At 42.7% G+C, this 144,179-nt stretch overlaps 2 protein-coding genes and 1 long non-coding RNA gene across 7 annotated transcripts; 1 reads left to right on the forward strand and 2 right to left on the reverse strand.

The window, feature by feature from the left end:
• Positions 1–29,651: 29,651 nt before the first annotated feature.
• On the reverse strand, positions 29,652–35,503 carry CFL2 (cofilin 2). Its single transcript, XM_064148755.1, has 4 exons — positions 35,395–35,503; positions 33,627–33,934; positions 33,448–33,524; positions 29,652–33,359 (listed from the first exon to the last, which is right to left on the reverse strand). Exons 1-4 carry the CDS (start codon positions 35,395–35,397, stop codon positions 33,247–33,249), a joined length of 501 nt encoding a protein of 166 aa, XP_064004825.1. The 5' UTR covers positions 35,398–35,503; the 3' UTR covers positions 29,652–33,246.
• Positions 35,504–38,954: 3,451 nt separating this feature from the next.
• On the forward strand, positions 38,955–40,459 carry LOC135178163 (uncharacterized). Its single transcript, XR_010303395.1, has 2 exons — positions 38,955–39,254; positions 39,455–40,459. It is a non-coding gene; the product is annotated as an uncharacterized LOC135178163 (long non-coding RNA).
• Positions 40,460–50,856: 10,397 nt separating this feature from the next.
• Positions 50,857–112,920, reverse strand: BAZ1A (bromodomain adjacent to zinc finger domain 1A). Of its 5 annotated transcripts, none has more exons than XM_064148786.1 (27): positions 112,808–112,920; positions 105,556–105,834; positions 92,854–92,997; positions 88,454–88,555; positions 86,994–87,078; positions 85,011–85,145; positions 84,037–84,139; positions 81,845–82,011; positions 81,225–81,320; positions 79,884–80,022; positions 79,297–79,443; positions 76,908–77,003; positions 76,555–76,779; positions 75,790–75,955; positions 75,413–75,526; positions 73,896–74,020; positions 71,580–72,188; positions 68,527–68,690; positions 68,197–68,351; positions 65,921–66,066; positions 61,602–61,679; positions 58,704–58,951; positions 58,359–58,585; positions 56,476–56,948; positions 55,216–55,361; positions 52,573–52,660; positions 50,857–51,929 (listed from the first exon to the last, which is right to left on the reverse strand). In XM_064148786.1, the coding sequence occupies exons 1-27, from the start codon at positions 112,918–112,920 to the stop codon at positions 51,739–51,741; spliced, it is 4,761 nt and encodes a 1,586-aa protein (XP_064004856.1). In that variant the 3' UTR covers positions 50,857–51,738. The 5 variants fall into 5 exon arrangements, with proteins under 5 accessions (XP_064004856.1, XP_064004847.1, XP_064004870.1 ...); XM_064148777.1 differs by having other exon boundaries at positions 86,994–87,081; XM_064148800.1 differs by lacking the exon at positions 76,908–77,003 and having other exon boundaries at positions 86,994–87,081.
• Between the last annotated feature and the right edge of the window lie 31,259 nt (positions 112,921–144,179).

Consider the following 144,179-nt stretch of genomic DNA (forward strand, 5'->3'; position numbering starts at 1 on the left):
GGGCAGAGCCGGGCAGAGGGGGGCAGAGCCGGGCAGAGGCGGGCAGAGCGGGGCAGAGCCGGGCAGAGGCGGGCAGAGCCGGGCAGAGGGGGGCAGAGCGGGGCAGAGGCGGGCAGAGCGGGGCAGAGGCGGGCAGAGGGGGCAGAGGCGGGCAGAGGGGGGCAGAGGCGGGCAGAGGTGGGCAGAGCAGGGCAGAGGGGGGCAGAGCCGGGCAGAGGCGGGCAGAGCGGGGCAGAGGGGGGCAGAGCCGGGCAGAGGCGGGCAGAGCGGGGCAGAGGGGGGCAGAGGCGGGCAGAGCGGGGCAGAGGGGTGCAAAGGCGGGCAGAGCGGGGCAAAGGCGGGCAGAGGGGGCAGAGGCGCTCGCCGCCGGGCTGGCCGCGCCGCGCGTGTCGCCGCTGGCTGGGTTTCCCCCGTGGCTGTGTGGGTGTGGTTGGCCCGTGCGGCGGCTCCCGGGGCTGGCCGATTAGTCAGGCGAGCACAGAGCCTGGTGCTCCAAGTGCAGCTGGGTCTTGATGGGGGATGTTTGCTCTGCGCAGTTTGCAGAGCTAGAGCGGCTTTGTCCGCGCGTATGAAATTGCGGGCGTGCAGCGCCCCGTGAAATGTGCCGAGCAGGCGGACTTGTGGCCGTGCCTGGGTTTTGGCTCGCTCGGCGGCTTTCGTGCTGCCCTTCTCCCCGTCGTTCCGGTGAGATGGGCTTCGCAGCACTAGCCCTGAGCCACATGATTTTTTACAGGAGCGGTACCTCTGAAACGGGCCCATGCAATTGCACAGTGCTAGGAATTGAATGGTTTATAATACGCCTTTGATTTGAGGGCAGTTGTGTGACTAAGGTTGCTAACCGCCTTTCATTCAGACGAAGAAAGCAGCTGTTAAATGCCTCTTTGTATGGTGAGGCTGCAAAACATCAGCACCGCAGGCTAAGCCGAACAAGTGTGGAGGGTAGGGAGTCCGTGCCCGAGGTTGCATTTTTTTCTGTGAATCAGAGCTAGAACTGCCAAGAAACAACCTCAGGGTGAGGTTTCAGGATCGGCATAAACCGTCCAACTGTGCACAGTTGCTGAGAGATGAGGACAGGTGTGGACATGGTGATTCTGTGATCTGACTGTATGCCCATGGAAGCACCAGAGTGTCAGGGGCTGGAAGGGACCTCAAAAGATCATCCAGTCCAACCGCTCTGCCAGGGCACGATCACCCATACTGGATCACACAGGAATGCGTCCAGGCAGGATTTAAATATCTCCAGAGAGGGAGACTCCACGAACCACCCTAGACAGCCTGTTCAGTGTTCTGTCACCCTCAGTGAAAAAATTCCTCATGTTTCCATGGAACTTCCTATACCTCCGCTTCTACCCATTGCCCCTTGTCCTGTCATTGGGCATCACTGAGCAAAGCCTGGCTCCATCCTCCTAACGCTCACTCTTTACATATTTATAAAGATTAATGAGGTCACTCCTTAGTGTCCTCCAAGCTAAAGAGCCTCAGCTTTGTAGGAAAGCTGTTCCTCTCCCTTAATCACCTCTGCAGATCTGTGATGGACTCTTCCAAGCAGTTCCTTCGTGAATTGAGGGGCCCAGAACTGGACACAGTATTCCAGATATGGCCTCACCAGGGCAGAGTAGAGGGGGAGGAGAGTCTCTCTTGACCTACTAACCACAGCCCTTCTAGTACACTTCAATATCCAGTCTATTTCTGTCTTGACAGAGACACATACAACATTATACAAAGTCCTGACTGCTGCAGAGAATTAAAAATATTTTACAAGGCATTGAGAAAGAGCGTGACACCAACTTTGTTATCATAGAATCACAGAATCATCCAGCCCAACCTAGCACCCAGCCCTATACTATCAACCAGACCATGGCACTAAGTGCCTCATCCAGGCTTTTCTTGAACACCTCCAGGGACGGTGACTCCACCACAGTATACTGTGATACTACTGTGACACCTCCAGGGATGGGGACTCCACCACCTCCCTGGGCAGCCCATTCCAATGCCAATCACTCTTTCTGGCAAGAACTTCCTCCTAACAGCCAGCCTATACTTTCCCCGGCACAACTTGAGACTGTCCCCCCTTGTTCTGTTGCTGGTTGTGTGGGAGAAGAGACCGACCCCCACCTGGCTACAACCTCCCTTTAGGTAGTTGTAGACAGCAATGAGGTCACCCCTGAGCCTCCTGTTCTCCAGGATAAAAAATCCCAGCTCCCTCAGCCTCTCCTCATAGGCTTTGTGTTCCAGCCCCTCTCACCAGCTTTGTTGCCCTTCTCTGGACACGTTCCAGCATCTCAACATCTCTCTTGAATTGAGGAGCCCAGAACTGGACACAGTACTCAAGGTGTGCCCTGACCAGTGCTGAGTACAGGGGAAGAATAACCTCCCTGTAGATGCACCTGAGATAGTCATCCTGCCAGACTCATACTCATTGCTGTCTACAACTACCTAAAGGGAAGTTGTAGCCAGGTGGGGTTGGTCTCTTCTCCCACACAACCAGCAACAGAACAAGGGGACACAGTCTCAAGTTGTGCTGGAGAGGTCTAGGCTGGATGTTAGGAGGAAGTTCTTCACAGAGAGAGTGATTGGCATTGGAATGGGCTGCCCAGGGAGGTGGTGGAGGCACCGTCCCTGGAGGTGTTCAAGGAAAGCCTGGATGAGGCACTTAGTGCCATGGTCTAGTTGACTGGCTAGGGCTGGGTGCTAGGTTGGCCTGGATGATCTTGGAGGTCTCTTCCAGCCTGGTTGATTCCATGATTCTGTGTGTTTTAGCGTACAGAGCTGTAAGTAGAAAAGAGGGACTGCTCCAGCTCCCCTTTGGGGAAAACTGTTGCACTATTGGAACCCATAGTTCTTTGGATTTTCAAAACCACTCCTATGCAGAGACTGACAAAATCAGTAGATGGTGCTAGATACGTATTTTTAGGACTGTTCTTCTACCCCGGTTTACTCCAGCAGCATTTCCTTTGTGTTCTAGTGTGGTATCACTGCAAACCTGGGAGCCACATAGATTAAGAAAGATTTGGCTGTTATCAGGGAATTGCTACAGAAATCTAAAGACTTTCCACTCCATAGCCTCATGTCCTGTACTGTCTGACTAATCGTGAAGTGATTCTGTGAGTGCAAGCATTCGATGCATGCAAGTCCTGTAGTTCTGGTATTTCTGTAGCTGATTTTTTTAAACTGTGAGGAACTATTTTTCCTGAGCTCTTCTCTTTTGAGAAGTCTTTTGACTTCCCTCTCTAAACGTAATTGTTCTTGGTTTCCTTCAGGCAACCTCACGTATTGTTCACGTCGAGCTCCAATTCAACATCTTGCAGACAAACCATGGTCATCAGGATCAGCTTTTGTGTATCTCAGTGCCAGATTGGTTCCTTCTTTTGCTTTGTCTTTGAGATGAAAATGTTTTTGTTTAGGTTTTTTTTTTTTCCTGATATACTTCATTTACATTTTCTCTACTGCTGCTAACTGAAACTATACTAGAGAATCACATAATTAAATCATATTGCACGGTTTTATTAGTGGCAGAGCAGATAATTACATATTAAAAAGATGAGTCATGTTTACCTTTTATTCCTCTGGCAAACTAGAACATTTAAGTTTAATGTTTTCAGAAGATCAAGGCTGAAAGAGAAAAAGCCTTCAAAATCTTGTTATAAAAGCAGCCTTAGAATCTCAGCAACAGAAGCTTTTTACCTGTTTTGGAGATAGATCACATTACAGTAAAAAAAAAAACCAACTACTATCATATTCCTTTAGGAACACAAAGAGGATGTAAGATGTAGAATTAAAATAACAGAGAGGAGGAGAAAATACCATATTCTAGAGAAGAAAGTGAAATATAGCTCAGTACACTAAGTGCCTAATAACTTCTAGCCACTCTGAAGATTAATAATTTCCATCAGGGGAAAAAAAAAAGTCTGTTTCTCATTCTGGAGTAGACTTCTGTGAATTCCAAAGCATAATGGGACTGTATGCAAATAATGAGGATGTGTGGGTTCCTATTCAGACTGCAGGAACCCTGAAAAGGCTCATTCTGCAGTTTCTAGAATCCTGTCCTTCTTGTGCCAGCTGCTGCTGCTGTGTGTGCATAGACACTGTAATGCAATTCAGCACACTTTTTCCCTAGGAAAGACTCACATTTTTCCTTTTAAAGAGTCATTTACGTGGCGTTCTGTCTTTGCCACAAGTCACTTCATGCTCATACACGGCTACAGCAAGGCAGAAAGTTGTGCTATCTAAAGACCTGTATTTTAGCAGCACCATGAACTAATGCCAGGAAGCTGTGAGGGGGAGAACATATTATCCAATAAGTAGAAATTAAAATCACTTACTGTGCTAGTTTGAAGCGTGCTAGAATGATTTGGTGAGAAGAACTAGATTACAGGCTGTAAAGGAGAAAACAGTGGTGAGGTCTACTTCACTCATAGGCTTGCTGAGAGGTATAAGAGCAAGAATCCAAACATAGATAAGTTACTTCTTCTTGGGGCATTGTCTGAGCTGCACTTCTCTCTAGCCTCTCTGCTGTCTCTCTGATTAATCCACTTTGCTTCCTAACCCCCTGGCTGAACCTTCATTCTCCCTTGGGACTGGGATAAGGTTAAGAGGGGTGGTGGGAGAAGGTGGAAGGGCAGTTGGGAGCCCCTCCTGGAGACTCAGGTTCCTGGGTGTTGAGTTTCTGTATTACCTTTTTACTTTGTCTATTTCTGCATATAACTGTAAATATCTGCTTGTATATTGAGTAAGCTGTAAATATAAGCTTCATTCAAATTTCCAGAGACGGCTGAGTCTAGTCTGGGTGATTTCCAAAGTGTGGGAGAATGGGTGGCACCCAAACCACCACACTTACTCTGAGCTCTGAAGCTTTTGAAGGTGTGGAGGAGGGGTTTTTTTGTTTGGATTGCATATTGTTATTAACCTAATTGTCTTTTTTTCTGTAACAGATTTTAGGCAATCACTGCACTGCACAAGTACTTCATTGCAAATGGATGCACAAAAAGACTACATCTGCCATAATTCACAGTATCACAGTATCACCAAGGTTGGAAGAAACCTCATAGATCATCAAGTCCAACCCTTTACCACAGAGCTCAAGGCTACACCATGGCACCAAGTGCCACATCCAATCCTGCCTTGAACAGCCCCAGGGACGGTGACTCCACCACCTCCCCGGGCAGCCCATTCCAGTGTCCAATGACTCTCTCAGTGAAGAACTTTCTCCTCACCTCGAGCCTAAATCTCCCCTGGCGTAGCTTGAGGCTGTGTCCTCTTGTTCTGGTGCTGGCCACCTGAGAGAAGAGAGCAACCTCCTCCTGGCTAGAACCATTCCTACAGGATTGTCTATGAAAGAGCCTATAGGCACACAGGGATGCATAGAAATACTTATAAATAAACTCACAGGCTGATCAGCATTTCAGCTGCCTACTCAGCTGTTGGACTCTTCTCTTTGCCTAAACTCCAGTTCCTCCTTCTTTGTAAATCAACTGAAACATGGAGTACTTCAGAGAATATTCTGAGAGAGTCCTTTTTTAATCACTTTCTTAAATTCTTTAAGAGAAACCCAGAGTTTTGGGCCTCACCTTTGCTCCAGATTAAATACTAGCACAAATTTCTTCAAATTACTGTAACAGAATTTTTTATTCTTACAGAAACCCTTTTTTCTTTCTTTCTTTTTTTGACATCACATCTGAAACCTTTTTCCACATTGCTTCTCAGATTTTTAATTTCAGAGCTGCCTGCTTTAATCCCTGGATTGCAGAGGACAATAAGAATGCTTTGAGGTATCAGCCTCATAGTAAAGACTTAACTTTAGCAACCAGTAACTGCAATGGTAGGATCATTACGGGAAATATCTCTGAACCACTTTCACTACTCTTTTCACATCAGATGTTGATGAGCCTGAGGTTGAAAAACCAGGCCACTTACAGCAGTGCTTTCATCAAGACTAGCATTGATAATTCTTGTCAGGGATAGGGAATAGTAAAACAGAGCCAGAAAAAAAAACTCTTAGTATAAAGTAAGGTTTTGTTGATAAAAGTGGGATAAAAAGCAGATTTGCTAACACTGACCTCATACATGTCATTCCTCAAAGGCCAGCTCTGCCCCAGCAGGGCAGCACCAGGCAGGGCAGACAAAGCAGCTCTTGTCATGTCTTGTCACTGGTACAATAATGGGTATGAGGAAGGACTGAACAATGCTGCTTATTTTGCCAGAACAGACTGAATGGCACTTTCTGCCTAATTCAGTAGATACCTATTGTTTGGGACTATTTGTCATTATTCTTTGTCTTTTGCTCCCTGTTATTTCCCTTGCTCCTGATACTTCTTCATTTGCTTTCCAATTATTCCCCCCCCCCCTTTTTTTTTCTTTTAATATTTAGCATTTTTCCTTCCTAACTTCATTCTTTTCTCTTCATTAGACCAACTTATTCTGTGCTCCCATTTCTTTTGGTCTTGCCTAAGGAATCATAGGATTGTCAGGGCTGGAAGGGACATCAAGGCTCATCTAGCTCCAACCCCCCTGCCATGGGCAAGGACACTTCACGCTGGATCAGGTTGTTCAGAGCCTCAACCAGCCTGGCCTTAAAAACCTCTGGGGAGGGGGCTTCCATCAGCTCCCTGGGCAACCTGTTGCAGGGTCTCACCACCCTCATAGTGAAGAACTTCTTCCTAACATCCAGTCTGATGTTAGGAAGGGCAGGTGTGTGTTCTGTCCAGCTCATTGCCAAATGATACCTGTCCCCTCACTCCCAAGGCTTCAGGTATTCTCTACAATCAGTCCCAGCTTATTCCATCTTGTCTCCTCTTACTTCCCAGTCTTATATTCCATCTTGTGTTCTAATGTGCTTCTCACTGGCTTCTTCATCACTTGAATTCTATCGTTAACCTCCTTCGTGTCTGGCAGGTAGACACACTCAACTGAACTCTCTCCCCTGAAAACTTTGGATGTCTGTGGGAGAATTTTCCCGCAGCGGGACATGAGCTGTAAACATGAGAACTTGTGATGGGAGAATGTCCTTGAGCTGGAAGCTACAGTGAGCAACCCACGCACACCTGCAGGGGGCTGGACCTGCTGGCCCCTGGGGCGGACACAGCTACAGGGGGCTGAGCCTGCCAGTCCCCTGGGGTGGGAACCATTGGTTGTTTTGGCACAGGGCAACCTATCTGCACCTTGCACGTGGGTCTGGGCCAGTCTGTACTGTCCACCTGTGCCAGCCCCAGGCTGACTGCATACACCTCCTCTGAGCACTACATAAGAGGCTTCGCTACCCTAATAAAGTGTACTGATGCACAGCAAGCTGCTGGAGTCGACTTGTCAGTACCCCGATCTCGCCTGCCACCAGCCTCCGGACTCCACAAATGTCTTCTAATATGTCCAATGCACATCAGTAGTGTTAGACCATCATTTGCAGCACGAACGTGATGGCCACTGGCCTGTTCTGCCTGATGCAGTATTCACAAACGCACCAAATATCCCCCAAGTGTCCTTTGTCTTTCTATGCGTACCAGGTGAGCTTTACCTGACCAGCCTCCTGAAGACTTTCCGACTAAAGGGGCCTCATTCAAAAGAGACAAAGGTAATCCGAGAGAAAAGACCACCACCCATGTTACCTCTGATACACATTTACCAGAGAAAAAGCTGAGTTTGGTAGGTGTCATCAAGCAGCGTAGAAACAACAACCAGCCAAGACATCACACAATGGCTCAGGGCAGCTCTCCAAGCATGACAATGTCTGACTCAAAACCAAAGCTGCTTTCATCTCCAGGTGAATCTCTTGTGACTCTTGTATTACAGCACAGTTGCAAGGGAGCAGCCACTGTGTTTCCTGCACAGTCTCAAATGCCTGCTTGCCCAGCGGTTCAGCCTTAGAAAACAACACAAAAACAACCCCACAGACAATAATTTTATGCTGCATCCAGATGGGTTCTTTTCTGTGTAGTATTATCAGAGCCAGAAGCTTGATGACTGACCTGAGGGGTAGTCAGGAAACAGTAGAATCAGGCCACACAGACCAAGCCTGTCACTGTGCTAGCTAGAAGCAAGCTGGAATGTTTTGGTAAAAGAACTAGATAACAGGCAGTGACATGAAAACAATTGATGTCAACTTCTCTCACAGTCATGCTGAGAACTCTGGGAAGAAGAAGTAAACTTTCTCCATTTTGTTTTTTTTTCTTCTGCCTGTGCCTTCAGACCTGGTCACATCTCATTAACCCTGCTCCTACTAACCTTGCTCCCTAACCTCTTGGCTGCACCTCTCTTCTTCCTGAGAACTGGGGTAAGGTTGAGAGGGCCGGGGGAGGTGTTGGGGTGGTTTGAGAGCCCCTCCTGGGGACTCAGGTTTCTGGGAGGGGAGTTGTGCTTTTGTATTGTTTATCCTTTGTATATTTCTGTATATAATTGTGTATAACTGTATATATTGTAAACAGCTGCTTGTAAATTCTGCTAGCTGTAAATAAATTGCTTCATCTATATTCCCAGGGTCCGTCTGAGTTAGCTGGGGCAAATACAAAGTGTGGGGGGCGGGTAAGAGCCCAAACCATCACAGTCACCCTCTTGATTCTCTTTTCCTGACTTACCAGCTGCAGAGACGCAGTTGCTTGCTCATTGTAAATTGCCTTGGGTAGCTTGGCTAGCCAGCTGCAGTAAGAGGCATAGGCTAAGATGCAGCCACACAAAGCACTCACTCTTAAGCCACACTGCAGTTTTACTTCCAGCTGTCTGCTTTGGAGTTAACATCTGAGACAGCTTGACTTGACTAATAGTGCTTGCTGCAAAACTGCCAGGACATGCAGAGCCATCTTAGTAGCTGCACTGAAGAACTGATTCCCGCACTGTGTCTGCTCTGGAGCTGCAGCCCATGCTTCCAGACAGGCTGTAAAGGGTTAACTCTCCTGGGGGTGATCTGAACCTGACGCCAGGTGTGGTGGTTAGCCCACTCCCACTTTCTGTCTAGGTGCCCTGTAAAGACAGAGGAGCTTCCCGCTTCTCTTTGGTCTGCCTGCCTTCCAGCAGCACCCTGGCTCCTGCTGCTTGTGTTCTGCCACATGGTGGGACAGCCCCCTGCTGAATCTGCCTCCATCCATTGCCATCAATCTGGTTCTGAACATATTTTGTATCTTGTTTCCCTTCCCTATACCTTTTTGTAACTCCCCTTTCCTTAAGCACCTTTTATTTATTGTTAAAGTTTTCAGCTTCCAATTCGAAGCAAGGCTACTCGTTGGGTGTTTTACCCCTTTTCACTCTCTACATCTAACTCCTTTTCTTTCCAAAGGGGAGAGAGGGGAAAGCATCCTGTTGTTGTATTGTTCTGTTAGGCTTTTGGGCTCTGGAGAGCTTAAACTAGAGCCAATACACAGGTCAGTTCTGTCTGGTTTGTCACACCATCTTTTCAGATCTGGAGATGCTGAACATGAAATAACCATAGAGTGCAGTTTGGATTAACTCCATCAAAGGTCATGCTACTGTTGAAGGTAAAGTTACACTTCCCCCTGTGCCCTGTGCTGCTCCAGCATTGCCTCGGTGCAGCCTCAGTGGCAGACAGGTGAGAGGGCTGACCCAAATTACCCACTTTTCTTGCAGGATCAGTTCCTATCTGGCTCACTTGAGTCAGGATGATAGGAATGCAGGGACAATACGAAGAGAAGCGTCCTGCTTTTCAGCAGCAGTGCCGTTTTAGTCTGGTGCAAACCAGCCAGGAAACCTCTTGTAGCATTGCTAATGGACTATTTCAGCCTGCACTTCAGAAAGATGAGCCCACATCTACATTACAGTAAAGCACCTTACAGTGAAAACCCAGAAGAGACACTGGGGAAAAGTCAGGAGGCTCCTGCTGTGGTGCTTTAGAGCAGTGCAGTGGTTTTCACTGATGGACAGAACATGCTATCAAGGAAGTGCACGGAGCCTGTCTCAGCACAAACCCAGCTGGGAGAGCTTGCACCACAACAGAGATCTGCACAAAGCATGCAGGGTAACACATAACAAAAGGACTTGTACATTAGCCTCTAGGCAGGCTGTAATCTGGAATGAAGACTAATGGAACAGCAATTGCACCCCCGTTAGCACTTTACTGAGTTGCAACAGCCCCACAGTCAAGGCAAAGATATGATACTATGAGAGGTTATAGCTCTCTAGGCAGAAATGAGAACTGTAGTTCTGTATTTGAGCACAAACCAGCCTTGTGCTGTAACGTGGCAAACTGAAACAATCAGCATTTGAGACCTGTACTGCAGGTAATCAGGAGAGATGCTTGCAATGTTCATTAGCAGGTCCAGGATCAGGTCTTCAGAGAAGAACTGAGCACTGCTACAGATGCTTTTTGTCCCAGCTAGTCAGGGTATGGTGGAGACAAGAAAGGAAAGCAGTGGTGCCTTTTGACTTTGGATGTGAGTGGATGGATTTCATGGAATCATAGAATCAGTCAGGTTGGAAGAGACCTCCAAGATCATCCAGGCCAACCTAGCACCCAGCCCTGTCCAATCAGACAGACCATGGCACTAAGTGCCTCATGCAGTCTTTTCCTGAACACCTCAGTGCCTCCACCACCTCCCTGGGCAGCCCATTCCAATGCCAATCACTCTCTCTGTGAAGAACTTCTTCCTAACATCCAGCCTAGACCTCTCCAGCACAACTTGAGACTGTGTCCCCTTGTTCTGTTGCTGGTTGCCTGGGAGAAGAGACCAACCCCCACCTGGCTACAATGTCCCTTCAGGTAGTTGTAGACAGCAATGAGGTCACCCCTGAGCCTCCTCTTCTCCAGGCTAAACAACCCCAGCTCCCTCAGCCTCTCCTCATAGGGTTTGTGTTCCAGGCCCCTCACCAGCTTTGTTGCCCTTCTCTGGACACGTTCCAGCACCTCAACATCTCTCTTGAATTGAGGGGCCCAGAACTGGACACAGCACTCAAGGTGTGGCCTGACCAGTGCTGAGTACAGGGGAAGAATAACCTCCCTTGTCCTGCTGCCCACACTGTTCTGATACAGGCCGGGATGCCACTGGCTCTCTTGGCCACCTGGGCACACTGGTGGCTGATGTTCAGCCTGTTATCGACCAGCACTCCCAGGTCTCTTTCTTTGGGCAGCTGAACCTGCCTCACCGAGCATTTTACAGGTGGGCAAAGGGAACGCAGGCCACATGGGTGACTGCAAGAGGGTACTGAGCTATGAGAACCAGCCTGGGAAATGCTTCTAGTCTTCCCACTGTGATTGAGCTGTCTCCTTCCCAAGGTACAAACCCAAATCTGGAACATTAGTAGGGTTTGGGAAGGTCAGCAATGTTTTCAAAACTACTGTGTTCAGATCTGCCCACAATTAGCAGAGTAATTGTGGCATTTAGGGCCAAATCCTGTCAATATATGGACTAACATCAGCATCAAACACCCTTTCTCTCAGGGCAGTGTTTAACTACATGCAAAAGGCAGGGGTTCAATGTCTTGCTCCTTGCTGCCAAGTTACTAAGCCTCTCTTAGCTCATTGCCACTGTGGTGGATGCAGTAGAAGTTCACAAAGCAATACAAAGTAGGAATGGAGCAGGAAGCTGTGGCACAAGCACCCTTAGCAAGGCCATGGTGAAAAAGAGGAATAAATGCAGACCCTCCTCTGGAGCAGGTTCCTTGCACTCTGCGTGCACTAGGGCTGATAAGGCTGGCTTTGACACTGAAAGTGTAAGGCCCTGCAGAATGCAGCTACAACAGAAGCACAAACCCTTAATAATCTGTATTTTGGAGGATTATTTCAAGGAGATTACCCACATGAACAAGGCAGTCAGGAATGTACCTTCTTCCACTCAGCTCATCTGAGAGTGCAAAGTGATGTCTTTTTTTCCATTAAAGGCAATGCAGCTTTGCTGATTGCATCGAGTCAAGATCATTATGTACAATTTATTTGCTCTAGTAACTTGATAATACACCACAATGGCAAACCTTTTACCTCTGCTGCTTCTATAAAACACAAAGGGCCCATGCAGTTTCAGATCCTTATGTTTTGCTCTAGTCCCTCCTTCTCAAAAAAAAAAAATTCCTTTTGTTCTTTCTTATTTTTCTTACTTGAGGGGGCAGCTATGACTAAGTGGCTGAACAAAACCTCCAGCTTTACCGAACCTGCAGTGCAGCTCACTTCCCACCATTTAAGGCGATGCTATTCTGGGAATTTGCACTTTGAAGTCTCCCCACCCAGAGAATCAGTGCTTTAGGACAAAGGTAGGCACCGGTCTAAAGCCCAACGGCAAATGCAAAAAAATTAAGTGTTTCAGGTTAAGTTTTCTCTTTCACATCTCACAGAAAAGGAGTTTCTGTGCTGTATTTCTTGTTTTACATCTCCAGCTGTGACATTGAAGGCTGAGGAGTTTCAGCAATACACCCTGGCAACGGATTCCCCTTCTCATCTGGGCTGACCTTTCTCAGCTCTGCACTTCATGTAATCCCGTGTTAGAGTCATACAGCCACCAAGTCAGCTCCGAGCCACCAACAGCTACAACTTTTGCTTAATGACAAGTATTTTATCTTTGAATGCACAATTAGCAGTTATTTGTGCTCCACAAAACATGCCAGCAAGCTGTAGTGGTACAATACTGTATCAAAACCTGCAAATGCAACAGGATTGAGGTACACCGAGTCTGTACCTGTGGGAGAAGCTTCTGGGAAAGGACAGCAAAAAAAGTCTTATTGGCAATTAATTAGGTGATGCTTTTGCCTCTGCAGTGATTCTGAACCAGTGCCCTGAGGTATACAGTGCTCTGACTCCTGCATGAATCATAGAGTGTTTTGTCTGAGATGAGACTTTGCGATGAGCTAAACAAATAACAGCAGCAAGTAAGGTTCAGTCAAGCTCTTTGTTAAATCACAAAAGCACAGAACTTTAGAGGTTAGAAGGGACCTTCAGAGGTTATTGAGTCCAACCTCCCTGCCAAGGTAGGATCCCGTAGGGTAGTTCACACAGGAATGCATCCAGAAGGGTTTTGAAAGTCTCCAGAGAAGGAGACTCCACAGCTGTTCCAGTGCTCTGTCACCCTCACTGTAAAGAAGTTTCTCCTCATGTGGAGGTGAAACCTGTGTTCCAGTTTGTAGCTGCTCCTCACCTCATTGCTGCTGGCTACTGAAAAGAGCTTGGCCCCATCCACTTGGCACCCACCCCTCAGATATTTATAGACATTGATCAGATCTCCTTTCAGTCTTCTCCAGACTAAACAGCCCCAGGTCTCTCAGTCTCTCTCCACAGGGGAGATGCTCAAGTCCCCCAGTCACCCTTGTGGCTCTCTGCTGGACTCTCTCTCCAGCAGGTCCCTGTCTCTCTTGAACTGGGGAGCCCAAAACTTGACACAGTATTCCAGGTGCAATCTCACTAGGGCAGAGTAGAGGGGGAGAAGAACCTCCCTGGACTTGCTGGATACACTTTTCCTGATGCAGCCCAGGATGGCATTGGCTCTCCTGGCCACAAGGGCACATTACTGGCCCATGGAGAAGTTGCTGTCCACCAAGACTCCAAGGTCTTTCTCCACAGATTCTTTACATATTCTCAGCTCAGGTCCCCTACTAGATTTCTAGAAGTTTTTCTAACCCTGTCCTCTTCAGATCACCTGCAGTTCACACCTGATTCTGAGTCTAAAAAAGCATATCAGTACTGAAATGTGTTTTACAGAGGTGCATCATCACAGCTTGGTCTGAAGCGCTGCTGGCTACTGAGCCATATTAGGCAACAAGGCTACCACACTGTGCTCTGCAGTGAGGTAACAGCATGCCCCAGAGCTGAAAGTTGGCTGAGTGATGCTTAGAGAGTTTGTCAGTGCCACCCACAATAAAGTTTACAGCTACTTCACTGTGTTAGTATTTCTCCTCTTTTGTACATTTCTGAGGTATCACTTCTGGGCTCCTCAATTCAAGAGAGATGTTGAGGTGCTGGAAGGTATCCAGAGAAGAGCAACAAAGCTGGTGAGGGGCCTGGAACACAAACCCTATGAGGAGAGGCTGAGGGGGCTGGGGGTGTGCAGCCTGGAGAAGAGGAGGCTCAGGGGTGACCTCGTTGCTGTCTACAGCTACCTAAAGGGAGGCTGTAGCCAGGTGGGGGTTGGTCTCTTCTCCCAGGCAATCAGCAACAGAACAAGGGGACACAGTCTCAAGTTGTGCCGGGGTAGGTATAGGCTGGATGTTAGGAGGAAGTTCTTCACAGAGAGAGTGATTGGCATTGGAATGGGCTGCCCAGGGAGGTGGTGGAGGCACCGTCCCTAGAGGTGTTCAGAAAAGCCTTAGTGCCATGGTCTGGTTGACTGGCTAGGGCTGGGTGCTAGGTTGGCCTGGATGATCTTGGAGGTCTCTTCCAGCCTGGTTGATCCTATGAGTCTATAGCACTTCATAATTATTAGGGGAAAAAAGCAATTGTTTAAGTTTGTTCAGATTCTTAGCATTTTCATTTTGAATGAGGTACCAAATATTTGGGCCTTTAACTAGTATTTTCCTAAAAGTGAGGTACATACCTCTTAATACCAGTTTTTAGAATCATAGAATCAACCAGGTTGGAAGAGACTCCAAGATCATCCAGTCCAACCTAGCACCCAGCCCTAACCAATCAACCAGACCATGGCACTAAGTGCCTCAGCCAGGCTTTTCTTGAAGACCCCCAGGGATGGTGCCTCCACCACCTCCCTGGGCAGCCCATTCCAATGCCAATCACTCTCTCTGTGAAGAACTTCTTCCTAACATCCAGCCTATACCTACCCTGGCACAACTTGAGACTGTGTCCCCTTGTTCTATTGCTGGTTGCCTGGGAGAAGAGGCCACCCCCCACCTGGCTACAATGCCCCTTCAGGTAGTTGTAGACAGTAATAAGATCACCCCTGAGCCTCCTCTTCTCCAAACTAAACAACCCCAGCTCCCTCAGCCTCTCCTTGTAGGAAGGGAAATGGGCGAATAAGGGAGCTGCCAAAGCATGCATGTCTGAGCTGAACAGTGAGCAGGATTTTATGACACACTTGAGAGGAAAACATAATCCAGCATAGAGGGATGTTGAAGTGAGATGAAAATATCCACTTATTGATTAACTATTCCAGTTTTGTTTGATTTTTTAAAGCTTTCTTTTATTAATTTCGATAAAATCATTACCTGTTCTTTACAGAAAGAGACACTAGACCTAAACTAGCTTCATTTCTGAAGGTATTTTGTATAACACTAAAATGAAAATCAAGACTAGTATATAAATTGTAAAGCATAAAAATAACTGACTGAAGAAGAGTCTCCTGTCAGGAGAAAAGGGAATTATTAATGGGGTTTCCTAGATTCACTCTGGGAATGATCTTATTTCATTTTTGCCATAGTGACCTTGGCACAAGAAGAAAATAATTTAGAAGTAAATGAGCTAATGAAATCTGCTGACAACACAAGCCAGGAAGGCACTACTGATACAGAAGGAGGAATTCTTTTGTGACCTTGAGAACTGCAACAGAAGAAAACAGGGTAGAATTGCATAGCACATCATGCAAAGTGATGATCTTGGGGGCCAAAATAACTTTAAGCTTGAGGAAAGAGAAGAAGAGAAAGAAGCAGATGTATCAGTCTCGTGGTATGTACCAAACCTTAATGGATGCAGAAAAAGCAACGCATTAATATCCTTATAACATGTACCCATAGAGCCTGGCCAACATGTTTGGGAAAGATAGACTCAGACTGAACCAGGTACCAAGAGGTGCTGGGGGTTGAAGAAGGCTACCTTTCCAGAAATATCTTGGCATGAACAAATAAAAAAACAAAAATAACATCAGGAGATCAAAAGAAAAAAAAAAGGGGGTGGGGAGGGGCAGGGGAAGAGAAGGCTATTAAAGAACACCACAGGTACAAAATAAAATGCCCAGTAAAATATTTGGGCTGTAATTTAAAGGTTTTCAAATATGGAAGCAGGATTCTGGGACTTCACCATCATAGAAGCAAAATGAAAAAAAAGCCCCCAAACTAATTTTAAAGTGAACTTGCTAAACTGGGGTGGGGGGAAGGAAAAAAAGAGGTGAGGAGGCAGTATGACTTGATAGCTGGCCACAGCAAGTGGTTGGAATGAATGCCATGTAACACTGGTAAAATATTTGTTTTCAGGCACTGTACCCTCAGAGCACTCCCCCACTGCAATTAACATCACACCATACTGCTCTAATTGTTCCAGACACTAATGAACTCATATTAAGCATTTCTAACTTCCACTGCTTTTAAGGAAGCTATCCCTAATTATGCCTGAATTACACCTGTGGAGGTTTAGGTGTTACCTGCCTCCCCCCATGCTTTGGAAATCACCCAGATTAGACTCAGCTGGCTCTGGAAATTTGAATGGAGCTTATATGTATAGCTTAGCTCAATATACAGGTAGATATTTACAGTATATACAGAAACATACAAGGTAGAAGGTAGTACAGAAACACAACAGCCCTCCCAGAAACCTGAGTCTCCAGGAGGGGCTCCCAACCTCCCTTCCACCTTCTCCCACCCCTCAACCTTACCCCAGACATTGCCTTGTGCCTCAAGGAAGAATGGAGGGTTGGACAGGGGAGTTAGGAAGCAAGTGGATTAATCAAAGACAGAGGGTGAGGTTAGAGAGAAAAATGCAGCCCAGAGCTCAGGCAATGCCTGAAAAGCCCTATCTATGCTTTCACTCTTGTTCTGATACATCTCAGCAAGCCCATGAGTGAAGTAGACATCAGCACTGTTTCTTTTTCACAGCCTGTGAACTAATCCTTCTCACCAAAACATTCTAGCTAGCTTCAAACAAGCACACATCAATCCTGACCAAAAAACCCTACCCCACTAACTACATATATACACAGCACACACATGCTCTGGTTGAATTCCCAGTGCACATCAGGTGAGCTATTTTGCCTGCTGCTTGTTTTCTACCTGGTCTGTAGTAAATTCATTATTTACTTTTCTGCTCAAAACACCACCAGACACAATTCCCCTGGAATGCTAACAAAAAGCTGAAGCTGACCAAAATTTGTGTCTCTAACCAAACAAACCAAACCCCAAATTCTCCAGAAGTGCTGGCCCTTGGGTATTTAAAGCTCTAAGAACAGAGCATGCCTGCCTACACCCTTAGGAGAGTACTATAGCATGGCAGGACTCCCAGTCTCTGAGATGCTTGTAAGTCAGGACTTCAGAATCTGAGGAATTCAGGTAATTCACATCACAAATCTTCATAGGGGAATGGTGGCCAGAATAATGTTTAAAAAATTAAGAGGAAGCAAGGGCTGGAGTCTGCCATGAACAAGTCTGATACATCTTAACTCCAAGTTTTATCTGCAGTTAAACATTACAATACCTTTACGTGCTTTATGTGGCATTATCAGCAGCTGAGATTTGGTAGACCAAATTTGGCCACTGCTGTGTAAATGTAGAGGAGCCAGAATACTGACCAAAAAATGCAGTTTAAGTCACATACATGACAAGAAGCTCAGAAGCAAGTGATCAGCAAGATTCCCATTTTTCTGCCCAAGATTTGCCAGCAAAGACACATCGTTCACTGCCTGCCAGAGACCCAAACATCTGTTGCTTGTGATCTGTGTTAAATGTAAGTGTGCACATCTGGAATCAGGGAAGAGTAAATTTAGATTGGATGTTAGGAAAAGTTCTTTACAATGAAGGTGGTTGAGCATTGAAACAGGCTGCCCAGGGGGAATAATTGAGACTCAATCCCTGGACATAGAATCATAGAATCAACCAGGTTGGAAGAGACCTCCAAGATCATCCAGTCCAACCTATCCCCAAGCCCTATCCAGTCAACCAGACCATGGCACTGAGTGCCTCATCCAGCCTTTTCTTGAACACCTCCAGGGACGGTGCCTCCACCACCTCCCTGGGCAGCCCATTCCAATGCCAATCACTCTCTCTGTGAAGAACTTCCTCCTAACATCCAGCCTATACCTGCCCTGGCACAACTTGAGACTGTGTCCCCTTGTTCTATTGCTGGTTGCCTGGGAGAAGAGGCCACCCCCCACCTGGCTACAATGTCCCTTCAGGTAGTTGTAGACAGCAATGAGGTCTGCCCTGAGCCTCCTCTTCTCCAGGCTAAACAACCCCAGCTCACTCAGCCTCTCCTCATAGGGTTTGTGTTCCAGGCCCCTCACCAGCTTCGTTGCCCTTCTCTGGGCACGTTCCAGCACCTCAACATCTCTTTTGAATTGAGGGGCCCAGAACGGGACACAAGGTGATGATCAGTGGGGCTCTGGGTGACCTGATCTAGTTGAGGATCACTGCTGACTGCAATGGGGGTTGGAGTAGATAACCTTTAGAGGTCCTTTCCAACGCCAGTGATTCTCTGATACCTGCTGTGTAATACAGAGTCAGAGAGCATCCAGCGTTAGCTGGAAGAGCTGGACTTGCTGTCCAGACTGTATGTAACAACAGCCCAGTGTTGCCTGGAAATGGACATCACAACATGCAGGGGAGGGGCACAGAGGCTGTCATGAACACAAAGAAGTCCAGCTCCTGCAGACACTCTGGTACTGTGCACTGAACTACCATGTCTGAGGCAATTCTCAGAGACATCCCAAACATTTCAGGCATTGTGCCTTCCTAAACACTCAGGGAAGGGGAAAAAAAACCCAAACAAACCAACCACACACAAAAAAACAACCCAAAACCCAACAACCAAACCTTTTCCAAAGTAAGCGTAAAGTGTAGACTCCTAAATTCACTGCCTGGTGAGGCACCAACAGAAAGGAGGGGAAATACTCAGCCTAGCCTCTGCAGGAATCCCCTTCTCATCCCATCGTCTGCTTTGTGCTGTCGAACAGCACCCTCAGATGGCCTGCTTTGTGCATCTCTTCATCGCAGCCCTGGTCTGTTTAAACTCAGAAAAAGGACACAAATCCTCCCTGCAGTGCCGTCGGTGTCTGCTGCTCGGGGCTGCAGGGAGGAGCTGCAGGAGAGCTTGCAGAGGAGGAAGCAGTTGAAAACTCTCAAAAGATATTACGTGAATAGAACTCCTGAGTAACAACAGGCTGCTCTGTTTCTCCTTTTGATTTCTGAAGGTGTGACTTGTTTTCTGCACGTGTAAATTCAGTAATAGTGCCTGCAGTCCTTGGGGCAGTTTTCTATGCATTTCAGCATACAGACGTTTCTCTGGCTTTGACGCTGAACTCTGCACCGTTGAGCCATGCAATTCGCTTCCAGCTTTCTATGTGGAGGCAGCTTCTCTTTATGCTATTTGTGCAGCTTCGAGTTTTCAATACGCCATAAGTTCATGCATTCATAACATCTCCTCAAGGTCCTCCTGCAACCCATATCTGGAGCTAAGCTATAGCAGTGGCTTTATCACCCAGTGATCCCCCTCCCCCCCCCATAAAGAATCATAGAATCAACCAGGCTGGAAGAGACCTCCAAGATCATCCAGTCCAACCTAGCACCCAGTCCTGACCAATCAACTAGACCATGGCACTAAGTGCCTCATCCAGGCTTTTCTTGAACACCCCCAGGGACGGTGCCTCCACCACCTCCCTGGGCAGCCCATTCCAATGGGAAATCACTCTCTCTGTAAAGAACTTCTTCCTAACATCCAGCCTATACCTCCCCTGGCACAACTTGAGACTGTGTCCCCTTGTTCTATTGCTGGTTGCCTGGCAGAAGAGACCAACCCCACCTGGCTACAATGTCCCTTCAGGTAGTTGTAGACAGTAATAAGATCACCCCTGAGCCTCCTCTTCTCCAGGCTAAACACTCCCAGCTCCCTCAATCTCTCCTCATAGGATTTGTGCTCCAGGCCCCTCACCAGCTTTGTTGCCCTTCTCTGGACACATTCCAGCACCTCAGCATCTTTCTTGAATTGAGGGGCCCAGAACTGGACACAGCACTCAAGGTGTGGCCTGACCAGTGCTGAGTACAGGGGAAGAATAACCTCCCTTGTCCTACTGGCCACACTGTTCCTGATGCAGGCCAGGATGCCATTGGCTCTCTTGGCCACCTGGGCACACTGCTGGCTCATCTTCAGCTTACTATCTATCAGTACCCCCAGGTCCCTTTCCTCCTGGCTGCTCTCCAGCCACGCAGTCCCCAGCCTATAGCGCTGCTTGGGGTTGTTGTGGCCAAAGTGCAGAACCCTGCACTTGGCCTTGTTAAATCTCATCCCACTGGCCTCTGCCCACCCATCCAGCCTGTCCAGGTCCCTCTGCAGGGCTCTTCTAAAAGGAGAACACCTGTGGGTTGAAATGGAAACAGGTTGATGAGGGCTAGGAACTTTGCCCCTCCCCCACTACTGAAATTTACCAGAGTAGCTCAGACGGCCTGGAAGATGAAGCTGTTTATACAGCAATGCAAAATGTACAAGCATATACACACAAAACATTTCATTGTATACCAATTAGAAATACAGAACTCTAAACTTCCTCCCAAACAAAGAAATTGCCCAGAAGAGGCCCAAAGCTACCCCACTCTTTCTCCCTCCACTTTCCCAGACAGACAGACAAAACAATCAGCAATGCTTACACTGTTTTCTGCTAGCCAACATCAGTAGAAAACATATTAGAGCGGAGTGAAGAGGAAGAGAATAGATCCAGTGTCCCAGGCCAAAGTGAGACAGGTTGTTGCCATTTTGGCTTTTTATCCTTCTCAGCAAACCTCATCATTATTTTCTTTCTACAACCAATGATGTAATTTCTCTCTTTAAAATACTCCAGCTAGCCTCAAACCCACACACAGGTTTAATGAAAGAGCCAAGCTAGTACGAATGCAAATATAAAATACACAGAGTTATACTCAGCCCAGCAGTCAATAAATGGGACAGCAGTCTCTAGGAGAAGGAAGAGGAGCAGGGTCAGGAAGAGAACAAGCAGCAACACACTCCCTCTCCTCAGCAAACTTCCCCCTTTGTACTGACCCGATGATTATGGTCTGAGATACACCTGCAGCCCATGGCTGGTTTAGGCTTCTGTCCCACCAAAACCAGCACAGCCACGCTGTAAGTGCTTACCCTTTTTGTGGAAGTTAACAGCTGAAAACAGATGCTTTAATGATTGTAAACAATTGAGAGTTTATGTTTCTGGCACTGAGAAAAGCATAAAATAACCCAACACAGCAATTCCACATCTAAATGGTGAAGCCTGGATTTCCTCTCCTCCGTGAGAGGAATGGAACTGTTCAAACGTGTTGAGAAATTATTTCAAACTCTCTGCCACTTTGCTAAGATGTAGCCAAAATGTTTTAAACTTTTAAACACGTTTTTAAGAAGATAAACTCACAGTTTGGTTCTTGTTTGCTCTTGTTTATTTCTTGTTTTGATTATGGTAAAGATTAAAGTATAGACTCATAGAATCAAGCAAGCTCCAAGATCATCCAGTCCAACCTAGCACCCAGCCCTATCCAGTCAACCAGACCATAGAATCATAGAATCAACCAGGTTGGAAGAGACCTCCAAGATCATCCAGTCCAACCTAGCACCCAGCCCTATCCAATCAACTAGACCATGGCACTAAGTGCCTCATCCAGTCTTTTCTTCAACACCTGCAGGGACGGTGACTCCACCACCTCCCTGGGCAGCCCATTCCAATGGGAAATCACTCTCTCTGTGAAGAATGTAAGAGAAAAAAGGTCAGAAGAGAATCGAAGCTAGTAGGGAATGAAAAGGATGGTAATGAGAGAGGTGAAACTAAGGTAACTGAAATAAACACAAGGATTGGAGAAAGCGAGTAAGCAATTTCTGCATGTAGGCCAGAGAGGGGGGAAAAGGCTTTGGAGAAGAAGTGACACAGAAAGCAAGCCAAAGCAAGGGGAAACACTCCATTTTGTCATTTTCCTCTTTAAGGAAAAAAAGACAGGCCAGGATGCTTATACCTGTTCATATGGAACCAAGTGTTACTGTCTGTCAAAATGACAAATGCTGATCTGAGACTGGTTTTTATTCCTTTTGCATACAGCACGACTTGTAACTTCACTGTCATTAAATGCATTTGATTTCAGTGATAACAGAGACTATGGCACCACAGCACCCTTTCTTTGTAGCCTTTCACAGTGTGCCAAACAGGTGGAAAAGCAAGCCTGACAACATTCTAGAAATAGCCCCAAATCTATTAAGTGAACTGTTTGTTTCCAGAACCTTGAATTTTCAAGCCCTTGCAAGACGATAGAGAACTACACTTCCACAGGTTAGGAATCATCTTTTTGAAAACATCTAAACATTCATCACAAGTATAAATATTTCATTCTATATTTATCTAGAGAGCTCCAAGTTTATAACAATGTGTTAAGGAGGGTTACTGCACAGGCTCCACATGATTCGGTGTGAATCCACCAGAGACCTTTGTTGTTCATTCTGACTCCATTTATATGGTCAAGAGCATAGACCAGACCACACACCTGCACATTAGCATAATCTAGGCAAGGACAACCCAGTCTTTGACATACATCACACCTTGTTCTTCTCATTAACCAGGTGTTTCACTATCTTTCCTCCCTGAATCAACATCAAATGGTCACACAGTGCCCGTTATTGTTCCTTCTCACTCAGCATTCCCACAACAGTGGAAAATTATCTCAGACTAATATCATGAAGTATCAAGAGTATCCATCCCTTTCAAAAGCTGGTGCATGGTTGATGAGATGGTCTGTGATTATTTCAGGATTAAGCACTCCATTAATAATCTCATTCCCACTGAGTGCTCCTAAATACTCTCAGCAAACCCATTTATCCCTTTTCCCAGCAAACCCATTTGTCTCTTTTCCTTAACTGAGATTCCATCCCTGTAGAAGGAAACAGCTTGATAAAATTAGGTCAAGCAAACAGTTTACTCTTTCCTAGAGTAACTGTGTGTTTTATATACATAATACCTCCTCCCTTTGATAACACTTTCATCCAATCTGTGTTACACAAAAACACGACACAGCGTGGGGAGAGTGAGAACACCCAAACCAAGTAACTAACTAAACAGAAAGAAGAGATCTTCATGGACAGCTTACAGCATAAAAGCCTGTTCACAGAGAAAACCACAAGCTTTAAGAAGTTACTGATTTGTTTTCTTCAAATATGTCCCTTAGCAATTAAAAGCTTTTATCTCATACCTCAAAAAAAAATATGGGCATGTTCAAATTAATGCTGTAAAATGTGATTTAGTAAAAGGCTGCATTCTTGCCCATTAACCACTAAACATGGTCCAAACACTATTTTAAGCAGAAACAGGGAAGATCAGTATTTGCACACCATCTAAGATGCAAGGAGAAATAACTCTTCTCAACTACCCACAATTTGCTATCACAGCAAAAAAACTGATTATTAACACCATTTCTGAGGGGGAAAAAGAGAGAGAGAGAGAGAGAAAGGTAAAAGCAGGAAATTTGAGGTTCCTTAAATATCTTGACAAAAACTATTTAAAGCACAAACATAAAATCCTATTGTTCCATTTCCTGGATATTAAAGAGTAGACTTCCAAATTAAAGCTGGTAAAGCAGGATTCTGAGTTACTATAGATGTTAAATGTATTTTAAAGTATCATTATCACAGTATCACAGTATCATCAGGGTTGGAAGAGACCTCACAGATCATCAAGTCCAACCCTTTACCACAGAGCTCAAGGCTAGACCATGGCACCAAGTGCCACATCCAATCCTGCCTTGAACAGCTCCAGGGACGGCAACTCCACCACCTCCCCGGGCAGCCCATTCCAGTGCCCAATGACTCTCTCAGTGAAGAACTTTCTCCTCACCTCAAGCCTAAATCTCCCCTGGCGCAGCCTGAGGCTGTGTCCTCTTGTTCTGGCGCTGCCCACCTGAGAGAAGAGAGCAACCTCCCCCTGGCCACAACCACCCTTCAGGTAGTTGTAGACAGCAATAAGGTCACCCCTGAGCCTCCTCTTCTCCAGGCTAACCAATCCCAGCTCCCTCAGCCTCTCCTCATAGGGCTGTGCTCAAGGCCTCTCACCAGCCTCGTCGCCCTTCTCTGGACACGCTCAAGCATCTCAATGTCCTTCCTAAACTGGGGGGCCCAGAACTGAACACAGTACTCAAGGTGTGGTCTGACCAGTGCAGAGTACAGGGGCAGAATGACCTCCCTGCTCCTGCTGACCACACCATTCCTGATGCAGGCCAGGATGCCACTGGCTCTCTTGGCCACCTGGGCACACTGCTGGCTCATGTTCAGGCGGGTATCAATCAGCAGCCCCAGATCCCTCTCTGTCTGGCTGCTCTCCAGCCACTCCGACCCCAGCCTGTATCTCTGCATGGGGTTGTTGTGGCCAAAGTGCAGCACCCTGCACTTGGAGCTATTGAACCCCATCCCATTGGACTCTGCCCATCTGTCCAGGCGGTCAAGGTCCCACTGCAGAGCCCTTCTGCCCTCCAACCCAGCCACATCCTCCCCCAGCTTGGTGTCATCTGCAAACTTGCTGATGACTGACTCGATGCCCTCATCCAGATAATCTATGAAGATGTTAAAGAGGATGGGGCCCAGCACAGATCCCTGAGGGACACCACTAGTGACTGGCCGCCAGCTGGATGTGGCACCATTCACCACCACTCTCTGGGTCCGGCCCTCCAGCCAGTTCCTAACCCAGCACAGAGTGTTGCCATCCAAGCCATGGGCTGACAGCTTAGCCAGCAGTTTGCTGTGGGGGACAGTGTCAAAGGCCTTGCTGAAGTCCAGATAGACTACATCCACAGGCCTCCCCACATCCACCAAGCGGGTCACCTGATCATAGAAGGAGATCAGGTTAGAAAGGCAGGATCTGCCCTTCCTAAACCCATGCTGGCTCTGTGCAGAGAAGAAATGCAGATGAACACAGAGCCATGTGCTTCTTGAATCTGGTGTGCGTGGAGCTGTCTACTGGAAACACCTCAACTCTCTATTTCACCATTAGAGCAGCAGCAGCCCTGCAGATGTTTTGAGCTGTCAGTCACTCTAATTTCTGAAGTAGGGCAGAGGAGCAATATACAGTTCCTGAAAGAGAATTCCTAATGTAAGCATAACCCTGCAGAGAGAGAGAGCTAGAGAGCCAGATTCTGAGAATCTCACCACAGCTCTTCTCTGGAGTCTACTAAGACATGTCCACAACTCAAGTTTTACCAGATCATGTTTTGTACCTGCTGTAACAGCCACAGTAACTGAAAACAATTATGATGCTGTCCCAGTGAGTTCTGTGGGGACCAGGGAATGCACTCAACACATGAGTAACCCCCTCCAGGTACAGATTGAATACTTGATTATAGCTTAAACACTAAAACCATAATGAGAAAGGCATACTGGAAACCACAATACCATGGCTCACATGCTACAACTGTAGAGGGAAGGGTATATGGGAGAAACTGCAATGCTGAATAAGATATGAGCTCCTGAGATGCATAGATAGCAGAGCTGGTCAGCTGCCATCTCCAAAGGTAGGCATCCCCACCGTGGACCAGCAGCTGTTATGCTGGTGCGACTGGTGCTGCTCACAGCTCAGCCACCTATGCTCTCGGCTTATGTGTGCTCAGGATTCTGTGATGTGTGGCCAGTACGTCCCAGGAGGCTGAACCAAGGAGAAGCAAGCTCCTCCCTTATTTTGCAGTTTGTTTTATAATGACTTTCCCTGCTGCCCACGAGCATTGTTGGCTTTGGTGGTCACGCAACCCCCTAGCAAGTGGAGCCTTCATCATCATCTTCTCCCTCTGCAGCTGGTTGTTCTCTGCAGAGCTTTCCAAGGTCATTGCTGTCTCCACATACTGTTCAGCCAACACCATGTTCTGGCCTCTGATTACAGGGATGGTATTTGCAGGCTCTGTTTTCCTTAGATTTATCACTCGTGAGCTTGCAGACCCTGTTCTTCTCAGGTCTTATCTCTGGTAACCTGGCAACTATTGGTCTGTTGCCCTAAATCTGATCAGCCACATACCAATTCTTCCCTCTTACAGATGCCCATGTGTAATTCTGGTGTCCTGCTTTGGCCTTATGCTGTTTCAGTGCTACGAGAAGAATTCTTTTCTCCCTTCTGGTAATTGGGGAAAATTAGATTTCACAGTTTAGATGGTTGACCATATCACCATAAGAAAAAGCTGTAATTGCAGTCTGCCCTTTCTATTGTTGTTCATCTTGGAGAAGGGAAGGCTTCAGGGTGACCTCGTGAAGACTTACAGTACCTAAATGGGGGTCTACAGGAAGCTGGAAAAGGACTCTGCTAGGGCACGTCATGATAGGACAAGAGGTAATGGCTTTAAACCGAGAAAGATCAGATTTAGGTTAGGTACAAGGAAGAAATTCTTCACTGTCAGGGTGGTGAGGCACTGGAACAGGCTGCTCAGAGAAACTCTGGATATCCCTTCACTGGACGTTTTGAAGGACAGGTGAACCTGATCTAGTAAAAAGTGTCCCTGTCCAGAGTAAGGAGGTTTGAACTAGGTCATCTTTAGGGTCTCTTCTAAACCATTCTATGATTCTATTCAGAATGAAAAAGGAAATGAAATGGTTTAGACGTTGATATCACAATAACCTCAACATATCCTAGGTCAAGAAGCTTATCTAGCTCCGTGAGGAAGCAAAGTAAACTGCTCTCGTGTGGATGTTCCAACACTACTTCTATCCTATCATGAAGATTTATGGCATGTGTTCAGTCAGAAGCTCAATGGAAGACCACTTGGATTTAAGAGAGTCGTCATCCTCCTTGCAAAGCTGAGGCCAGGGCATAAAAATAAAATGGGTTTAAATTATTACTAATTTTGATGACTTTAAAATGCTGTTTATGATGCATTGTGAGCAATTGCACTGTTGGCAGCGCTGAACTCCAGACAGTTAACATTGTAACAAAGTGACTGAATTAAAACAATAATGAAACCAAAACAACTGCCAGAATTACCAAAAGGTTATATACCTAAATATAGCTTACCCTGAAGGTACTTCCAACCATTGCAGCTGTCAAAGCAAATCTGTAAAACTGGTTAGAATCAAAGACAGATGTTTTTGTCACAGCAGGTTAACAAAAAAAAAACCCTATAGGTGGTTATCACTGTGACCCTGATAGCTGTTTCACTCAGTCTTGCCAGTGAACAGTAAAGCCAGGGCTTGTAAAGTCTTTGTCTGAGAAAAGTCAGAAGATGCTTTCCTGTTTTCACCCAATTTCTGAGTTGGACTGTTGCATTCTCATCAGAATAACCCAACAGTCAGAAAAGGCATGCAGGGCTAAGCATGCTTAGTGGCCACAGAGGCTAATGCCATGCATTCGTTTCCTATGGGTGTTCTACAAGATGCCTTTCCACTTTAGTCACACAGAATAAATATTGTTTAGAGATTCTGGTTACTCGGAAGGAGAGTTCTGGGAACTGAATTTGAGGTGCGGATGCAGGGCAATAATGAGCACTACAAAGGGAATTCACCAGCCCGGAAGAATAAAGACCTTCAGGTGACAGATCCTGCATCAGTGTAGCTGACGAAGAGCTAAAATTATGCTATTGCTTCATGAAAGAATTTATGTAGGCAATGAATTCTGTGGATGGGGAAGCATTTCATCTCTAAGTCACGCTTAAATAACAGAGCTAAGACTATAAAATATGACCATAAATCATATTTGTCACTTACAGTCACCCAATTAGGAACTACACCATCCTTACTCCTGATGTAGTAGCTCAATTATTGTATTCAGTGTGGTCACAAAATACACATTTTTTAAATGGTTGCTCAAATGTGTCTTAGGTGCATCCCCTATATGATATTGATAACCAAGAGCCCCATTATAGCACAGCTTCATGGTTGTAGGAGTAGACTAATTTCACCAACACAGAGCTGTGTGTTCACATTTCATTGCACAGTTGACACTGTGGAATCAGTATGTTCAGGCAGAGCAAACGATAACAACCTGAGCTGAGTCTTTGCAGCTGCAAGCTCACACTGAAACTAAAAGCAAATCCTTTGCTGTAACACACACACGCAGCCCCTGCCCTGCTTTGCCAGATGTACGGGTCTGTGAGAAAACCTGCTCCTTCCAAACCTCCCTCTGCTGCTCTGCACCTTGTTTACTACAGGCACGTTCAGTTCTCTGTTGAAGCAGCCAATATGGAAGAAAAGCTTAGCTTTCACATTAGCTTTTATAGAAGGTCACAGATGAAAGCTGTGCTGCCAGTGAGAGGAAGCAGACACAAATAAGGCTCTCTAAACTGGTCCTCAAAAATCACATCTCCTTTTTCAAGCCAGTGTATACCCTGCAGCTGTGCTCACCAGAGAGTAACTGATGCTTTTAACTCTCTGCATAATGGGAGAAAGCTTTTGCAGAGCATAATATTACAGCGTTTAGTTTTTTCTCTAAATCAAACCCCTACAATCACAAATGAGAGAGGGAAAACAGATACTAAAAGGTACAAGTGGAGATTGTCTGTAAAGCTTTAAAGAAGATGGCAGGCAGATGGTGAGGATTTGCAGTGACACAGCTGCTTTTAAAAATAAAGAGGTGGAAGAGGAGAGGCATGATTACAGCTACACACACACACACATTCCTAAGCCTGTCCACACAAGAATTAAAAAACACACACAGACCAACAACAACAAAAGGCTAGCAGCAGGAAATTGAGGTTTGTGGGGGGTTATGTCGTTTTGGTTTTATAAACTGATTTGTTGTTTTAATACTAATCGGCAGCCCCTGCAGGTTTCTTTTCCAATCATCAGTTTCCCCAGTAACTACAAAGTAAAGCTGACAACAGAAATATTACCCTACAATGAGATATGTTAAACAACGTCAGAATTACTTTCGGTGCCTCCACATAGCACACTTCTTTTTTTCTGTAAGCCTTCCCATACAAAAAGTCATCAAGTAACCTAAATTATGTTCCCTGTTTGACTTCCCTCTGCCAGGCTTTAATTTTTCACTGTAGTGGTCTTTTTCGGATGCTATTAGTAGATCACATAGGTGAGCAATGCAAGAAATAGGGCTACGTATGTGAGTCATAGATTTATCACCAGGGGAGGTTAGGCAAGGGAATGCCCAAATTCAAGAGAGTATAAACAAGCACTGAATATGAATATAGTGAGAACAAGAACATTTTTTTAAGCAGTAATTTCTAGACAAACTATTTAATGAAGAAATCTTTCCAAAGCTTGTTAGGTAGCCACTAAAAAGATTGTTCATCTACAGAGATTGTTCATCTACAGAGGTTCATCTACCTCTCTTCTCTAGGTTATCATGCAAGGAAGCGGTCTCTTCACAGCTTTGTTTACACGGTTCATTCCCTCCCAGTGAGGCTATTCATAAATCCGAGGCATTTTACGTTAAAAGGAAAGCTGTCACCAATAACAAAAGGATTTGATCTCCATCGTTCTTCACTCTTTTTTTTTTTCACACTGCAAAGGACCTGTTTAAAGATCATTTTTGCTTCTTAAAAAATGCACCTAATTTTCTGAACAAGACCCAAAAACAAAGCTTCTTTAGCACCAACCCAGTAATAATTTCTTCCGACCTCTTCCAGAGCCACCGGTGCTGGCATCTGCTACAGCTGTGTATCGAACTCAATGGGCTGTAGGTGAAACCCTGTAACAAAACAGTGTTTTACTCCACAATCTTACCTTTCACAGCATCTCTTGTCCTTTGCTGCCCACTTATAAAGTCCCAGCAGAATTATGGGATTGAAAACAAAACTACAATTTCTGGGGTCGACCTCCTCAACCTCTCTGGTCCTCCTGGAAAACTCAACTCTGTGGCTTTCTTAAAGGAACCTGGGCCCCAAAACCACCACAGTAGCTCACACAAACAAACTCAAGACGTGAAGACATTTAAATTAATTTTATTTATACCAGGTTTTCAAAATTGGAAATATTTCAAAGAAATTCAGTACTTATAGACAGGTGCTACATTTGATGTTCTTTCATCCACCATCAGTGCCGTGTTTTTCACTCTACAGTCGTTAACTCACCACCACAAACTAAAAGGGAACTTAACATTTAAGTTCATAAAAAATAGGCAGACATGAAAATTTGGTTTATACTGGAATTGGCATAAGAGAGTAAAGCTTATTATCAAGTTGTGGCAATTGCTGTGTTCCACCTCTTGTTTGGAGGGAATGGTACAAAGAGTCAGCTTCCACTTCAAACACTCTGGGTTTTAACTTAACATACAAAAAAATTCATTTAATGATCTGACCAGGAGTGTTTGTAACACTCAAGTCTACATAAATTTAAGCTTTGCATGCCTAAAAATTGCCACAAACATCACCTGCTCACCCCCACTCTTGGACTTGATTTCCCTTTTCAGAGAAATCGAACCTGCACATCTATACCTCTTCCAGGATTTACCAAATCAAACAACGTAACTGCTGGTTTTAAAGCACTGTTTTTAGAAGAAAAATGCCATTTCTGCACAGGCTACTCTCATGGAAGTTTTATTTAACATTTCTTGATCAATAACTGAAACCAAGAGACCCCAAAAAGTCACGTCTACGTGGAGTTACACAGAAGATACTCAACTCGAGAGGATTTTCCTCCCCTTCTCGATCACAATGAGGCCCTCACCACTTTGCATGACAGAAAACAACAGCTGACAAACCATTCTGGAACAGATGCCAGCTGTCTCTCATTCATTTAATAATTCAAACAGTAACAGTTCTGTAGCACTTTATTGTATTGGGTTTTGTTCAGGGTGGTTTTTTTTTTTCCTTTTTGTTTGCTTTTTTTTATTTTTAAAATTCATTTTCCTTTTTAATTTTAAAGCAAGCCATCTGAATTGGACCTCACATCAGTCAGTCATTTGAAGAACAAACTGAAGGCAGGCTGATCCTTTTGGATCCAGAACTTGTTTTGGTTAAGAATCTTACAGTTTGTGCTTACATTTTTATATCTACTTGGACTGAGTGAAGATACACCTAAGCTAATTCAAAAACAAAAAACAACAAACAAACCCAAAAAGCAAAACAAAACAAACAAACAAAAAAGAGTGACATTTAATATTCAACTTCGAAGCCACAGACATCTTTCCAGACTGTTTGCAGCAAAGACAAAAACAATTTTAAACATAATACTGCTTTTAAAAAAAAGTTTGCTGTCTACAATGAAATTCAAATGGTTTATTAAAATTTAAACATTTTCAGTTTTGGCATTTTCTAAAGAAACCATTTATACCTTGTGAAAAAGATCAGTTAAAAGATCATTGCATTATACTGTACTGAACTCAAGTCAAACATAAAGCACAAAGTAGATCTTTACATTAAACTGGGCTTTGCACACAACGTGAATAATCAGAAAGAGACTATTTTGAGGAACAGAAAGATAACGTTTGGGTTGTTTTGCATTTTATCTAGACAACATGCATACCATCAGTTAATTCTCAACCTTAAAAGGTACCTGAAAGGAGAGTTTTGTAGAACAAAACCAAGACTTGTTAACACACGTAGTAAGTCAGTGGTCATCATGCCATTTAGTTAAATTCTAGTAAAGTTTAGTCTACATAGAACAGCTAACACAATGAGGTGTGCAAGTCATAGGGATAGCCAGAAGCCTGAAACAAAAGTCTTAAAGTTCTACAGGACAAGAGAGTCTAAACACAGTACCCAGTAGGTTACTTAAACTATTTAAAAGAAAAAATAAAGGATGAAAACAAATTTGATTACTGTCTGCTTCCCCACTGCAAAAGGGCTATGGACTGCACATACAAGGCCTGTACTTAAAAAGCTCCACAGCTCTACCCTACCGACTTTCTGAAATAAGGTGAAGAGCATTCCTTCTAGCAGCATGCACAGTTCAGCTGTGAGCGGCTGCCGAACAGCGCTCCTTTATGCATACCAGGAGAATCATGTCCAGTTTTGCCATTTGTGGATAACGATGACAAGATACAAAAGCATGTGTTTGCCATAAATAGCTCTGGCTAACGGAGGATTGCTCACACAGAGCAGATCAAATTCTCTATAAGGAGAGCATTATTTGGCTCCCAGCCAAAACATGTCCCCAATGCAAGCCTCGGTAGTGGCAAACACTTTCCAGTTCTATTTACACAGAAGCTCACAAGCAGAACAGTTCACTTGGGCTATTTCTTGCACCAAGTTCATCGTAACTGCCTCACACTCAACAAAAATTATTTCCCAGCTTCATATTCGGCACATAACTGTCAGTACACACCACCTTACTGAAAAAAGGCAGCAAGCTGTTAAGATTTTGTGCAAGGTTTTACTCTGACATGTAGAACTTTAAGAGCATTCAGGCAGGAAACACTGCGTGGTTAATTACTTCATATTTTTGCATTTCTGACAAAAGTGTTTCATGAAAACTAATGGTCTCTAGTAGTGGTAGCTTCTTTACTTGGACAGTGAACTAGGATTACGTCCTTCAGCGAATCATCAGAACAGAGCCACAAAGTATTGTAAAGCAGTGCCTAAATCGTGATTAGGAATGGAAAAAAAAGAAATCCCACTTGCATTATTTCACACAAGGTTAATGATTGCTTATCTTTACAATACTTTCCACAGAAGTTATTTGAAATATGCTTAAACAACTTAAAAATTGTATTATCCAATGAAAACAAGGCAACATTCTGTAATAAGCCACAAGTTTTATTGCAACGTGGCCAGTTTTTGATCTCAAAAAAAAAAACAAAACAATGTTCCATTTAAGGCTCTTTTCAGTACAGAAATTGCCACCATGACCGATGCTTTACAAAACTTTAGTGTTTCAAGACTCACATGGTAAACAGGTTAACTTCTACTCCTGTTCAGTAGTGTACATTCAATGGAAAACAAAAGGCATCGTAACAGCTACTTCATTTATAAAGATATGCATGTAACAGGAATGAAACTGAGGTACTACAATAATCTGATGACACAGTTACAGCAACTTAATTGGCATTCCTCTGGGGGGGCAGGGGCGGGTCAAACATTTTACAAAAAAGTGCTTTAAATGCATAGTGTTGTGTGCTGCCATGTCACAAAAAATAGGCTTGTCAAGGCAGGTGAGGTGTATGAATGCACAAGAGCCTCATGGAACTGCAATCAAGTGCAACTGTAAGTAATACTGTATAGAGTCTACCATCCGACAATACTTTCAAGGCATTCAATTAGCTTACCCTTTGCTGTCTGCTAGACTATTCACATTAACTATCACATTCATTGTACACGTTGCAAGGAATGCCTGCCATGTCACTTTTGGCTAAGAGTATGACGTGAAAGCATTCCTTGGATCCTACAAAAAACTACCAGGATTAAACAGTCTAATGGCAATCACTGGTAGACTGCTTAACAATCACATCTCCTTCAGGGGCTTTAGGGAAGGGACTTTTTTTTTTTTCAGGAGGGGAGGGGATGGGGAGACTAATACTATTCCAATTGAACGAGCTGCAGAAATGGAAGCTCCTTAGATCCAGATGGCACTTGTCTGTCTTTTTATAAGGGTTTTCCTTCAAGTGAAACTACCACGTTGCCTCCCAATTTCTCTCCAAGTGTTGAACGGTCCTTAATATCATCCAAACCATTTACTTGCCACTCGTGTTTAATACCTGAAAGAGAGAGGTACAACGTGCTTGTGAGAACCTCGACATCTAGATGGCACTGTAATTAACGAGCAAAACGTTTAGAGGTCTGTACCTGTAAATTTCTTCTTAATGGCATCTTTAGAGCTTGCGTAGATCATCTTGCTTTTTAAAGGTGCACTTTCAGGAGCCCTTTACAGGAAAGAAGAAAAACCACAAGAAGACAAGTTACTCGGTCATTCCACGTTAACTCCAGCATACTCAATTGTAACAGCAAGTTTTACTTTTACACACCAGAATATAAATACCAGGTCTTCTTTCTTAGATTCCTTTGTCTCATATGTGGCATCATACAAAGCGTATCTGCAGTCATTCAAAGGTAGCAACTTCACAAAGGCTGTATAGGGGTCCTCCACAGTATCTCCAATGTCACCAACAAGTATCTGCTTTGATTCCTCTACAATTATCTGTTTCTTGTCATCGCTTAAGCAGAACAGAACAGCTTTCTTTCTTTTTTTAATCTCTTCAGGGGTTGAAGATTTCCTTACTTTCATGTCATTAAAAACCTTTATGACTTCATCATTCACTGTTACTCCAGAAGCCTGTAAAATGAGATCAAAGGAATAATTTTAAACAGCAAAAAATTACACTCACTAGAAAAGATGATAGCCTAAATTGCTAGATAAAGTCTGTCTGCCCCCATAAATACAGAAATACTACACTCAGCCTGAACACATTAGGAAGTGAGCAGCCTTTACAGGACTGGAGCAGAAGAGGTAATAAAAGAGGTGTAAATTCTGGACTCTGTTGTAGATCTCAGCATCTTTTGCTGCAATTCTGAACAGCAGTTTTAGACAAGTAGGCAGACAACTGTACTACTCAAGCAGTTTTCCATTACCTTATCATGCAGTTGGCTTATTGGTGGGGGGCGGGGTGGTGGGAACTGAACACAGGAGTTTGTAGTATTAAGCTGGGGGGGGTGGGTAGTGGAACAAATGCTACAGCAGCAGCTCACATCCAGCACTGTCATGACTCTCATTTAGTTGGGTGATGTAAGGCTCTCCAAGCAGCAGAAATGTTTTCTGCATTGTGTCAGCTTCAGCACTACGCTTTAAAAACTCCTGAATTGACTTCGTACTGGTGCACAAGCGTTGTTTGATTGCTTTTCCCTCATAAGAAAGCACCGGTTACAAAGTCTACAGCTCTCATAAGGCAGATAAACTGTTCAAAACCTCGGCCTAAACCAGCAAAAAAACCAAAGCACTGACAGGACAAACTGGGAGCGCATGACAAAAAGAAAATAACGTAGGGAGCCCCTCGGCCAGCAAGCTGAACTCATCTGCAGCGCCTCTGCTCCCCGTCCAGCGGTTACATCTGAAGCGGCGGGCGCCGCCAGAGCAGCCTGCTTGGGGAAGGCAGGTGCACGGCTCGCTAGGAGCCGCCGGCTTTGTCCCCAAGAGAGCTCGCCTGCCTCCTTTCGCGGCTTTGTTCGCGGGGACGCCGCTGGCCTCCGCGGAACGAGCGTCCAGCCGCCCCGCGTCCTCCAGACCCGCTCTCGGCCGCCTTCGCTCAGGCGCCAGTGCGGCTGCGGCAACACCGGCATCTCCAGCCGATCGCTCTCACGCCGGCCGCGGACGGTTCTCGGACCCGGGACTGCGGCGGCCCGCAGCAGCCGCTCCCCTGGAAGGGCGAGGGAAATCCCGCGCTCCGCGGTGGCCGGCGGCGTACGGACCCCCGCCCCTTACGCGTACAGGCACTCGCACGCCCGGGCGATGCCGCAGGGAGCGCTGCGCCTCCCGCCCGGCCCAAACCGGCGGCCCGAGGTCCCGGCGCGGCCCGCCCGGCCACCCGTTCCTATCCCGCGGCCGCTTCCAGCGCCCCTTCCCCCCGCACACGGCTAAAATTAGACTAAAATGGCCGCCGGAGCCGCGGGGCCGGGTCGGGCTGCGCCGTGCCGAGCGGGGCCTGCTCGCCTCAGCCACCCGCTCCGTCGGGCTGCGCTACCCCTGCGCTATCCCCACCCTGGCCCGCCGCCCTCCCCGCTCGGCCACGCCGCTCTTACCATTTCGCCGGGTCCCGGGGCGGCGGCGGCTACGGCTGCCTGCGGTGCGGGGCTGCTGCACGCAAGAGAAGGCTGCGCTGGGGGCGAGGCGGGCGGGGCCTCGGGCCGGGCGGGGATGAGCCGCGCGGCCGGGGCGGGCCGGTCACATGGGCCAGCCGCCACCACGTGCCGCCGGCCGCGCCGCCCCCCGCGGGCTGGGCCGCGCCTGCAGGTGGCGGGGCCCGGCCGGCCGCACGGCCCGGCGGTGCGCTGCGGCTGCCCTGCGGGCACGGCGGGCAGCGCCCGGGCGCGGCCTCCCTGCCGCCTCCCTGTACGGCTGCCTCGCCCTCGCAGCCGGCGTCCCGCTTGGGCCGGTCCCAGGCCTGCACTGGCGGGCTGCTGGCAGCTGAGGGAGCGATGCCGCCCGCAGCCTGACGTGGATGGCAGGCAGGCAGTAGCCGCGTCAGGTCGTGGCACTGTGGCGGCAGGGCTCCTCCTGGAGCCAGCAAGGAGCTGCCTGGAGCGCGGCAGCTCCCGGCCCTGCCCCAGAGCTCCTGTCCTGTGCGGCTTCCTTTGCCAGGGCGCTCCCTCTTTCTCGAAAGTGATTTTGGCATCGCTTCTCTTGTTCGTGCTTCGTGGCCAGGAGCTGGCTTGTTTCATAATGCCTGACAAGCCAGTAGAGGAGGCTTTCTGTTGGTGGCACCTCTCGTCGCCCCCGTGAACAGGAGGAGTTGTGCCGCTGCCACTGGCCTCCTGGCCAGGCATCTCTCCCCGAAACACCTACACTGCGACTAGTTCCTTGGTTTGTCATGCATGTCGATACACAGCCGTGCTGTCGCTTTTCCCTTCCCCATTACTGCATGCTGACCAGATGAGCCACTATGTTTCCAATCTCCTTTCTGAGTTACATCCCACTCTCTGCGTACAGAGAATTCAAGAACGAAATGCATACATCAATATCCAAAATTTGGCCCCTCACCCTTTTGAAATCACTATCCTGGAACTACAGGTTCCATGACATTTCCACCTGTCATGTGAAAATGACAAGTTCATTTGACTCAACTTTTCTCCAGCTGACGGCCACTCATTCACTCTTCAGTGCCAGCAACACTGAGGCCCAGGAAGGAGAACCTTTATTGCATATTTGCATTTACAGAGTCAGACATTACCCAATTCAGTTTTCAAATATAACCTGTGCTGCTTTTTGGTCACACAAGTAACTAGTTAGGACAGGTGAAAGTTGTTCTGGGAAATAATAGCACAAATCCTAACCTGGGTAACTCTCAAAACAGAGATTTATGGTCGGCTTAATTCAACATAAGGCCATGAGAGTGTCTTGCCAGTCCTGTTTCTGGGCTCTGGCACAGCTTCAGGCACTGGGGTGAGCTCAAGCAGTTATCCCAAAACAGCTTTTCTGACACTACAGCTTATTGTGCCATGCTCTGCATGACATATGCCTTCCTTAGTGCCCCAAATGGAGGTCTGCATAGTTGCAAGCCACCCAAGATGTTGGGAAGCCATTGGGGCGAATAGCAGCATGTGGATTCCTTTGCCTTTGTAACCACATGTGTGGCACACCCTCCAGTGCCCGTGACTGCTGTCACAGCAATGGGCTCAGCAGCCTTCTTCTGACAATACCATGAAACTGCCACATGTGAATGCCTTGATCTTGTGCCCTTGCAGAGCATCCTCAGCCACCCATGCAAGCCCTCTGCACTGTACATCCCAGGCTTGTAAAATGAAAAGTGAAGAAGGAGTTACCAGCTCCAGAGTTGTACGGCCGAGTAGATGCTCCAGGGATGACAAGTACAAAACTCTGCATGACTCACCCTCCTGTCTTCACTACCATGGAAACTGAATAATGAACCAGAAGTGCTTATTATTCTTTTCACCTCACAACATGCATACCTGAGGCACCCATCACATGTTGCTGGCTGGTACCTAGCAGTCATCAGAGTACCTAAAAAGCAAGAGCTGAAGAAGGAGTAGTTTATGACTATAAAATAAATGAGTTTACCAAAATCAGAGAGTAGTTATCAGGGATGAAAAGTAGGTCACAAGTAAACAGAAAGGGTGTTCTCATTTTCAAGAAAATATGGTGGACTCTCAGCAACTGCAGTGATCAGAGGAACTTGTGACAAAGCCCAGCTGTGACCTTGACAGCCAAAGAAATGACCAGTATAGCCAGCCAAGAGTAATAATGACCAAGCAAATCTCATTGATAGAGCATGCCTAGACAATGCTGGTTCCCCACCTTGGCATCTCCCTGCACTCAGGAGGCATTCAGTTTCACTACCCTTGTGCCACAAGACCTGAATCCCACCAGGCACCACCGAAATAGCCCTGTGATTCAGAGGGCCAGCAGGAGCAGCACTAAAAGCTTTGTGAATGACACCCTGTTCAGAGCCTCTGAGGAAGCCCCCTAAGCCTCCCCTCACCCTCTGTGGCTGGAATCAATGACTCACCTTGAAGCAAAAGGCACTGCTTGTTTGGATGCAACTCCTGGAAGTCCATAACTATAATGGACTTAAGTTGCCTTACGCATCGAAGCTCTATGAAATCATAGACCATTGCTGTCCATCCTCTTCACTTTTATGTCAACATCGCCAAACTCCACGCTACCACTTCAGCCTCATTCTTATGGAAGCAAGGCCTCTGCTTGGCCTCCTTGGGCATCCCCTCTCTCACTTAGGCTAGTCCTTATCCCTGTGACATTTTAACTTGTTAGCTTACTTAAATCTAGCAGAAGGATAGAGGTCACAAAAGTAATTAAGATCCTTAATTAAGTAATTAACTTTCAGGAAAGAATTTGTTTGAGACAGAAGAAAATAGGGTGGTTACATCTATCAGCTCAACTCAGGAACTTGTTGGTTTCTACTGGGGGGTATCAGATCTCTTACGGTGTAGGCAGATGACCTTCCAGAAGAGGACTACACAGGGGAAGCAGAAGAACGTGCATAGATGTATGCTGGAATAGCGGAAAGTCTTCACACCGTTCAGTTAGAAACCTTGTTCTGTCAAGAGGGAGAAATCCATAGGAAGCTGCATTTGATGAGAGCAGGACACTTTCCTTCCCCCGTTGCTCTCTTGCACACCTCTAGAAAATGTCCTGTTCCCCTCCAGAAATTCTGTGTGTCCAGTAGCACAGAGTGCCAGATCAAATCTAACTTCTTGTTAACACTGGAGAGCAGCGGAGAACACCCCAGTGAGAGACAAACACCGAGTTAGTTGTCACCTTCCTTTACACCACAGATACATGCCGTTTAAAAGACAGTACTAAAAATATGTTGGACTCTAAGTGGTGGAGCTTAGCATGACTTTGCTGCAAGTCTGGGAGACCTGCAGTGTCTCCCGTGTGCACTAATTCTGGGGGCCTGCAGAATGCTGTGCTGGTGTGAAGCACCCATCTCCAGCAAGCCCTCCTGTCTGACGAGGAGATGGAATTCCCCATAAGGGGACCTCTGGCCCCACTTTGCTTGGCAGCGTCACTTCTGGCTTAAGCTGCCTTTTTCACCGGTGTGGTCCCAAAATCCTTCTGAGGCTCTGAGCTATCAGCCAGTTTCTTTCCGGTTTGGGCAGGGCTGAGGACGAGGAAAGCGCTGGCTGCTGCTCGCTGGCCCCTGCCTACCGCGGCGATGGGAGCGAGCCGTGCCCATTGCATCACCCGACGCCTCGGTCCCCCCGTGCCAGGACATTCCTCCAGCTGAGTCACGGTCCGGGCTGCCGCCCTGCTTCCAGAGCGGCCCCCAGGGTGCTGCCGGCCTGCTTGCCAGCTGCTGCCTATAGCCTGGGAGGGCTGCCTGCCTTCCCCACCGTCTTCCTCAGCCACTACCCAGGGCTGTAGGAGTCCTCACCTGCGACCCGCTGGCTGCAGCAAGCAGGTAGGGCTGCAGCAGGTGGGGTAAGGCTTCCCTCAGCTGCGATGCCGGCTCCAGTGCTGTGATACTTGGACAGGGTTCAGCAGCTCCTTTCTCTGCCAGGTGGAGCTGCTTTTCTGACCGTGCAGCACTGTGGCAGAAAAGCGCCCCCCCAACGCCACACTCCACCACCCCCACCCCTTCTTTTTATGTTCTCTTGTAAGACTCTTCAAACGTCCGTGATCCGCTTCGGGACCCCGCGCCGCAGAGAGAGCAGGCGGAGGGAGGGACGGACGCAGGAGGAGGAAACATCAGCGCGGGTGCCGCAGGAGGAAGCAGCGTAGGGCAGCGCGGGTGCTGCAGGAGGAAGCAGCGTAGGGCAGCGCGGGTGCTGCAGGAGGAAGCAGCAGAGGGCAGCGCGGGTGCTGCAGGAGGAAGCAGCAGAGGGCAGCGCGGATGCTGCAGGAGGAAGCGGCGTAGCGCAGCGCGGGTGCTGCAGGAGGAAGCAGCAGAGGGCAGCGCGGATGCTGCAGGAGGAAGCGGCGTAGCGCAGCGCGGGTGCTGCAGGAGGAAGCGGCGTAGCGCAGCGCGGGTGCTGCAGGAGGAAGCGGCGTAGCGCAGCGCGGGTGCTGCAGGAGGAAGCAGCAGAGGGCAGCGCGGATGCTGCAGGAGGAAGCGGCGTAGCGCAACGCGGGTGCTGCAGGAGGAAGCAGCAGAGGGCAGCGCGGGTGCTGCAGGAGGAAGCAGCAAAGGGCAGCGCGGGTGCTGCAGGAGGAAGCAGCGTAGGGCAGCGCGGGTGCTGCAGGAGGAAGCAGCGTAGGGCAGCGCGGGTGCTGCAGGAGGAAGCAGCGTAGCGCAACGCGGGTGCTGCAGGAGGAAGCAGCAGAGGGCAGCGCGGGTGATGCAGGAGGAAGCAGCAAAGGGCAGCGCGGGTGCTGCAGGAGGAAGCAGCGTAGCGCAACGCGGGTGCTGCAGGAGGAAGCAGCGTAGCGCAACGCGGGTGCTGCAGGAGGAAGCAGCAGAGGGCAGCGCGGATGCTGCAGGAGGAAGCGGCGTAGGGCAGCGCGGATGCTGCAGGAGCAGCAGCAGCCGGCGGCACCCCGGGACAGGGAGGAATTCCCCCGCTGCCCGTCGCTCCCCGTGCCCTGCTGCTAACTCACGCGTGCCAGCGAGTCGCAGCGCCCTGCAGCCACAGGTCAACGGACAATAAAAGAGAGATTCAGTCAAAATGTTATGGCTTGTATGACGTCATTTTAGGGATGGTATTTAAACAAAAAAGGAAATAAGAATTCCTCCTATGAGTGGAAAGATGGAAACTCATGGCAGAAAAACTACTAAGTGTGGGGGGGGAAGGTAAGCCCCTGAAGTCTGAAAGGCAGGGAAGCTTTGCTCAGCCTTAGTGATAAAAAACCTTATAAAAATTACTTTTAAGTAATTAGCACATGTTGAACATCAACAAAGATTTGCACATTGATAGGCCTAGAAAAGGAACTTCTGTTTACCCTGATAGCCTTTATAAATCCTATAAATGCATTTATAAATGCAAAATGCATTTTCCCCATGAGAAGTTTCTTCCTTAGTCTCTCTTCCTGCTGCCTGCTCATATCTAAGATAAATGTACAGCATATGCACGGGTAAGGAAGGGTTTATTAAGATCAGCCACTCACTATACCAATTAATTCTTGTTTTGTTTTGTTTTCCCAGAAAACTTTTGCTTACATGGTATAGAGTTTAGTTTGGCTGCTTGTTTCTTTTTATTTTGTTTGTTTGGGGGATGTTCAGCGTGGTCCTAGGCTTTGCTAGAGCTATGTGTTTCTTACTGCTACAATGTCCTTTTGATACACACAGGTCCCTGTTCACTGCAGATGGGCTGGACTGGGTGACCTTTGGAGGTCACTTCCAACCCAACCCATTCTATGATTCTGTGCTTCAGCAGCATTCATAATTTTTCACTGTTTCTCCAACATCTTATAAAATGAGTGACAATTCTTATGGTGGCAGTCTCCAAGTTTCTCTCTCCAAGCTTAGGAAGTCAAATTCTGCCTCTTACACCAGGATTTCCTTAGATTTGCCACAGCACAGAAGCAGAATCTTTTGCTTCTCTTTAAAATCAGAGTGGAGATAAAAACCTGGTCTGTTTTCTTACTCTGTGCAGCGGCTCAACAGCTGCTGCCTCTCTTGATAGCAGAACACAAATTTTAGTACATAAATACAATAAAACTTGCACAAAGGAGGAGTAAGGACACCAAAACTTTCCTAACAGTGGTTTTACCATGTTTAGTTTCTGAACACTTGTTTAGCCACAGAACAGGAACTTCTATCAGCAGAGGAGCAGGATGGCTGAAGGGGGTAATTTCTTCAGCAACTTCAGTCTGGTTCACAGGAGGACAACTGCCAAAAGTTAGGATGCAGTCAGACGTCTCAGCAAATGACACAATGTAAACAGGAAAATATGGCAATGATTTCATAAAGCTCTTTCCCTTCTGGATAGATACATGCAGACCTACAAGAGGCTGGGGTGGCTGGCACGTAAGGAACAGAATAATTCACCTTTTGTTACATTCTTTATGAATGAGTCCCCCAAGAAGTTCGCCGCCTGAAGGCAGGCAGGGTTCCTGGTGGGACAAGGGATCCTTGTTTTGCAGTAGCTTGACAAGTGCAGAGCAGCACCATACAGGGATTGCACACAGATTTTTGGGCACTAGAGTGTTGTGGCCCTGGTTTTATTCTGCTACTAACTTTCATTGTTCCATGCTTCCTCTCCTGCTGAGGGTATGCCATCATGTTGGAATATCCCAGGAAGATGAACTGTGTCTAATCATCACAGGATCATGGAACATTAGAGGTTGGAAAGGTAGCAAAAAGACAGTGTAGTGACAAGGGACACATAGCTCAAGCAAAGCCTAGGACAATGCTGAACACCCACTGTAATAGCAGCCAGCTTCCTGCTGGTGGCAAAGGCAGGCATTTTTTGCCATAAATTGAAAAAGTCAGGGGTGAAATTGCTATCAAAGAATCACAGAATCACAGAACTTCAGAGGTTGGAAGGGACCTCCAGAGATCATTGAGTCCAACCTCCCTGCCAAGCAGGATCCCTAGTGCAGTTCACACAGGAATGCATCCAGGTGGGTTTTGAAAGTCTCCAGAGAAGGAGACTCCACAGCCTCTCTGGGCAGCCTGTTCCAGTGCTCCATCACCCTCACTGTAAAGAAGTTTCTCCCCACGTTGAGGTGAAATCTTCTGTGTTCCAGGTTGTAGCTGTTGTTCCTTGTCTTATTGCTGCTGACCACTGAAAAGAGCTTGTCCCCATTCACTTGACTCCCACCCCTCAGATATTTATAGACATTGATCAGATCTCCTTTCAGTCTTCTCCAGACTAAACAGCCCCAGGTCTCTCAGTCTTTCTCCACAGGGGAGATGCTTAAGCCCCCCAGTCACCCTTGTGGCTCTCTGCTGGACCCTCTCCAGCAGGTCCCTGTCTCTCTTGAACTGGGGAGCCCAAAACTGAACACAGTATTCCAGGTGTGGTCTTACCAGGGCAGAGTAGAGGGGGAGAAGAACCTCCCTAGACCTGCTGGCCACACTTTTCTTGACACACCCCAGGATGCCATTGGCTCCTGGAACCATCACAGTGATTAACATCTTTGCTAACCTTACACATCACATATTTATAGCTCTACTAGAAATTCCTGTCAGAAACCAGCAAAACTGCAGGAGGCACCTCCTCTGTGTTCCTTCTCTGTGTCCTCTGTGAGTAGTGCTGGGAAGGAGCATGAGGCTCTTGGCTCCATCTGCAGCTGTGAGTGGATGCCGTGAGCTGGAGAAAAGGCACGGAGGAGCTGCCAGGCGTGGCTTCCCATATGGTACCCTCCTCTGCTGCAGACACAGATAGCAAGAAGAACCTATTCCAAACCAAAAGCAGTGTGCTTCAGCTGACGACAAGCTGGCAGTGCCAGGAAATGTTTGGGGGTTCTTCCTCCTGGTTTCACAGCTGGCGTGCTTATAGTGAGAGACTCACTTTCAGAGGACTCTCACCATTAGCTCATTTTACAGGAGAAAAAGTCACACCTGAGAAAGAAGAACACAAAGCAAAATGATTATGTAGAAGAGGTTTTTCCAGGTGGCTGATGTATTTAGCAAAGTGCACCATTGTTTCTTGGCTGCTGGGAGAACATCTCTGGACTTGTATTTTACTAAATAATTAAGTAATAAAATCTATATCTTCTCTAGTGTTACAGCCTATTCTTCCATAGCACTCTGGCAGCTCTTTCCCTAATCCATTTACCCAGTGAATAGGTCAGCTATATAAGCCTGGTTTTCTTAATGTCACTTTTGCTCCCTTCTTGCTGTTTCTCTGTACTAAGCATTATTCTCTGATGCACAGCAGCTGCTGTGCTCCCAGAAAATGATGCTGCTTTTTATATTTCCCCTCTATTAGGCAGGATTTACTGTATTGCACCCACATCTAGTACGTAGCCAAGGTTCTGCTCCACTCTCTGTACAGACATATGTGTCTCTGACACAATGGTAGAGGTGAGAGCCACCATCAAACTCCCCAGACCTGGTGTTGCCAAAGAGGGAAAGCCTTTAAACAGGTTTCAAGAAAATCATTGTTCAGCCTGACCTACATTTCTATCCTTAGAAGAAGGGATAGTCTCACTATGACATCCTATTGAGCAGGCTCAGGAAGCATGGGATGGAAGAGCAGACAGTGAGGTGGATTAGGAACTGGTTACAAGACTGAGTTCAAAGAGTGGTGATCAATGGTGCCAGGTTCAGCTGGAAAGCTGTAACCAGTGGAGTTCCCCAGGGATCAGTGCTGGATCTGGCACTGTTCAACATCTTCATCAATGACACTGATGAGGGGGCAGTGTCTGCTCAGTGAGTTTGCTGATCACACCAAGCTGGGCGGCTTGGCTGATACAGCCGAAGGCTGTGCAGTCATCCAGAGAGACCTGGACAGAGTGGAGAGCTGGGCACAGAGGAACCAAATGAGGTTCAACAAGGACAAGTGCAGGGTCCTACACCTGGGGAAGAATAATAAACTGCACCAGTACAGGTTTGGGAGGTGATCTGCTGGAGAGCAGTCTTGTGGAGAGGGACCTGGGAGTGCTGGTGGATAAGAAGTTAACCATGGGACAGCAATGTGCCCTTGTGGCCGAGAAGGCCAATGGGATCTTGGGGTGCGTTAAGAAGAATGTGTCCAGCAGATCAAGGGAGGTTCTTCTCTTCTCCTCCCCCCTCTACACTGCCCTGGTAAGGCCTCAGCTTGAGTACTGCATTCAGTTTTGGGCTCCTCAGTTTAAGAGGGATAGGGATCTGCTGGAGAGGGTCCAGCAAAGGGCTACAAGGATGATTAGGGGACTGGAGCACTGCCTCATGAGGAGAGGCTGAGGGACCTGGGGCTTCTTAGTCTGCAGAAGAGAAGACTGAGAGGGGATTTAATAAATGTTTATGAATATCTGAGGGCTGGGAGTCAGGACAGGGGGGACAGGCTGTTCTCAATTGCTGCCTGTGATAGGACAAGGAGCAATGGATGTAAGCTACAGCACAGGAGGTTCCACCTCAACACAAGGGGAAACTTCTTTACTGTGAGGGTCACAGAGCATTGGAACAGGCTTTCCAGAGAGCTTGTGGAGTCTCCTTCCCTGGAGACTTTCAAGGCCCATCTGGATGCATTCCTCTGTGACCTGAGCTAGATTGTATGGTCCTGCTCTGGCAGAGGGTTTGGACTCAATGATCTCTTTGGGTCCCTTCCAACCGCTGACATCCTGTGATCCTGTGTCTGGGGTTTATAGCAGAGATAGGGAACCAAGCTCTGTCTGGGCTCACTGCAACCTTCCTGGATGACCTCAGGTAACCCAGCAAACAGAATAAATAATACTCATCAGGCAGGATGGTTCATCAATAATTTCAATAAAGAGCTTTGAGACCTTGAAATAAAAACACTACAAGTGGAAAAAAAGCAAACAGCACCACCCCCCCACACTGGACACAGTTTTCCTGATGCACCTCAGGGTGGCATTGGCTCTCTTGGCCACAAGGGCCATGGGCCACAGGGGCTCCATTGCTGGCCCATGTAGAACTTGCTGTCTGCCAGCACTTGTGTGGCACTGTAGGGATGATTTAGGGAGACATCTTTGCAATAGAAAAAATATTCACCAAGAAAGGATGAAATCCTCTGCAGGAGAAGGAGGAAGCCATCACAGAAGTGCCACGGCAGGGGAGATTAATGCCTGTGGCCTGTTTAGATTGGAAGTTGTGAAGGCTAGACAAACAGGGCAGATGTTTTTGGTTCTGAAGTTTCAATAGCAGTAAAATCATTTCAGACAGGTCTGGGACTTGGTCTGTAGCATCGCATCTGAACGGAAGGGAATTCTGTTTGATGAAGGTCAAGCCCAAGGACTGGTTCTAACAAACATCTCAGAAGCAAAGATGGACAACTGTGGCAACAAAAGATGCCCAGACCAAACCTACCCAGGCACTGCAGAGCCCCCTCACGAGGTATCTTTCTTCAAAAAACTGCCAAGTTTTTCCTGTCCAGAGATCAGTCTAATAATAAAACGTTAGCTAAGCCTAACACACTAAGCAGATGAGCTGAGCTCACCTTCTGGTGCTTGAGGATGGGCTTTAGGATGGCCTGGGGCACAGGAATATTTATAACTGTAGCTGGATGGCAGGCCCTGCCGCTCAGTGAGAAAATGTCCTCTGGTGACAGCAGTGCTCTCAGGGGTGCCAAGAGCGCAGAGCCCAGCATGTGACTGCGGGTGGGATCTGCACAGGAATGCTTGCGAAAGGCAGCTCTGAAGCCCTGATCCCGCAGGCAAATCCCCACGCTGCCCGGCACCGAGTGCACAAGTGCCCTCCAAACCCCCACGGTTCAGCATCCTGGCTCACATTTCTGCCGTTTCAGGAGCATGGTCCACAGCAGCCAGGCCACAGCATGGCACAGCTCTTCAGATCCCTCTGCCCTCCTCACTCACTTCATCTGCGAGGCGTGGGGCGCAGAGCAGCTGGAAGGCACAGAGATTTCCATGCACCACCTTACAGGACAGCTGATCTAGGCAATGGCTGCACAAAGCTGAAATAAATGGGCAAGCTAAGAATAGCAAATGGACCAAACTGGAGCTGGACTGTGTGTTACCCTCCCAGAGCAGGAGTATCCTCTGGGAGACAGCTTTGCTACCAGAGAAGCTGCAGCAGAGGCATGCCAGTTGCAGCCCTGCCACCTGGCACTGCTGAACCAGGCTGCCCACAGTGCCAGAAGGACTCTGTGCAGTGGCACAAAGCTCGCACAGTGCCACTCTGTCATTCCCCTAAAGACCCTTTCTTCTGAGCTTCTTTGAAACAAATGTGAGGACAGGGAATGGCTGTGGAGAAGAATAAGTGAAAGCTGATCCCCTGTGGGCCACAGCCAGAGCTTTGGAGAGCAGGCTGCCACATAACAGCCTTGTAGGAAACTTGGCCCAATCCAACATTTCTATCATCAAAAGCGAGTGACCTGAGCAGCTGGACAGACTCTAGGACCAGTGGGGAGGGCACAGGCTGAGCACCAGGGCTTGTTGCCTTCTCCCTCCTCTGGCAGAGGCTGAGGGCAACGCGCACGGGGCCAAGCACTCCCCACCCTTCCAGCCTCCTGCCATATCTAGAGCCTCTTGCAAGGCAACTCCTGTGTTTGGAGGCTCAGAAAACATTTCCCCCCCCTTCTCCTTTCATACCTAGGGAAAAAAAATAATTAAAGATGGAGTTCCACCTAAGAAATAAGTAATTTAAACTTACTTTCAGCAATTTTCCAGACAAGAAGCACTATGAACCCAAGGCATGGATATATTACAGCAGAGAAACAATCCTAAAGTTGGCCTCAGTGGACTTTGTTTGTTTGTTTGTTTTAAAACATATGCAGCCTGTGGCCTTCTGCCACTGCAAACATGCCAGGTGTGGGTTTGTATTGATGTTTAGCATTCCAGTGCACTCCAAATACTAGAAAGCATTTGTTTGGAAGAATATCACTCTTTGCCAGAATGCAGCTGTGGGTGCATGGCCCAGGGTGGGGCGTTTTAACAGCAGCAGCTCTGCTACGTTTGATTACATTGAAAGTAAAAGCAAGCAGCACATGGTCACTGAAGCTCAGGCTGCTGGATGCTGCTGGGAGCAGGAGGAAGCTGGCCTCTGCTCACAGCACCACTCATGCTCTGAGCAGTTTGGTTTCACCAGTACTTGCCCAGGTGCTGGAGATGAACCTTCTAAAGACAGCAGTACAACAGTCACAAATGATAACCCTGATTTTAACAGCAGCTACAAACACAAACCTTTGCACAAGTACAGACACACAGATCTACAAACGCACAGAGACGCTTCGGGGGTGCTGCTACTTCAGCATCCCTTCCTGGAAGCAGATGGGAAAGAAGGGGATTCCTGTACTCATCCACCTTTATGATTCCATTGATTTGCAGCACAAGTCATGGACCTTAATCCAAACATCTTCAAACCTGAGTGCCCCTAAATGGGAGACATTATCAGTGGTAACTGGAAAATCTCCAGGAGGAGTTGTTATGCTGGCCTGAGACTGGACATGGATACAACCAAGCACTTAAAGGCAAAGTTTTCGTAGAGCCCTGCGTAAGGAAGTCCCTAATGAAGGGAAGTAGGTTGCTGATTAAGGGCAGGAGGAAGAAGGTATTGGTCCAATGGTAGCATACTGAAAAATCTTAGCCTGCTCCCTTTCAGTGAGGTGAGTGAAGCAGAAAAAGCACCTCTGCAGAACCAGACCAAGAAGTTCCAAGTGGCAGTTCAGCAGTGCAGGGTAGAAGTCTCCTAGCTACAGCAGGCCAGCCAAATGCTGTACAGAAAACTACCTGCAGTCATCTGAACAGTGGCAGTTGTTTGAAAGCGAGAAGCCTCTTCCAGGGTAGAGACAGCCCTTGGTAGCCTCCAGAAGCATTGTCTGGAAGTGTTGCAGTCATTTACAACAGCAATCCACACTAGGCAGAGTGACCGATGTAAGATGTTCTTTATTTGAACACAAACAAGTAGAACGTGGAAGATACCAGACTGCTGCATGGTAAGGGTTAACTCAGTTGTTACATCAGTGAGTCAAAAATCATTAGCCACATGTGTCAGCTCAGCAGCCTTAAACTATTAGATTACCAGTCCAGCAGCAACATGATGTTGGGCAGGATTCTGGCATAGCCTGGTGTCCCCAGAGATCTGCTCCCTGCACACATCCAGGGCAAAATCTTCACTTCTAGTCTGATAGCTTAGAGATGGGGGAGCTGGCAGATGGTGACCGCAGCAAGTTGGACTGTTCAGGTCCAGACTGGTTTTCAGCTGCTTCTTCCTGGGCTCTAATTTGCTAAGATTATACTAAGGTCATCTTCCTTTACTGTTAATGCTACCATTGATGTGCTCTCTCTTACAATACTTAAAACTTCACCCTCCACACAAGAGTCATACAATGCTGGGCACAGGGGTGGTAGCCCCAGCCTAAACCCTTCACAAAGAAGGCTTACCCAGTCCATCAAACCAAAGCAAGTCAAGCTTTCCAGCATCATTACAGCTTCCCAAAGTTAAGCCTCCATCAGACTGCAACACCAGATGTGCCAGTCAGGGTGGTCATTTGCCTCCTAATACAGGTCAGTGGACCTGGCATGACTATATTGGTGCTGCTAGGCATGTAAGAGTGAACATCAGCTTGATCAGCTTGGCTACAAGCACCACACAAGGTTACACTCAGCGTTTGAACAGGCCTTCCTCTTACCTCAGCCTGCTTGAGTAGGAAGAGCAGCTTCCAGTAATGACAGTCACTGTAAGGATTTTTCTGTGAGCAGGGAAACTGAGGTTTCCTGGAAGAGAGAGTCCATTGGGTTGGAGCCCAATTCCTCCAAAGGAACTGGCCCTGTGGTTATGAAGGCATTAGGTACAAAAAGCATCAGAAGCTACCCAGGGTGGTTACTCATTAATTCCTCGCCCTGACACAAATGAAAGGGGCAGAATTTGCACATCAGGAAGAACAGAACTGGCATTGCAGTCTTTGGATACCTGCCCAGGCTAACATATGTTTGAGCTACCAAGAAGGAAAAGCCTTCCAGTATTCGATCTTGTCAAAGTGCTGCTTGGAGGACATACACTGGACTGGAAGCTCAAGCCTGGTTTCCTGGAGTCTGGTTCAGCCTGATTAGTCAGGGCCTCTGAACCCAAGATGAAGTCGTTGACTCTATCCAGTTCTGCACCTTTGTGAAACTTTGGCTTGGAGCCCTCTGTAGATACTTCACATCCTTTACCCTGTGGTAGCTGCACATGGGATGGCTGATTACAGCAAGACACGAGAGCTTGTCTGAGAGGAAAAGTGGACATGGAGCATAAATATCTCAGCTCCTCAGGGAAACACAGGGATACTGTGGAAAGAAATAACCAGCAAAGTGTATAAACGTTGATTCAACTGGAAGAGAAGACTCCCGCAGTAAATGTCGCTTGCCCACCAGATGGGCTCAAGGAGCTCTTTCTGCTCATGGCAGAAGGCAAAGGAGAATTACAAAGACACATTTAAGCATTTACTCACAAATTAGTATTACCTGACTCGTGGGGCTTAGCCACAGTCCAGACAGTGCCCAAATGCTTTCAGGGAACTCTGTCTTGTTGCACGTTGAGACTTAATTCTTCTCAGCTTCTGGGGAAAGGATGCAGACAATCTCTGCCCTTGTCTCTGGCTCCTGGACGATCTGTGATGTCCAAGACTCCTAAGCAGGACTTTCAGACGTAGAGGCAGGATGCCGTGCAATGTAGTCTCAGCACAATGTCACGCTGACCAACGGGCCGATCGCGTGCAAGCAACCAGGGTCTGTTCCTGGTAAGCTCCTGACAGCAGAGTTTACTGGAAAACAGTAAGGCAGTAGGCATTTGCAGCAGGCAAAGGCAGAGCACAGCAGAAAAGCAGGGGAGCAAAAGCACGTCGCTTACCTGCGCATCTCCTTTTATCAACATGGGCCGAGATTAATTTCCCTTTGGACACAAGAATAGCCAATCAGGATGGCAGTCAGCCAAACCTTACCCTATCAGGCAAAGCCATAAGCTCGCTTTACCCTGATTTGGGAAAAGCACAGGCCTTGCACTAGGCAGGTGTGTGGACCTTATTTACCACAGGACCCTGGGCAGGTTCTTTTGTGTCCTTTTCCCACGCTCACCTCTCTCCTGGAGAAGAAAACATGCCTAGGCAAGGTGGGACATGTATACACCTATTTTGGGCCTGTCAGGCCTACCTACCACAACACCTGCCCATGGCAGCGAGGTTGGAGTGGATGATCTCTGAGCTCCCTTTCAACCTAAGCCATTCATTGATTTTTGTGATGGTTTAAAGAAGCTGCTGCTCAGCTAAACAAAGGTATGAGGTTTTACATAGGTAGAATCAAGATCCTAATTAAATAACAACTTAAACCCATACTTGTGTTGCTCCTTACATACTGATAAACATTTTCAACACTTGGGAGGGCAGCTGAGGCTGCTGTAAATGCTATTTGCAGTACTCAAATGGAAACCAAATTCTGCTGTTGCTGGAAAGAACACTTCTCATAGGTTAACAGGGAAGGCGATGCAGCAGTGTAACTAAAAAGGAAATGCCACAAGCTCAAAATACTTTGAAAAATGTGTCATTTTATTTGTACACTTCCAAACTTGTATGTAGAAACTTATGGTACAGTCCTGTAAAATTGACTCATTGCTAGAAGAACAGCCAGGGACATGGGAAGGTGTTTATTGATCGATCATCAAGTTAGAGGGGAAAGAAAACAAAACAAAACACCCCAGGAAAAAAAAGAAAAAAGAAGTTTAAAAAAAGTTACGTCACTTTGTTTTGTTTTGAATCCCCAAGTACAAATTTTATAAATACAAAACAAATTCACAAATTACTTTGAATGCTAAATAAATATCTACTTAATAAATTCAGACTGAATACCTCCAGCCAGCACTGGTACAGTACTTCAAAAGATATGCAGTTGTACTCATTCATGTGTAGTGTTGAGAAGATAAGCTCACACAAGTTTTAAAAACACACACACACACAGTTTCTTCAACTGTGCTACAGCAGAAGATTTCATCTGAGTTGACAAAAGCCCTCATTACCACAGCTCCTACAAAATCTAGAGGATGAAACAAGGTCATTTGGTGCAGGAAAAGGGAAAAAAAAAAGTACTTCTGGAAGATATTTGGACACATGAATGTATTAAAAATGTACAAAACCTCTGTAAACCAGTACTGTATCCAGTACATCTATCAAAATTATTAGACACTGAATAAAACTGTAGCAAAGGTAAATCTTTCCTACGTTCTCCTGAGTGCTTAATATTACATTTGAGAATATAGTGCAGGCCACACTTCAAGGTGGTTAAACAGTTGTTATTGCTTTATACAGGTATGACAAACGACTGTGTGATTTAACATTTCATTTTAATGAACATCAGAGATTCCCTCCACAACAACAACAAAACACCAAGAAAAATCCTTTGGAAGGCAGAGGTCAGATTCGTGACTTCTTTGCCGCAGGAGCGGCGTGGTCCACATTACCAGATGTGATTGGAAGTCCAAGCTTTTGAGCCTGAATGTGGAAGAAAGCTTGAAGTCTAGTCCCAGCTTTTGCTTCACTTGTGTTACGAGGGTTGTATTCAAAGCAGTTTGAAAACATGAGCTCAATGTCTTCAATGAACTCCGCTGGTAAACAGAAAGTAAACAAACTGTGTTACAAGCCAACAGAGAGCAGCAGCGTAGAGCAGTAGGGCACCACTGCAGGAGCACAGTGATGCTACACAGAACTGCAGTACAAAAATGTCTTCACTTGTGTGTGTCAAGTTTCTGTAATTATGAGTGAATTGTGTAAGCATTCTTCAATTTCTCCTACTGTCATTGAAGGAAATGCAAAGCAGACAGTAACAACAGCACCTTCCTTGAATATTTCAGCAGTATCACTCACTGACATCAAACAGCTTGAGAAATTACCAGCAGCTTCTCAGCTGCTCATTTCAGAGCTATCTGTACTTTTGGGAGTAAAACAAATATGATTAACAAATCTTAGTTTAAAAACAAAAAATAGTAGTATTACAGAATCACAGAATGCTAGAGGCTGGAAGGTACCTCCAGGGATCATTAAGTCCAATCCCCCTGCCAAAAGCAGGGTCACCTAAGGTAGTAAATACCCTTTTAAAAAAACAAAGCAAACCTCACAAAACCCCAAAGCAACCATAGTTTCAGCTTTCTAATCCTCTGACATAGCTCTAGGTTAGGATAATAATTCCTTAAAAAAAAAAAAAAGGAGATAGGACATGGTTCATTACCTCTTTCCACAGAAAATACTTACATGCTAACTTATATTCACATTTATTCACTTTTTCACGGATGATATTTAAGGCAATAGGTTTTTTGATGATATCATAGTAGTCTGGTACCTTCAAAAATAAAATAAAACAAATTATTCACAGGCAAACAAAAGTTTGAAGTTCTACCTACGTAAAAATTGCAGCAAATCATGCATTAGCAGAAAGCATTTTGAGTTTGTTTTCAAAATAAACAGAAATCTCAAGCAACCACCTCCAGTTTCTCAACTGGATATTAGTTTTTAGCTACTGCTTCTCAGTTTTTCACATCATGACAGTAGCAGGCCACAAACAAACATTAAGCAACAATTCAATGAACAAAATCTAATCCTGAATACCCTGTCAACAACTGTAAGAAAACTGCATGAGCAGACAAGCATTATGATGTTCCAGCAATTCCCCTCAAGCAAGTGCAAAAACTAGGTCCAAGATTTTAAACCTTCTCATTTTCTTGCTACGTACATTAAAACTTTCTTGATCAAGAGTAATGACCATTTTTACTCCTTTACTATTCACTGCCTTCTAGGAGAAATGAAATCCTGAGGTTTCCTTTAGTTGCAAAGAGAAGGCAGTGAACCTATCTGCTGCAAAGCAGGACACAGTAGGCAAATACCAGACATAAAAAGCCACTCAGAAAAGCATTCACAGGATGTTAAGGGTTGGAGGGGACCTCTGGAGACCTTAAGAGTCCAACACCCCTGCCAGAGCAGGACCACAGAATCTAGCATAGGTTGTACATCCAGACAGGCCTTGAAAGTCTCCAGAGAAGGAGACTCCACAACCTCTCTGGGGAGCCTGTTCCAGTGCTCTATCATCCCTATGTGCTCTATCCTTCCTTATGTTGAGGTGAAACTTGTGTAGTTTACATACATTACCCCTTGTTCTGTCAGAGGGCACAAGTGAGCAGAGGCTGTTCCTGTCCCTTCTTGATACCCAGACCTCAGATATTTATACACATTTATTAGATCCCCTCTCAGTCTTCTCCTCTCCAGATCAAAGCGCCACAGGTCTCACAGCCTTTCCCCTTATAAAGCAGTGCTCCAGACCCTTCACCATCCTCGTAGCCCTCCCCTGGACTCTCCCAGGCAGATCCCCATGTCTCTTGAACTGCGTTGATGTGATTAAAGTGAGGGGAGCAAAAGAATAGCCAGACCCTTAAGGGCATTAAGCACCGCGCTTAGGGTGACAGTCTGGCTCACAATGTGTGGCAGTGGGACGAAAGAAAAAGATCTCATCCCAAATTTCCTTCTTTTAAAAACCAAAACCCAAGATAACCCCATACACCATCATGTATATTTTAAAACCAAGCCCTTAGTTATGGCCTGTAACTTTGCTACATGAAGTGCAACCTGCAAACAAACCTAAAGGACTAACTAAGAGAAACAGAGTGACAAATTTTTCATTCCTTTCCCATTAGGAGCCTGGCTGGCTGTGCCTTCATCATTCAACATATTATGTAGTCTTAAAGCAAAAAGTTTAACCCAAAACTTTGATGATTAATTAAAACTGCATCACTCAGGTATGAATTTGTCTTTCTGAACTATACAGAAGTTAGTCAGTGATCAATTAGGCAAACCAGGATGCACTGAATTCTAACAATTTCTTTTCAGGATCAAAATTGAGTTGAGTCCTCCATCCTTCCTTCAGAAGCTCCCTTGCATTCATCAGACTCTTGCACTTCCCAGTGCAATTCCTGTACTCTGGTAGGCAAACACTAATCTGTGTTTTGTTCTGAATTCCTCTTTCACTCCTCTACACTTGTTTCATTCACACTTGTGCATCACTTTCTTTCGTCCATTACATTAATCCTTCCAGCTACTTGTGACCCTCAATTCAGAGCTTCAGGTCTTCATTTAACACCCATCATTGTTGATTTTAATAGAGCACTTGCTCTTCAAGCTCTAGGTCCTGCAAGAATGTGCAGAGTTGCTCCAGAGAGCTCAGAGGACAGGCACTTTGTTAGGGTTTGTCCCAGCAGTGCCTTACACCTGCCAAGCCAGAAAGGCAAATGTGCTTTGGAAACTTTTATGGTAATACAAACCTCTCAAGCAGTGATTATTTTAGATACCTATTTAACCATCAAGTACTTGAAAAGCCTAAACAAAAAGGTAAATTAAGAACAAAGCTAAGAAATCATCTTTTTACTGCATTGTAACATCAGAATGAAGTTGTTCCTGCCTTCTTATTTTATTGCAGGCCTGTTCTCCAAACTCCTTTGCATAAATTGAAAATGAATTCAACTAATTAATAATCATAAGCTTACCTTCAGCAGTTCTGTGCACTCTGGTTTGTTGTTTTGTTTGTTTGGGTTCTATTTGCTTCAGGGTTTGGGGTGTTTTGTTGTTGTTTAGTTTGGGGGTTTTGTTTATTTGTTTTCCCTCCTTCAAATCAAAGCACTTCACATCTTTCAATGCCAGATGGCAAACAGACTCACGGTTTTCCAAATGACACATCAATTGTGTGAGTTATTTCTGGCATTAAATATCAAGCTGAAATGCTAAAGTTCTCCTGAATCCCACTGCTTGGCTGTATCCTCGTTTGAACAATGCTCTAAAATCCCAAATTCTACTGGCAGCAGACAGGGTTCCCAACCATTATCATTCCCTCTACAGCTATATCACAGTTACCTGGATTTTAGAAACCAGTTTCATGAAAGGCCAGCTGTCATCATGTCGTACCAGTTCCACTACGAGTTGTTCAAAAGCTGAGAATTCATGGACTCCCCCTTGACGTCCTGAACTTCTCCTACTCAGTGAGGTTTGAGGAGATGATTCTAAGGGGAAAGAAAAAAAAACACAAACAAAAGAAACCATCACCTCACCAGATAAAACTAAAATCCTAGCAAGTAAAAGAAAAAGGCAAAAAAAAAAAGGCATAAAATGAAACATCATTATTCTTGGGTACTAAAACTGTAGTTTCAGGTCATAGGTCATGTAGTTTGGTTTCTAGCATTAACTACACTAAGCCTTGTTACTCACCACTAAATGTCTCTCTTGTCATGTACAAAGCTAATTACTAGGACTTAGGAGTTTCTCCTCCATTCTTCTTCATTGTATTGATTTTAGAAAGGATTTTTTCACCAATTTCAATTTTTAAGCATTTTGTTAAGCATTTAAAGAAAAGCCCTGTTAGAGAAAAACAGAATAAGCTGTCTGCTCATGACTTTTACTTCCACAAAACCTCTATTCAGGGTGGTTTTATCTTCTTTCAAAAGTAGTCAGCAGGGTGGTTAGAGGATAAGGCCAGAAACTCCCAATGGTGAAGGACAGAAATGGTGCGGAATACAAGGCTGCCACATTGAAGTGCGACCTCTTTTACACTCTTTCAGTCTCACACTTGGGTCTTTTTTGTTTTTAGAAGGTTATTGTACTCTTCCTAGTAGCTCCCTACCATCAAGCACTTGGTATTAGCTTAACAAGCTAGCACTCTGTTAGCCCTACAACAGGCATGACATTTTTCTCCTGGTAGCAGTTTCTCGTTGTACATACACATTCCCATTCCGTCACCTTACCTGCGTCTGTGTTCTTTGCTGTTTTAACTCTTCTATAAAACAAAACCATAAAAGCTCTAAGGAAACATTTTCACTTGAATGGGTTAAGGCATAAAACAACACTTTCACATTTGCTACTCACTGCTCCATATTGTGTATAAATAGGAAATCTCAAATGTGGGTATAACAAATCAACTATTTTTTCTTTAGATTACTGTATTTTTGTTTCAATGTTTACTTCTGTCGCTGCAAAAGAAGGCAAGTGTCTTGAAGGCATTTTCACCACTGCCAACAGCTGCCATTTCTAGTGCCTTTGCTCTACCATACAAATGTTTTAGCAAGGAAGAGAATATGTTTTGTGGGTTTTTTTCATTCTGGACAAACACTTTTCTCTAACCTGTGGATTGTCGTTTCCTGCCTCTTCTCTTGGGTTCAGTAACAGGCAGAGCAAGCTTTGGATACTTCCGAAGCCGTTCGCTTGAGTCTGCAGTTTCAACAATCCTAAATCCAAGTGCATTGGAAGGGCTGTTCTCCAGGGCACTGTCAGCACTCCTCCTTCCTCTTCGTTTTCTTCGAGGACTGAGCAATTCCACGAATACACCTGCTTGCAGTGAACTTTGGCTCTGACGAGTGGTCCGGCTACTAAGTCTCAAAGAAGGCTTTGTCTCTGATGGAGGGGCTGATTTTACCTTTCTTAAACCTCTCCTGGTAGCTTTAGATGAAGATTCAGCTTGCTTAGGTGTGTTTTGCTGACTTCGAGAAGTGTATCTTGTCTGACGCTGGCTGTTTAGACTTGAGAATGGATTGTTGAGTTTGGCTGCTCTCATTTTTAATGGGAACTTGACTTGGTGTCTTCCTTGCTTTGATGGGCTACAAAGAGTGAACAATTAGAGTTATTTGTCCCAAAATTCCATTCCACTTTTTTTTTCTCTCAGTTGTTAATTCAATGTTTTTAAAACTCCAGCCACTCAGGGTTAGACTGGTAAGCAGCTTCAAGAATTGTCAGGGCTGGAAGGGATCTCAAGGATCATCTAACTCCAACCCCTATGCCATGGGCAGGGACACCTCGCACCAGATCAGGTTGCTCAGAGCCCCATCCAGCCTGGCCTTAAAAACCATCAGGGATGGAACTTTCACCACCTCCCTGGGCAACCTGTTCCAGGATCTCACCACTCTCATGGTGAAGAACTTCTTCCTAATATCCAGTCTGATGTTAGGAAGAGCAACTGTGTGTTCTGTCCAGATCACTGCAAAACGACTCCTCTCCCCTCACTCCCAAGCCTTCAGGTCCTCTCTGTAATCAGTCCCAGCTTATTCCATTTTGTCTCTTCCTAACCCCAGTCCTTACTTCAGCAGACCGAACTTTTATTAATTATAAATGCATCCTCTGCAAGTTTGCAGATGACACTAAGCTGGGAGCATTGATCTGCCTGAAGTTAGGAAGGCTTTACAGAAGGACCTGGACAGATTGAATTGGTGGGCTGAGGCCAGCTGTATAAGATTCAACAAGGCCAAGTGCTGGCTCCTGCCCTTCAGTCACAACACCACCAGACAATGCTACAGGCTTGAGGAAGAGTGGCCACAAAGCTGCACAGTAGAGAAAGACCTGAGGGTGTTATCAGATAACTATGAGCCAACAGTGCACCTAGAAGGACAACAGCATCCTGGACAGTGTCAGGAAGAGTGTGATCAGCAGGACTAGGGAAGCAACCAGCCCCTTATACTCAGTACTGGTGAGCCACACCACGAGGCTTGAGTTCAGTTTTGGACTCCTCATTACAAGAATGACATTGAGGACAATAAAGCTAATGAATGATCTGGAGAGTATCTTCTAAGGAGCATCTGAGAGGACAGAGTTGTTTAGTTTAGAGAAAAGGAGGCTGAGGGTAAAACTCATCACCCTCTAGAGCTACTGGAAAGTGGGCTCTAAGGAAGTGGGTGTCAGTCTCTTCTCCCTAGCAACAAGTGGGAGGTCAAAAGGAAATGGCCTCAGACTGCACCAGGGAAAGTTTAGATTGAATATTAGAAGAAACTTCTTCACATAAAGGGTTATCAAACACTGAAATAGGCTCTCTAGGGAGGTGGTTGAATCCCCTCCACATAGATGTGGTGCTACAGTGCATGTTTTAGCACCAGACTTGATAGAGTTAGATAACGGCTGGACTTAGAAGTTTTTTTTCCAACTGAAATGATTCTGTGATGTGTGCTTATTTGAACAATTACTCCACCTAATAATTAAGATATTTCAGTAGAAAACCACTTTAATGGACATTTATTTACCTTATCTCTTCTTCCTCTTGAGATTCATCTTCCTCATCTTGCTCTTCATCATAACGCTCTTCCTCACTTTGTCCCATTTCATCATAATTTGCCTCTTCTTCCCCTTCTCCTAGTTCTTCAGCAGTTTCCTCATCACTTTCCACAGAAGGTCTCTGTCTGGAGGAGAGGCGTCTAGAGCGCTGTTTTGGACGGCACTCTGGACAAAACCAGTCTCCTTCAGGAATGACCTAGAAACAGGAGGGGAAAAGAGATAAAACCAGAAGAAAGTATCAGTAATATGCAATTTAGTTGTAAGAGCTGCTCAAGTTGTTTGTGAAAAGGAAGTGCTTCTTTTTCCTCAGATACCTTCAGCTTGGGCCTAATGCAGTAAGTGTGATAGCCTCGGTCGCAGCCGTCACACAGCACCATGCTTTCTGCATCTCCCTTCTTCCGACACACTTTACAGCGAGCGTTGAGGATGGACTTGGACCAGATGACACTTCGATCCAGGGTAGACAGATGAAGAAAGACTTGGGACAAACTGGTAGAAGAAAGGAGTGACTCTCTCCAGCGATCCAAAACTGTTTTGTAGGACCGTCCACCGTCACTGGCATCTTCCATTTAAAATAAACGGGGATTAGAAAAGAAAGAAAAACAAAGCAGTATGGTTAAACTTTTGCAAATATCCAGGTGATTCCACACTATGAGGTAAGGCTCTGACTTGCAAAGAGATAGCAGTGGTAAACTGGGATATTATTACAACCTCTCCTCTTATCTCTCCAATATTTGAGTATTTTCTCCTGTGTTTCTTGGATGCTGAAGCTGAAAGATTTTGTTCTTCAATACCAGTTCAGCTCAGAATTTGCACACACAGAGGACATGAATAAGACCTGAATGTTTTACTCAGATGTCTACCTGGAAACCTAACACTTTGATTCTATTTACAAATGAGGATTAACTAAAAACACAACCAAACATAAAACCAAAACAAGAACTGAACAAAACTGAGCAAACCGACCAAAACCAAACCAAACACCAACCAACACCAAAAAAACCTCCACAAATAATGATAATGAAAAACCACCCCAACCAACACCCAAACCCAAAGCAGATGTTCCTCACTTACTTTTCCTTATATGTACCATTTGAAATCCCAAACTATTTACACATAAAGAAAGTACCTGGCATTAAACAGAGATTTAATTGGAAAAAAAAAAAGGCTTAAAGGCTTCTTCTCACCTGCACTTGCCCCCCACTATAGTCTCTCCCCACACCTCAATGCCTGGATTCCTGCCCTGCCCTCCACCAGAACCAGCAGGTCTGTGTGATTAATCAGACTGGGTGACTGGTCTGGTGGACAGAGAGCTGTTTCTTTGATATATTACAAGCAGTGCAGCATGTGAGAGCCCATGGCACACATTGGTGGCAAGCCAAGTTAAGACCTAGCAATCTAATTAAAGTCAAAATAAATAGAGAGGTCAGGGGGAGAAATTACATCGTATTGTCAAACAGGTTTGGTTTGCCATCCAGGTCACCAGAATAGCCACACAAATACACAGGCAGAGTAGTGAAATGAGTGGTACTGAATGGGAACAAGCAGTTGGAAATTAAAGAGGCAAAGGAGCTGTTTGAGGACCTAAAGAAATGAGATGGTACAAATGACATCCTGCACTGCTGCTTCTGAGCAGAGAGGGAATTTCTGTAGAAGAGTGTTGAAAGCTGTGTCTTGTATTTTAGAAGGAGGTTATTTAAGGAAAGGGAGAGAAAATACAGAAGTACTTTTGGTTATAGAGACGTCCAGAGACTTCCCTTCTGAAAGTGAATGTCAAATGTGTGGGCACTGATGTTGTGTGACCTCTAGCTGATTAATTACATGCTCCAGTATAAAATGGCATCTTTCCTGCTGCACCAATCACAGTGGGCACAGGAATGGCCCATGATGCACCTGTCTGCCAAATGATTTCTTGTCAGGAATACAAAGAATAAATACCCAGTAACAAACAAAATGAAAGAACAAAACTGAGACTAATTGCTCTCCTGGCAAGGCTTTTCTGCCTTCTCATCAGCTGGCAGCCTGGATTTGCCTAATCTTGCATACATTTGCATTAGCTGCAAGCTGCACAGGAGAGGTGATCGGGGAAGGCAAAGGATAAACAAGCAACACAGCTTCACAAATAAAAATATAGCCACTCCTGAACTGCAAATACAAATCCAGATTCCCTAAAATGTCTTATTACTTCACCCTTGAGTTTCCTGCCTTAAGTTCAGTCTTACTAAGGAGAGTGGACACTTTTCACAGTGCCACAGTATGTCTGTCAATATATTTTTTCTCTAAACTTTGCAAGAAAACTATTAAAATTGCTTGTCAGGACTCCTGACTCTGAGATCCATTTCAGCTCTGCCGCAGATTTCTACTAGAACTCTGACAAAGACATATTTTATCTTAAGTATGTATATATATAGAGAGAGAGAGTTTGGCATTTCTTTTGCTGACAATGGCAGCTTGAGCATTGTTACTTTTTTTGGGGGGTTATTTTTAACCTGGATTGGTTCACCACTATAGTTCATCATCCAACACAACAAATATTTGCACTGCAATGCTGCAGTTGCAATAGAGAGACAGAAATTACTGACCACGACCTGCTGCTAAAAGAAAGAGGCCAAACACCACCTGCTGTTTCAGATCCCAGCTACTAAATTAAGAATAACAATTTTTTTTCTTGCATCCATCTTTTCATTTACATTGTTAACCTGGAGGGAGAAATGGCCTCTTTCTTTGTGTCAGAGCAGCTCTACATTGCACAGTGGGATACCCCTCTGTCAGCTAAGCTTCCAAGCCTTGCTGCAATGCAAATGAACTTATTTGACAGATCTATGCACTCATCTATCAATAGCTAATTAATTCCATTTTATTATTACTAGAAAGGATATGCAATTGTACAATGCCACAAAGTTTAAAGGGGAAAAAAATATCCCTGAGGGCATGAAAAGGAAGGGGGAAAAAAAAAGAAAAAGGATTATGTGAGCATGCAGATTTCTGTTCCAAAGTGATAAAAACCCAACTCCAACCAAAACACAAACCACGGTTCTTTATCTCTGGTTGAAGAAAATGTAAAAAGGAAAAAAATAAAAAAGAAAATTATTAAACCTGTCTTCAATATCCCAATTCCAGCAATGTAAGGAACTGGCTACATATTAAAGTATAATACAAAAAAAATCAATGCTTTCTAATTCTTCACAATAAAAATAACATTTAAAGTTTACCATCTCTCTGACTAGTCTTGTCTTCCACTCTCTTCCTCTTTTTATCCCCCCAGTGGTTCCTCTTATCTTCTGCAATACCTAACATTAAATTCATAAAGTTATTTCAAACACCTTTTTGAAGCATGGAAGATTAGTTTGTAATTAATTATTAGAATCCATACTTGTGTAGTCTGAAAGTCTGGTCTAACTAGATGAGTAGTACCCAACACATGCATGTGGAAAAAGGTAAGCAGGGAAGGGTAAGAAAATTAGGTGCATGGAGGAATTGCACATCCCAGGATTTATTTTGAGTCCTAAGCCTACCCTCCCTTACCTTTCTGTCCATTTCCAGCACAAAGGGCTACAGGGAGTAGCTTACTGATCACAGGTTTTACACTCAGCAAACTTTTCTGGTCTGTGCTACAATGAATGATTATAGTGAATTTATGGCCAACCAAATCTCCTCATCATTTTACACCTCAGTTTTCACATCTATATAATAGGCATGATGATACCTGCTTCTCTACTGCAGCATATTTTAAAATGGAAGAAAAAGTTTTATATACTTATATATAAAATAAAAGCAGAACCCACAATAAAAATTGTTTGCAATTTCTTACCCCTCAAATGTATTTCTGAGAAGTAAGATTTTTTTGGGAAGCAGCACTTCGGAATGCTTTTTCTACATGTCAGGATTTTTGCAGAACAATATGTACTGCAAGCTGCCTCCCTTTTCTTGTGACTCTCTCCAGACATGAAAGAGGAAAGAAGAAAACCCCAATTTTCAAAGCTAATGTGTAATGAAAGGGTTTCCAAATCACAATCCATAATTAAGGAATGTATGCAATTCAAGTCATGTTACATGTAATCACCAGACAAGAAAGGATTAGCAGCCATCTAACAGCTCTGCAAGGCAGAGGGTGCTGTTTCTGAGGTACCAGACATCCTTCTGCATTACTGTCATCTGTGTCGGTCTTTTCTTGCTCTTCCACTTGAATATTTGGTATGCTCCTCAACTCTGAACTTATCAGAAACGCCAGCAGGCTCTTGGCAGGCTGATAGAGCCTCAGAACAAAAACGAAGCAGAGAGGAGCAGCTGGTCCTTTTATTGCTGTGCTGGGTCCCTTTGTCTGCTCTGCACCCTGGAGCCTGGAGGCCACCGGGATAAACTTGCCAGTGATGCAGTGAATTTCACTGTACTCGTTAGTACTGGAAGTTGTGAACTAAGTGAGAACTAAAAATTACTGAGTATGGTTCCATACCCTAACAGGAGCAGAGCACAGTGAAGGGCAGAGACAAAAAAGAAACTGTAGTCAAGGCAGCAACTGAAATAATAACAAAGATAAAGCATCTTCAGTTTGGTTTAAAGCAGAAACGCAGGGGTAGTCTTTTTACCAAAAGCATGCCCCAGTACTGCTACCAAAACAACATTTGTTTGGCTTCCAGTGTTTCTACTTCAGTGGTAATTAAATCACTATATAGTCGGGCTTGTCAGGTTTAACATCAGAAACAGATACACAGACACAATGTCTAGGGGATGGCTGCACTAAATAGTTGTAACAACTATTAAAAACCTCATGTTAGGAAAAAATGTGTACAATAATCATGGAAACAAACCAAAGACATCTGCAAATCATAATCTAGTGGTTACAAACTGAAAGTTAATTTACATCATCAGAGTATTGGTCAATTTCTAGGAGGTCAAAGAGGACACTGCAGTTATGAGCACAAGGCAGTCGAGTCTAGATTTTATCAAAAGGTTTAGTAACACTGCTAACAGCTTGTCAAGCGAAGCTTTTCTTTGCCTGTTAAGCAACTTGCAAACAAACAGCTTGCTATGGTAGCATGTAAAGAGATTATTTTTCTAACTGAGGTACTTAAGCTGAATATAAATTTATTTAAGTTTTACAGTTTCATTTATTTTAAACACACCTGAAGAGTTACAGCCAGAAAGGGCTGCATCCACAACTGCTGCTTGACCTCTGAAGGCTGCCAGATGCCTCTCAAACACAAAGTTTCCTTGACACTTGGCATTTGCACCTTCTAGCCACCTCCAGAAGTTCCCAAGTCACAGCACCTTTCATATAACTAGCTGTCTGGCAGTCGGAAAAATAATGTGCCAATAGGTGTGAGCCTATTCAGAGCCACTTAAAGCTGCACCTCCTCCAAGAGCTCTCCAGTGACAAAACAAACTCTGCTCATTCAGACTTATCTCTTGTTAAAAGCGGCCCATTGTGCAACCAACAACATAAGAGCCTGGCACCAAAGGTAAAGCAAGAGAAGGAACCTTACACTTGCTTAAAGGTTAGGGCAGTAAGCCAGAACAGAGGAGGCCTGGGATCCTTTCTGCTCCTTTAGCTACATGGGTTTTTCTATACATTAATCTTACAGTGGTATAATTCTTCAGAGCATAAGACATGCACAGGCACAGTATGGTAAACTACCAGAAGAGAATTAAGACACGCAAATTACACAAGACTTCTCTATATACTTTGTCACCATAAAAAGCATGTAAAAGACAACAGGATTCCCAAATTAAAAGCCAAAACAAAACAGTACAACAAACAAACAAGAAGCAGCCACACACCACCATCAAAAGGTCATGCAAACCATGAATTACTGTTACATCAGACATAGTACACCAAAAAAAAGCACAGGAGGTTTGCTATAAAACTTTCTCTCCGATACTTCTTTTAGTCCTTTAATTTGGAATGTATCATCTACGGCCATCACTTAATAGCAAGCCTTGATCTTCCCCTTAAGGGCCTACTATGGCAAGATGCTGTTGCCAAAATACTCAGAGTATGGAAATGAAGGCACAAACTGTATAAGTTATTTACCATCTGCACATGCAGAGTAAATACAACAAACCTTAGAGGTACTGTTATGTCCCATGATGACCCATGTCCACACTGTAAATCTAGTTGCTGTTCTCATGTCCAGCTTGAAAAGCACAGACATGCTTGAGTTGACCAATAGTGTAGCCAAGCAGAGATTTTAAAGCTTCACATTTTAAAAAGCCTATGCTCTTCCCTTTCATCTGTTACTGCTACATTATCCTCTTCCAGAGGTCATCACACTGATAATGAAAGCTTGTGGAAGGGAACCCCTGCCTGCATGTCTGACTGACACAAATAAAGCTCAAACTCAAATTCATCTTCAGCAGCAACTGACACTCAGACACTAGTCTCCTTGCAGGAGTAGATGAGATGCAGAGGGTTTTATGTCAGCTGTGCCATGGGGCACTAATGCCTAGGGTTAATACTCCAAAACCTCTGTTTTTGTCTTAAACTACTGCAGCAAAGTCTGCCAGAGCCTAAAGATTTTGTATGAAGTCATTATCAGAGGGAAACTCAGTTCAATAAAATCAGTAGCAGTTTGTGCTCCAGAGGATCTTTGGTATGTGCTATGCTGGTAAAGCATGCTACACTCTTGCAGGTGAGAAGTAAAGCAGCCCCCAGAACATGCCTTGTTCTCAGTGCAGCACTCTGAAGGGAAGCCTGTCCCAGACCACCTGCACACACTTCTAATTTTGAATTGAGGGATCACTGGAAAATAAAGCAACTTCATGCACTTTGGATCCCCTCTCTCTCACCTCTGGACCACATCAGAGGAATTCAAGGAAAGAATATATTAAAGTCAAGCTATGACTGTGTTTTGATTTAAATTTTTCTTGCAATTTTTTTATTTCCAAGTTTTACATCATAATTTCAAAACTTAAATGATATTAAAGTCTGCAGTGAAAATCTTTACTGTGTTTTATTGTAAATATTCTGTATTGCTGAACAAGGTGGTCCAGATAAACCAGGCCTTGCTTTCACAGAATCAGTATATAAAAGGAACACACATTTTTGCAACCTAAAAAACATGTAAGAAACTTATTGTATAGTTGCATGATACACTGGTCTCAACAGTTATCTTGATTACAGAATACTCCCCTAGAAAAATCACCCACTTCTGCCTAAGGGGGAAATGTGTCTCCCAAAGCATCAGTGTAATTGTAGGGATCCAGACATATATTTAAGAGCAATATATGGTTTTACTGGATTAATACAGGCAATTCAGGACATGTAGAATAAAGAGAAAAATACTAATATTACTTCATGATCTAACATTTTTTAAATGAACTATGGTAGGTACCAATAGGTAGGTTACTCTTTTCCCCAATATGTCTTTCTAAAACATCCAGTTTCATAAAAGAAGCAAGTGGGTTTGGAGGGAAATGGAGGGTGGAAGTTTGGGGTTTATTTGGTGTTTTGGTCTTGTTTGGTTGGGTTTTTGGGGGCTTTGTTACAAAATCTTAGACAAAATTATAGACAGTTTCAATTCTGACAGCTTACCAAGAGGTGCTTTGAGAAACCTGCGCTCGATTCCTTGTTCTATCTGAAGCAGTGCAGATGCCAAGTAGTGGACCACATTATTAACTGGCTGAGGAGTACTTGTACTTGATGCAGCACTTGGAGCTTCAGTTTTTAACCCAACAAGTCTAGAATAGAAGTGTATTTAATTATTATTATTACTAAGCATACTTTAACCCCATAGAGACTGCTATGGATCTGCATCCACAATAGATTTAATTTTCACTTAATTTACATGAATGGTCTATGGACATGAACAGACACCACACAAATGTGGTTAGTTATCTCAGTTCTTGAGTTTTAGTCTTAATCTATATAGATCATCTTTATGTAACAGTTATCTGAATTTCAAGAAATGTAGGTAACAATTTCAATACAGTTATATGTACAGAAGATTTGATGCAACATCCATCAGCTAGTTTCAGAAATTTGTGAGGGGCACAGTCCCAGCAATCCCAATGAAACAACCTTCTTTCACCAAAAACTAAGTAATAACTTCAAAGTGTACTTAATCTTCCTGAACCACAAACATTAAGTGTAGTGTAGGAGAGCACCTCACACTAAATGAAAATGAAATTCAGTTTCTACTTGGGGATTAAAGTAGATAAAGTAGACAAAAATAAACCTAACAAAACAAAACTCAATCAAGCCAACCAAAACACAAACACACAAACAAAAACCAACCCAAAAAGCCCCCCAAACAACAAAACAAGTCTGGATTCTGCTCTTCTCTAGCACATAAGCAATGCTTTCGGTTGTCCCTGTTTTTTTCCACATTTAAAAGCTGTTTGTTATATTTTGCAGTCACACACATTTTGAGATCCTGAAAGCAAACAGGAAAAAGCTGCACAGTTGTTTACATTCCATTAGTCAAATTCCCAGATCTTAATGAGATGTCATTCGCTCTGGGGTGGATTAAAAAGACCAGTATCAAAAGCAATCTGTCACATGATTTCAGAATCCAATAGCCTCTGGTTTAACATGCAAGACATTATTAGAGTTGACTTTACTCAGAAACTTTGACAGGGTCACATGGAAAAAGAATAAAGAAACTAAAAGCTCTTGCATTGGAATTGAGAGTTTGCAATGGACAAACTGCCCAAGAGAACCAGAGGCAAATTTTAGCTTCTTAATTAAAAGTGTAATTTTTCTATGGCAGTTTTTTTTTTTCAGGAAGCCAATGTCTGTCAATTGTGTCATTAATATAAAGAAGGATGAGCCTATTATCTGTTTTGCACACAATGAGAGAACTCAGACCTGAAGGGCAGTCTTACATGAAAATACTGATTCAGCAAATGGAAACAAAAAGGGGAAAAACCTTAAATTTAAATTCCTACATCCAGCATTCAAGATTCCAACCCAGAAACACAACTCTCAAGGTCTAATTGCAGAAAACCTCCCAGAATACCCACGAACTGTATTTTCATACAAGGACTACCTCTGATGAATCTTTCCCCCCCCATAACATGTCAATATTTACATTCTATCAAGACATACATTTTTATATGTATTAAATAAATCAGTGCAGAACTTTCCAAGAAGTATGGAGCTTTTTAGGATTAAATATTTAGAATTCTTCACAATTTATATTTACAACAAACATCCACATAGAGTCCCATGTCTGTCACAAATGGTTTAAGGAACAAAGAACAATAAAACACTTTTACAGTTACTCTTTGAGGTTTTCTCTCTCTTACATGTTGCAGCTTGCTCTACAGAAGGACAGTCACTTTGAAAGGTATTAGATTATATCTGTTTTGCAGCAGTGCTAAAGGGTAATCCAGACCAAGGCCTGTTGCACTGATTGTTCTTATTGACTCCTAAGAGTTAAACTGCCCAGCTCAACCAGTAATTTGTTACTTAACTATTTTCTCTTTTAAACACTCCTACTCTTTCCACAAAGTGTTGGGTTTGGTTTTTTTTTATTGTTTGGTTAGTTTATTGTTTTGTTTAGGGTTTTTGGTTGTTTTTTTTTTCTCCTCCTGAAAAAAACAAACCTGAAATTGCCAGATTTATTTTAAAATAATTTCTTTTATTCCTTACTTGGTAATCAACATGAGTAATCTAATAGTATAAGTTGTTAAAACTACCCAACACAATCAACACACCAATGCAAAAGAAGTTCACATTCTACACCTGAAATACATTTAAAATACTGAGGAATGTGAGGGTAAGAACAATTTGAAGGTTAAAGAACAGCCAGAGCACTGCTGCAAAAGCTCACAGGGAAGAGCCATTATGTAAACCATTGCTCTTACCTGTCTTTTGCAATAAACTTATCTTGCTCATCAGTTTCCATTTCTTCAGATTCTTCATTCACAGTTTTAATTAGACCATTTTCTTTGTTCTCATCATTCAGAAATTCATACCGCCCATGTTCTAAGGCTGCTCTCCAAGACTGTCTGTCTGTAACCTAAAGCAAACATACAAATCTGAAGTTTCTGAAGAATCCAAGGCCACAAACTTTCAGTGCCAATTACTGCCTACATTTAATTTAATTATGCTCTCTGTAAAATCCACAGCAGGTAAGACTTCTCTTTGAATTTACAGACTCGGTGGCACCACTAGGCATTCTACAACTCAAATACCTTAATAGCCCCCAGTGTTCCTTGGTAGATCCTGTCTTCAATGTCCAAAAGAAAGTCTCTTAGTCTCAGTTCAAGCTGCTTCTCTGCAGATACATGAGATCCATCATGAGCATTCTGCATCCTTCCCCTTCCTGAAGGAGGTCTGGTTTCACCTTGAGGTTTGTCTGCAAAATACCAAGTAACTTCACGTTGGAGGATTTTGCTGCTGGTGGAAGGAGCAACAGCAGTATAGAGTAGAACAAACTAAAAACACGTGGGCAAAACGCCTTTCCTGTAGCAACAGTTGCCAACACCAAAATCTCCACCTCAATTAAGGCATCCAATACAACCGAGTATACTTTTAAGGGAAGACCTACAGACTAGAATCTGCTTCTTCCAATACATGGGATTAGAATTTCTTCTTAATTTACAAACAATTCTTTTGTTTTAAAATGCTATCTCTGCTATAAATGCAAGGAGGAAAAACAGAAGCACAAGAGAAAAAATAATGAAATTTCATTTCTAATATGTGATGACCTTTACTTCACAGGAGAACTCCTCAGGTTTTTTTTCCTATGTAGATGTTTATCATAAAAACATTTAAAATCTGCATGTGAGCCTGACAATTGAAAAAAAAAACCAACAAAAACCCCCCCCCAACAGACTATCAGAACAATATATAATCTTTTAAAGATTCAAGTTTACAACAAACCAAACAGATACAGGTAACGAGACACAGGCAAAGACTAGACTGACTGTGTTCTTAATTAAAAGGTGGGGAAATCCAGGAATAAGACAGCAAGATCATTTATGAAAGAGAAAGGAAGAGCTGATGATGTGCTGTCAAGCAAAAATCTTTTCATAAGAGAAATGAAAATTTATGCAGAAGCTTAAAATCCACAGGAAAGATCTGAAAGCATGCGCAGCTCCTTGCAGATCTGTGTAGGTGGCAGACATTTCCATCCACAGGATTTACCTTCCATTCCACCAGTACAGTGTGAAGAGGTATATGCAAGAACTTGGAAATACTTAATCAAAAATTACCATGAATCTGTTGTTAAGGAAGCACAGGATACATTTCTAGGCCACTTTCAACTGTGGGAAAAGCATTCTGTACTGAAAGTAACTATACAAATATTCTTGAAGTGTATACTATCATACTCTGATGTCTGGATGTGGGAAATGTCCCTCTGGTTTGAAAGAAATGTTTTTATCGAAGCAGAACTCAAACAGTAGCAAATAGCTTGCAAATAATTGATGAGGAAAAGTTAATGGAAACCAGAATAAAACCAATTGCACATATCAGTTGTTTCCAGGCTCTTTTCAGTGGGAATTAGAAAAGGGACATGAGCAGCCTACAGAGCAAGAGCAAGTTCTCACTTGTCCTGAAGTCACTTAAGCTAAGGCAACATGGCAGCAACAGTCCCTCCAAAGGACAGCTATAGATGGCCACTTATTACTGCTTATCACACACAGGAAGCATTTGAATTTATCTCTGTTGTAGTCAAGTTCAAAGCTGCTTTTCTGGACTTTTAACTAAATTTAAAAAAAAAATCAAAGTTATTCTATATTTCTCATATAGAAAGAGAAGAAGGATCTGTGACTGTGGAAATCAATTGCTTCAGGGCAGAAAGCAACAAATAAAAAAACAGATGTAGGTAATGTAGGTGCAGCAAGTTGTCAAATGAGGAACAACACATAAAACATGTAACAAAAATCACCAAAACACACAAATATACCCTTAAGACCTCCAAACAAAGCTTAATTACTATCAAGAAACTCTGCCATGTGCTAGCTTCCACCAAAAGAAATGGGAGATCAGTTACAGATTCGGCAGTATTTGATGTTTTCATGGTAACATCCTCTATGCACCAATGCAGAATCATAGAACGGTTTGGGTTGGAAGGGACCTCCAAAGATTATGCAGTCCAACGCTCTCTGCAGTCAGCAGGGGTACTCTCAACTAGATCAGGCTAGTTGACCTGACTTTGAATATCTCCAAGGATAGCACCTCAACTACTTCCTTGGGCAACCTGTTCCAGTGTTCCACCACCCGCATGGTAAAGTGCCTGTTCCTAGCACCCAATCTAAATCTGCTCTTCTCTAGTTTCAAGTCATTGCCCCATGTCCTGTCACTACAGGCCACAAATAGGAGAGCTGTAAACTTATGCATGCAATATTTTAATCAGTGACTTGAGCTAATGCCTTCTCAATAAACAGCAAAATACCTGTCTGGGAGAAAAGCTGAAGAAAACAAAAACCACCCTCAACCCTAGGTCCAGGATGGTTTTAAGTACACTCCTGCATTTTGTTATCTATAAAAACAATATCGTTCTGCAGAAGTCTCCTCCTGTAAAAAGCATCTACCAAAAGGAGGAAAAAAGCCCAGAAAACAGTAATATCACAGAATGCACTTTCATGTTAGCCCACATAACAACCAAAATAGCTATGCCATTTTTTCCCTCTTAGAGGTTTTAGGATGACCCTACAATATGCTATCATTCCCTCATTCACCATAGGCCCATAAAGCCTACTTGAATAATTTTATGCATTACAGTGCTATGAAAGAACATGTCCTACTCAACAAAAATCGAGGTAATAGTAATCACCTTCTTTTGTGAGGTTTCTTTCTCCACTATCATATCTTGTGTCTCCTTTCATCATACTGGAAATAAGTACTGATCATCTTGTGTCCTATGATTTACTTGCGGAAGATATTAAATCTTTACTCCCTTGTTAATCTTTTCCCAAGCTCAAATTGCTTCCTCAGTAAGTTTGTTTAAAAGCAAATCTTGTTTTACTGAGCACTGAATTAACAGGACAATGTGGGGATTTTAGCATGAAACAGAAAAACACCATAAAGCACCATCAGAAAGAGGGGGGAAAACAAGCAAACAAAAAACAAAGCAAACCCAAAAAAAAGAGTCAAGAAAAAAGGAAGGGTAAAAAACCCACTCTGTTTTCCACAGAGTGAAACAAGGCTTAAGGATGATTCTTATTTCTGAGGAATTGCAATTAAGAGAATTAGAAGTAACAGCTGTGGTAGTAAATGAAGATCAGAACTGTTCATTTACCTGGAATATGGAATTTTTCCACAGGGAAACTGCTTAGTTGTTCATATATTCTGCTTTTCTCTTGTAAAAGAGTTTCTTTTAAGGCACTCTCCCTGTGTCCTCGGGAATTGAGAGCCTCTAGGAGTTGGTCCAGTTGTTCCCGAGAGTTGTAAAAGCACCACCGGTTTGGTTTATAGACTGGCCTTGGCACCTCTACCACAACACTGCTGTGTGAATCCTGGTCAATATTGGAGGTAGATTCAGAGGATTTCAAAGACTCTCCAGTTTTACTGAATACCTGAGGTTCATCTGTGCAAGACTGTACACTACTCTGAAAGGAAGAGGTTCGAGGCAACAACATGTCTTCTGTGAGACCAGAATAGTCCTCTTCTATAAACAATCCAGGAACAGAGGGGAAAATCCAGTAGCGTCGGTACAGACGGTCGCGACCTAAGGGGGTGATATTTGTGCAGGCTGTTGCATTCTGAATCTTTTCTAACAGTTCCTTCTCTTTCTTTTGTTGCTCCTGTTTTAAAGCTTCTTCATCTTCAGCAGTAAGGGGTTCGCTCTTTTCGCAAGTGGTCTCTTCTTGTCTTGTAAATTCTTTATATCCATTTTGCCCTCTCCTTCCTGAAAGTTAAAGAAAGAAAAATGATAGCAACACACTTTTAAAAGTTCAAGTAAAGGGCAGAGTTTGGTTCTGTCCCTTTCTGATTAACTAAACTTACACTGTCAAGGACCACCAGCTCAATCAAGAAACAGTCTTACTGAATGGTCTGAATTTCTGTCCCAGGCAACCCCAAGGAACAGTGCAAGTCTGTAATCTTAAGTCTACAATCATCCAGGTCTTTCACTGGCACAGACACTAGCATAAAAACTTCACGAAACAAAGACAGATGAGGTAGCAGCCCAAAGTCATCAACTCCTGTGGTGGTGTCTATGTTTAGTCACAAATAGCAGGCTGTGCTGTTTGCCACACCACACCTCCTACTCACACCCTACTGAGGAAATTCAATACCTGCTGGTTCTGCAGATTTCTAACAAAAAGAATCAAAACCAAACTATACCCTTCTTTAAGTGTGCTACTCATAACCACACTATTGCAGAATGGTTTGGGTTGGAAAAGACCTCAAATATAATCTAGTCCCAACTTCCCTGACACAGGTAGGGACACCAGGCTGCTCAAGGCCCTACTCAACCTGCTTGAAACACCTCGAAGGAGGGGGCATCCATGACCTTCCTGGGTAAACTGTTCCAGTGTCTCACCACTATCACTATAAAGAGTTTCCCAAGCCTGAAGCTTCAACAACTCTGAGCAACCTCTTCCAGCACCCCACCACCATTACGGTAACAATTTCTTCCTAATGTCTCATCTGAATCTGGTTTGAAGCCATTATCCCTCATCCTGTCACTCAGTGCCTTTTTAACAAGTCCCTCCACATAGAATCATAGAATCAACCAGGTTGGAAGAGACCTCCAAGATCATCCAGTCCAACCTAGCACCCAGCCCTATCCAGTCAACTAGACCATGGCACTAAGTGCCTCATCTAGGCTTTTCTTGAAGACCCCCAGGGACGGTGCCTCCACCACCTCCCTGGGCAGCCCATTCCAATGGGAAATCACTCTCTCTGTGAAGAACTTCTTCCTAATATCCAGCCTATACCTACCCTGGCACAACTTGAGACTGTGTCCCCTTGTTCTATTGCTGGTTACCTGGGAGAAGAGGCCACCCCCCACCTGGCTACAATGCCCCTTCAGGTAGTTGTAGACAGTAATAAGATCACCCCTGAGCCTCCTCTTCTCCAGGCTAAACAGGCCCAGCTCCCTCAACCTCTCCTCATAGGATTTGTGCTCCAGGCCCCTCACCAGCTTTGTTGCCCTTCTCTGGACACAACTCTCCTATAGTCCCCCTCAGGTACTGGAAGGCTGCTCTAAGGTCTCCCTTCTCTTCCCCAGGCTGAATGTCCCCAGCCCTCACAGTCTGTCTATGCAGCAGAGGTGCTCCAGCCCTCCGATGATCCTCACGGCCTCTCCTTAGATGGCTACGGTAATGGTTTGTCAAACAACAGTCCAAGGTTTCACTTAGACAAAAGAATAATCCAGGAAGCAAGTATGGAAGGCAAGATGAAGTGAAGTGTGAAAGAACACCTATCTGAATCACATTAGGCCAGCTCAATAACCTATTACGACCATGTTTGGTGGGGTGGGTTCCTCCCCCCATTTTCCTTCTAAAATTCACAGGAAAAGATTGATACTACATAAGAGTTCATAGTAAACACAAAGATCTTCCTGATGCATGTGCATACATGTACACAAATAAAAACATTATATCATTACCTCTTCCTCTTTTTTTGTTTGGTCCCACTTCTTCTTCATCCTCTGTCACTGTGTCTATGTCCTGCTCTTTACGTTCAATTTCTTTGCTCTCTGTACTAGTATCAAGGTCTTCCCTTTCCTCCTCCCTGACACAAATAAAATGAACAAATGATGACTTGCTGATTAACCACATATTAAAAGCTGGATGGAATTAAAAAAATAATCAAACCACTCCACAATATCACAACAGCATATGATGTCTTCACCACAATGTTATTTTCACCCATCAGAAGTATTTAAGCTTATCAAAGGCTTATAGTGCTTTTTAACAGTAAACTTTAAGTCATAAAATATATTAAAGCTCAGAAGAATCCCACTGAACTATAAACTGAAAGTCCAATATTAAAGATTAAAACCTGCTATTCACTCTTTCACTCAAAAAGCATTACTAGATCTTTCCTGGAGACATCTTAGTGCAGTTCTACTGAGCTGTATTTTTTTTTTCTTTAATGACCAAGGGGAAAAAAGTTTCCTCCTGACAATGGATATGTTATTTTATAAAATACTTATCACATATTTTTAACTTATCGACCCCTGAAAATACACCTAAGATATAATTAAAACCCTACCCAACTACATGCAACCATCAAGAGGATAACATGGTTTGGTTTGTATTTGGGTTTTTAATTGTTGTTGTCTTTTTTCCCCAATTTGGAGCTGTTTCTGGGGATTTTTTTGGTGCATGTGTCTGGCTCTTGTTCACTAGTTTTAGTTTTTTTTTTTTGGTTGGGCTTTGTGGGTTGGGTTTTTTGGGTTGGGTTTTTTTTTCCCCTTTGTTGTTTGTTTGGATTTTTTTTTTTTAATTGTTGTGTGGTTAGTTTTGATTTTGTTGTTGTTTTGTTTTCCAGTTATGGTTTTAAAAACATAGGCGAAATCTGTCTGTGGCCCAAGCTCACCTTTTGCACGCAGATTTATTTAACTAACTCCCTTCCTCAAGCAGGTTAATATACAGTGTTGTATATAGACTTTGCCTTTGTTTTTTTGTTCCTGGAATCATAGACAGCTGCATGTGCATGAATCTTACCACCTGAAACCATACAGTTTTATTAATAGAACAAAAAGCTTTGTCTTCATGAAAATCACCTGGGATAGCACAGTGTTTGTTCAAAAGTGCTATTACAACTGATTCATCAACTGACTGATTCCTATGAAACTGATTTCATATTCTTAGATATGAAATCAGTACAAGACAAAAAGTAATGCAAAAAATATAAACCAGATTTTCCAATTTTCTCTTGTCAGTAGGTAAAACTGTCAAGCTTTCCAAAGAATTACAATAGAAGTTGATTTTAAAAATAAAATCACTTTCATGAAACAATTTTAGAGAACTAGGAAGAAATATTAAGATCAGCACTAAGGGCTATACACCTGAATTAAAATAAACCTTTGTATATGATGAAGTCGACACAAAGCTAAGGTCTGGTGACATAACTGAAGTGTGCTGTATCAAACAGATACAGTAATTCTATGCATCATACCCAACAGATACTTCTACAATGGGATTTCTTTGCTCCTCTTCCTTCAGCTTTTCTTGTTTCTCTTTCATTTTTAACTCTTGTTCTTTCAACCTTTCTTCTTTCCTCTTACGAATCCTAATAGTAAGAAGAATACAGAAAAGCAGTTGCAGTTAATCTGATCTCTGATCCAGCCACATCTTTGTTCCTTTATACTCCAGCATCCTCTGAAAATGCTAGTAACATAGGAAAGGAAAATGCTTAGCACAAAGCCTGTCTAGGGTCTCAAGAGACTGACATAAGCCACAATCACTGCTATTGCCCCTCATATCAGAGGGGTAGTATCAGAGGAATTGATCTGATTGGTAGCAACAATTTATCTTTCTGTACCCTAGTGTTACCTTGCTGCTGCTGCCTCTCGTTCTTTGCGATGCTGTTCTGCCTTTAACTCTCTGAACTCCTGCTTTGCCTGTCGTAACACATCTACAGAGTCCTCAATGAAATCTCGAGTAGAGACGAGAGTCAGGAGTTTTCCACAGAGCGCATGAAGGATCTTCATCTTTTCTCCTAATAAAATTTCAGACCAATTTTTATATTCCATTATGCAACTGATATGTAAGTCTCATTCTTACATGCTCCATACTCAAGAAAAAACCCAACATTTGTAATGCACCAGTTGCACCTGAAAAGAGGCAATACCTGCCCTGCTCAGAGACACAAGCCTTCATTTTTTATTTATTATCTTTTAGCACAGAACGAACTAAAATGCAGTATTATCTTCAAAATCGAGAGAAAGGAATTGTATATAGCAATTCTGCTTGTAACTTGAATGAAAAAAGACCCAAACAAGAAGGGCAACAAAGCAGAGACACAGTCAAATATTCAAATGGTTCTCTCAGAGATCCCCTTCTGTAAGTCACTCTTTTTTTAACGTTTGGGACTTTTTTAAGCTACTGCAAAGTAATGAGCTCTGCAACCTCTGATCTGGTGGGATCTGGAAAATAAGGGTAAGTGTTGGTCCAGATGACCTTCAGAGGTGCTTTCCAATCTAAATGATTCTATGATACAGTAACTTTTGACCATCACTGACCTGAAGGAGTTAAAAAATCAATCACTTGAGGAGCAATCTAATCGATTAATTTCCAACATCTACTATCTTTTATTACCTGGCAACAAATCATACACTGAGGTACTTGAAAGTTTCTTCAAGAGACCAGGATTACTTAATCTCAGCTCCATGCAAGCATCATCAGTAGTATCAAACCCTCCTCGTTTCTGGTAACGGTATTTTGCATTGGCTGATGTTATATCAGCACCTGATGCTAGAATGTGAAGTCTGAGAATCTCAGAAAGAGTGCAGCTATCAAGATCCAAGTTTTTCAAATTGCAGCCTACAGTTGAAAAGAATGAACAGTTACTTTTGACAGACGTTTACATGCATACAAATATTAAAAATGTGCTTTAAAATATAGAGCAAAGTAAGAAGAGTAACAAAATGAGAAGTGAAACCCACACATACCCTGGTGTAACTGGGGCCATGCAGCTGCCAAAGTTGCAACTGCAGACAGTGCAGATTTTGTGGGGTCTGAATCTTCATCCAAAGCCTCTGTTAAATCTTTAAGGAAATAAACACTTTATTCTAATGCAAATTAAAACGTTGTACTGTGGAGGGGAGGAAAGCAAGCCAGATTTTTTGTTTTTAAGTTGCAGAAAAGCAAGAAGAGGGCCAATATTTAGAAACATCATCAAAACTCAATTCAACATCCAAATCAAAAGTCATTTATCTTTAAGTGCAGCTAAGCCCAACTAAAAGCTAAGGACATGCATCACATGCTATATGCTGTTCTCCCTAGATGTAAGCTGTTTAAGCAGCCCCAATGCACAAAACATGCACAACGGCAACATAAAAGGCAGCAAAAATTATCCATAAACACACTTGAAAGCAAAACCAACAGCGCAAGAACATCTGTATTTTGTTCCCTTAAAGGATTCTCCTATCACTTTGTTTCTAGGAAAGACCATCCAAACCAACAACACATTTTGATAATGGTTATCACCACTCACTGCATACTTTTAATTTACAACTTACATACAGCCTTGCTGTTCTGCACAAATACAACTACTAGGGCATTATGATGAAACAAGATTTCACCAAAACAAGCATCTGCACTTCAGAAGCATCACCAATCAGCGAACTGGCTAGGGAAGCAGGCCAGTGAAAGGGAGAAACAGCAATATTCCTATTTCCTTAGCACTTCCAGGTATTTCTCCAGAGGGTTGGCAGAATTTTTTCAGCCTTCAATGCTGTCACAACATTTTAAATTTATTCATGTCCAAATCATTACACAGTTCAAGTCACCAAGTCAATAAAGAGCTACAAATCCAAACTAACACCAATCAAAAAGCAAACATAAGATAGACTTGTATGGAGACTGAAGTTGTTTGAAATCTGTCACCCAGCTACTACAAAATTAACTGTATTTGTGCAACAGGATTTGAGAAAGTACTGTACACACTAAAGCCTCACACCTATGGTGTTTTCTATCGCAGAAACACTCTATCAAACTTAAGCAAGCAAAAATGCTGACCACTACTAGTTTGGTTAGTCAGTACTATAAAACTGAAAACATGTAATTCTTTTATAGGAAAGAAAATTTCTAAACAAGAGGGACCAGAAATGAAAGCTCAGAGGCTCAAGTAAAAGTTCTGCTAACCTAGAAGAAAACCAGCAGATTTTTGTAGTTGCCAGCCCCATATAGTCAAATTAAAAGTATCAAAGTTACATGACATTTTTTTCTGGTCAGTCTTATGAGTAATAAGGAATCTAAGATACCTGGTTATGATTACCTGTTAATAGGAGCCTTTATTATATTGCCCAAGCAATTCTCTCATTAGTCAAAAGAGAAGAGTTTAACTGTTAAATTTAACAGTAAATAGAAGTCCACATTTGTTAACAGTGTGCCAAATCTTAACTTTATTCAATCAACAAGAGCAGCAGCTACTGCTGAAGACACTGACCATGTTTTGTATTTTACAGATGGGACGTAAATGATAAGCACGAGAATGTATAGTCAAGGGAGCAATTCAAGCAACCCTTCTGTAACCTCCTGCATCTGTCTTATGGAAGAACCACAGGATTCACTTGACCTCAAACAGGGAGTGCTCTCATACTACCTATAATGAACAAAAGACTAGCAGGAAGGATTAAAGCTTCTTCTGTAACTGATCTGCAAATTCGGCAGTCCATAAACGCAGGACCACATAAACTGGAACAAATCCTGCCCTTCCTCCTGGTTGGTAGTTAGCATGTACCAAACACTTCTGAAAACAGAAGAGACTTCAGTCTCAGAGTGAAGACCAAAGACAAAGTGCCTGTGAGATTCTTCACTTAAAAAAAACAAAACCAAAAAGTATCTAGGAGTTGTGGATCCATATTCCTAAATCTTCGAAGACAATTACAATTGTACTGAGGAATTTTAGGTTTTGATCTAGTTAGGTCCAGATTTTTTTTTTAAATACCTGCAGACAATGTCTGATATTTAAGAAAATGCTTTGTTTTCCTGACCCTCAGGAGAAACATCTACCAGTGCTGCAGGAAGAAAAGGAATGTGAAGATGAGTTTCCTTCACCTCTGTGACGTAAGTAGTGCTGTTAAAAGCTTATTATGCTTTGCTGGGTACAATCATAGTAACAATGAGCTTGCTTTTTCTCAGTTCCCCCCACCCAGCACCTCATCCTACCTGCCCAGTTTAAAGCTTCAGTTTCAGATAGAGTAAAAACAAGTCCATTTACATACAATATCCATGCATAATTAGACAAGGTTAAACAAAGGAATGCCATCAAACATGCATTTTGAAGTTAATTCCTTTGGCATTTCAGTTTTTCAGCAGTAAAATTAAAGATCTGACCTTTGGTCTCAGCATCAGCTATTTGATCTTTGGCCACTTCCTCTTCCTCTTCGGCCATTGCCTGAAAGATGGCAGTCAGGAAGAAAAACAGCAATTCACATAGTGGGCCTTCAGTGTCATTTCCTACAAGAGCTTCCTCTAAAACTTCTGTGAATAAAGTTTAAGAAGCGTCACTTTTGCCGCAAAGTTGGAAAGAAATTATGTACTGAAGAATGAAAACATTTTTTCTTTTCCCTTTCAGCTATGATAATCAAGTTACTTTTCCTTAATTTACTGTAAATATTCTTAAGGTGATGCTGCCAGGAAACATCATTTTTCCTAACACATAACTCCAAGAGTAAAAGTACAAGTAGGCATTTTAATAAGTAAATTAACAGCTTCTACGCTGAAATAAATTTTGGGTTTATAAACACTGCAGAAATCGATGAAGAGAAAACTGAACTGATATGCACATGTAAGCACTGACATATTAAAACTGCACAGAAAATTCTGTAGCACTGGTACTTCGGTGCACTTAAGACATTCAGTTTGGTAGGACAAGGGACAGTGCAAATCTGGGGCACCTTCCCACGTAAATGACAACTTGCCTAAGGTCACTCCTTCAGGAAATTCATCTTGAAGATCAAAAAGTTCACCAAAAGCATATAAAAACTCCAAAACCATTAAAGCATCACCAAAGATCTCAGGAGGCAGTCTTGTCTTCACTGGCATTGGAACGGGAAGTTCCTGTAATCCAAATGGGAGAACTTAATATTGTATTTGGTTTCTGCAGAGGACACAAGTCATTAAAACCAAACAGTCTGTCATTCTGAAGAGTTTATCTGTTGAGTTTCTTGACATCTTACTGAAAACAGTTCTGTAAGACACAATTATCATGCTAATATCTCTGGCAGTACTAACTTAAACCAAAGAGCATGCAACTCACACATGCATCTTTGGAGATAAAGAGTTTATTCATGCTCATGATGTTAAACTGTTTCACATCTTTGTTTACAGGAGTTCACATCCTCTACAAGTTAGACACATGAACTGTCATGATTATTCCTTTAAACCTGTTATTATTTCACAAGAGTTTTGAATTTAAGTTTGCTGGAACTGTCCAGACAAGCAAAAATAACACCATTCTTTAAAAGTTACTCACTGTCCCTTACAAAGAGAAGCAAACAAACCCCCAACACATCCACAGAAAAACACACCCATCTAATACTAGGATACACAAGACTTCTTCTGGTGACCTAGTGTCCTGGTATTTATGTTTTGTGTCGGGAAGGCAGTTAAGATAGCTGAAGACATTTTAAAGGGAGCTGATGTAATCAAGTAACAAGACCACTTTACAGAGACACCATCTTCAAATCAGATAACAGCGTCTAGCATGGAATTTGACTTTGAAATTGATATACTGATGAAACCTTTCAGTATTTGTCTTCATTTAGCATTGTTTTGCAGAGTAAAACCATTTCTAGAAGGATGCCTCTTTTCTACAAGGTGGTAGTTTACAAACTTAAAGAGTAGAATGCCAAACACTATGATTTCAGAAGGATATAGTAAGCTACTGCATATATTTCGCAAGACTGGAATTTAGAGCAGGAAGGAAGATCCACCCACAGGCAGGCTGCTCCTCAAATCTTTTAAATAACTCAGGTTTATTCTAGGTGCACTTGTCTTGTGTATTTAACAGAAAAGCCAGGCAAGCATAATACCCTCCTCTTGGTAAGATCAGTGCTTCAAAAACGCATCTAAGACTGAGAGCAGCCAGTGATGTTTTTCTGGAGGGTGAAAACGCAGATGACGCCATTAGCATCACCGTGACTGCAAGTGATTCACAACCTCGAGCATTCAGATCAGATGTAGATTTGTCTCTGTATTAGAGAATCTAGCTTGGGGACCCTGTGAAGGATGAGCCTGAGCTATTCCCAAGTCAGTCATACCTTAAGATCATCACATTCCATATCTTCTCTAGGCTTACTCCACTGTTTCAGGTATTCCACATACTTCCTTTTTTCTTCACGCAGTTTCTCTCTTTCCTGAAACAGACAGTCATAATTGTTTATAAAACATGGACAGATCATCCCACTATAGGTTCTGAAACTGCATCACTTATTTCAGTCACACTGAAAAGTAAAACATAGTTAACTAATACAAAATTATTTTGTTCAAGATGTTATTCAGCAATTTCTAACCAAAAAGAAACCATTAGGAAACTCACAACTATTCCATATGCTGTGAATTTCATGCAGTGTAGCATCTCTAACACTGAAGTGGAGAAAGAAGTCAAATATATGTCATGCATTATATATATATATATTAAAATATATATATAAAAAAACACCCCAACAACTCAGCAAATTACTTTGGAAGTTCAAAACTAACCTTTTGTGAACTGAAATTATAATATAGCAAATATTATCCAGAAATATAAATTCATACTTGTATAACTGCATACGGTTCTAAAGTGCATTTCTTGTAACTGAAAACAGGTAATGGACAACTGAAAAACAAACTAGAAAGACATTTTGCTTGTCACATATGAAAACTGCAAATGGATTACTTTTTCCTTTTCTATCTTGAGTCTTTCTTTTTCCTCTTTCTTCTTCATCCTTTCTTCTTCCACAATCTTCTTTAATTCTTCTCTCTTTTTTTCCTTATCTTCTTTCTCTTTTTTCTTAGCTTCCATAGCATTTGCCTTCTCTTGTTTTAACTTAGCTTTTTCAAAAGCTGTGAGGGAACAAATCCAAATAAACCAAAATTACTTTTCTTTTATAAATGTTTTATTTACCTGTGCTAAATAAGCTGATTTGTTTATAGTTACCACATGAAAAAATAATTATGAAGACTGAATTGTTTCTATGTCAAGCAGAAATTCAATGACCTAAAAGTTCTTTAAAGACTCAGAATTTCAGCCTGCATATTATCCGTGTTTCACAAGGCTGTCAATCACTGTAATAGTTGAATTTGTCTGAGTTTGGGTATATGTGTTTATTACTTGTTTATTGTTTCCTATCAAGTGACATATGAAGATGAGAACTGTCTCCAAATGTATATGATTACAGTAACATATTTAGTAGCAACTCCTTACTAGAACCATGTTACAGTTAGGTGTGGCTTATAACCATGAAATACTTGTGACAGTAAAGAACTTTAAATATTTAATTATTACTGAAAAGTCAACACACTTGAAACCTACTTCATATGTCAGTGGGATTTGTGCAAGCTTGTGTTACACAGTTTAATCTTAAGTCTAACTAGTAATAAATGTAACTGCCTTAGAAGATTCAGATTCTTTTGGAGTTGTCTGCAGAAAAACAGCAGGATACAAATTTCTGCCTTCCATGGACAGATGTCTGTCACAAACAAAAGGGGGCAGGGAGTCTACCATTTTAATTGAATAAACAACAAATCCAGAGTCAAATGTGAAGAAAATCAAGAGATCCTTACTTCCGAGCACATATTTCACTACTTCTTCCCTATACAATTCTGAAAATGGACAAGATGGTTTTACAGATAACTACTACATATCGCAGCGACGTGTCTAACCCAACAAATGAGCAGTGAAGCTGATCCTCCCCCACAGTTCTCTACATGCTGAGACGGTTGTTTTTAAGGTACTTGGCATTTTGCTACCTTTTCACATGATTAAATTAAGCCAGAATGTGTCTTAACTAGCCATATAAAAGCTGTAGTTAATGCCACACAAGAAAGGAAGAAGCTTTGATGTTTATCAGCTATTACCTGTGCTGTCGTTACTAGCACACAAACAAATAGATGCTAGTCATGTAACGAAGTGGACACACAAAGTTTAAGGGAACCCATTAAACCCGAATCCCTGCCTCCTGCAAAGAAAAGGTCCTGGGCAGCCCCAGACAACTCTGCAGTTATTTAAGCAGATGTTGAACTAGATAATTTCTAGATGTCCCTGCCATCTAGAAATAATACAGTTTATGATAATGGAAACAAGAGGTAGGAACCAGATGAAGGCTTTTCCTTAAAAAGGACATCAGTGCTTGCAATCCAGAAGAACATCTTGTCTGAGCTTTGTCTCCTTCAGAAGATGCATCACTTCATGCAGTTTAACCCCTAACAGGCACATGGGTCCCCTCACTTCATTTGAAATCAGAACTAATCAGTCTGAAATGAAAGTCTCCTTTGTGACTTGCATTCTTGGAATTAGAAAGCCGTGTAAACATACTGTACTCAATCTTGCAGACCATTTAGAAGTATCTTGAGTATCTACTCACAGACACCTCCAGCAAGACTCAAGATTTCCTTAGGGATGATTACAGGTTTAGAAAGAATTTCGATTCTTTTAAATTTTGAGGTAGTTTTTGCATTTACCTATCTTCCTCATACAGCAGGTTTTTGCATTTACCTATCTTCCTCATACAGCAGGTTGATTTGTGTCACACATTCATGTTTTAGCGTAACTTCAGCTGGTAAAACTTACATATGGTGACTTCACAATCCAAACTTCTGCAGAAGGTTAACTTTGCTCTTTGAGGTAGAAATTACCACAGCTGGGCACAAGCTTCCTATGTTTCTCCAGTTTAGTAAATTAAAGAAAAAATAATCAAGAAACAGCTGCTCCAACTACTTAAAGGAGCACTTCACAGTAGTGCTGCAACAGTGTACTCTTAGTACATTTTCCCTTTGAAAGGTACAATTCCCAAAATACTCTAGTTTATGGCCTGCTCTCAGACTTGTAAAAACTTATTTTACTAGTCATAGAACTAAACCTCAACTTACCCATGGCCTGCACATCATCTTTTTGCTTCTGGAATCTGGGCTTTTCCTTTGTTACTTTACTTTTGTTTCTTTGGATGTTTTGTTTAGCAGTAATCTCACGCTCCTGATAGAGAATTCAAAGGAGTGGAGGGAAAAAGAAAGAACAGAACAGTTACAATGAAATGGCCAGCAGCAAATATTTCCAGATTTTCAACAGTTGTCTAAACCAAGAATAAAAACAGTCTGTAAGAGTTTCCTCACAAACATGTTAAGCAGTCATTTGATGGGGGGAGGGAAGAAACTCAAAACTTATTCTTCCATCCTTCTTTATAGTTTAGTGCACTAAGTGTTTACATACAGGCAAGTGACACAGCCATAAGCTGTATCTGAAGGCAAGTAACATAACTGAGTAGAAATTATTTTTTTAGCAGTTTGTCCTTCTGGGAATGATTAATAAGTACTCTATGTTTCTTTCCAATACACTGGTAAGATAGCTTCTTGGAGGGACCAGATAAATAATTTATCAATTATTGCTTAACAATGAAACAATCTACTTTAATAGCAACTAAATATATCTCAACTCAGCCTCAAAGAAGAAAGACAGAACACCAGCCAATTCCAACTGTTTTGACAGCTCAGAGACAATGAAAGAATTTAAAGACTGTGCTGATGTGTTAGCATGGAACCACAGAATGGTAGGGGTTGAAAGTGACCTCTGGAGATCGAGTCCAGTCCCCCTGCTGAAGCAGGATCACCTAGGGCAGGCCACACAGGAACACATCCAGGTGAGTCTGGAAAGTCTCTATAGAGAAGACTACTCCATAACTTCTCTGGGCAACCTGTTCCAGTATTCTATCACCCACACAGTAAAGAAGCTTTTCCTCATGTCAAGTGAAACTTCCCGTGTTCCCATTTGTGTTCATCAACCCTTGTCCATCATACAGCACCAATGGAGTTTTTAATTCTAGTTCCCTAGAATTAAAAACATTACTTACAAGACTGGTGGATGCCAGCTTTGGAGGTCTCCCTCGCCGTCTGCTTGCAGGACTGAAGACAAATGTGGGTGGGTCGTCAGGAAAGAAGTAAGAGAAATTCTGTTCTGCTAGATTATACTTTGCAATTGATGTTGCCTTAGTAAGAAAGATTAAAACAAACAGTTGTGAAATTGTTACCTTTCTGTAACTGTAAGATAATCAATCAATCATTAATGCACACACAAAAGACAATAAAACAGACTAGATTCATGACTGCTTAGTTTATTAAGACAAAAAATAAAACTCTGAAACAGTGTAAGTGCAGAGTTAAAACACTAAGAGAATAAAAAAATGAGCAGTACATATCTGAAAATAGTTATCCTCATCTGGCAAGATTTTATTTCTAGATGCCTTATAAAAAACACAACTGGACAGAGACTTCCTGGCAAGTCACTGAAATGTGCTCAGGACTTCTTGCAGAGAAAACTGGAAAATTAGTTTACTGGAAAAAAAAAAAAATCACACATTTCTCTATCACACCTAAACATTTCTGGAGGAAGAGAAAATTTCACTTCCCTCATTCGAAACTGAGAAAGACAGCTTGAAAAGAGATTTTGACAGCCTGGTGAGTTCAGGAGCCTGTCCTTTTCAAGTGATATGCATGGAGATACAAAGGAGGCACTCCAAATAGGACAAGTTTGTGTAACTGCTGAAATGCAAAGCAATTAGCAAGGAACAAGAACATATTCCACAGAAAGGCTAAAGAGAAGATAACAAATGCACACAGAGAATACAGCTTTCCTGAAGCTCCAGAAAGATTTGCTACTAGATCACCAGACCCAGCATATTGTACCACATCAAGGACAACAAGATTGCTAAACTATCTTCTTCCTTGGGCTTTGTATCTCTTTCAGCTCTGTTTTTTAATTTTGAAGAAAAGGACTTCAAAGTTGAAAGCTGATTCAGAAATTAGTTGCCTTCATTATTTTCTACAGCTTTCAAAGGCAAGACTACCACTGACACTCTCATCTCTCAGCAACTTCCAGTGCAGAAAGAGGAGTTACACAAGTGTGTGAGGATTCCTCTTAAAAACAAAATACACAATGTAATTAACAAACATGCTGCTTCCTAAAAATAAGATGAAGATAAGAAGGATTTTAGGGTCAAGGCTGCAACGCTAATGAGAGTCCAGGGTCTCCTGTGGCACAGCAAGCAAGGCAAAGGAAATTGTTTCATACTTGTTAAGTGTGGGAAAAGCTACACAATTGCTCGAGCACAAGGAAAGAGGAATCCTTACTCATCCCACACAGACTAGAGGTTTGAACTTTAGTCTACACTCGTACCAAGTATCATCATATCTCTCCATGAAAGATGACAAAAAAACCCCAAGCATCTTAACATCTCCAGCATCTAAAGCCTCATCAGAAGTCCATTCTGGTCACCTCAAATCTTTGGTATTTATGTCTCACTGACAGACTGAAACTGAACTCAGTCTACAATACAGTATTTTCCCAGCTAAAAGCATTACAAGATAATATTATTAAACTTACTGTACTGAAACAGAAACAGTTACTTTAAATTTGACTTAAAAATACCAGCAAATAGCAACAAAGTCTTGAAGAATGAAAACAACTCTTAAGCTAGACTAAGCAAAATGGTATTATTTTTAACAAACAACATTTTTCCAGGTAAAAGTTCACATCCTTTATTCTGGGGACTTTACTGAACTGGTAGCTAAAGAGGAAGTTACAGAATTAATTTTTTGCTTCATGGACAGAAGAAAATATCTCCTCCTTTACAAGCAAAAGTTAACAAAACTCTGTTTTTATGGGAAAAAATGAAATATTTATCCCATTATTTTGGAAAAGTCATATACTGTCTCAATATGTTATACTCACACAAGGTAAGTTTGTAGTTTAAGAAGCTCTGCATAGCTAGCAGAGAACAGCAAAAGCAAGACTGAGTAGGGTCAATAATCTATCCCACAAATTATGGCTTATTTACCTTAGTTTTAATGACTCCATCATGTGGTTCACAGTGTTGCTTCAGAAAAAGCTTAAGTCTATCACGAGAAAAGAGATGTTTCCTCCTGCTGTATTAGAACAGAAAGGTAGCATAAACAACAACTGAAGACGTTAGTTGATAAAGTCCAGCTGACAGCACATACCAGAACATGTGTAACGGATCACAACTGATCTTTTTCTCATTTTCTTAATTATAAATTGCATCCTTACTATTGTAGCCAAGTCATTCTCTGTGGCCTTGATGCAGTTAATAATTTCCTTATGAATAAACCCCAAGTAATACTTAAAACAGTTGTTTAAACACCTGTGATTTTTGAAGATCCCGATACGTCCTCTTTTACAGACATACACAGGCAAATTCCACAGCCACTTTGTCCCAATTAGATCTTTCAAACATTCCCTTCCATCAGAGCACATTTTAAAAGCCCAAATAAAACTGAAGTCAAAGTGGTTTAGAAGAGGGTGTAAAGAAACAAGCAAACAAGGACATCAAGAAAGCAGCATTCACATCTCTCAGACAGGGAGGTAAGGCTCAGAAGTCTCAAGTCCACAAGCAAGAGGGATGAATTCATGCACTACTCAGGCTGTGGCTCTCCTTGATACAGGACAGTGTGTGCTCTAAATGTCTCCTGGTATCCCAGGGAACCCACAACACTTCATAGCAAGGATTAAGCACAGGAGTACTCAGTGAAAAAACTAAGCTCAATTCATGCTGAAACTAAAGGACTTGAAATCACTATAGTTTTTTTTTTTGTGGTTTGGTGTTTCATTTGTTTGTTTTGAGGAGGTTGGTTGGTTTGGTGGGGTTTGTTTGGTTTTTTGGGGTTTTTGTTTTGGTTGGTTTCATGGGGCTTGTCTAGTTAGAAGGTTTTGTTGTGCATTTCTTTTCCCTGTGGTTGGCTGTGGGGTTTTTTGTTTTTAGGTTGGTTGGGGTTTTTCCCCCCTCAAAGTATCCAGCTTATGAAGTTTTGATGCACAGCCTACTTCAAAAAACTCGACAGATAAAATTATGTTACTTAAGGAGCAAAGCTCTTCACAGCTTACATTTCAAATCAGTAAAGCTGTCTGACTGCCAATGTCTGCTCCAACATTTCAAGCCAGCAATGCTCACAACACCAGTATTTCATCAGTATTATACAACAGGCTTCTCAAACTTTTCTTCCCCTCCTACTCCATCAGTTACAGCAGCAGGCACATCAGAAGCAGTATCAGAAGCAACAGCAGGTCTTATCTGCATGTCAGTGAGAGCACAGACTTCTAAAGAGTTGGTATCTGTGTAGTAAAGCTTGGAGCCCTTGTTAGAGAAAGCCTGGGAAGCAGTATTTTATTCCAGTTCTGTTTGTTCTAACATGTATTTTAAAGTCTCGTTTCATATCAAAAGTGCCTTTACAGTAACTTACACAACCCACATTTCTACAGCTTTCATACATTAGTTTTTACCTTAATTGAGATGCTTTAACAATAACAGTTTCATATAGTTCTTTTTTAATAGGTTGGACTTTGTATTTGAACAAAGAAGGCTCAATTATGGCTTTCTTCTCCCTAAAAAGAATTTTTTAAAGTTAGCTACAATCACAAAATATCAATCTTATACTGTACATGTTTCATATATTATACACATAGACAATGGACTTTTTGAAAACATCCAGCCATATTTAATAATCTAACTTCCACTAGGCACCAAAGAGGTCCTGTTCACTTCTGCCACTAGATATAGATCTACATATAACAGAAAATGAAAGACATCAGAGTACCAATGTTAAACCAAAAGCACATCAGTTTATTTGTACCTTGTGATTAATTCTAATCTCTCATATACTCTGTAATCAAAAGCAGGGCCCAAAGAATAATCAGGTACTTAACTCTTTTATCATTAATCTTTACTTTTTAGTTTGAGTAAATCCTCCTTTCATCTTCAGGGGGTCATATATAACAGTTGCGTTAAGTTTGAGTTGTCAATGATTCTAATTTCCAGCTAAGAAGTTAACACTATTTCTGAAACTCTCCTCCATAAATCTGAAGTAAAAAATTTTGCTTTGTGCAGAAGATGAAAGAGGCTATCCAGTAGACACGGAAAGTTTTAACAACAACAACAATACAGACTACCTAGACATAAAAGTAGTAATTTTAAAATATATATTACTTTATAAAGCATTATATAAAATGTAAGAATTAGCAAAGGTTAGACATTTCACAGCAAAGATCCCCTACAGTTAAGTATTTCCAAGACAGCTCTGCCAGACCACCAGATCCAGAGGAAAGAATACAGAATACCTTGCAACTTAGCAGGTGAAAACTGGGACTGAGTCACCCCTTAGTCTCACAGGCACTCAAGTAAATGTGTCCAGTGCCTGGCAGTCTGGCATTTTTTGAATGAGGTTATTCTGAGCCACTGACAGATAATAATCTCATCAGCCCTTCAATTACTTCAGCATGGTGATCACGTGATAGGATATAAATTTCTACTTACAATCCTACTGTACTATATTCAGACAGCAGAGTCTTATGTTAGTTTTACCCAAAAACTTGTCCTTGAGTTACCTTGGACATGTCAATATTATCTGGTCTGAATCTTGCTGAAGCTACCTAAATCTTACAGTATGAATACAACTAGGATAATTACAGACTAAAATATTGAAGGTTAGAGGATTGGGAATGCATCAGAAACGAATGCTGTCCTATTCCAAAAAGAACATACACTGACTTTTCTTATTCTCTTTGACTAAGTTTGGGAATGAAAAAGCTCCCTTGAAGAGTGTTAGCTACGTCATGTCCTTATGCTCCAGTGCAAGCCAAGATAATCTATCAGTATATTGATCCTGCTAGAAAACCTGGTCTCTATCCACCTGTGAAGGTTGCTGTTGCCAAGCTACTTCAGACCAAGCAATTACAACTGCCCATTTGGAACCACGAATTTTCTGGTATCTGACTAAAACTTCAACAAGGAAATACAGTAAACTGAAGACTGTTAACAGCATATTAGCTATACTGCTTTAGGGAGAAGACAATTGCACTTTGCAATAAAATTCTGATTTGGAACATTTTAATGAACATTTTAAGCTGCCTTTGATGCATTACTTTACATTATTAAAAAAATAAAAAAAAACAAAAGTGGACTAAGATCTACCATCATTATTATTAGGTTCAGGGGTTGGAGGGACAGCAGAAGAAAAAAGGAAAGAAAGAAGATTAAAAAGATTTGTTCTACTGAAAACATTGCATAGCTTTAATGACATGAAGCTATGACCTCACTTGTTGATATATGCTGCTTGTAATTTCCTCTCCTAAAGGAGGCAGAAAACGACACTGAAGATGCAAGACAAATATGGATGGTAAGGTTCCACTGGCGTTATTTCCAAAAAAATCTTCATTACCTCTGCTTGCATCCCAAAATTTGCAGAAACAATTAAATGTCTCCCAAAATAGAGACAGTATTTCATTTGAAACTGAATAAATACACAAATTTAGTGCCACAAACCAGCCAGTAACTCAAGGAGGAATCTTTCTTCTAGCATTTCTGATGTGGTCAGTGGTCCACATTAGTCATAGCTCTGTTAGAAGGAATGCCAGATATTGCAGCTAGTGTTGTAAGTATTTGGCAGTACAAGTCCTTCGATCTACAACTTAGTTCTTCAACGCTAAAGCAAACGTGAGAGTTCTACCTTACCTCTAAAATGTAGCAACTTAAGGTATGAACACTACTATTCTATGGTAACCACTATCCTGCAGTATCAGAGGGTGCCAGCTTAAAACCTCAGAAGATTGATACTCTTTACTTCATAAGCCAGGCTCTTCAAGGCAGCCTATTTTTCTGAAGGAATGCAGGAATAAGAGCATCCTGGCCTCTTTCTCCCTGTCTACCCTCAGCCCCTACAGCAGAAGGCAGTAAGAAAAGTCACTGATAACACTTTTACAGTGCATGTGGATATTTCTGCCCCACACAGACAGAAGTAGGGTCAGAGAACAGTTAGGATCTCTAATGATGTCTATTTTCAGTTAAGATTCTTCAGCCTACAGAGTCTTTCGGAAAAATATTTGCAGATGGCCCAATCTGTGCTGTACTCCCCTCCCCCTCGCTCATAAACACACTGAGCATCTGCTATACCATTGTTTAACAGCACTGCAGCTTTGCAGGGAGGCTGGGTCTCAAAATCTGGAGGTCTGCATGCAGAGGCAGAACTGTGCGTTCTGCAGAGATCAACTTGACATTGGTCCCAAAAAGAGTAACATCTAGGCTTTCCAGAGTCAGGTTTCTCTATGAACAGGCAAAACATGGTCCCTTGAGGCTGCAAGATTATGTCACTCAGAGCAGTGGGATTTTAATTGTTATGAGTAACAGTACAAAGAGCCTTAGATGCCAATATACAAAAGCTGACAACAATGCCTTTCAGATAGGCATTACAGGTACCGTAAATAAGACTTTCAAGTTTTCATATACCTAGAATAGACCCAGAAACTAACTAAAGCATGTTATTACACTCCTGTATTTGTTACAAAAAGGCCCCCTTAAAACTTCTAGTAAGCATTTTAAGCTTGTAGCGTAAATGCTACAGAACAGTGCTTCAGAAATTTGTATATTCTCACAACATTTCTCCAAGAGAAAGAATTTTTCCCTCCCTTGTCTGCATTGTCAAAATAAGTAATCAGACTGACTGGGAGTACAAGACTCAATCTTACTACCAGCTCTGCATACATGAAAGTGACAGCAATATAAAGGGATCAATTCCACAGTCAGCTCCGTGCACGCCTGCATAATTCCAAGAATAACCTCCTTTCAAATGCCATATGCCCTGTGGAACACAGAAACTGCATTTATTTTCTCAAAGAGCTAGGACCTCCTCATGAGCAACTTGGACACTGCCTTCAAAGGACAGTGGAGAATCAAAAAAAAAAAAAAATTAAAAAAATTATTGCAGGTTATTTTCTTAGTTGAGCGAGAAGCTCCATCCTACTCATTCAAGGCATGTCAGGGTGTGTCACACAGGGCATGGTAGTCTTCATAAGATGTTCAATAAGAACGACTTCTGCATCCACACAACTCAAAGTCAGTGACAGTTCCTGTAAAGCCTGTGTATTTCTAGATATAAGATTGGGACTCACTGCAAATCATCTTTCCCCATCAATAATCTGAAACACACAGAAATCTTTCTTCTTATTGTACTGCTAGGATAAGCTGCATATATAAGCTCAATTACTGCTCAGTAAAGGAATACTCCAAATTAAACACCACAATTATAACCAAACAGCTATCTTATTCAATGTTATCAAGCTACTCCAGCCTAGAGGCAGTGCCCTAATACAGGACATACACTGTTACAGTGCACCTAAAATCACATATGGGCACATGCACAATGGAGAAAGCTTTGTACATTTTTACATTTTGGATGTGAACACATCAAATGCCTGAAGACTTCCCAGAGAGTTCCAGCAAGAGATGTGATGGAAGTGAAGTAATACATCATGCTATGTAGTACCAGATTGTAGAACTGCAGAACATGACTGCATTTTCCAAGCTACAGCAGCAGAGGTTCTGCAGTACAGAGAAGACTAGCAATAGGCATACATGGCTCTTCCAACATCTCTCAAAAGAAACACCGTCATGCCAAATAGATTAACAATGATTATTCTGCAGGCACTTAATTTCTCCTACTGCACAGTTCTCTGGTGGATTACACACAGCATAACTGGCACCTGTGAATATTCAGCTTGTCATTTTCTGCTGGCTGAACACTCACGACACATACAGATAAAGTAATTTGCTTCAGTCAGACCCTGCCATGTCTGCTTTAGCCTCATTTCCACCTAGTCCAAACGCTTTGTACTGCAGAAGTAGCATTTACCCATTTTGTGCTGAGCTACTGTGCGTTTCTGAGTCATCACTGTCACTGATGACAATTGTGTCTCTGTCAGTGCTGCTGGTGTGCCCGTTTGCCATTCCATTGTGATGGGTTGGAGCTATGACTTCCAAAATCTTGCACTGCAACCTGAAATAAAACACAGACATTTATCAGTCTTTCACTAGTGCAAGGAGTCAAATGTTCTGTGATTATGTGAGCCTGAAGTTGTGGCAAATGTCACTTTACTAATATGCAGCTAAACCTCGTATTGTCTACTAGCTAAATACCTGAGAGCTTTGCACTGAAATGCTAGGTAAAACATTAGTTTCATGAGTTCCATCAAGTTAACAAATTCACATGCTTACACAGCTATCAGTTTCATTACTTTGGACAGTAAATGAAGTCACTGGTAGAAGTGCTTGTGGTTGTTTTTTCAGTTCTCATTTAAATAAAAGTTAACTATGTGTTACTTTACACACCAAACCTCTTACACTTATTTTGATAGCAGCCTAAAGAAAAGCAGAAGATTTTCAGATCCCAAAAGAATTTTACTTATAAGAGATCATCTCCTACTGCTGTCGATGACCTAAATAAACAAGGCTGAAACGATCACTATGCATCTAATCTTAATAATGGCCCATTTATCTGCTGACACATATTAAGGTTCCATCTGGCGCACACACAATTGACAAAACAAGTCTATCCCTTTGCCAACCCAAATGCTAGTTATAAACGGCAGAATTAACTGCATATTTAAAAAGAGAATTAATTGACACACCATGGTGGATAACTATTACAGCTGAGTCTTAACCACTAACTTTCACTTCTTTCTGCAGTTCCACAGTTGATATTTTTCACTCTGATCTCCTGAAAACTTGTCTGTTCATGAAAATTAACTAGCAGTCAATGGATGCTGTCATATACTACCACTAAATGCTTGAAGAGCAAGAGGAGAAAGAACACATAGTAGTACTTCTCTCTGGGCACTAAACACTGTGCACAGTACATACAAGCACAGGGCTTGAATTAAGTGTGGCATCACATCCAAGTTCAAAGAACAAACCAGCCCTAATAAATCTATGACAGACAAATTCTAACCATTCTTCTCTCAGAACTAAATTGTGTGGGGGGGGAAAGTGATATTGTTAAAGCATTTCTTAAAACATCTCTTTCTGCAACTAGACAACAGTGCCCAAAATCAGCACACACTGGGGGGGGGAGAAGGAAGGAGGAGGGCTGGGTAGAGGGATGAGAGTTGAAGACACAAAAGTGTCACAGGTTACATTCATTTGTGAATTTAGCTAGGACCTGCAGCTGTCCTTGAACTGGGAGGGAGCTCCAGGATGCTCCAGAGGTTATCACAGAATGACAGCATGTTAGGGGTTGCAAGATACCTCCAGAGATCAAGTGTAACCCCCCTGCCAAGGAGTTGGGCAGGTCACACAGGAACACATCCAGGAGGGTTTTGAATGTTACATTATTTTAAAAACTATTTAAAGTAAACAAAACAAAAAAAACTCCAAAAGTTATCATCATCTTTATATATTCCTAAACACAACAATATGACCAATGCTTAGTTAGCCACAGGGACACCAGAGCTGCCTGCATGCAGAGGCAGCCAGAGTCTGCTGGACTCAATAACCGCAGGCGTGCTGCCATTCCAACGCAGCCAGACCCAGTTCCAAAGCTGGCTGGCTTGGAAGACACGTATTCCTGGTGAGTGGAGCCCAAGCTAATTAACTGTGTAAAGCTAAATAGACTCTGTGTAAAGAATCAAGAGCACCCCAAGAACGTAATAAAGGCACAGCCACTGGCTGTTCACAAAGCAAGACAAAGTCCAAACGAGGCTTATTAAGGTTTGGCCCGACACCAAACTCCAAGGGAGAGAGGTCTGTCAATACAGTATCTTCGTTTTCCAATATTCAGAACATCACAGCACTCCCTTCATGCTAAATAATAAGCAGCTGATGCCATGGCACAATGCAACATATTGTGCTGGGTTTTAAAACCCAGTCCACTTGCTAAAAGAGACTACGTGCTAGAATTATTTTTATTTCAGATATAAAATCCATTTCCTAGAGGGTTCGACCCATTTTTAAATGAATTTCTACTAATCAAAAGCACACATGTTTAAGACCAGTGACACTTTCTGGTTTGTTTACCCTGTGAAGACCACAAGAGGGAGCACAAACACACTAAATCAGCTGAACCACCGCATGAAAGCTGAAGAGCAATTTAACGCTACAGCCTCTTTGTCTTTTCCTGGCATTGGGTAACACACCAATCCATCCTCCCTGACAAAAAGACTTGAATATTTAGTCACCGGCTATTTTACCAACACTGATCTACCTGTTTTGTCATTCGGACAGCCCTGAAATTTACAGAGTATCACATTTTCTCCTGTAAAAATGGGAATTCTGAGCACTTGATTCAGCAAGTAGCAAAATCCCCAATAGAGCTACTTCCTCTCCTTTTCTTTATTACGGAAGAGGTATAATGACTAATGGAGTAAGTATCACAGAACATAAATGATTCTTCATCCTCTATATCTTCATTCAAATAATTACCAGAAATCTTTGCAGAAGGAATCAAGTGAAACACACACTACCTGACTCAAGAATGCATAATCCTAGGAACCTGGTTACTGATAGGCAAGGTATTAAAGAAAGTGATGCATCTATTCCTTCTGGCATTAAACAAATAATCTATACTTTTTTGTTTGGGTGGGTTTTTTTGGTTGTTTTGTTTCTTTAATCTTGCTACAGTCAATTGATGGCCAGAAGACACCAACGCGCTGGGTTAAGAGAGACAGTTTTAGTGCGAAGTTCTAGTGCTCTCCTCAGTAACTTCATCAATCCCTGAGTTAATTTTGTGACACAACATAACTGACTCTAGCAATCTAAGGGCAAGAGACACTGACTGGAAACTGTGGCACAGCACATGGGTTTCAAGAGAAACTAATACCATCAGTACTTCAGGTGAAAGATTCTGGACTGTGTTTTGAAGAGCGGATTAACACAACAGCAGAAGGCTTTAAACCTGGACTGAGCCGTGTCATTCACAGACAAACAGTAAGGAAGTGGCATGCTGCAAGTGTACACAAGCAAATTGTACCTGCAGCCTCAAGCTGTTGCTCTGAGATTCAGAAATGACTGAACAGTTCGGCACTGACAAAATAGGAAAAATCTTCCCTTGACATTCCTCCTTCCAGCCACACACTTTGTGCTGTACTTGCTTTTTGTAGCTTTGGCAGTCAGGTAAGTGTATTAAATTTAATTGCAATCAATAAATAATACCAACAAAATCAAACAAAACCCGCAAACCAAATAAAAGCACCACAAAAGCCATCCCTGAAACTAATCCAGCATGAAGACTTGGTTAAGTGTTTGTCCTATCAGCTATTTGGATAAGCTCCCTGATCTGCTGAGAACTATAGCATGTGCAAGAGGCAAACACTGACCACCATCAAAAGCAAAGAAAGAATTAGGAAGACCTGCCTCATCTAAAAGACCTAAGACACTGTAATTCAGTAATTTAGCCTTCCTAACTGAAAAAAAACGCCATGTAAGAAAACTATCACTGGGTCACTAAGAGATTCAGTTCCAACATAACTAACAGGTGCAAGAGACATGGTACATGCTTCAAACTCACCAGAGCCCAAAATAAGAGGAATTCAAGAAAAAAATCAGGCTATGAGTAATTTGCTTGCTGTATTTCTCCTTTATTCAGCTCAGTAACTCAATGGCACATATACAAGTCATTGCAAGTTGCAGGACAAGCAAGCGTCTCCACCTAACTGCTGAAGCAGCAGAACATAAAATAGGGAAAGAAAAAGCTGCACTCCATGTAACAGGCCAGAAATCAGCTAGAAACCTTCCTTAACTCCACAATTATCAGCCCGTTCACTCAACTAAGAGTTCTTCCCAAATGATGAATAGGCTTTTACACCCAACCAGGGCTGGAGGAGGAAGCTCTGAGAGAAGAGACCCCTTCTCACTGCTCATCAGCTGAGCACTCCATACACAGCCTTTGATTTGGCTGATGCTAACTATTGTGATACAAACCGACTCAGCCATGTCCTCAGTTTACATCAAAAAATAAGACCACTTGAATGCCAAGGTGATTTACTGACATGCCTCTATATGTTTTACAACAAGCACACAAAAACCATCCCCTGGGTGCATAAGGCTGTTAAAAATGGAACGGTAGGGGAATACTGCAGTACTTTAAGGCCAACTTTAAACCTAAAAATCCTGTGATTATCAGCAAGCCAGATGCAAAAGGAAAATCACTTAAAAAAAAACAGACGTGGAAATAAAAGCTATGGGTTTTGTATGTCCAAATTAAAGCAGCACACCTTTTCTAGTAGTATGTAAAGTTAGTTGAATACAGAAACCTCCAAAGAGTCAATAACACAGGAAGCTATAGTATCAAGCATCAGAAAGCTATAACCTTGTTGTTTTATCAGCTTTAAGTTTAAGAAATAAATGTCAGATAAGTGTAGTAACTCATATCCTTGTCCTAACAGTTCTCATACACTTGAAAGTAATTAGAGGTAAAAGTGAGACAAGGTCTTAATGAATGTGACATCCTTTACTTCAACTGGTACAGTTTAATGCACACAGTAAACAAAAACATACAAAAAGGAGACAAGTTTTATGCACATAATGGCTTCCTGAAGTACAGTAAGTGCTGCTGTTCTCAAGGTTTAGCATCATCATTTGTCTGTCAAGTTGTAGGTACAACTGTATACCTCAAAGAAATGAGTAAGAAGCATGCTGCACTGTAGCTGCACTGGTTATCTCTCCTTGGAATTAGGACAGCACTAACAGTGACACCAGTATAAAAAACCATTTTGGCTGTCCAGCTTTCTATTCATCATACTGTACTCATTAAAAAAGCTAAGTAAACAAATCCTAAAAATCAACCAACCTAAACCCCATATCTTTAAGTTTATAAAAGCTGAGAGTTTGCACAGGAATAAGAACTGAGACTAGTGGCATCTAAATACTTGTTACATCCGTTCAATAACCTGTAAGAAAGAAGTCACAGGTTCTCTCCTAGATATCAGCATGTGATAGCTTCCAGTAATCAGATATGATTATATTTATTAGTCAAACACACACAAATATATTTATATCCCTAATAATTTAAGGGCAGTGGAAAGTGAATTGCTCAAATGTGATTTCTCCAGGCCAGGATTTGATCCTTAAATAGCAATGCTGGAAGAATGTAAACAGTACTCGCCCTGTGAATAGGTAGGCTGCTCTCCAGTACCATCACCTATGCTATTTCATAAGCATCAAAAGTAAATTTGCTGCTGGAATTCAAATTCACCTTTTGAAACAGAGTAGGCATTTTGCTTGGTGTGCAAAAGCTTACACTTAAGCCTTACCACTACAAAAAAAGAAAAAAAAACAAAAATCACTATAACTGATTCTGTAGGCATTAACTCCAGTTAATGAAGCTTCTGCTTCAGGCCAGCTCTGAAGCTTACAAGTCAAAAGGTGAAATTTTGCTGGTGGACTGGAAAATAATTTAAATTCATTCTAACTTGTTAAAGTCTAAGCATGGAAAACATTAGCCTTATACTACTTCGTGATCTTAAATTAGCTTAACACAGCTCTCAGAAGACAACATAGATAAACATATAGATATATGAGCAAGTAATATCTTGTTGCCAGTTTGAATGAAGAAGTTAGAAAACTAGTTACAATCTTACCTCTTACAAGAGTTACCTTCTACCATCCTAATTCCCTATCACCTAGGCACAGTCATAACCAGCAATACACTTCCTACAGCATGGCAACAGTCAACATCAGCATGTTCAGAGCAAAGGATGTTAACCTATATCTAATGTACAGATGCTGCAATCTTCCCAACAGAGAACTTAATCTACCACTTCATTTTAAACACAGTGCATTCTCTCAAAGCGTACTTACAGGCATTAGGGAAGCACTGTTTTGCAGTGGTGTCATCTAGTGGTCAAATTCAACAAAAAAACCAGCATTTTTTTAATCGTTCACATATTCTGCACAATTTATTCCTTCTTATGTACTAACTTTCAGCAATCTATTTTAGTTTGCAGGTGGATAACTTTATCAAATTCCATAGTAACTACAGGACAACAACTGGTTGTTCCCCACCCTCTGTGGGGAAGGGAAGGCAATGTCACATAAGCTATTTTTAAGGGTGGGGAAGGGGGAACTGAAGCGCTAGTAGAGTTGTCCCACCTAAACAACAGCTCTTTTCACTGTTCTAGTTAATCTGTAAGCTTGTAGTTTGACTTATTATCACAATGCTTACTTGTACACTCTAATAAAGACAGACAGTATTTCTTGTGATAGTGTCCAATCTCAGAACACTGATGATAAATCGTAACGAGTTTTTGTACATGTATTTCAAATTTGTCCTCTGACAAATGCAAAAATAGCAGTAATACAGAAAGCACACCGCTGAGCTCAAGAAAAAATGAACAGGTTCCACAGCTGACTGAGATAAGGTAGTTGCACATTTCATTTGGTTGGTCTGAGGCATTCGCTGAGGTCATATTCCAGGTACACCTTCCATACCATACAGTTACAATATTTGGGTTACTGGCTTCAAATGCCAAGATATTCAAGATCAGTTTCGCTAGTTTTAAAGTGCCAGTAATAAAAGTCAGTATTAAGCAATGAATGGACAGACTGCTGCATGAGATGCCATTCCTTGTGGAAAAACAAAAGGTCAATTAGTATCATGTGCGTCTTAATCTTTCAGTTATGAAGAGAAAATACAGGAAGCAATTCCAGTGGTGTGCTCAACATTTTCCCTCTGCTTCAATACAGTGAGAACTAAAACATTAGGTGCTTGTTTTACATCTTAATTGACCTAGGTTAACATGAAATACTGCTCTAATTTCACCCCTCCCAACAATCTAGTCAATCATTTCCATGCCTTTTTCAATAAATTAGTTTCATAAACAGCAATTTTACATTTCAAATAATAGTGTCAGCTGTTTTCAATTCATTGAGAACTTGGACAAACTAAATTTGAGACTGAAGTTCTGAATTTGAGATTAAAGTTCCTCTCTAAATTATATGATATTTCTGACTGATGTTTTAAATAATTCTGTCTTTTATGAAGACTGTAGTAGGAAAACACTGTTAGACAGCTCCCACAGTTCTGTATCTGGGAATCCAAACACTTTGTGTTTTAAAGCGCAACAGTTACTACTTTGGAGGAAAACTCAGCCGCATTTTGGCCAGAAAAGCTGGACATTTACAAACAAACAAATGCACACCATTTTAACTCAATACATCATGTGAAAGAGTTAAGAAGAAAGCAGAACTGTCTCCTTGTTGCTTCTACCAGATTACCAAATTGCATGGATCATTTTCAAAGACTGCCTGAATGAGTCACATCGCAAGACTGAGGGCCTCTCCGCAATTTCTTTTTGCTTAGTAAGGGCTGTTAAGACACCAGATGTACCAAAACAACAGGAAGACAGAGTATGTCCCAAACTCTGAGCTCCTGCTATCAGACCTCAGCAACAAGGCGAAAAGCGGCCAAAGCCAAAACTAAGCAGAAGAATAAAAGGCTAGGAAACAGAAAAGCCTGACAGGAACACAAAGCAATGGGGCATCCGTTTCTGAATAACCAGAAGACATGGGTTTGATAAAAGAACTACCAGTCTCAAAAAAACACCCACAAACTTCTGCCTAGACTCTGCACAATGTGCTTGTCCACTTGGAATGTCTAGATCACCTGTACACTGCTTACAGTACCATGGACTACTTCACATACTCAAGATAAAAATATTTCCGAACTGAACGTTTCTGTGATTCCGTAAAAGACCCTCAGCATCACCAACCGAGAACCCTACTCCTACAAGGTTCACCCTAAACCGTACCCCAAAGCAATTTACATTAAGCCAAAATTGTAACATTTCTAGTGTTGGGGTTCCCTCCTGTCTGCTTCATTAAAAATCTAGAAAACTGCATCAAATAAATCTATCACACAAGAATATTACATGTGCAAAGTTAGGAGCCATACAATACCAGTATTTTAATTCCATGAGCAACTCCTGGTTATCCATGCTGTAGGATTTTCACCTTACATGACACACAGAGCTCAGATAACAATCCTGATGACATTTCACATGTGAAAAACTTCACATATAAATCACAATCACGAAAATTATAGAAGGAGTTGAGTTGGTAGGGACCTCCAAAGGTCACTGTTGTGGTAGGCATAAACAGGCCAAAATAGGCTTACGCATGTCCTGGCTTGCCCAGGCATGTTTTTCTGCTCTCCCTTGTTCTGCGATAGGAAGAAGCAACCACAGGAAAGAGGACAAAGAGCCTGGAGCCATTGAGTCTAAGGACCCTGGTTTGCCCAGACTTGTTTTGCTCCTGTTTACATCCCATGGTGAACAAGGTACACACAACTTGGCTTGTGTCTGCAGCATGCAAGGCCTATGTTTTTCCCAAATTTGGGTAAAAGCAAACCTGTGGTTTCACCTAATACGGTCGAGCTTGGCTAACTAGCATTCTGATTGGCTATTTTGTGTCCAAAGGCCCATTAGTCTCAGGCTATATGGATAAAAGAGGTGAGCACATAACACAACACACTCTGACACTGTATTCATGCTTGTGTGGTGTCTGTTGCCTGCTGTCATTGCTCTCTGCTTCTGGCAGTGTTTTACCTCATTGCCTTATTGCATCCTGAACTGCCTGGAAACTGCCTGCATGGAGTTCACCAGGAACAGGCTCTAAATGCCTCCATGCAATAGACTTGCATAGCCAGCATGACATCGTGCTTAAGACCGCACATTGCAAGACATCCTGCCTACTCCTGAAAGTCTCCTGCCAAGACAAGAAGTCCTGGAGGTACACAGATCATCCAGAGGAGCCACGATAAGGTCAGAGATTATCTGCCTCATTTCCCCAGCAGCCTGTAAAGCCTTGGAAGAATCAGAAGCCTCAGCAGCTGACAAGACACTGACAGAATTCCCTGAAAGCATTTGTCTGAAGCCGTGGCTAGCCTTGCCAGTCAGGAAATAATATTTTGCCAGTAAATACTTAAAGCTTCTTGTAATTCACCATTGCCTTCTGCCATAAGCAGATAGGGGCTCCTTGAGTCCATCTAGCGGACAAGCAGTATAATTAACTGTAAGCAGTATGTTGACTGCAGGAACTTTCTCCTCCAGTTCAACTGAGTTCAATTAATGTTGTCTTACTGCTAGTTATTTGTTCTAGATCCAGTTATTCCTTTGTACGTTTCTATGACTGTTGCAAATCATAGAATCAACCAGGTTGGAAGAGACCTCCAAGATCATCCAGTCCAACCTATCCCCTAGCCCTATCCAGTCAACTAGACCATGGCACTAAGTGCCTCATCAGTCGGGGGGGTCAAGACTCTTGAATATCAAAATTAATAGACAATATTAATTTTGAAAAAAACGTATTTTGCATCAATTAACTACCCCTCCATTACAGTAATCCTGTCCAACCCCCCTGCAGCAAGCAGGGGCATTCTCCACTAAATCAAGTTGCTCAGAGTCTTGTTGAACCTGACCTTGAATTACCTCCAAGGATGGGGCCTCTACTACCTCCCCAGGCAACCTGTTCCAGTGTTCCACCACTCTCATGGTATAGAATTTGATCCTAACATCCAATCTAAATATACTCTAATTTCAAACCACTGCTCCTCATCCTATCACCACAGGTCTTTGGAAACAGTCCCTCTCCAGCCTTATTGTAGGCCCCCTTCAGGTATTGGAAAACTGCTATTAGGTCTCCTTAGAAGTGGAAGATACAGTAGAATTTCTAACACCACAACACAACTCAGTTTTCATGATCTGACAAAGTCTGTTGGTCTCATAGGATGCTACTGCATCAGACAGACAGACTGTGACCCTTTTTTGCTAGAAACAATCACAAAAAAAGGAGCTGCCCAGGAAAAAAAAATATGTGCAAACCACAGCTGTGTTATTTACAAGTAACATCAGTTGGTATACTTAATCCCTAGTGTAGTTCCTAAAAATATAGGTCAAAGTCAACTGTTAATTGGGCAGAATAACAACTATGCCTCACCTCCTCCCACTTTATATTAATTATGTATCTCTAAGCATAAAAATCCCCCTACATTACCATGTTATTTGCAATGTAACCCACATTTAGTGTCAAAGGTCTAAACTAGATCTGCACTACACGTTTGTCTAGGACATCAGCAGCATACAATTGGCTAAGATTAATTCTTCATGCTACACTTCAGACAAATTTATACTTGCTTAGTTGGAAATCACACAATCTCTAGTGGATTCATTTTGGACAGAAATGCATTTTATCCAAAATCTGCAGTATTTTGAAGGGTATCTAACCCACCCCAAAAGCTTAAAGAAATTTAGTTCTTATCTCTTATTATTATATTGGTCTGTGAAAGCCAAACAAACACAGTTTTGAAGAACCAAGAAGACTGAATTACAGGCTGATAAAAAAGTGCTATCTTCATGAGACAGGATAACATCAGTTTTATTCAGCTTACGTCACAAAGCAGAAACCATTTGGTTTAGGCAAACTTGAATTATTTGTAAAAGTCTAAAAAGAAAAGTGAAAAGGATTTTGAATTTTAGAAGACAAATATATGCAATAAATACAAATCTCTTCTGAGTTCATTTAAGCTTTGGAAAGCTAAGATACACAGCCATAAACATTTTAGTGTAGAGTTTAGATAAATAAGAGAAAGAGAAGAGGGTTGGTCTTGAGAAAAAAAAGTTTGTGTCTCTAAAGCAGTCTTTTTGATACTAGTTTGGAAACTGGTAGCATTGTCAAAGATTGAAAACAAAAGCATTTCATTGAGCAAATGAAAATTCACAGCTGAACTACACTGACAGTTCATACTATTCAAGTTTCCAATTACAGAAAAACAAACAAACAGAACCAACAACATCAAAAAAACCAAGCAAACACCTTAATTTCCAAGCAAAATTACTGCAATACTAGTAGTTACATGTAGTCATTAGCCAAGTTTAATGATGAGAAAGATAAAAACAAACTTTGGGTATAGGTTTTCTGTATGGAAACCAGCAAGTTGTCCTTGTCCTGATTTTGAAAACCAGGAATTCACTGGTCAAAAAGAACAGAGCAGGGAAGGGCTGAAAGGCTTTTTTATTAAGCACCTTCTACACATACCAGTGATGATTTTCTTACACCTTAACTTCTGCAGCACATCAACAGATTTTTCTTCCTGTTATTGTACAAAATTTGCCTTAAATAAGATCTGGATCAGTCACCCAAAAGTCTTGGAAGTATGTTCTCTAATGACCGACCAGTTTGATTCAGCCCACCTCAACTACCCAAAATACACCAGATTATGTGCTGAGACCCCAGGCTGCCCACAGAAGCTGATAAGTTGTGTCCTGTCTACTCTGCAGTGTAAACTGGCATTTTCTCTTGAAAAAGGCAAAACAAAACAACCCCACAAACAAACAACAAGAAAACCCAGCACCAGCTGAATCCACAAAAACTTTAGCTCACATTTTGACAGTATTTCAAAGCTAAGTACATTTTAAGTCTGCTTAAACCTCAGTAAGGTGGAACTGCACACTCATTTTTCCAAAACATGAATCCCTCCTAGTTCTGTCCCAGAAGCTGCTTTAAAGAAAAACTCCTAGCTCTGTGTTGTAAAACAACTAACTTATGCTACAGTGTATGCCTACCAACAATATGAGAAAGCAAGCATCTGAAGCTCAAAATTACTGTGTTTTTAATCAAAGATAACAGTAAAAAAAGCCTGCAGTACATATATCAGTGTTAAGAGCAAACATAATGCTAACTCAAGTAGGCAAAAACCCCAGCATGCTAAATCCCAGATTTACAAACATTTTATTATTAACTCTCAACTTATCAGAGACTATAGTCACAATTCTTGCCACTACCTAAAAAGAAAAGATCCATGCTTGTTAAGACTGCAGTTGCTCCACCATTCTGAGTACACAAAATCCCATGTGGTGAATTACACCCCTGAACGATTTCATCAGAACTTTTTTATGCTTTTAAATTCATAGCTTCCTCTAGTGTCTCAGTAAATGTCATTGACAAAAAAAACCCAAAACAACCAATCCCCACACATATACAAAAACTCAAACAAACAAAGAACCCCACACAACCAAAAACACCTCTCACATCAGGGGACATTCTTTAGCCAAACCACCACAGGGGCCAAAACACTGCAGTGTGGAGACCTAGCAGAACCGTCCTGCCTCCACAGATCCTTCTAAACTAAGGAAAGAGAAACTCCAAGCTCAGCAATACAATCCTACTGTCAATCAAAACAGGGAGAAGAAGTAACACTATCATCTTATTTTTGGGTCTTCAATGTGGGGATAATTCAACTTAATTGATTGCTAATTAAGTCTGGAAGATAAAATCAAGTTATTTTACACTTTATTTTCTATTTTGTATCTGCCTAGGTTGAATGAGGCCTTGAGCAACTTGCTCTCATGGGAGATGTCCCTGCCCATGGCTGGGAAGTTTAGAACTGGATCATCTTTAAGGTCCCTTCAAACCCAAACCATTCTAAATTAAAAATAACTTCACTATCACATCTCAAATCAGGTGTTTGATGGAGTTTATTGTCCTGACTTTGGGTTTAAAAGAAATATACACTAACACCACCCACATCAAACACACAGAAATAGTATTTCTTTTCAAATGCACTTACCTTGCACCATTGTTTCTAACTACGTCCACTGTTTCACCAACAAAATACCGATCCTTAACATAAGCAAAGATTTCATCACAGATCTCATGAAGTCGTGAGCGATGAGTAAGGGTGGCCAAGTAGAGAACTGGAATGATGAGTGCCTCTGGAAAACTTTGAAGATTATGTCTGGCTTTCTTTTCCGATTCCAGTGCTTCCTGATACGTGAGTCCTGGTTTACCTGTGACAGCACAGCTCCACACAAGGCTGTTGCACAGAATAGTGCGTTCAAAAAAATCACTGAAAAGACAGAAGATTAGAGAGAAAGAAGTGAAACAGCTGAGTTCTAATTAATATTTTTAATTGTTCACTCTTAATATAGCAACAAATTTCTTTTACATGCAGCTCTATTCCTATAGAGGTTGTAGACAAGGCTTATCTACCACTTTTTAGCCACGCTGTGGTAAATTGATATTGTAAAACCAAAGCCTCCTTTCATTGCAGACTACAGTAACAGCCTCAAGACCTAGAAGTGCTGCAAATATCCATGTTTAAGAAGCTTTATGTATAAAAATAATCACACTGGGTTTAACAGGTGTCATACCCCACATTCCCATAAACATTTGCAAGATGAGGGTCTAAAATCATACAAACATAAAATAACCTTAAGGTCACAGAAACACATTGAAACTTGAGTAAGTTTCAGATTTTGAGTGCCTTAGCTCACAAATTAAAAGGAGAAGGTAAAAGATTTAATGTCAAGTACTTCTCTAAATACTTTTTATTCCTTCACTGTTTGCATTGCTCTTGAAAAAAGCATTGAACTATTTTTTCCTACAAATTCCTCTCCTTGTTCCAGTAGCAAATATTAATTCTCTTCCTTCTCTGCACTGCAATTAATGCTAAAGTTACACTGTCATAGTGTCATCAAGAAAGCTTTCATTAATCAATACCTGACCATTTTTGACAAGTATCAGAAACAGTGGTTTGTTAAAACACTTTGTAGATCAAGTAAATGATGTAGCTATTCGCAAAACCATGTTAAAACAAACTGCGGATCAGTGATCAGACAGCAGAGCAATCTTTCAATATACCAAACTTTAACGATTTTTATTTACTTTCCTTTAAAAATCTTGACAGACTAGTATTGATAACTATGCAACACATGACATGACAAACTGACTTTTGCTCACCACAGCTATTCCAAGGCAGACACACAGCACTTCCAAAACACTGCGTGCTACACGAGATACCTATACTGAAGTTTCATTCCTTTAAAAAAATTACACATGTGCAGTGTTGTTATTTTTATAAGGAGAGAACTGTTCACATAATTTCCAGTAAGAGGCTTAGAGAATTGCACAGTTCACACTTGCAGGCTCCCTGCAAACTTAAGCTGTCAAAATGTGCAACGGTTCAAGAGCAGCTGATGCTGTTCACTGCACATGGACAGATGAACCATAACATTTTGTAAATGAAAATGGAAATTCCAGATTGAGAACAATGGAGGGTCCTGGCTCAGATAATCCTTTTTGTATGAGCACAGGATTCCCGAGTAAGAAAAAGATGCTTTAGGAACATCAGCCATGAGAAAAGAACAGAAGAGAAAGAGATACATTATCTGAATAATATTTAATGGCTACAAAAATTCAGTTTTTAAAATCATCTGCACCTAGTTAACATATGACAGCAGAAATGTCTAACACTTCAAAGTAATAAAGTAAAAATTGGGTTTGCTTATTCAAAACAAACAAAAAACCAGTAACAAAGGAGAAAGAATGAGAGAAATTATTCTTCAATATATGAACAGCAGATAGCTGTTAGTCATCCATTGTGCACAGTCAAGATATTCTTTTTCTGCTGTCAACCATGGTGAATCAGTATCTTTAAGGTACTTAAACATGTTACAGAATAGGTTAGACAAAAAATTGAGGGTTTGGGTTTGTTATGGAATATATACAACAATCTCTTCAGGTCTCCTTCTGCCCTACAATTCAGTACTTCTGATTGAGATTCACTATTTTCAACAGTCTTACTTATTTCAGCAGATAAAGAAACATCTACCCAAATCTTCACACGGTTGCGTGTGTCTACATACATATTTGTGTCTCACCAGAGAGGTTCTTGATAATTATCTGTAGCCAGAAAAACTTATTAAAAATGCACTAGAATATAATTTGCAGAAATTATTGACGTAAGGGGGAAGGAGGAGGGAGAGAGAGTGGAGGGAGGAAGCAACTGAGGTTGACGCTGACAGTGTCGCTTTAAGAGCTGCTGTTTTTCTTTGTGAGGGGACATCGGGCAGTTGTGCTATTTAAAGCAACAGCATTGAACTTACAGGGGGGGAAACAAAACAAGCAGAACAAACCAAAAAACCCCCCAACTAAAAAACCCCAACCAACAAACCTCTCTCTAGAATTTAATCCTTTATTATTACAAGAGCAAAATTCTAAGATTACTGTAACTGAAACATATTTGAGGAAAATATTTTTTCCATTTCCATAAAGTAGTTGTGCATCTAGTTTCGTTCTCCCTCATTTCCTCTTGTTTTGCATGCATTTTCCCCTGTGAAATTACCCAGAAAATTTTGGTGAAATAAATTACATTATTTTGAAAACATTATTTGTCTTTTGCCAGTGATTAACCTACAGATACCAAACCAATCTGTGGCTTCGTCTGTTAACAGTTGGACTGAAATGTTTACACGATCTCACTAACTTGGTTTGAGAGGGAGTAGAAAATCCCAACAGTATAGCAGTAGATCTTATTTATAACACTCTCTCTCTGGTGTACACCAGTTTTCACAAAGAGACTTGCAAAGAGCACACAACAGATACCAAATCAAGGGAATGCTGGCACCAGCAGTTATATAATTTCTTTTTACTTAAAGTAATAATGCACTAGAGCATATTCTACATTCAACTTAAATGCACAACAGCAAGTGCATCTGCTGCTATGTCACATCTTTAGGGTGTTATGGTCTTTGGGTTTGCTCACTTGTTCAAGACCTATGCAACCTGATAATGTGGAGAAGAAAGTTCATACAACACACATCCACAAAGCTCACTTGCACGGTCCCATCTACCTGTGAGAAGTCACACAGGACTGCGGTGCCCCCATGAAGATGTCCACATCAGCTCAACTACTGAAGGAGCAGGGACTTAAAACTGAGTTGTCCTTACAGTTGAATTCTCAGCTAGATGCCTTTCATTTACCTTATATTCTTAGTTTTCCATGCAAGGTTAGGTAAACAGCAAAATTATTAGCAAATTATTGATAAGTAGTTTAATAGTGCCAGTTGGTAGGTATTTGACAGGGGGCAGTTCATTAACAGAAGTCAGAAATAACTTACAATCTCTGTGCTGACTATTTGCTATGGATATAAAAGTCCAACCTAGAAATGAAAGATGTCTTTTGCATCAACTAACCAAGTATTTCAATTGAGTCCAAGATCTATTTTAAGTGTGTTTCAAGAACAATGCTTGTTTCAAACCATTTGCTTTCATTCATATTCATAGTATTTAGTAAATCAAACAAGCATCCAGGGATATGTGTGGGTTTTTTTTAAACAGGAAAATTATTTGTCAGAGAAAGTAAAATATAACAAAGCCACACTACATGAAAACTGAGGAAAAAGAAGGGAAAAAAATAATCTGTGGAATGGCTAACTTGTAATAACTACTATTTTCAATTCTGAAGCCCCTAAGAGCCTCTAGTATATAACCTATTTAGTCTATTTGTAGGACAACAATCATGGAAGACCAACACTGCCATTCTAGATCACAAAAGCATTCTTGTACTCAGCCTTGTCTCCAGAAGTGGTTAATAATATACATCACAAAACAATGCACATAAGAAATCAGCAAACAAAAGCATTCAAGAAAGAGACATTTATCCCTTAATATTTACAGGTTAATTAAGCATTAAGGAATGTATTTTTGAGTTATGAGTTTATCTTCAACAAAACAGGAAAAAAAACCCTAAGTTAAATAAGAACACTCTAAAAAGCCTGAAACAAAGACTTTCGACTGTGACAAAGAATTCCACAGGCAAATATAGAAAGAAGTTTGAGTAGGTTTTGAAGATGCAGAACTGCTCATCCTGTTTTTTGGGGAATGTGGAACCACTGTAGCTACACCACTCACAATTCTCTTTTTAGAATGTCTTCACAAGCAAGACTTCTCATATTTTAACAGTAGCTTTCACTGTACATCTGTATCAGATATTAATTTTCATCGTGTCAATGACTGGTAGTAATACCCCACTTGTTTAATGCATTTCTCATGCATCCCATGCACCCTTGTACCTGATTTTCCAGCTATTACTATGGCTCCAGAGACTCTTTTATTGGTCTGCACCTCTAACCAGGAGTACAATCAAGCCTAAAGAACACCAGTTCCCCCAGTTCATGTTACTCCTGATAAGTACCACTGAACACTGCCACTACACTGCACCTCCTTTTAAAAGCTAACAGAATTATGCAATGGTGTTTCACATTAAAAAGGAAATACATTCTTAACAGGAAAGTAATTTTTACAAAATACTTAGTCTTGCACCAAATTCTACTCAAATTAACATAATGATTTTTTATACAGAGAAGAGAGTAATACTAATGTATGATCTGTATTCATCCCTACTAAAGCTGCCATGGGCATGAAAGAAGCTTTTCAACACTAACTTTGTGCTCTATAAAAGACACCACCAAACAAGAAAACAAGTCTTAACAGTTTGTAGTATTAAAAGCATTCATATAGTTGAGCAAGAGGGTGAATTCAGGCTACCATACTTATCTATACAGCAAATTACATCACATCAGACTCCATAATTTTAAAATTCTTCCCTCAAAAATTACAGTTGCTATTGCAAAAGCAAATCCAGTGGTCTAACTTAGTGGTTTGCTTTCAAAAAAACAGCTAGTACAGTTTTTAAGAAGTAGGCGCTCCCTTTCCCTACAAATCTAATTGCCCTTGCTTAGGCAAAGAAATGGGAAATGTTGTTTTCAGAAGATACTAGCTACCTGAAGCATCACTTTGCAAACAGCAGAGGTAAGGATCAGCACCTTTAAAATGTATTGAAAGATGACCCTATGTTCTCTGGTAGATTATATAACCAATAGCCAACATTAAACTTACTCGTCTGTGCCAAGAACAACTTGATTTATAAAAACATACTAACATTTTCAATCCAAAGCATCAAATTTACCCAACCTTAAAAAAAAACCCAGAAAATAACACCAACAAAAAAACCAGACCAAGACACCAATCCCAAATCCCCTCATGCACAAATATCAAGTAATAGCAGTTTTCTGCAGAGCTATACCAACTACCTAAGTTCTGACCTCACCAACATTTCTACAGATCGCCTGTGTGAACACAGTTCTAAATTTAGCCCTTAAACTGTGAACTTTGGTTAAATATGGAATTCAGTCTTTCATACTTTTTCTTAGTGACAACATCCTTTCAATGTAAATAAACCTGTCAGATACTCAAAAATATTCACCAAATCCTCTGAAAGATGTTTTAAAAGGATACCTTTCAAGATGAAATTTTAGCAAAGCTACACACATACCTGAAATATATTTCAGTGCAGTGTCAACAAATACATGAGAGTCATGTAATTACGTGATGATAATTGTAACCTGAAAAGCAACTTTCAAAATCTTGGTAGCTGGGGGAGGGGGAACTTAATTCCTACAGAAACGGGAGAGTGTCAGTTCTTCTTGCTTGTTAGGTTCTCATACGTCCTATAATGAAAACACTCCTTGCAACTAAATAATCAACATCCCCGTCCGTGTCTCCCTCCTCAGTCGAGTACATAGCCCAGGAAACAGGCACTACCCTTCAAAATTACCTACTCCAACTTCTTTGAAATGTTATTAGGTGAAGTGTATTTGAGGAAGAAAAAACAAGTCTAAACACGAAAAAAGATTTAGGTGTGTGCTCTAATTTCATATGCTGCAAACGAAAAGTATTTCAGATTTAATCTCATTTGAGAACAGGAAAAAAAAAAGGGGGGGGGGGGGGAGGGAGAGGCTTGGATGCACTGTTTTTCTGTAGGCGGGAATGGTGCTGGACCAGACTGGGATGAAAACACATAACGCTCACCAGCTTTCGAAAAACGTCTAGCTAAATACTTTCTGACCATTGTTCTTACAAGCGATAAAGTAAAAGGCAGCAAGTTCGGGACTACCCGTGCAATACGCCCTCAACGGTTAACGACAACTTCACAATTGCCATTGGTCTTTTTATATATGGAAAAGGGAAGGGGGAAAAAAAAAGACGCAAAGAGACAGGAAAACGTCCTCAGAAAGCGGGGGGAGAACTGGCGTACCCGCTCGGTTTCAAGACGGGTTTAACGTCTGGCGGTTCCGCCCGGCCAGGGAATAACTACTCTGACTGCGGGACCCGCGCCCCGCCGGACAGGTGCAGCGACCCCCGCGTCAGGGCTGCGTTCTCCCCACAACCCCCGGCCGGGCCGCCGAGCCCGCCAGCCATTTCCAACCGGGTCAACCGGCGGCTCCCCGCGGAGGCGGGGCGAGCGCGGCCCTGGGCGGCGCAGCAACCCCGACGCCCCGGCCCGGCGGAAGGCCGGCAACAAGGGGTTAAACGGCGGCGGCAGCCGGCCGGGAAGCCGAGCCTAGCGGGCTCCGCAGGCTGCGCCCTCAGCGCGGCCACTAGAATGGGACGGCCGGCACGTGCCGGGCGGGTAGCCCCGCGGCGCCGGCTGAACCCAGGCCCGGCGCGGTCCCCTCCGCGGGGCGGCCTAGCGCCGCCGTCCGCCGCGGACACGCGGCTGCCGGCGAGGACATAGAGGAGGGGGAAAGCCTGGGCCCTGCGGACGCTCGTTACTGCTCGCCGCCTCCCACACGCACAACTTTCACTTCCCCGGCGGGGACATGAGGACAGGGGCAAAGGCAACAGCACAGAAGTAGCAGGGCGAGAGGGGCGGCGAGGAAGACCCTGGCTCCTCTCCCTCCCCGCGAGGGCAAGGGGGTGCGAGATAGCCCCGCCGAGAAGTGGCAAGGGGAATCCCTGCCCCGGGCGAGAGATCCGCCCTCTCCCCTCACCACCCTCTGGAGGGCACAGGCTCAATGCCAACCGCGCTCCCTCCTCAACCCCCGGCAGGACTCCCCGTGGTGTTGCCGGGGAATCCCCTCCCAGCCCGCCCAGGTGTCAGCCGTTGGGGGTTAAACCGCTCCCTATCCACCAGCGCCGGAGGGCTACGGGGGTAGGCAGGACAGACACAGGGACATGACACAGGGGTTGTCGCTTACTCATAGTCCCTGAAGATCTCGTTAGTGACCTTGCAATAGAAAACGCGCTCGTCCGGTCGAAGGTCAGCGGGGGGCTTCTGCCTCACGAAGGGCTTTCGGTGCAGCAGCGGCATCGCCCCGCTCCGCGATCTCTTCCTGCCCCGGGACCCGCTTCGAGGAGGAAGGAAAAATAACGAAACAAAACAAACAAACAAAAAAAGAAAACAACGGGGGGAGTGAGTGAGGGCAGCGGCGACCCCCGGCCCGGGGAGGAGGGAGAGGCCTGGCGTGTCCCTCCCCCCGAGGGAGCCGGAGAAGGAGCGGGAGAAAGCGCCGGCGGCGGCACGGCGGCCTTTTGTGTGCCGACACGCCGCTGCCTGCCTGGGACTGCGCGCGGAGCGAGCGGCGGATCCTTCCTCCCGCCTCCGCCTCCCTCTACCTCACAATGGGGCCATGACGCCGAGCGGCGGGCGGAGGCGGCGCCCCCCGCCCCAGCCGCGCAACGTGCTCGACTCGGGGATACCCCGGCCGGTGCCGCCGCGCTTTGTCTACTCTGCCTCCCTTGCTCCCAGGTCACCCCCTCCCTTCGCCTCTGACCCACACACGCAGGGCCGGACACCAACTTCCACTCCTTCACCGCCTCCGCCTCCTTCTCCCCGCAAAGCAAACACCCTCGAGGGGCAACACCGACCACTTATCGCCCTCTCTCCCTTCCTGCCGGGACGCTGCTTAGCGGGGTTCCTCGCTTTTCCCGCCCCGCGTCTCGCCCCGACCCGGCCATCGCCGGGCTCCGCCGCTGCGGGACAGCGCGGCTGTGGCGCGGGGGGCTGCCCGCCCTCCGGCCTTCCGCAGCGGGAGGCTCCGAGGGGCTTCTGCCCACCTGGCGCGACCGCAGGCTGCCCTTGCTGCTCGGCCGGTGCGAAGCGCGGTCCCCCTCGCCGCGTTCCTCCCTTTTCCTCTGCCCCCCCGGCTCCTGGGAAGTTTTTGATCTACTTCTTCAAGCCCTCAATCAGGAAGAGCTGCGGGGAGGAGCCTTCCCTTGCTCTCCCCTACATCTTTATTGGCCGTTCGGTGCCTTCCAGCGTGTGTCACACAGGAAGACAGCGAGCTACATTATTAATTAATGGCTGAGAGGGCTCATCCTCCATTTTTGAATTATCAGCCAGAGATCTCTGGTGCGAGGGGTGGGCCCAGACCGGCTGATCGCGTAGGGAAGGCGGCTCTTTCCGCGCGGCGCTGCCGGCCGGGCCGGGCTGCGGGTGGCAACGGTACGGTACGGCACGGTACGGCAGGGCACGGAGGGGCGGCCGAACTCGCGGCGTGCGGCGCTGTCAGGTCGCGCCTGCTGCCACCGGCATTAGCAGTATTTTCGAGACCGGCGCCGAGGAACCGCCGAGCAGCTGGGACACAGCCAGCCGCTGGATCCCAGAGCGATCCACTGTCCTCGGTACCTGCCCTGCGAGCAGACAGCCGCGTCTCCTGCACGGCTGTTCCCTGCGGCTGACCTACAGCGATTTCGGCGTCTGACTAGTTTTGGAGACGTTTTTCTCCAAAGCCAAGGAGCACCCTGCTGTTAACGCGCATACGGATATATTTTGCTGAAAATTAGATTAAATACGATTAAGATGAACATAAGAATTGTACTCGAGCCTTTGACATTGCCTCTTTCCCCCCTCCCCCTCCCAGAACACCAAAAGTGTCATTACATGATTTTACTAGTGTGTTAAATTTTCACCGCTTCTGTTTGTTTTTTACGATAATACATTTAAAGTGTCATTGGTAATTAAAATTGGGATGTTAATTTAATCGTGTTCTTAAGGGTTGCTAGCCAGCTTGAAAACATAAAAAATACAGAAAGTTAACTCCCATTATAGTTTGTCTCCTCCAGGTCCAGCACTTAGGGAAACATCTACAGAATATTTGTAGGAACTCTGCAGAGGTATTTAAGTGATTAATACCTGGAGGCTGATCTGTATATAGTTTACATTTACACCTTAAAGTGCTGTTCCTGCAAATAAAGGTCCCTGCTGTTTCCTGCACCTGTACGTAGGTTGTTTTCTTATGTGACTACAACACAGAAGAATGTTTATATCCAATCCACGAATAGCTTTGTTTTAAAAGCAATCAAGTTTTAATCAAAATCTCTGAGAAACGTTAATGCTTGCTTCTTTTAGGTGAGTTTAAAAATAGGAAGCTTGAGATACAAAGCAGGTTACCTCCTGAATATGATCAGTGTATCTTCATTTGCCAGCTGGCTTCACTTTCGTTTTTTCAATTACTTTCTAGCAGAGGGAACAAATGCAGCTTGTATCTGACATCTGCTAATTTTTAGTTCATTTTGCATCAAAAAGTGTACAGTATGTCATGGTTATCACATTTAGTGTTGCCAGTTCTTACGAGTACAGTGAGATTTTGTTTTAAGCTGTAACTCCTCAGCAGGTGTGATTAATTTAGTTCCATAGGTCTCCTTAACATTTTTTGAGATAAAATCTTGAGTATGTGAATTCAAAAAGCTTACAAATAAGGAAGGAAAGAAAAACCTTGAGTTTCGAATTTCTGTAAATCCCATTATTTTTAAGCCAGTATGATGTTTAGGAACCTGGCTGATACTTTTCATGCTCAGATTGTCAGCACGACGTTCTTTTAGCACTACTTGGTAGCCATGAAAAATGCATGAGCTGATAGAACTGTGACATCAAAAGCACATTCCCTTTTCCTTTTGCTCTCTCTTGCCCTTTTTCTCTTTTCTTCTTACCTCTTTCTCCTTTTGCTCTTCCCCCTTCATTATTCCCTCAGTGATTTTTCAGTGAACAGATCCTCAGTGATTAATAGGGCTGCACTACATTTTCAGGTTCTTAGAAGGCAGATGAGCAGTTCATTTAGTTTTCACCTCTGAATCCATCTCTGTTCTTTGAAATGCATGGATCCAGGCTCTAATTCTGCTCCTAATAATTTTTTATGACACCAGCTAATGTCTGCTAAGAGGAGAATCCAGTGCAAATAAATTCAGAGAAACCAAGAAAAGGTTACTTTCCTTCCATGGCAATATTTATTGTGTCTTTGCACTGTTCACACACACACACACACACACACACACACATATATATAACAAACTGTATCACTGAAAGTTTTGTCTTGATCCAATAAATAAACCACCAGAAGAAGGCGTCACACAAAGATATCCCAAAATATCTCTTAACATAATTCAAAATACCTATTCAGCTATATCCATTACCAAATAATTCCACATGTGACTATTATTATTTTGGAATGAGCAGAGCACATGGAATTATTTTACTAGAGCTGCTTTAAATTCACACCTAACTTTATACTGGAATAAATAATGTTTTGCCAAATCATACTTGAAAACAAGCAAAAGCAAAAATTTTACTCAGTTTTACCTGTATTATCTCACAATTGGGATTTTTCTATAGGGTATGTTTAGTTCCTTGCTTGCTTGCTTGCTTGATTTTTGTTGTTGTTGTTCATTTGTTTATTTATTTTCCCCCACAGTTGCCACTTTGTTCTTTCGGAGTTTGGCTGAAGTCAGGGAAAAGAAAAAAACATCATTAGATTTATTCATAACTGACTTCCTTGGAGTTTGAATGGCATGCTAAGTTCTCAACTCTAATTTTTCTGAAAGACAAATGTGTAAATGATATATTACTCATGAGCTGTTCAGTCAACTGACGTAACACCAATAGTCTCTACCTTCTTCCCAGTTGACTGGAGCATGTGAAACAGAGGTATAAGAAGTGTGTGAGCATCAACTCATTTTAATGCATTGAGCAGATAGTTTCATCCTTTTTCTTTCCAAACACTGTTTTGAAAGTCCTTCATTTCAATGCAAATAAATTGTCTATTTCTTCCTTGAAGCTTACAGCACCCAACAAAAACACCTTACTTGTCCAATTATGCATTTTATGACTTACCAATGTTGGTTTTTTTCTGCCTTTTGCCCTTCCACCACCACCTTGCACAGCCAGTTTACTCTTATGTTCATATATCTTTATTTATACTTTAAACTATGTGAACAAAGACAATATGCTGGCTTTATCAATACACTCCAGCTGTGGATAGCGGTAACTTTTGGTCTGTTGTCTTTTACTGGCTGTAAACAGCACTATGCTGAGTTTTCAATAACGTGCTCACTTATAAATAAAATGCCTCAGTCAAAAAAAAAATAAGGAAGAGATACACATGATTTTTCACAGTACATTTCATTTTTCTTTCATTCTATGTCAGTTGCATTTCAACATACTTTAAATGCAGCTCTGTAATCACAAGGATAGGAGTTCCTTATTCTGTAGTTGCCTGACACATTCAACACTTGTTGCTTTCACAAATAAAGGTAAAGAATCAATCCTTGTGGTATAGTCACATTTTTGGTAGTTTCTTAATAGCCTTAACCCAGGCATTCCACCATTTCAAATGCAGGCACAATCTTTGGGTCATAGAGGGCAATAAGTCATGGATGGAGTGTGATTTGCCTATTGCTGAGGTTAAATGTCACTCAATAGAGCAGCACCCACCCTTCAACCTAGCCATTGGGCAGCTATTCCACAGAGTTATTCCACAGAAAGACATCCCACCTTCTTCATATTTTTTTACAGTCTAATAGGGTTTAGGCATACACAGTTCTTGCTGCTTTTAACAGGTATTGAATGTTTAATTCCCATGCTAACTCCAGAAATGAAGAAGTATGTTCCTTTAAAGTTTACTTTAATCTTATCCTGTTTTTCCCTTCAGAAGAGTCTATGAAAGATACTTAAGCTGATAACGTTATACTAGTGGGGAGGAACTCTGACCTCATCTCCTTTGCAGCAATGACCATGTATGATTGGCCTCTAACCTGATTACAAAATGATAAGATGGTGTTGCAAAACCACTATTCATTTCCTAATAGTGTCTCTGAAACCAGTTTAAATTCTGAGAGAGTTGGTGCTGCACTTTTTTTCTTACAGTTGTAATGCAGTGGATACAGAGAACTGACACTACTGTAATTTCATTACACTAAAATATGTTGAATTTTTCATTGGTGATAAATGTTTAGAATTAATGATGGCTGATGAATGGTTTTGGATGAATGATGTGTGAATTTGCTGTCTTTTCTACATGTGCATGTTGTCACTACTGGAGGGAATTTTTTCAAGACATTTAAATAGCCTATAGCAGCCTGCTTGAAGCCTGGATCTAAATCCATAAGACACTCTTTATGCAGTCAAACTGAAGACTGGGAACTCTTAAATTGTATAATACTAACCTACCATTTTCTAAGTTTGCATTCATCTTATTTGAATTACTTATATTGAATAGCTCTTTCTCTAGTTGATGAGTAAAAATCACATAATCACAGAATCACAACTTTTAGGGGGTTTTAGGAAGGATGAGACAAAGAGATTAACTATCTAAGCACTATTCCATCAATAGATGCCAATTAAAAGTAATGCTGAAGAAGTCAGTAGCTGCTGAATCCTCAGCTTGATATCTCCTCACTTGACAATGCACATGCAAGTCATGGGGTATGCAGGTAGAACACCCTCACCACTATGCTCCTGCATGTGCTTAGACTCTGGGCATCACTTTGTCCCAGGCAGGTGAGTGATGGAATAAAGTGATAGCTTGCCCTGGTTACCAAATAAACTACAGGTTTGATTTCATGCTTTTGCATGAAAGTTTTCCTAACTGTTTTTATTAACAAGGTACTGGCAGAGTGATCCAAGCCTGGGGTGCTGAGTCCTAAAGCTGGAGGGACAGCCCATCAAACTATTTCATGGACACAGAACATATATTCCTTAGGGCAATGCTGTATTCAAGTGAGATCCTCAAAGGAGAGCTTCTGAGGCACATGGTCATTCTCCCTCCTCCCACAAATCCAGGGACAGATGTTTATTACATGGACACCACTGTCCCACAATGCCCATGTTGGTGCCTCACACTCAAGAGAAAGTGAAATATGATGGCATTTCTGCATTTCTTAAAACTCAAGCACTCATGAATGTGTTTGGTTTATATAAAGCATGAGTGTAGAGCAGAACGACAGGAAAAACAACTTCAAAAGGTGGTAAATACAGAGTGTGCTTTGGCCTTGCTAGCTTTGGAAGACATAGGACAGGTGGAAGATTAGTAGAATTGCTACCATACAGTTGCTAAGCATTTATAGTGAGGAAGAAAATGTAAACCTTTTTGTTACTGGTACAAAGTTAGCACAACTGATAGAATGAAATTGTTAAAGATTCAGTAACTTGTGAATTAAGAACTGAAAATTATTTCCATTGCAATTTCCAGACATAAAAAGTGTTCCCAAACAAAAGGCAAAGGGAAGGCATTACAATCCTAGGACTACCTTCACACATGAAAGTTATAGTATCTGAGACCTCATTCACAGAATCGTAGAATTAGAGAATGCGCTGAGCTGGAAAGGACCTCTGAAGGTTACTAGTCCAACCCCTGACCCCTGCAGTCGGCAGGGGCATCCTCAACTAGACCAGATTGCCCAGAGCCCTGTTGAGCCTCACTTTGAGTATCTCCAGGGATGAGGCCCCAGTCTCCTCCCTGAGAAACCTGTTCCAGTGTTCCACCACCCTCATAGTAAACATTCAGTACAACTCAACAGTGTGGACATAGATGTAATGTTGTAAAAAATCTTATATCCTCATAGTTTATTGTTCTATAGGAACACTTTCTAGTGATGAAATTTATGCATCTCTAGATGTACCCATTTGTAAGGTGGAATTGGTATAAATATCTCAGGTTGAAATACTTTTTAAAAGCGTGCACCTCAGTTATCATAATTACAGAATGTCACCAGAAGTTGTATGTAAATCCAGGTTTACAGAGGCAATAAGCAGCACAAGGACTAACCTCTTGTCTCCCAGAAATCAGAGAGTTACTTTTAACTCTCCTCATAATGCTTTCTGAAGAAAGGCTGAGAGACCAGGGACATTTTAGCTTGGAGAGGAGAAGGCTGAGAGGGGATCTAATAAATGCCTATAAATATCTCTGGGTCTGGGTGTCAAGAAGGAGGGGACAGCCTCTTCTTGCACTCTGTGATAGGACAAGGGGCAATGGATGTAAACTACAGCATAAGTTCCACCTCAACATGAGGAAGAATTACTTTACTGTAAGGGTCACAGAGCACTGGAACAGGCTTCCCAGAGAGGTGGTGTAGTCTTCTTCTCTGGAGACTTTCAAGACCTGTCCAGATGTGTTCTTGTGCAACCTGTGCTAGATTCTATGGTTCTCCTCTGGCAGGGGGGTTGGACTCTAAGATCTCCAGAGGTCCCTTCCAACCACTAACATCCTGTGATCTGCAAACCTTCTTCAGGGCAGAACAAAAGGTCACCTAATAGCTCTACCTAGTCCCTAGTAGAAGCAACAAGTTGGACCTCTCCTTTAAAAAGTTTTCATTTACACTCGGTACCACTGTCTCGTCTGAGGTTCCATGACAGGAATGCATCTAACAAAGAGAAAAAGGAGGAGGTGTTCCAGATGATTCTTTATACCTTGTCTCAGCACATTCACTAAAGTCAGTACCAAGGAGAAATGTTTAAAAGGTCAGATCAGGTGTAAAAAATGCCTATGCCTTCCCATCACTGCTCTGAACTACCTTGCTTTTTGTTTTCTTATGTCTGTGAGTGGGTGTGATGTGCCTCTGTGACAGAACTCGTTCTGTGAGAGAATTTCCTGCTTCATAGATAGGTTTTTAACCATGCAAGGCATACTCATGACCTCAATTCTCCATTTCTTGCCTGTTGTGCAACTGAGAATTTAGTAGCAAAAGGAGTTACAACCTCAGCATTGTCTAATACTTGTGCATATTGCATGCACACATGCTTGGATAAAAGTGCTTAACGGCTGACATAAGTTGAAATAAAACACTTCCCCCCCCTCCCCCAAATAATATTTCACTCACACAGTCTGAAGGAATCTTCTGGCAGGACAATTTGTCATAAAAATCGGGAAAAGGAAAGGGAAAGGTATGCCAGGAAACGCAGCTTGGGTCTGTGCCGATGGCTGGATTCTTGGGGAGTTTCACAACACTCTGTAACTGCAGCCCATATCTGAGGCCAGCACATGAGTTCTTCGTAATGTTCACATCAAACCTGGTTACAGAAGTTGTGACTTTGCAGCAGCAGGGCTCTCCTGGCTGGCAAAGCCCAGTTTGACTGTATGAATGAGTCAGTGCTGCTGGAGAAGTTTTTATGTGCTGCTGTCAATTTGTACCTTTAAGCACTGGGCCAACACTGCCATTCCGGCAGGCACTAGCTTCACAGGCTGCTCAGTGGGATTTGGACAGAGTTTGGCTCTAACTGTGGGATCTGGAAGGAAAATGCTTTGGGAGCTGCGCATTTGTGATGAGTGTGGCAGAGGCTAGAGCCACTCCTACACCAGCTGATTTCTGTAACCTGTGCACCGCCGCAGTGCCTGTGAGTCTGTGGGAGCTTCCACAGCTGCCCTGAGGAAGAGCTGACCATCTAGCTGGTTTCGTGCCCCTTCTCACTGCTTCATGCCTGCCTAAAGCACAGCGATTCAGTGCTGGTGTGGGACAGGGACATCTCTCTGCAAAGGGCCTTGAGTCCCTTGAGCTACTGCCACACGGCATGCCTCTGCAGCAGGAAGGAGTCCAGGCTGGTGGGGCAAGCTGCCATTGCCTGATGCTTTTTGCACCACAGGCACTGGTTTTGCCAGCAGCCAGGACTAGAGCCAGGGCCCAGGTGCACATGGGAGGCAGGCAGCCTGGTAGGTGCAGGCAGGGGTCCTAGGCAGTGGATGCCACAGCTGCTGGTGCCACAGGGTCTCTGCATTGGCATTGGCAGACACACTGGAAGGCCCTCACAAGCCACTCTGTAGGGGCAGCCCCGTGGCAGACAGAGCGTCCATGTGCTCGCCTGCAGATAAGGAGGCTGGTTAAAGTTTAGCCCGAGCAAGACAAAGAGGCAAGCATCAGCAGGAGGAGGCAGTTTAAGGAAAACCCTCACATTTTGTTTGACCCATCTTCCAGGGTGTATGTGAGAGGCTGTAAGTCACTGCTCCTCAGGCAGTCTGCCCAGTGAGGGTGGCTTGGGGTTTCACAGTCCATCACCCTGGCCTTCTCTGTGCATCCTGCATGCTTCTCTAAATGGCAGGTTAGAACCTCAGCAGCTGCCGGGGTGCCACCAGCCTTGGTGTAGCAGTCATGCACTGGCTGCCCATCGTAAAGTAGGACATCTCTGCCTGAGAGTGGTCCTGCATCCCTCAACCTTTTAGGCCTTTGTTGAAAATGGGTAGGAAGTTCCTTTTGTCTCCAAGCAGCATGAAAACTTTGAAGTGTGTGAGTTTGGCCACCCCTTTAGTTGACTGAAGAAGCAGCACTCGTTTCGGCACTGTGAGCTGTGCTGTTCCTCGCACACCGGCCGGATCACGTCCAGCCATCAGCATTGGTGTGTGTTGTACATAAAACCTCCCAGAAATTAAGAGGTCTTTCTGCTGAGAGTTGTAAAATGTAATCAGTTCCAATGGGGGTCAGACAACAAAATGCTGATGGGAAGAATGTAGACTTTGTTTCTGCAGTTAAACCAGAATAAATCTATATGACTAGTCTTACAGATTTCCACAGTGTATAGGCTGTCTGCATGACCATCCTCTTTCTATAATTAAGTCTGTTCCTTTGTTTTGTGGTCGACCAATTCATAAGAATTTTGGCAAGGCTAAAAGGCCCAGTAAATTCTCAGGGTTTCACAGTGATAGCAAATGCAGAAGGGAACTCTTCTGAATCCTTTCTTTTTATTTTTAATATAGCCTACTCCTAAATTTTAATCTTAGATATATTTTGAGCTTTGCATACAGACCAGACCATGAACTAGTTTAACTAGAGTGATTTTGGCATGTGTACCTGCTGTACTGTGAACTGCCAGGTGGACATACCAAGAAACAAGGTGTAAACCTTATATTGGCATGTTAACACAGTTTTAAAGGTGTTTAATTCAGCAGGCATAAAAAGTGATCCAGATGAGGCAGTGCAAGCTTTCTGCATAGACTAGTTTTAGAGTTTTTTTAAAGTTCCTTTTGTCTGTGGTTTGCCTGTGTAGGAACTCTAATTCTGCATCAGATGACTGGTGTAAGTAGATGCTTGTCCTACCAAGTGGTGATTTGCCATGAGGGATATGAAATATGCAACATTGTACGCTTTTCTTCTGTGGTAGCAGCAACGTTAAAAATCTATCTCTATCTACTGACTTACACACTGTTTTCTTTACAGTTAAATGCAATTGATTAATTCCTTTGGCAGTCAATAGCCATGCATGTCAAAGTATAAGTATTTTCCCCTATATACATTCTAAGGCCTTTGCAAAAGATCTGTGAGATGAAAAGCTCAGCAGGGTGCTTGAACTTTGAAAGAATTTAAAAGTAGAATGAAAAGTAAGATGAAAAAAATATCCAAAAGGAGGGAATGTTACCCTTGTAAGTTCCATCATACTAAAATTACTCTTTAGTTCATTAAGAAATGTGATTAATTTTTCATAATAAAAATTATATGGATGAATATGGTCTGTATTTTTTCTGAAGGAGTGAGTGAACACACAGAGAACCACCTTGTGGGCAGGAATCTTTAAAGATTCAGTATTGTTCAGTATGTCAGTACCCTTGAAGTAGCCCTAAGATCAGAACCCAAAGGCCTAGGAGCAAAGAGGCAGCATCTAGGAGGGCAATTAAGGTAAAGTGAAAAATGCTTACGTGAGTAGCTGCTATTTGAATAATCCTATCTGAACTTAACCATTGTACTAAAAAAAAAATAATCAAGTCTTGCAGGTTGCTTGTGCTTATGCAACTTGAAAACAAAAATCTATCAGTTGAAGCAGGTCCTTGGATCTATTCCAGTAGTTCAAGATGGGTCTAGAGCCAGCTTAACTGCCCCAGCCATAACTGTGTTCACTTCTCCAGGAACAGCTTTGCAGGGCATGGTCTATGAGACAGACTACACTTCCCTATTTCTGAACTCTGACTCCTAGAATATATGCAAAGGAACAAATGAGATGGGCAGCATGTACCTGTTGTGGAGTGCCTCCATGTGTCAGAAACACTCCCACTGGGCTAGGAGCAGCTCATTCATTCTTTAAACAACAAAGCAAGCCCCAAGATAGTTAAGCAAAATGTCCACTCTACCTTACCTTTTTGATTTTCCCTTTTTCAAAAGAACAACAATTCTTGATATTCAGAGAGGTCCTGTTGCTTTTTCCATGTGAGCTCAATCTCAAGCTTCTATCTGGTAAGGAAGTAATGAGAATTTGAGGACTAATAAAAAAGAGTCAACACTTCCCAATGTTGAAAACTGTTAATAATCAACATCAAAAGACTTTAATCTGTTGACAGTCATATACTTGATTCATACAGCTGGCTGCCCTGTTGGTTTTTCTTTCAGGCAAACTGCTGGATGCTCCCAGATATGTGTCTTTGTACTCTGGAAACATTGAGACAGCAGTTATCCAGAGCAAGGGGTTGAATTTGAAAGCTTGAGCAAGAAGCAGTCTAGGCAGTATATGTGATATTTCCAGATTGATGTAAATTAATTGAGAATATAGGCACTGCCTCCAGGAGCAAAAAAGAACCCAACCCAACTAACCCCAAACCTAAACAGGACAAAAAAAAATCAACCCTCTGTCTAGCAGTTGCCTAGAGGAAGGGGACAGAAATTTTGGGTTTGTCTTCCTGTTGCCTGGAGTCATGTAAAACTTTTACCATTTCACGACTAACTACACCTCCTGGGGCTGTCTATAGAACTGTGTGAGAAGGAACAAGAAACAAAAAAGAGAGGGAGAAAAAGCCCTTCGAGGCATTAAATAGGCCTGAGGGCCAAGCACGGGTTTGGGAACAAGAAATTGCTTACAGTCTGTTTACAGACTTTAGAGGAGGGGCTAGAGCTGGTACTACCCCTTTGCCTTCCTGAAAGATGAACTAATTCAAATATTCTAAGAATAACTTCTAAAGCCAGGAAGAAAATGTTATTTTCCCCTTTTATGACAATCAGATGTTTAGTGTGAGGAACACTCAATGTGCATCTAAGAGATAGGTGATGCCAGTTATGAATAAAAGAAAACTTCACACCCTCAAACTAAACCAGTTTGGTTGCCAGTACAGTAAGCAGGCTAAACAGCACAGAGATAGGTTCATAGTAAAGTGTAGTAGTTAGCATATAAATACCCTTATCTAGAAACACCATAAACTTGCAGAGTTTGCTTAGTGAAATGAGACGATGGCTAAGGCTCTCCAAACACAGGCTAGTCTCTTGTCCAGGTTTGACTGAGACAGGAACAGAACAAGGATATCTGAGAAAGATGCTGATTTCAGCCTGTTTAAAGCTGCTTCACTGACATAAGTGGTTATCACATCCTGTCTCTGCTTCTGCAGCTGTCCAAAACCCAGTTTCAAAGAAGGGTTTTCATCAGTACTGTATTTTAAAATATTGGGCAGCAGCAACAATAAGCAATGAACATATGACAGCCACAAAATTGAAAGGCAACACAGATGCCTGTTTGAAAGTATTTTTTTTCAGCATTTCAGCACTCACCTTCTCCTAATTTGCTCCATCTCCCTATCACTTTGCGTGAACTTTGTCTCATGAAAAGATAAGAAAAAGATTATGCATGAAGTGCTTCAGCTCACTCCCTGTTCTGACACTCTGCAAGGGAAAGAGTAATAAATGTTATCTGAACAGCTTGCATTTCACCTTGTTTTTCACCACCCACTTTCAAATATATTAGATTTACAATGTGCCTTTTAATAATTGTCCCTTTTAGCTTGTTGGGCTCTTTTTACATCTTTGAACATGTTACAGCTTCCTAGAATTGATAGTTTCAGAATAATTTGGAAATGAATTGGTGATGTTACTTTAAGTGCATCCTTATCAAACAGAAACACATCTCAACACTAGACTATCATATCCACTTTTACAGCAGTGGTGTGCATCAGAAGTTAGCTTGGTCTGATATTATATAAAGTGTTTCAAGGAGAAAGTAGTCACAGATCCTTGGTCTATGTATGGTATTTAAGAACACTTTTAACTAACTTGTAATGGCAGATGCCATTGGGGTACTCTGTCATAAGTGGTTTTCTTATTCATAAGAAGTAATGCACATTATGGTACATTTCAAGTTAGGACCACATTACACTGTAGAAAAAAAATAAAGATCATGTCTATATTATTATACTATTATTATACTATCATACTATTATACTATTTACAAGGTCTTGTAATTGCAGGCTGAGGGGTAATGGGTTTAAACTGGCAGCTGGGAGATTCAAACTAGATGTTACAAAAGGGTTCTTTACAGTGAGGGTGGTGAGATGCTGGAACAGGTTGCCCAGGGAGGTTGTGGATGCTCCCTCCCTGAAGATGTTAAAGGCCAGGTTGGATGAGGCCTTGAGAGACCTGTTCTAGTGGGAGGTGTCCCTGCCTATGGTAGGGAGTTGGACCTGGATGATCTTTGAGATCCCTTCCAAACTAAACCATTCTGATTACTGTATGAATTCCATTTGGACTTTGTTAATGCCATGTATTTTGATTTTTGTTTTGAATACAGCTCTTAAATGGAGTGGTTTACCATCAGTTTAGTGGTATAATACATGATGGACTTCCATGGATTATGTTTAAAACTGCAGCACAATGGCACACGCTGAATAGTGTTACTATGGGGTAGAAATGGACTTCTTGCAACAGGATGAACCTTTGAATGGCTTGGACAAGAGGCCTGTGGAGTAAGATTCCTGCCTTTCCAAGTACTGGCTTCTTTCTTCCTTTCAGAGGAGGCTACCTCTTCCCACCTCTACTATGCAGCCTCTACCCAGGAGTGCATTGTCTTCTCCCAGGGTGTATAGTTGTGGCTTGCTGCCCCAGCAAACAGCTGCAGCACATCCTGGCTTGGGTTTGAGGAGCAAGAGGGACTTAGAGTACCGCTGGTAACTCAGAAGTTCCCACAGATCTAGAAGGATCCCAGTGATGGAGTTAACAGTCAGCAGTACCCTAAAAGAACAGTTAGGAATTATTGACCTGTAAGTGACAGAATCAGTTCATAACACTGGAAGTCTCCTAGAAGAGGACCAGGTCACATTCTAGCAAAAACTGCCGAATCTGACCAGATTTAGTGTTTCATTCAGGCCTCTTCAGCCCTGCTCCCTTGGAAATGGTGGTGGCTTCTTACACTACATGCATGAGGCTCCTAGCACTAATGCAGGAGTTTTTACCCCATTTCAAACAACACATTCCTGTTCTGTATGCTTCAGTTACATTTACTCTCTCTGGCCTTACTGTTACTTCCAGTCTTAATCCCTTCCAACTGCTCCTTCTAATCATCCAGTCATAAACATCTCTTTTAAGATGTGTGCTCAGCTGCCATCTTGCTTTTCCCATGGAATTGCTGCTGATTATTCAGAGCTATACAGTGTTTAGCAAGTGACAAGTGATTTTACAGCTGTTAAAAAATTTCCAAGAACATAGAGCTGGAAGGAACTGCAGGGGCATGTGGATAAAAATGTTTACAATCATTGTCAAATAGATTAAAAAGTAGATCAGTTTTTCTTTCTTCTGTTTTGTCCTGGCATTTAACATCAGGTGTGAGGATTTTTCTTCTGTAAGTTACATAGCTGCCTTTACCAGAACTTCTTCCCTGTCTTGTCAAAAACAAAGAAACTGGACTGGGAGCTTCTCGAATGTCCTCAGTTGAGGCTTCTAGTCCAAGCTCAACCTATTAGTATGATTCTGTGGAAAGATACAGTTCTGCTGGTTTCTGAGCAGGGTTCATCCACCCTCCCCCTCTTTTTTTTTCTTTTCCCCCAATACTTGAATGTAGAATTAAGTAGATAAATCACTCAGGCTTTGCTGAAGGTCTGAACTTACACTCATCTTTGTTTACAATTCTATTCATAGCTACTGAATCCTGCTCACCACAATCAATCCACAGCTTCATAACTCAACAACCTGTCTCTTTTCCTGTCAACACAGCATTTCTCTAAAGAATGCTGTTGACCTAACAAATACCTGCAGAGAGGATGAGACTATTGCATGTGTAGCTTTTTAAAATAGTCAATCATCTGCTGAGGAGATGAGAATTTGGGGAATTCTGTCCAATAAATACACAGATGTTTATAGTACATATAAGGCTTGCTTGGAGGCAAAGCCAGCACTCAGGAGACTTCAGTGCACAGAATGAAATGTAAGCAGGAGATGCTTAGTTCTGCACTAGTGAATTATGGACCAGACACAGGGACTGGGCATTCTGAAGACTGTTTTCAAAAAGTTCACTGTTTGAGTCCATCACCATTCCTAAATGCCCTAAATGAAGCAGAAGCTGAAAGAAGAAAAGTCAGATTCTGTTGCAAAGGGAATCTTTATATTGCTGGTAGCCCACAGTTTTCAGTTACTGCCTTTAGTTGTTGAATTGTATCATATCAGGCCTGGCTTACTCAGGTGTTTCTCAAGGGTAATAAATGTTTTGTTTCAGCAAAGAGTAAGGGTACTGAAATAGTCACTCCTAGCAAGCAATAAATCATCATAGAAATGCAGATTTCATTCAGAGGAAGCTGTTTTTAAGATGTGTCATCACCAACAGAACAGACTTTGGTTGGTATAAGCTAGTTACTAATGGCTTTCTGCTGCTAGGCACGGTGTAAGCCTGAACGTGATTAGTTTAGCAGGAATTCAGTGATAATGGCATTGAGTCCTGAACTGAAAAATAGGAACACCTTAACAAAAGAGGATTCTGAATAATTCAACTAAAATACTTGGAAACATGAGGGTAAATTGAAAGAGCATACCTCAGCAGGGGCGATTAAAAAGAGCTACAGTTGTTAAAATCAAATTAGTATGCAAAGATTGAGAAGCTTAAAAAAAACTCCCTAATGTTACAGTTTACCATTGTTTGCCTTTTGAATGCCTTATGTCTAGGTGATGGTGTGGTTAACATCCAAATATGAAGGCAGTTCAAATTCTCTCTAATACTTTAACTGTTAGTAATAGTTATCTCTAGAAGGATCCCTGAACCTAGTTTTCTGCACAGCAGTGTAGGAATCATTTCTCAACTGTTCCTTTGAAATCTATTGATTTTTTTCAGCCTGCACATGTTTTCACTTGTTTATGATTTTTTCTTAGTCAAATTTCAGAACCACACAATTCACTGCTAAGATAAAGAATGCAAAATTATCCACCCAGTTTGGCTTCAGACAAACAAATGCGACTTGACACAAACAAAGGGAGCTGTATCCAAGCATTATTTGCCTGTGTTCTTAATATTTCGATACTTTGTGGAAGAAAGCAAGTTGGGTAACAAGTTCTTTCGACTTCATATCCAGCACAATTTCAGGTTTCTCTAGTCTCCAAAGCCAAGAATCCAGTCTAAAGGTGCCACAAAGCATCAGCGTGCTTAAGGCAAGGCAGTGCTGCGCTTCTTTAGAATCTTTGTTGCCTTTGTTTGGAATGAAGTAAAAGTTTTCTTGTAGATAAAAAGAAAAGCCTGTCTGAGACATTACCTAAATCTTCTATGCCTATTCTGTATGTGATTTATGCTTGGAGGAAGGAATCTTGGGTCGGAGCTGGTTAGATTTGCTTTTTCTGCTGGAACAGGCTCTGAGGTTGAAGTGTTACATTTGATGCACTCTGCTTTGAGAAGCTTGTATCAATCAGAGCTGAAGCCAAGCTCCTCAAAACAGGGCACTGCCTCGGTGGGGTCTTCAGTCTCTGACCCGTTGGGAAACGGTCTGTGGATACAGCATTCAAATCGTCCATCTTGATGACACAACTTCCTCAAAGAGCAATTTGTGATGTTTCCAGGAAAAGCTCGAGCCTCAAAAGTGTGTACATTGGCATGTGACTGTTGCTGTTGCTATCAAGTAGGAAACGGGGTCAGCTTTGTAGAGAGCAGCCTCTTGACTGCTCTGGGTTATTCAGCTGGCATTTTGAAAGCCAGTCTCTCACAGCCCGTGAAACCTCCCCTTCAGATTTAGCAAGCTTGAACTGCAGCCCTGTGAAAGAGTGCACTTTCTAGCTAACTAAACCCCTTTCTGATTCTTTGTCTGGCAGTGTGGTTTCATTTTGAAGTGACTTGTTCATCCCCGTCAGTTGAAGGGAAGACAGGACCTGACTTTCTGAGCAACTTTTGTTTGTACTTAGCAGGACTTGACATATCTTGCCCATGTTGTTCCACACTGTCCTACCCTATGTGTGACAGAACTGTTTGGCAAGATCTGCCATCGGTTTTCTTTACATGCAGAGTTGCTCTTTCTATCCTGACTGAATAGAAAGTGTTTGCCAATTTGTGTGTGTTTTATTTTAATTTCCTCTGCCCAGATCTGGAGAGTGCCTGCCTGTAAATGCCTGCTTTTAGGGTGCTTGGAGCACCACTGTTTTCTAGATGGTGTTTTCAAGCCATATCTTGCCATGGAAACCAACAGGTAATCAAGGGTCTGAATTGGATTTCTCTGCATCAACATCTCAGTCATTCATTCAGCTAAGTGACAACCTTCATTACAAAATAAAGGCTTCAATCCAAAATTATGATTACTGTAAAAGCAAGATCTCAAAAACAAAGACTTCACAGTTTAACAGTGATAAATATTTTTTCCCCAACTCAAAGTAAGTAGTGCAGTAGTACCTAACAAATATGATAAGGAAAAATTCCAAGTCTTACTACAAAAGCTTTCCTGTCAATTCTGAACGCATTTCAGACTGGTCCATGAATTAAAGATATATATTGAAACAGAGACCAGTGTGTGATTGAATTCTGATTCCGTCTAAATTCCAGATATCATAGAATGATTTTCAAAGCAATTATGTATTTGTTTATTGGTTGATTTAAATGGTCTTCATCTTGTTCAGATTTTGCACAAAATGCTGTTGCAATTATTTATCACACCTTAACCTGCTGCAGTACTCAAAAAGCTATTGGAAATTAAAGGCTACGATCCTTCAAGTATCACCATTAACTTAAATAAAGCTACCAGCATGCTGAATATCAAGAACAAAGAAATAAAAATTATCTTAAAAGTCTTTTGCTGGAACCAGTACAAAACTGTGCAAGCATTAACAATTAAATTGTTCAGATTTTTCAGTGTGTTGTTGAAATTATCATGAATTGCTGAATACACAGATCAGCCAGAACTAATTAAAAAAATAAGGGTTTGGGAAAGAGCAGACCTTTCTTTGACAATATCCCACACTGAAATGCACAGAACCTCTGCAATGTAAAAAGATGTAAAAGATTTGCTGTGGAACATCTCTCTGTGCTTTTGATCAGAATGAGACACAGAGTATTCCCAAAAAAATTCACCATATGTTTGACAGCCCTTAGTGAAGACTAAAGAAAGACTGTAGAAATCTGAGTCTGTCCAGGCAGAGCATGCAGTTTCTATCAGCTTTGTAAGTTTTGTAACTCGAAGTCTCACCCTATTCTTTTAAAGATGATGTGAGAAACTAAATTTAATAGTAGTAGTTTACAGTACTGTGACTCCTGAGTAAGAATTCCTAATTGCATGGTATTGTTAATATGTCTCAGCTGACTGGAAAGGTGAAAACCTTTGTGGAGATCAGAAAGGATACCAGCAGGGAAATAATTTTATTTTCTTTTGTCTTGCTTAGCCCTTTTCCCTCTTCTGTACAAAAGAGTAGTGGTAGCACCTCACTTCTTACCCCCATTACTCCACAGAATTATTTGGTGTCTGAACATCATCCCAGCCCAGTTTGTATCTCACTCATGACGCTGGCCCGATAAAAAGAGTGGTAGGAGCATTCTACCAGGTGAGAGGGGAAAAACCTATAGGACTACCTAAGTGAAAATGTTTGAAAGTCAAAGGGAGGGCACATGTTTGACTGTAGAAAAGAAAACGCTGGTTTCTGTTGCAATGTTGGTTACACAATCACATAAGGTTTTATTTTTAAAAGCAAGTAAAAAAATTACAGTGCATCAGCTCTTCGACTGGTGTAAATCAACAGGGTTTTATTGACTTTGATGGGGCTAGGTCGATTTATACCAGATGAGGATTTGGCCTATTGTATGGAGATATTTTTATTTCTCTTTTCAATCTATCAGTTAAGGAAAGGGTAATAATCAGCAAGCTGGAAGCAATTATGTGTGTGTGAGGAGGGGGTAGTTTCATAATAGCTAACTTGACATTATTTCCTGTAAGATACATCAGGAGAATAGAGCCTGGAGCCTGCTGACCAGCTTGTTTTGTAAAGAAATGTTTGCTCAGATCTGTTTATAATAATTTGTGGATGGATGGGCAGGCTCGGCTCAAGCACTTGCCTTCTGCTGACACCAGAGGCAGCAGTTCCAGTGCTGACTAGTACACCAAGTGGCAGCCAACAAGGAAAGTCCCAGGCAGGACCTGGCTTTCACTTGCATCCATCTAAATCTGGAATAATTCTACCAAAATCTTTATAAGTATTCTCTATTTACAATTGTGTGCCTAAAAGCAAAATTTGGCAGAGTTTTGAACTGTGCATTTATAAGCTGTTTCTGGCAGCAAATAAGAATGTGGGAGGGGAAGATTATTCATTGCAGATGCTTTGCAAGATTTGCAGAGGCTTTCTGGTGACAATAAAGTCTACTAACATAGTCACTTTTGGAAAACGCTTTTTAAAGTGTGATTTCAGGGAGTTTTCTATCATCCTTTAATTCTCAGAGCATTTCATGGTGGTGAAAACTAACAGAGATCCCAAATTAAATGATCTAAAGTGTTCTCTTTACCCTGCTGAGGTAGATGAGTCCCCACCAGCAGTATCAAGTGGACTAAAGCTAAGATTTCTAACAAATAATTTTTGATAAATGCATTTCATAAGGTCCAGCTTTAATTACAAGAGAGATGAAGACAAACTAAAACGAATTGAAAGATTTATTGAATTATTTTAAAGTTATAAAGCTTATAAATGTTGTAAAATTATCTAAAACACCAACACTAGCACTATTAACACTAAAGTATTCCAACCAGCTCTGGCAATGTTGCTCGCTCATGTTATCTTTGTTCTCAGGGATGATTTAAACATATTCTTGCAGTGTTTTTAACTTACAAATATCATTAAAATTACTTCACACCCTGTTAAAGCAGATGCAGTTATACCAGGCTAACGGTGCTTCTATCACTGCAGCTTATACCTGTATGGCTTTGCCTTTCTGAACTGATCTGCAGTTCCATTAAACCCCAAACTGGCATGTTGTGAACCCTAAGCATTAGCAGACAACTTATAAAAGACTGGAGAATATTTTGTTCACAATTTGCTCTGGAAAGATGCATAAAAGCAATTCTTGCCCTGACTACATAGAGCCCCTTGGAGCTGTGCAGCCCTTCTACCCTATGTCAGCCCTCTGAAGCCCTCCCTGCTATCTTTGCCTGGGAAAGGTCAGGTAGTCTGTTAGTCACCCTTCTGTCTTTGTTTTGCATCATATATACGTTCACCACTTCCTGGATTCTTTTGAAGCAAGAGACAATAACCAACTTTCCAAGGAAAAACTGGGTGGGCTTATTAGGGGATTCTTTCTTTTATTTTTTTTTTTATGGCTCAAATATAACATCCTTAAAAGCAACATAAGACAAAGCACTGTCTCTGCTAGGGCAGATCATAGCATTATGACTCTGCATTTAAATCCACTTCCCTGTACCGAATAGGTAAGTTTAGGTATAAGCTGACAGGGAATTTTTATTCTGTATATTTTTACAGTGCATCTTTGACTGGCTTTGTAATTCAGCTTTTTCAGCTATTCATGGAAATTCATGGGGTGTTGTTTTTTTTTTTCCCCAGTAAGTATCAAATGTATATGCTGTTCTGGCTGTTCTGCACTGAGAAAGACAGCAGGGTCATTAGCATCATAGAATCATAGAATCAATCAGGTTGGAAGAGACCTCCAAGATCATCCAGTCCAATCTAGCACCCAGCCCTATCCAGTTAACCAGACCATGGCACCAAGTGCCTCATCCAGTCTTTTCTTGAAGACCTCCAGGGATGGCGACTCCACCACCTCCCTGGGCAGCCCATTCCAATGGCAAATCACTCTCTGTGAAGAACTTCCTCCTCACATCCAGCCTATACTTTCCCTGGCACAACTTGAGACTGTGTCCCCTTGTTCTGTTGCTGGTTGCCTGGGAGAAGAGGCCACCCTCCACCTGGCTACAGCCCCCCTTCAGATAGTTGTAGACAGCAATGAGGTCACCCCTGAGCCTCCTCTTCTCCAGGCTGCACACCCCCAGCTCCCTCAGCCTCTCCTCATAGGGTTTGTGTTCCAGGCCCCTCACCAGCTTTGTTGCCCTTCTCTGGACATGTTCCAGCACCTCAACATCTCTCTTGAATTGAGGGGCCCAGAACTGGACACCGTACTCAAGGTGTGGCCTGACCAGTGTTGAGTACAGGGGAAGAATAACCTCCCTTGTCCTACTGGCCACACTGTTCCTGATGCAGGCCACATCCTTTCTAGTGAGGACATAGAACTAAAAAACAAGTGTAACATTTAACCAGCAGTGTCTCTTGATTGGTTGAATTTCTATGGTTATGTGGATAGTATTAAAAAGCTATTATTTATTTAAGAAATCCATACAGCCAGGTACTTTTAACTATTTAATATATTGCACAAAACATAACTGCTTGCAGACAGTGTTCCTAGAATCCACACCACTAAATCAATTCACACTAATTTTTAAAGGATGAGAAAACTGTGAGCATGTCAGACCAGTGAAGTGGCATAGGCTCTTTACATTATTTTTCTGCTTAGGTTTTAGGTCTTTACAGAAAGGGGAGGGGGGGAAGATGAAAAGATGATTTTCAAACCTGCTACATGCTGTGAAGCTAATTTTGATTAGTTAGGTTGGACAGGGATCATAACTGAAGTCAGGAGTACACAGAAGATTAAATCCTAAGTTGTTTTTAGAAAAGCAGGTCGTGGAAAGAAAGAGTGATATACCTAAACCAAAGTATTTCTAAATAAGGCATCTGTCAGATTTTTTCCATTAGGTGTAGGCAGCTTAAGATGTGTTGTGACAGTATTTGAGATTGTTGTGTTTTACTGTTGCTCAGCTTTGAGGGTAAGGGTGGTCCAAAGCCAGAAGATAAATTTGAGGGATAAGCTGAGCAGTATCCAGGAAGAAGGTTAATGTAACTATCAGTCCAGATGTGCCAGGAAATCCTTAACTTGAGAAAATACTGGATGAGGTCGTTATTAAAGCAAGTGAACCCTGACTGTATCAGTGAATTTGAGTTTGATGTCAAGCTACACAGAGGATTGGATATGACACCAATACCTGATCCTGTGCATACTACTGGAGTTAGTGCTTAGAGCAGCGTAACTTCAGGCTCTAAGCACAACTTCTCCAAGGCAGGATCTGTGGGATGTAGTGCATCCCTTTTTGGTCTTGATCAAGGACCAAGATAATCCTTCCACTAGACAGAACAGTAGTCCGCTGAGAGATCTCCAAAAGGCACCTCTGAGTCCTGCAGAAACTGATGCTACTCACTTGCTGCTTTATTTACTCACTGCTACACAAGGCACAGGAGGGAAAGGACCCAAGCACCAGCTGAAAACCCTAACCAGGACTAGGATAAAAACTGGCAATGCTTTTACAAGCTCCATTCTAAGTGCTCTAGCCTGATTTGAAAATAAATATTAGTCATATATCTACTGCCTAAAATAGAGCTTATCTATTCTGAGGTACATATTTAAGGTTCTGGAAGCCTGATAAGGTTTTGGGTTGTTTTTTGTTGTTGTTGTTTGAGGTTTTATTGTGAGTTATTTATTTTTGCTTGCTTGTTTGGAGTTTTTTACCACATATGTAGTTCAGTTGTTCACCAGCTGGAAATAAATCTTAGAAGAAAGAGCCACCTACCTCTTTTTTGGCCATCATGTTCTGATAGACATAATGAAGACTGGAAAAAACAGGGCTGGAGGGGATCTCTGAAAGTCATCTAATCCATCCTCCTTTCTAAGGCAGGTTGAAACAGAAAGGATCAAATTGTTGGAATAATCTTCACTCGTGTTATCTGTTTCCTAGCATGCAGCCTGTGGGTGACTGCTACAAGGTTTTACGAAAAGAATTAGTGTGGGACTTATGGCTCCCTGGGGAAGAAATCAAAATAGGAGTGCATGGAACAATGATCTCTAAAATGCTGTTGCTCAGCTTGGCCTCCAATTGAGTATTAGTTTAGTAGAACTGTTAATTAAAAAAAAGTTAATTTGATTACTCTGGTTAGTCCTGACATTTAAGACACTAAAGTCAAGGCCCACAGAGCCTGAGACCAGCTATAGTCTAATTACCATCCTTGAATCTTTTAATTACTATAGATAAGAATATTGGAGGAAAAGTGCTGTGATTCAGAATTCAGAAACCACATCCTCCCCTATTTTCTAGCCATCCCACTCAGCCTCTGAGAGGGAGTGATGAGCATCTAAGTGAAGGCGGATAACCACATCCCCAACTTGTCGTCATCCTGAGACAGCAGAATTTCCGATGTGCCTCCTGCTTAACAAAGAGAAGTGATGAAAATGAAGAGGATCTACGTAACCTCACTTCTTGACAGGTGCCTTCACAGTAATTACTTGTAGTTGGTCTTTTGCCCATAGGCAAAATTTCCATTGGCTTTTTAGCAAACTTCTGCCATGTCTCCAGTTAGAAATCTCAGGATAAGTCAGCTAAAGGTACGAAGACAACCTGAACAATTTAAGACTTCATCAACTCTGTGTGCATCCTCTTGTTCAGGAGCAAAAGAGTCTTCACAGCTCTGATAGATCTCCACTTCTGAATGTCATCTCTGTTGAAGAGGCTTTATGCTAGTCCTGAAAAGTTACTGTTTCTTTTGCTAGGTAGCAGAGCAGGATTCAGGCGTTCACGAGGAACATTCTCACACCTCGGTGTCTTAGCACAAACACACTTCTATTAGTGGCTTAAGCCAGAGCACTGGGCTGTGAATTAGAAGGGGTAAGGTGTGGTACCCATCCTGCTTTGCTCTGTGTGGGGAGGAGTAGCAAGATGGTTGTGTTAATGCATTAAACTGCCTAGCTAGGTTGGGCAGGGGGTGCCAAATTTTCATTTCATTCTAGGAAAACTCTGTTAAATGGCATCAAACTAAAGCTGCCTGGTATGTAACAGAAACCTCTATCTTGGGACTGAATGCATTTCAAGGGCTCTGACAGAAGGACTCTGTTGGATTAAACAGCAGCGATCTTTAATGCTTTACCTCCTCCATGTCTGCTGTAATCCTCTTCTAATGCTGTCTGTCCCAGTGACAGGAGAAATGAGCAGATGTTGACAAGAGCAGCTTCCCCACTGAACTTTGGCCTGGACCTGTGGGCTAAGGCAGCCACCACTGGTGCAATGACAATGACCACTGGCAGTGAGGTGGAGGAGTTGGGAGGTAGACACCATGTAGCCCTCACTGCTAAACCTGACAGAGTCCAACCACAATGTCTCACAGCTGATTTGCCAAAACCTTCTGTAGCTGCCTTATGCTGGCAGCTTCTTCACACACATAATAATTTAACCACAGTGAAAGTTTTTGCTTAAAGCAAAGTGTAAGAGAGTGCTGGTGCAGTGCAGGCAGAGAGCAGAATGGATTTAAAGCCCTTTCACAGCTTTGATCTGAAAATTTCTGCATTCCAGTAAACCCCTTTTGCACTGCCAGCAGCAATCCCCACAGGAACATGAACATGGGCCCTGTTTCCTTGCTCTTGCAACACCCACTCCCATGGAGTCTGGCATACCTGCCAAGTTTTGTGCATCTCTATGTCTAGCACCTATGCAAATTAAGCAATCTGTATCCAATTTATATGTGGTCATAAGTCTGGCTTCTGAGAAAACACTGGCTTTAGGCGTGGTTAAAAGTGTTAAGATGAGCCTAGGCTTCACAGGGAGAGCGTCTCCAAGTACCAGGGGAAGTAAGGAAGAAGCCTTCTTGCTAGCCAGCCTGGAAAGAGTAAGTTCTTGTGGAAAACACAGGTTACAGCTGAAGACCTGTGAGAACAGCAGTGGGAGGACAGAACTTGAAAAAGAGCTGTTCCCCACAGAAGGAAAAGTGCCAGCTGCTATTCCACACTACTACTGGGTTAAGTACTGCCAGTCTTCCACTGGCAGAGCCCTCCTCCTGGCTACTCCTTGGCCCTTCTTCTGCCTAATCCACCTCTTCCTCTGCACAGGGTGACTAGTGTCTTAAAAATACCCTGGGAAAAGAGAGCACTCAGAGAAGGAAGGGAAGGCTGTCCACCAGCTCCCAGGAACAGATGCAGAAACCACAGCACACATTATCCTTCTTGCTTGGAGCAGTTTCTCCTGATTCTTTCAGAACAAGTCTTGCTGCTCCCCATTTCTCCTGCTTCTCCTTCTTGCCTCGTTGCTCTCCTATCTCACAGGGAGGCTGGCTGGGAACCAGCATCCAGGTGAACCAGTTTGAGCAGAAAGTGATCTCAGTTTGTTGACCTCTGTACTCCAACTCCCCTTACTGAAGTGTGGAGTAATGAAAACAGCCAGCGTGCAGTTCTGAAAACACTGTAGGAGGAGTAAAGCAGAGAACAACCGGGAGAGAGGTGGGATGGTTCTCCAAGACAGGGAAGAGAAAACTGGCTGGATCATGCAAGAAGCAGAGTAAGAAACAACGGGTAGAAGTCCTGATTTAGCAAATGCAGTGGCTGCAGCACCAGGGAGTTGAGCTTTTTGAGACTGTAAGTGATGAAAAGGGTTTGGCTATACTGCAGCACTAAATAAGGCTCATCCATGGGCTCAATATATCCTAGGGTTTATCTCTTCTCTCCAGGGCACAAGAAGTGTATTGCTATTTTTCCCACCAACCACCAGTCTGCTCTGAACACACTGAGAAGTTTATGCCTTGTTTCTGCCATGCCATGATCACAGCAATACAGTGAGCCCATTGCCATGGGCTGGAAATACTTGATTTGGAGCCTAGATGGCTCTACTAGTTAATCTAGGCTGTGAGCATGAATGCCATCCACACATACAGAATCTTTGCCTGTTCTCCTGTTTGCTGGGGTCCTTTACCACCATTAAGGTCTGTATGGGGAGGTGGGAATTAGTTTCTGAATAAGTGTGTGTTTACTCTTCTCTTTTCATGCCCTTGTAGCCTTTTGCAGGAAGAACAAAGGAATAACCCCAAGTCTGAATACCACAACACTGTAAAAAGACATTAGAAACCTGTAAATTCATATTACAGAAAGGCCAGTATTGAATAGTCCAAATTGAATAGTCTGCTTCCAAGTGTCAGTAAAACACCTCTTTCTAGCTAGTAAACAAAAACTTGTCCCTGTTACTTGTGACAGCTAAACCATAGGTACAGTTATAATGAAATGTGGTTGCTGTAGCTAACTCTTGCTATTCAGAGTATGAATAGCAACTCAAACCAATGAGCAATAAGAGGAAAAAATAATACAGCAATTAAGAATATCGTTCTGTTACCAAAGAGTTTCAAGGTGGTATCAATTGTTCTGAATACAAAGTCTGGGCAAAGTAGTTGACCAGAAAAACAAGCAAACAAACGACCAAACAGAACCAAACATACAACAAGAAGGGCAGACTACAGAGCAGCTCAAGGAAAAGGAATGCAGTGTTGGATCATATATCACACATATACTATAGAAGAGGATCAATTGAAAAAGGACTGGGAAATTTCACAGAAGTCATCTTGTTATCTGTGTAAGTAAAACTGAATCTAATTCTCATACCCTGCTCCATTGTGCTTTTCCTGTGAGCAAAGTCCTCTTAGAACTGAACAACAAAACAAAGTCATTATAAGGTTCCTCTTACCTACAGCAAAGCCTGAAGAGGATGAGAGAGAAGAAAACAGCAGCCTTAAGAGGTGTTTTCAGCCTTGTAGAACTTAGTTGGTAGTAGAGAGCCCAGGATAAGTACTAACAAGTTTGTATTTGGCTATTCTGCAAGTTAAAGTATTAGTTATTAATGTGTGTGTGTGTGTTATTTATTTATTTAAATTGGAGCAAGCAAAATAACACAGATATGGAAGAACTCCAAAGGTAGCTTAAAGCCATATTTATACTTTTCCCCCTCAGCCCACTCCTTTGGCTGTAGTACAGAATCTGAGTATTTGTGCGTAAATAGGTTTAAAGATCCACCTTCAGAAGTCTTTGTGCTCTGAGTTAAAGGAAGAGACTTCTTCTGGCACCTGATCTAGTAGGTTGCCCATTCCCATGCATTTGTCCATGGCAATGGTTGCAGGGCAGCAGCACATGGCATGCCTCATGGCAGAAGCACAGCAGCATCTGAGATGAGGCAGTGAGCTGAACAAAGGCTGAAAAACTCCTATGTGTGAGCTGAGGCTCCTCTTCAAAAGTTGCCCTCAAGGAGGAACCCAGGGAGTTGTGGTTAATGAATAGCCCTGCAGAGAGGTGAGATACAGCAGAGACAGCAGCAGCCAGGGGTGGGCCAAGAGGCAGAGGTGGGTAAGAAGAACTGAGAAGGCAAAAGCCAGAACAGAGTGGTGGCAGCAGACGACCTGAAAGCAGGAGCTGAGAAGAGGAGATGCTGTACTCTGAGCCTGCATGAACAAGAAAACTATATCTGGAAGGTAGCTCTCCAGCTACATCCCACAGTTGTGTGTGCACGAGTAACATAGCAGGGGTAGCACCAAAACCCAGTATAATGCTGCCACTGCTAAATGTCAGCAGTAGCCTAAAGAGGGAACTTCACTCTGAAAAACGCATGGCTGTGAATTTCACAGACAAAACTAATGTCCACTTCTATTAGTACCAGAACAGCAGTTTGACCTAAATAGCAATTTCTGTTTGGCGTTGAAAGGCAAACAGGAATAAGGTCCAAAATGTGAGTCATTAAAAAATAACAATAATAAAAAAGCCTAACAGTATGTGCTGCACTCCACAGTCAGCCCCTTCCTGAGAGGGCCAAAAGCTGTACACATTTTGAAGTCTTGTCTTCCACAGCAAATGTCAGTGCAGCTTTAGAATTTTTGGCTGACACCTGGATGACACTAAAATAGAGTCAGTCTATGAAGCACAGATTTTAACTAGTCATTGGAGGTCCTGTCCTTACTAATTCCAGTGAGTGCATTAAACTTACAGACTCACAGTATTGCAACACCACTTTGTACTTACACATGTTGGAGTTTCGATTATAAAATCCTCAAATGATTACTGTGACCCACTCACTGCCTGGCTCTGCTTTGGATTCTTCTGATGATGATCCTCTGGGTTATCGTCCTAGTAGGAACAAAGATGTGACAATGACCTACCAGTCATCATCCAAATCTTTCTAACATGCCCAAGTGGAAAGCATGGCCAGCAGATTGAGAGAGGTGATTCTGTCTCTTTACTGTGCTCTGGTGAGACTGCACCTGCAGTACTGCATCTCAATACAAGAGGGCCATGGATCTGATGGAGCGAGTCCAGAGAAAGGCCATGAAAATGGTCGGGGGGTTGGTGCACCTCCACTACAGGGACAGGCTGAGGGAGCTGAGGTTGTTCAGCTTGGAGAAGAGAAGGCTTCAGGGAGTCCTAATCACTACCTTCCAATACCTGAAAGTGGCCTGCAAGAAGGCCAGAGAGAGACTGTTTACAAAGGCCTGTTTGAAATTAGAAAAGAGTAGATATAGACTGGATGTTAGGTAAAAGTTCTTTACCATGAGGGTGGTGGAACACTGGAACAGGTTGCCCAGAGAGGTAGTTGAGGCCCCATCCCTGGAGATATTCAAGGAGAGGCTTGAGTGGACTCTGGGCAATCTGGTTTATTGGAGGATATCCCTGCTGACTGCAGGGAGGTTGAACTAGATGACCTTTAGAGGTCACTTCCAACCAGGATGAGGGTGAGTGTCTGAGCAGACTGCAGACTGCAGAAAGATACCCCTCTAATAGATATGCATAGTACACTTAATACTTCAAGTAATTAGTTTCCATCACAATCCTAACTGAAATGCACATACTACTTAAAAACATCTTCAAAATTACCAAGAAAGTGTACCAGTTTGTACACATTGTGCTGGTTTGAGGCTAATTGGAATATTTTAATGATGGAAATCAGAACATTGCAAACAATAAAATAATGATGAAGTCTGTATCATTCATTGGTTTTCTGAAAGGAATAAAAAGCCAAAATGCAAATAATTTGTCCCACTCTGTTCTGGGATGCTGCTTCCTTTCGCTTCTCCTTAGTTATGCTCCAGTATCTCACCACTAACCTTGGCTGACAAGTAACAATGTAAGCTTTGATGGTTGTTTTGTTTGTCTGTCTGGGAAGAAAGGGAGACAGAGAGGGTAGTTTTGAGCCCCTTCTGGGCAGTTTCTTTGTCCAGGAGGTAGTTTGGATTTCTGGATTATTTCTAATTTGTATATAGTTGCAAATACTTGTAAATATGTTGTGTATATGTGCTTGTAAATTTAGCTTTGCTGTATATATAGCTTCATCTTACTTCCAAGCTGTCTGAGCTGGTCTGGTAAATTTCAGTAGTGGGGGGGAGAAGGTTCTTAACCCACCACACACACCCTCAGCCTGCACACCTTGCCCAGGACCGAAGAAAACACATGGGCATCTATTATCTGTAGTACAGAATGCTTCTTCTCAGCAACCTGTTAGTTGGCAAGTGCTTTTGCACCATCATGCTTCATTTAAGATACTAAGCCTTGTGTTTTTGTAGCTTTCCATTCAACTTACTACCAAAATCATTAATTTTTCCTTTGTTTGTTTCTTTGTTCAGATGGGTGGGAGCAGACAGCTCCATCCATTTTTTTTTTTCCTTCATTAAACCAATGCCCTTGAAATGTTTATCTGTGTGTCAACTTGGTGCCTGTATTCTGGTGTTTCAGCTGTTTTGCCAGGAAGCTGTCAGTGGTGTTCTGCTCCCCTCCTCCTTCTCCAGTGAATTGTGTACTACTTATCTACTTAATGCAATTTTCAAAATAGAGACTATTTATTTTAACAGCTATATGTATATTTTTGTGCTCCTAAGTCCCTCAGGATGTTGACCACAGAAAATGCATTGCAGTAGACTATGTGCATGCAATTACGTCATTTACACCATCACAATAACAACACAAAATTCAATGCCCCCATCTGGAAGATAGGAAATATTATTTCCTTTCTTCTAGCTTTGTCCGTGTACATAGTAGACTCTTGAGGATAAGTAGAGTCTCCTTCTGCAGGTGGATATATATACAAACACAGACACAATACACTCACACAGAGCTGCAGACAATTGCGGTCTGATCTTGGCTGGAACTCTGGTGAAAAATTCTGCTTTGAATTTTGGCATGAAATCTCCTGCTGACGTTCCCCATCTCTGCTGTGTCCAGCCCAGGCTGACAGCTTTTGCTGGCTACCTTCCAAGCTCTGGCAAACCTGGGGAACCACAGATGGGCAGAGAGGTGGGAGGAGGGAGGCAGAGTCTACCCTCTCCTCTACTTGCCCTGCAGGCCTCGGGTGGAGCTTGGGGTAGGTGATACCACAATGGCAGGAGGCAGCAGGACATCATGCAGGTCATGCAGCAGAAAAAAGGGGATAAAAAATGCTTAGTAGAAAAGATTTGCAACTAACAGGTAGTTTCTGGGTTTGAGTTTTTAGGATCTAGATGCTGGGATTCCTAAAACAGTGAGGTAAGGAATGATTCCAGCATGCCTGTCACAAGCTACAAGGGACTTTGGAGCTGATCACCTCCAAGCTTTCAAGCATACTGCTACCTCGTTCCTGTTGGAAAAGACTCACCCCTAGGGCCACACAAAACATCTCACTTTCAAAATGAGGCAAGCTGCACCGAGTTCCAGAAATTAAAGAAAAATAAAACATTTAAGCATGACATTACATCCCTTTTCCCGTGCCATATTAATCTGCCCTCAAATACCAAGTGGAAGCACGGACATTTCCAGAAAGGGAATTTAATGTGCACTCGCTGGCCAGGCACTGTTGGCTCCTTCTCTACTTACTTGTACAAATAGATGCCACTCTACTGCAAAGGGCTTGTGACAGCCTAAGGACAAAGTTTGAGAAGCCAATTGTTAAAACACTGGAAATGCAGTGGCACTGTGCATGCTGAGCTCCTGCTTTATTTAGGTGGAGCAGCCAGAGCCTAGATCTGTCATGATGTCTCAGAGATGAGATGGAGCTGGTTCTGTTCATTTCTCTGGAATCTCTACTAGCAGTTCCTGGAGAGCACAAAGCAGCCCATTACAAACACTTCCATCATTGCTCTGGTTGGCACTGACTCTTAGAAGTTGCTCAGCACAAGTTATTTGTTGTATTTGCTTTTATTGTCTTCCAGTAAGAGACAATGTGCAAGCTGCAGCCATTTTCACATGGAGCTTCTGAATCATAGAATCATAGACTCAACTAGGTTGGAAGAGACCTCCAAGCTCATCCAGTCCAACCTAGCACCCAGCCCTAGCCAGTCAACTAGACCATGGCACCAAGTGCCTCATCCAGT

The sequence above is a fragment of the Pogoniulus pusillus genome, chromosome 1 (assembly GCF_015220805.1).
Source record: "Pogoniulus pusillus isolate bPogPus1 chromosome 1, bPogPus1.pri, whole genome shotgun sequence".
Lineage (NCBI taxonomy): Eukaryota > Metazoa > Chordata > Aves > Piciformes > Lybiidae > Pogoniulus > Pogoniulus pusillus.

What these genes read in the sequence shown, in the direction of transcription:
- BAZ1A (XM_064148777.1), bottom strand. Translation starts at nt 112,920, where the DNA reads ATGCCGCTGCTGCACCGAAAGCCCTTCGTGAGGCAGAAGCCCCCCGCT. An exon ending in CGAGAGGCAGCAGCAGCAAG is followed by an intron (nt 75,527 to 75,789) that starts GTAACACTAGGG and finishes TCTTACTATTAG; the next exon opens with GATTCGTAAGAGGAAAGAAG. An exon ending in CAAGACTAGTCAGAGAGATG is followed by an intron (nt 58,952 to 61,601) that starts GTAAACTTTAAA and finishes TTTAAATGGAAG; the next exon opens with ATGCCAGTGACGGTGGACGG.
- CFL2 (XM_064148755.1), bottom strand. An exon ending in GACCTGGTATTTATATTCTG is followed by an intron (nt 33,525 to 33,626) that starts GTGTGTAAAAGT and finishes TTTCCTGTAAAG; the next exon opens with GGCTCCTGAAAGTGCACCTT. An exon ending in CATTAAGAAGAAATTTACAG is followed by an intron (nt 33,360 to 33,447) that starts GTACAGACCTCT and finishes TCTCTCTTTCAG; the next exon opens with GTATTAAACACGAGTGGCAA.